The sequence below is a fragment of the Drosophila serrata genome, unplaced genomic scaffold (genome assembly GCF_035046125.1).
Source record: "Drosophila serrata isolate PLE 108 unplaced genomic scaffold, ASM3504612v1 contig_382, whole genome shotgun sequence".
NCBI classification, from domain to species: domain Eukaryota; kingdom Metazoa; phylum Arthropoda; class Insecta; order Diptera; family Drosophilidae; genus Drosophila; species Drosophila serrata.
The window spans coordinates 11,020,714-11,123,926 of NW_028257280.1; the positions used below are offsets into that span (position 1 = coordinate 11,020,714).

Here is a 103,213-nt window from a genome sequence, read left to right on the forward strand (position 1 = left end):
TATTGCACGGGCATTTTGTTTGGTCGGAGGCTGTCACTAGGACATGCCACAATTGCTGGCCTTTAATACCGGCCCCGTCTCGCGTCTCCGTGTCCAGATCCCAGAGCAGTGCAATCGAATCACCAATGTAACATACACAGGTCTCTCCAAGTCTCCGCTCGTTTTGGCTGCAGAAATGTTTCGTGGTTGGTTCGCCAAGTGCCGCTGACGCCATCGAATTAGATTACAGAAACCGCTTTTTTTTTTGTGAGTTTTGTTTTGCGAAAAACTCAGCTAATTAGATTTCAGGTTCAGTGAACCGTTGTTCGTTTTGGGCAATGATAGCAGAACAACTATTATTAAATAAGTACTTTATGATATCGCCTCCAAGAGCGGAGAGGGAGAGCGGAGTCCTCCTCATTTGCATGGGCCCCTGGAGAGCCTGGGAAGTGGGAATGGAAATCCAATTGCTTCTAGCCAGCGTAAATACTCTATACTCCGCCGCCATAGTCCGTTTGTCCCGAAGTGAGCATGCGATGCTACTCATAATCTGCATTCGGAATCTAATTCAATTAAGCAATGTTAATGGCCTGCCTGTGAGACGTGTACAGCTGCGGTCAGGAGCGTAGTAGTAAACTATATATATAGATAGGCATATAAGTGAAGAACAGTGATGGTCAGTTAAGCCTTTTTAAAGCTTGAGATATTGGTCCCTTTTAGATAGGAGTGTTGCAATATTTTATAAAGAATTCAAGTTTTTTATAGTATAAGGATTAAGAATTAAGAATCCCTACAAGTTTAAAATATGCAAAATAATCCATAAAGTTTAAACTCTGTGTTTGTATTTATTTAAAGAAGAACAAACTTTTATTGATGTATTAAGCTCGATATTGACTACTATTTAGGAACGTGAAAGAAAACCAACAGTCAGATATTGTATATAAAAAACTATAAATATCATAAGCTATCATAAGCTTTACTCCTTTGATTTACAATACCAAATTCCCTTATTGTTACGATTTCGATATTATGTAGATATATTATTTAGAAAGAATATTTAAAATTTTTTGTTTGTTCTGTTTTATTTTCAACTAAAAGTTTCCCCCTGTTCTAGCTGTTTTCCTGGTAAACACTACTTTATTCCTCTCCCTTTTGGCAGCCATAAATCCTGTTATTGAAATTGCTTACCGAGTGCTCGGCAACACTGTCGTCAAGAAGCCACATAACGCGAGCAGCCCAACCAGCCAGGAGATGTATTCCCCGTTCTCGCCGGCAGTGGATTGAATTTCCACCTTATAAATTTAGCATCCGCTCCGTACTTTCCTCCTGACCGCAACTGTCGGTGCACACAAACACACCACGAGAGTGTGTGTATATATATGGAGAAACTGATCTTGGCCAAGCGATTGTTCGGTCCGCCGGGGCGAAGGCATCTTTTGGTTATGTGGTGCGCATTGGTTTCAAATCGAATCGAATGGCTGCAGCCGTGGCTGGAATGCAGTTGTACTTTGTAGAGCAATTAAATTGTGGACGAAGAATGATTTAACAGCCAAAGGAGCGAGCATGTGAGAGGGCAGAACAATGCCAGGTTTCAGCCATCAAGATTTGAGTTTTCAGCCATAAGCCAGAATTAGAAATTATAATTTAGATCATACTTCTTTCTGGCTTTTGTGAAACTCCAGTTGAACTGGAGTAATTTGAAGCCAAGTGAGCTTATTATTATGCTCTTTATGAGGTTTTGTTTTAATGCTTTGCAACGTAATATTTTAGGAAATTAACAGGTTGCAATTTGTGTTTGCATTTGCACAATGTCTTTAATGCTATTTATACACTTTCAAGGGAGATGTTGTCACTTTGTTAATTAAACTTTTGGCGAATTTAAATAATTTATATATATATTAAAGTTTTCAAGCCCCCCAAATATACTGATACTTTTGTTTAAATATTGTTCTACATGTAACTTGATTTATTTTTTGAGGGCTTACCATTTTTGTTATGGGTTCTTTTTTCTTTACTTTATATTGCAGTTTCGAAAAAATTCCTGAGAAAGTAAACTGATTACGAAATGTCTTAAACAGCAATTCAAGCTTATGGATTCAGCGAAACCATATAATTTCGGCTGACACGTTAAAGTGCTTCATATCCGGTCCCTTGCTTTACTTAAGCAGATTTAAATTAAAATGTAAATACAAATAAAATATATAATAAGTAAAAATTAGAATAAATTCTCCTTTTAAAAGTATCTACTTAAAAAGAAGCCTACGTTATGTCCAAAAATGTTCTCTTAATTTATTAACCGTATAAAAAATAAGGTAGCTCCACATGTGAGTATAGGGTTACAAAACCGACCCAAATTAGCAGTCAATGGACTGAACTTGAAATGAACAAAAATGATCGACACACAACAAAATGTCTCAGATTATATATATCGCGAAAATGGGACATTCAAATTGTAAAACTGTCGACGAAGCCGGAAGACAAAGCCAAACGCTAACACACATTATGGTAATCCCAAACCCGCCAATAAATTTCGCAAGAAGAAACTACGCGTTTATATTAAAAAAAGAAAATAAAAAAAAAGAACAAGCCTCCTCTTCGTTTCATGTAAAAAAAAGAGACCGTGGGCCTTGGTTTTAGCCTCAATTAATCTTCTTGGCCCGGGAATTCTGCACAAGAGATGCCCAAGAGCTGAATATTAAATGAACTTGGGTTGTTAAGAAACAGTAAAGTGACTAATGGTGTACAACATCTTGCTGAAAGCCCTCTCTAGCTCTAGCACTTTCTCTTTGCGTGAATTAAAAAATATGGGAATGAAGACACATCACACAGCATTGCATATACATATTTTTGGCTCCACGACTTCCTGCTGTAATTGGTAGTTAGAAAAAATCTTTCACTCGTTTAAGATCATTTAAATAATTTAAATTTAATGATTATGTGCAATTAGTAAGAATGATGCAATAAAGAAATTAAATGTTAAATGTATGTAAGGGACTTCTTATTGGGTTTGAGTTGGATTCTTATTTTATATAGCCCAAAATATATTCAATTTCTTTACTATTTAATAGAGGTTTTTATGGATACTATCCTTGAGGTACTTGATCCTTAAGATACTATAAATAGATGAAGTAGGGAATTTTAAATAGATAGATAAGCTTTATAATTTATTTCACATTTTATTTAATACGTTTTCTATATTATATATTTTGGTATAAGTGAGGAATACTTTACCCTAAAAATATTTCAACCAAAATGATGATCATTTAATGCTTGACATGTGAAAAACTATCTATTAAATATAATTATATTATCTCCCAATTTATAATATTATTTTTATCCAATTGTCGACGCCTCACCATGATGATAATGGCGGATTCTGTGGCAAACTGTCTCATTGTCCCCGCACAATGGAGTGGAAATGGATGTGGAATATGCATATATACGACTCCAAAGCTGGGGCTATGGCTTTTGGCTGAAGCCGAGACTGGGGCTGGCTGACAGGTACAAAAATGCTGTCTGCCCCTTTAGTGAACTTCATTCATGCACATGCACTGGCGCAGTGAGCGGGCCGCTTCGACGTCGATTGCTGCACAAAATCGCGGCTACATCGCCTAAAACATTTTAATAAAAACTTTAACACAGCCTCGAACACAGCACGGCAAATGCAGCTAAAAACAAAAAGGAAAGAAAAAATACATAGATATAATACAAGGAAAGGGGGAGAAAAAAGCACTAAACTGGTTCCACTGCCTACTCCTATGGAAATGAAACATGGTGGTCTTTTTATTTACCTTTGGCTTAACAGAGGCTGTTAGCAGGCCTTTACCGAAAACATACCTACATGCACCTGCAGATTGCGGCGTACCTGTGCGCCGCCGATACCTTTCGCATCCAGCATCGGGAGTACTTCGGATTTTGGTATATATCTAGCTATGTGCTGTGTGTTGTATCAGCTGTTAAACTAGTCCGAAAACCAGTTTTACCGCAACAGTGATATGCCAACGAGTCTAGTTTCAATCCCATAGCAATCCATTCCATTTCATTTCGTTCCCCCGGTAGCGCCCACTTGTTGCCCGAACAGGTAACATCGAAACGAAACAGTTTCATTCCATCCGCTCACAAAAACACACGCGCACGCGCAATACACGCCAACACGAGACGGAGACGGTTACGGAGACGCTTTCGCGCAGTGTACCTACCTATTCGAATTTTAGGTGGCTCCCGCGATACCGGTTTTTGAGGCTGCTGCTGCTGGTATGAATATGCCCAAGAGCTAATTTTTCAAGAGTTATCGCCCAAGAAATGTGTGTAAAGTTCAGAAATACAATACCTTCGCCAGGCCGTTTATCGACACAGAAGGCGAAGAGTAGACGTGTGATGTGAAGAATACACAATCGGCAAAGATACACAATATATAAAAAATATATTTGTAAACACCGCTGTATAATTATTACCCCAACAATACATGAGTTAATCTCTGCAAAGTGAACACCAAAAATGAAATAATCCTCGTTTAAATAACAAAGAAAACCCGAATCTGTGGAGGAGCATCCATAGTTGAGAAGGCAACAAATAATATAAACCGTTTATATGTATGTTGGTGTGTGAAACCCGAAAGCAAGACTTTCTCTTGCCAATTTGTTGTTTACTCAATTCACAATGGTGTAAAAAACAAACAGCGAAAAAATTCACACAACTTACCCATCATTATCATCATCATCATCAGTACTTTAGGGGAAAGGAGGATATATGTATATAGAACCATAATGAAACCACAGTGTGGAATGTGAACGTGATCGTGGTAGTAAATGCCGTTCGGAGTTTAAAAATATATATATTACGGCATTAGCAAAGAAACAGTCGAAATATATAGCTATAGCCTGTCGCAGATCGGCCAATGAGGTCACGTATTGCCGAGATTTGTGTAAGAAAAACATATACACTCATGTAGACACGGATAAATCAAGTTGCCATGCTACTTTTACTACACGCCACAAGGCTCCCACGCAACGCTTTGTTTATTACCTTTTCGCGAAATATTATATTTTATAATTAAGCCCATAAGGCCGAAGTAAATCGGGAGTTTAATTTGAACAAAAATATATAACCGAAAACTTATGCCAAACATGTTTCAGGCGATCCTCTTGAGATCATAAAAACGTCTTAGTTAAATGTGAAAAGAGGTTCCGCAGCAAATCCCATAAATAACACGTATTATTAACCAGTTTTAAGTCAAAATCTAACGCGTGTGTGTTTTATAATTATTATTTCCTATACAGCACATGATTTGCCAGCAAATAAACCTTTAAAAATCATCTGTTCGAAATGTAATTAAGGATAACGAATTCCTTTGTTAACGGCGTGTGTCATTTTTCACGTTGGATACACACACTTAGCGCAAATATTTTGCTCAATTGCATTAGCTAGAATCTTTAAACGGTAAGTAATTTAAGCAATTTATTTATTATTAACTCATTAGATTCATAATTATTTAAAGTTATACGTTAATGATGATGACTGTATTTCGTAAGAATTATAAAGGTGAATGGGGTTAACAAAAGTAAACACGAAAACCGCAGCGTTGAGCTGTTGTGTTTCAAAGTTTGAATGTCACCAGAAGAGATTAATCTTAATCTGATTAAATGCCTTTAAGGTGTTTATTAAGCTGAAAATTTAATCTTTTTTACAGTTTTCGCCAGCGGCAAATCAAAGCAAGCTTTATAGGTTATTGCTAGGCACCGATTGGTAATACAATGTGGCTGGAATCACAACATTCCTTTTACTAACATTTATATTTGTTTTCCATTTCCAATTTTAATGCACTTAAGATCAAGAATATATTATATGATTTAAAGTGTCGGAAATGCCTCCTTCACAGCGTTACAAGCTTCTGACTAAAATTAAAATACCCCGAAAGTGTATAAAAATAAGCCGGATATGGCGAACATTGAACTTATTATTATGCCAATTTTCTCGAAAGTTTTTATAATAAATGAATTCTTGTAAGAAACAAAACGTGCGAATCATTATTGATGAACATTTTACCAAACATACTTTAAGATTAAGCCTGTTACTCAGCAGTTAAGGCTTTAAAATATAAGAAAAAGGCAATATCATGAAAGTTAACAACCAAAAGAAACATTTAGATACTTACTGAGTTCATTAGAACGATTAGAATTTTGCCATTTAACCCGTGAGGGTATCAACATCTTTAAAAAAAGATTTTAGAAAAATCGCAGAGGAATCAAATAAAATAAAATATACCCTTACAAATTTTGTGATTCTTTAGTATTTATTTCGCATTACATCACATGCCTGAAACAGCCTTAGATAATTCTCCAACCAATAAAAATAAATACTTTAGTACCCAACTCGTTTTTCCTATTGTGTCTTTTTTAGCACATAACTTTAAACTTTGTTGAAAGGTTGCCATAAAAGATTAGATGCTATTCGGTATGCCAGGGTATCCCCGGATTCGGTCTCCCCCTCAGAAATCCAATGGCGCGTTCCTTTCTTGTTTATTTAAGATTTGTGTGTGGCAACCATCGTTCGCATTCCAACCGATTTTGAGATTTAAGTTCGGTACGTATTGTACCACATTCAAAACTAGAAAATGTTGGCAAAAACAGCATCAATAAGCAACAGGTTTCTTGTGCGAGTATCTGCACCCAGCCAGCACAACACAATACACTATACACCACACACTACACTACACTACACTACACACTACATGGAGCAGCAGGCACCAGGCAAGGCATTCAAAGCGATACCTCGGCTTTCGTTTATTTTGCAAACCAGTTTGGCACATTCGGCTCTTTTTTCTATAAGTTTCCGGTTGGAGCTCTCTGAACATAATCAGCAAAGTGACTTTCTGCGGTGGCTTCACTGTGACTTTTGTTTATATTTTTCGACTGTATATATACCCCACTCGAAGTGTCCAGTGAAAGCGGAGGATTTTCACGAATCTCGAAACAGGAACAACGAGACATTTATGCCATATCAATACAATGTGATATCTCGGTAGTTATGCAATAGACGAGCCAAGCCAGGCTTTTACGATTTCCAAGATATATTTTCACCAATCGCTGTCAATTACGACAAATGTGATTAAGATCTAAGATTATAAAGAAATAAAAATCCATAAACATAATAACACAATTTTATTGGTTGTTTTAGAGTTTTTTTAGAGCAGCGAACATGTACATATTAGGCAATCGAAGTCAACATAAAATCTGGTTACGAAAAATGGGATCAATCGTGAAAATTCTTATGCAGACATATGTTGTTGCAAAACTAATGTCTTACTATTTATGATTTATTAATTTAATAATTGATTAAATCTAGGCCTAGCACATGGAGTTTAAACAAGCTAAAATAGAGTATTTAGAGTTGGAAAGGTATCTAAAGAATTTAGCAAAAACGCTTCCATAAATAAGACACTTAGAGTGGATTTTATTAAATCAAATTATTTACAAAATATAATTATTAAATCTGATATAATCATAACAAAAGAATTTTATTATTTATTGCTCATTTTCAACTTATATTATCAACCAACTTTTCTCCTTTAATAAATACCGAAATAATCGAAACAAAAAGCCTGGGAATTCCCCTAATTACTTAGTTGATTGAACTTTATCTTACAATCGAGAAACTCTTCTATGGAGGAGACCTTGCTTCTTTAATTTATGCATTGTTCAACAATTTGTTTGTCTTCAGCTCGGAAGTAAACATTTGTTGTGCGAAAAGAGAAGACTTTCAAAAAAAGGCGGGCTTTTAAAATAATTTTCCTTTGTTTGCATTGAATTAACTCTTTAGGTTAGTTCACACACAAGTTAAATATAGGTAGATGTGCGAAACTTTCTAAGTTGGAACGAAATTTAGGAAAATAATAAATTATAAAAAGAAAATGTACTTCCTTTCCCTTAAAGCTCTTTGTGGTATCTTTTTATTTCAGATTTTAAATAATTAGTATATTAAAAGTAGAAGTAACAATTGCCTTTAAGGTTTGTGTACTTTATTATTAAGATTTTTAAACCCACAACTTTAGTTGGCTATAAAAGCAATTTATTTTTGGACTCTTTGTTTTGTTAAATATTTACATACTTATACCAAGCAATATATTTCGTATTATATATGTTTAAGCCTAGGCTTTCACAATGACAGCCAGCGAAATTCCTTTCAAAGTGAAATACCTCTCGCGGAATGGCCAAGAACTTGAAGATTAATTTCATTGCGTTTCATTAAACAAACGATCCGAGTAACGGATACGAGAGACTCACTCACTCACTACTCCTGGTGGTGCCAACGAGTCTTGGGCTCCAGAGGCAGAGCAGCGAGGCGGTGGCTCCAGCGGATGTGGCCGAGGAGAACCTAGGGATAGAAGCTGCCCCGCCGCCAGAAGAGTGGCCTCTGCAATACAATTCTAACTGTAACCCAGCCGCAACTTGATCGGGCAGTCAGGCCGTTTGGCCATTTAGCCATTTGGCCATTTGGCCATTCAGCCATTTGGCCATTTAGGCGCTCGACGAGGTGCGCGAGGAGTGCAACTGAGTCTGCGCACCTGATCTCGGGTCCTAAAACTGCCGTTGGTAGCGCGCGGTTTGCCACTTTATTAAAAAATTTATGCTCCCTCTCTATCTCGGTTGGGAACTTTTTCCCGTCCACATTTTCCAGACCCAGCAACAAGTTCGATGAGCTGTTGTAAGTTCTTTCCGTCCAATAAATGCTGAACTGCAGCTGAGTGTGAACAATTTTCAATTCACTCAGCGATTTTCGAGGAAATTATATGTCTTACCAAACAGCACTTTCAATTTATATTCTTGGAGTTTATATAAGAAAGATTAATATTTAATATTCAAGTCGTTGAACTCAAAGAAAACTTACGTGATGGAATGTACTTAAATTTATTGGTAAAGGATTATATATTTTTTAAAGTAAAATAAAGAATTCATAGCTCAAATATAAGCCTTAGTTATATTATCATCTATGAAACAGCTGGCTAACCTCTGGCAGATCTTCGGATGCTTCGCATCTTCTTGGATTTCCACATTTCCATATAAGTGCATATATATTTGGATAAGAAAAGAACGCAAAACGCAACCTCAACCGTAACCGCGCTAAGACAACGCCAAGTTTGTTAAATTGTTTATTGCATATTGATATCACGCCATTTAAGGCATGAGAAGCCGTCTTTGCATGCAAAGCGACTTTGCGCAGAAGACATTTGGAGCTGGATCTTGGGTCTCCTCCATCCCCATCCCCATCTCCATCTCCATCCCCAGATGCGATGTGTGGGCTTATCCGCGTAGGTTAAGCTGTTAGCTAGATATACATATATATTTAAATCAGAGACATTGGCTAATATATATATTTAACAAGATGTATTTGATTTATTTCAGAAATATGGCTGCCAGAAGAAACCTTACGCCCCAGCAAGGTCTTGGGTTTTTTGGACTTCTGATCCTGCTTTGTTCGGCGGTTTTGGGAAAATCGCAGATGTGCGAGGTTGAAACGGGTCAAACAAATATTATACTGGATATAGAAGAGAGCCGAGAGAATTGTAAGTAAAATTGTACAAGATATACATAAACAAATAATTATTATTTAAAAGTCAACCTTAACTTTTAAGACGTGAAGAATCTAAGATAAAAAAGATGACTAAAGCACTTGAAAGTTTCTTTAAATAAGAAATTCTTTCTCTATATAGTACATAATCATGTATTTCTTGGCTCCACTAAATTTCCATACAAGTTGTTTTTAGAAAAACTCTCTGAGACAAAACCTCGACTTCAAGATCATAGACTAAAAGCACGAAAGGTGCAACACACCGTAATTATAATGGCCAAACGTGTTCGGTACATGGGCACCGCACCGACATCATCAAAAGCTTGGCGGAGCACGTCAGACTAGAAAAATTAATATCATGTATGGTCTATAGCATAGTATACTGTGCAACATTGTAATGTTTACATGCTTATTAGTGTTCACTTAGCCAACTGCATTCTCAATAGCTTTCATGCCTGATTTTGGTCAGAATTGTTATTATAACAAAAGCAATCGAAATCTTTATAATATTTTAATTTTAAATCTGAAAGATGCTGATAAAGTTAAGTTAAATATTTCTGGTATTAATAGTAACCAAATTAAAAAAGGTAGTAAATTATTTCAAAATGTTTTCTCATCTATAAAACAAAAGTAAAGAAATAAGACCAGTTTCATAACATTTAATAGGTAATGCAAAGCTCGAAATTTCGATGTTGCAAATCTCCATTATTATAAAACATCTGTAATATTGAAAGTGCCTGCTAAAAATTAACGACAACGCATAAAATATGAATACTTGTGTACATGCATGATGCATCTACGTATAATGTATGTACATGCACATACATCCCCGTGTGATGGCTGCAACTTGACCCCAAAAAATGCAAAGAGAAAGGCTGTCGCGCTGCCACTGCCGTTTGCTGTCTGCAGTTTTCTCGTTCGCCGGCTTAGAGCTACTACTACCTCTGTTGTGTGCCCATAACCCAGCTTTATTTATTAAACTTTTACTAGCAAAAATCAATAATGCAACGCTTTTCTCTTTGCAGTCATCGGGCAGCCAACCAATCCGCCAGAGTTGCCGATTTTTGGGGATCCGGAGACGGAAATCGCTTTGAATTTAGTTTTCCCCAAAGGCCAGCCAACGTTTCGTTTGAATGGCAAGAAACTGCAGCTCCTGGAGCCCCTCGATCGTGATGAGGAGAACCTTAGTCACATAGTGTTTCAGGTAAATTGTTTTTCCCATTTTCATATCAATATAATTTTCTGTGCTAGCCAAAAAAGGATACTTATGAAAATATGGGGTACTTGCATACCAAATCGATTCTCCAGGTCTCCTGCACCATCCGATCGACGAACAAGAAGCGAAACATTCCCATTATTGTTCGGGTGTCGGACATAAACGACAACGCGCCGCGTTTCATGAACACGCCCTACGAGGTTACCGTTCCCGAGGTGAGTAAATAGTGCTAGTAAATGGACATTTTTCAGCGTCCCCGACACGAACGTCTCTTTGTCGCCTCCCGGACCAAAGTTTTGCCCGCATTTCTCGCCATAGTTTCCTCTGTCGTCGAGTTTCCTCTTGGCCCGGGTACCGGGTGCCAAACGGACTATCACGTTATAGTCACTGATGCACCGAAAGAAAATTTACTGATGATTAATCTGATCGGATGCGGTATCTAAAATTTTACGTGGTTTTTTTTTCCCCACAAGAATTTGAGTCACTTGAATGACATTTAGTGCATCATCCAATGGTTATTAATGATGAAATAATAGGTATTACCAAACATGGCTATGATATGGAAGCTGAAAAGGGTTACGAGGTCAAGTCATCTTGAAAACATAATTGATCTTGAAAAATGATTAAATGATGAGTGAAACTATGAAAAGTTGAGGAGTTTATTGCTATTTATGTGAACTTTATGGCATCGTAAACTATTATTTGACCTCCTGCTTGGATTCAATGTAGTAATATATATTTTATTTCATTTAGAAGATATATTTATGAAGTTTGAGAAATGTTCAAAAGTAAGCTAGAATTCTTCTCAGTGCCTGGGAGAGTCAGTCAGGTGAATGTGCATAGTCTTCCCGGCGCGACAGCGGCAACTACAACTACATACTGAACACTAATGAAGTGGTAGCGAACATGTTTTCAGCGCTCCATCTCCAGCTCCCAGCTCCCAACTCCCAACTCCCAGCTTAAGAGGCAACAATAGCTATAGCTACAGGAATAGGAATAGCAGCAATACGAGTATTTGTAGCATGTTGAGAGCAGATCCCCAGATCCCAGAACCCCGATCATCATGAAGATCATGATCGCAGCGGCAAGTGCAAGAGTATTGCATGGCCTGCCGGCTTTTAATCACGTATTTAGACTAATAACGTTCAATTACAGAACTGTTGACATATTAGAAAGCACCATTCAGCAAAAGGCAAAAAGCATAAAACAAAGCGGAAACGTGCTACATACAGATATACCCAAGTCCAAGAACCCCTGTAAAGTGAATTATTTAGCAAAAAAAGAAGTCTTGCAAATAAACGTGCTAAATCGCTCATGTGCCTCTCAGTAAGAAAAATAGCACATAATATAGCTGGACGGGCTCCCATTAGGATAATATATAGGACCATTAGCCAAGCCATTTATAAATAATTTCCGAATGATTGTTTAATTAGCACGGAGAGAAGGAATTCCATTTCAATAATTGAAATTAATTAGAATTATCGGTAGATCGAATTATAGCAAGATATTAGCAGAATTATCGTAAATATCACTTTCTTGTTCGGTTTAAGGAATTTCAAAGTCTATAGTTGTTTTTTCCTGATTTTTGAGATGATATTTTCCCTAGAGAAAAGCAAGAAGTCCTGTTTCCTGCGATGACAAAGCGTTTCATTTCTCGATTCATTTCTCAGATAGTAAATTCAATTTTAAAACCAAACAAAAACGAATTGAAAGAGAAAAGAATGCAATATCGGAATCTGCAATCAGCGTAAATTTATTTGCAATCTTGTGCATCGAAGTTTAAGAACCGACGAGTGGCATAAACAAAAGGGCAGGGCGGCTACCTGCCTGCGTCATCTCTTCGTTTTTATTTTTTTTATATATATTTTTTATGCCGTGTGTGTAGTGCATTGTAAATTCGTGATCCAGCTCCCTTTATATGGCGTTCTGCCAGTCAAACTGGAATATAATTGGTATGCACTTGCCGGCTTAGGCGAACACTCCCAAGGGACCGCGTGTCCAACATGGTCCAGTCCAGTCCAGTCCACAGCCACCACCATCACCACCACCGCTCCAGCAGCCGAGACCAGACACAAGACAACAGAATCGCATTTCATTCCCGAGCCTCTATCAAATAATTACAAGAATCGACTGAAAAATCATACCCCAAGAGGGCCACCGAAATAGCATACGGAATCTGCCCATAGGTACAAATAGGCAAAATTACAGCGATCACAGGCCATATTCTATATTATTACATAGGTGATGAATCAATAATATGAATTATATATTATAGTAGTACCTAATATCACACATTCCAAGCTGGAATTATTACAAAAGGCAATCATCATTTTTACGATCAAGCTGAAATTATTAAGATAGCAATCGAATAATGCATGCAGGTGACACCATGTGAATTTTGTGGCCAGTTTCAAACACCTGAAATTATGAAAAACGAAAGAGATGACCTCAGCGCGCTTGCCATTTAGCTCTGAAAATAAAAAACAAAACAACAAAAACAAGAAAGGAAGTTAACTTGGAAAAGTTGAAGTGTAAATGCTCTTGCAGTTACCCATAGTACGATTTTATAAATATTTTACAATTTTAATGATGTTACCCAATAAGTAATTTGATATTTTTAATGCTAAATCCAAGGTTTTCAAATATCCTAACTTAATGTATTAATTAAACTAAAAATGGCACCAATATCAGATTTAGTATTAAAATTATGGTAGGGGAAATAAATAGAAAGCCGTGATTAATTTATAATTATGTTAGGTTCTTGACTTTCAGTAGATGCTTGTAAATATCCTTAACACAAAATGCTGTATCCCTTTAAGTTATAATTAAATATTGGGAAAATAAATGCATAGCTAGCACAGCTTATTTAGGACCTAGTACCTCCAATAGCATCTCTATACATGATATAATTGTATTAATTAAAACTTACCATAGTGGAGGACACACGATTAACCTCATTTTATTTTATCGTCGAAGTAAGCATCTTCCTGGTTGTCCCAATGTATTACATAGGTCAGGTTATATTTTTTAGGTCCAAGGGAAATCACTCCAGATGTCATCAGTGCGGCGGCCGGGAACAGAATGAGGCGAGTGCGGCAACAGTCCTCCTTATTTATAGCTTGCGAGTAAAGAGAGCAGAGAAAGTGAGAGCAAGAGAAAAAGAGATACCTCTAGAGGCAGAGGAAATAGAGAGTAAGAGATAAGCGTCTATAGAGTTACATAGAGAGAGATAGAGAGTAAAAGTTTGAGATACTCAAAGGGGGATGGAAATACATAAATTCAACGATCCTTTCTATTGCAGCTATATGATATAGTTGTCCGATTTTAATAAAATTAAGCCCGAAATGATAAAATATTACAAAAATAGCTTTATTCTAAGATAAAACATGTTAAAAATTGGGAAAGTTATAATTTGTTTTCTACAAATTTTCGGATCATGCATCTATATGATATAGTATTTCGATCTAAGCCGCTTCCGAGCATATAGAAGACTAAGTGCAAAGATTCATTCAGATAGCCTGAAATATGAAAGACTAGTTTGCTTAGGCGGAGGATGGACATAGTTAGATCGACTCGGCTAATCAAGAATATATATTGTACTTTATAGTGTCTTCACTGCGTTGCAAACTTCTGACTAAAATTATAATACCCTGTCAGTGTATAAAAACACAAGAAAACAAAAATGAAAACAGAAAACAAATCTCAAAGTTCAGCAGAGGAAGAATGGCTTATGTACGAGGAGAGCTTAGCTGGAATTCTGGGAACTGAGTTTGTGGCTCTGTGGCTACGTAGAGAGTCGTCCCCTCTTGTGGTTAAATTACCGACTCAAGTGTACATAAACTGCAGGCTGTATGCAAGTAGCAAACTTGCTCCTTAACATGAGTTTAAGAGGCTGCCACCGTTATATAACAGCGAGCTCTTGGGTCTTGGCTAATGCCACTTCAGTTGGTAAAACAATACGAATGGGAATAATGAGCTCATATGCAGCTTCCGTTCTCTCTCTTTTCCTCTTCTAGTTGTGTTGCCTGGGAAACTGTTTCCGTTTCTTCATATTTGTTTCCAAAACTGATCATAAAACTGATCTGAACCTCTTTATGTAGTAATTAACCATAAAATCAAACTAATCTTACAGAGCACACCAGTGGGAACTACCATATTCCGGAATATACAAGCTCTGGATAAGGATGCTGGGGTTAATGGATTAGTTGAGTACTTCATCTCGCCAGGAAGTATAAATTCTACCGATGATTCCAAATATAGCGAAGATGGTTATGGCACCTTTGCCATCTCATTTCCCCACCAGGGACAGGTGGGTTCAAATCTTTAAAAAATATTCTTCATGCTTAATTATTTAATAATTAATTTAATGGTATTTATTTCCCCTTCTATTATTTAGGTTACAGTGGCCAAGACCCTAGACTTTGAGAAGATACACACATACTACCTTACTATTGTGGCTTCGGTAAGTGAAATGTCTAAACTCGGCTTAAGCCCTAATTACTTAATTGGCACCCAGAAGACCCTTATTAAACTATCTGCGCAGTCCAGGTCATAAATTAAAGTTTTGTGCCGAACTCAGTGCCTTAATTATGTGCCTGAATTAGCTCTTACCGTCTTATTAGGGCCTTAAACCTTTCACTTAAGAGGAGGGCTTCGGACTAAAGAGAGTGTATAAAGCCATATAGTTTATAATATAATATATAACAATATAAAATAATTTCCCCACAATTGTTCATGAAATCTTTTTACTTTTAGGATCGAGCACGGAATACAGCGGATCGTCTCTCTTCGACAACAACACTGACGGTTAATGTAGCCGACTCCAATGATTTGGATCCCTCGTTCATCTATAGCGGCTGTACCTTTGTGGACGGAGCCTGCATCAATCCGGAGTACTCGGCATCCGTGCCAGCTGGTTCCTTGCTCGGCGTCCTCACAGTTCTTCCAGAACGGATTCAGGCAGTGGATCTGGACACTATTAACGCGCCCATTCGCTATAGCTTTGCCAGTGGAATGCCAGGAAACTACGATGACTACTTCCAGATCGATGAGAATACGGGTGTTCTGAAGCAAACAAAGGCCATAGATACATCCACGGCCAAGAAATATGACATTATAGTAAAGGCAGAGGAGGTTACACCAGGAATCCAGCGATTCACCACCGCCAAGCTGGTGATTTATGTAAAGCCAGTTGATGCTAATCCTCCAGTTATCTCATCCTCTCAAACTGAGGGCTATGTGGATGAGAACTCTCCCATTGGAACCAAGGTGCTGGACTCTCAAGGAAACCCTATATCATTCCGTACCACAGATGCTGACCTAAGTGATTCCGATCCGAAACCAGACTATATATATGAACTGACGACCCCATCGTTCAATGTGACCACCGATGGCATTTTGATTGTGAACGAGGATAACCTCGATCGCGACCCCCCGGCGCCGGGTCGTTTCAAGTTTCAAGTGGTCGCCAGGGAGGCGCGCACCAATGCGGCCAGTGCTCCGCTGAGTCTCACGGTCCACCTTCGCGATGTCAACGACAATGCCCCCAAGCTGGCTATGGTGCCACCCATCTCCATTACGGCCGGGGATCAGAGCGAGAGTCGTCTGGTCACCCAGGTCAACGCCACCGACAACGATGAGGGACCCAATGCTGTGGTGACCTACTCCATTTACCACGTCTCCAACAATGGCATCCAAAAGTTTACCATCAACGAGACCACGGGTGAGATTAGAACCCAAGGACGCCTCTTGGCCGGCGAACAATATAGCATCACTGTCCAAGCCACCGATATCGGAGGACTCTCCTCGCAGGCCATTGTGGAGGTGAGTGTGACTCCGGGACCGAACACGAAGCCGCCTCGCTTCCAGAAGCCCATCTACGAGATCCAGGTGAGCGAGGGAGCCGAAATCAATTCTACAGTCACTGTGGTCCATGCCGATGATCCCGAGAACGATGCCGTCGTCTACTCCATCATATCAGGCAATGATCTACGGCAGTTTGCTGTGGGTCAGGAGAGCGGTGTCATTATAGTGATAAGGAAATTGGATCGAGAGAGCCTAACGCGTTACCAACTGATACTGAAGGCGGAGGACAGTGGTGGTCTCTCCAGCAGCGCCACAGTGAACATAAAGGTGACGGATATCAATGATAAGAATCCCGAATTTGATGCCTCCACCTTGCCGTATGTCTTCCAAGTGGATGAGGGAATGGCGCAGGCCTCCGTGGGAGTGGTGCACGCCACCGATGCGGATGAAGGAATCAATGCGGAGATTACCTACTCCATACCCACAGATATACCATTCACTATCAATGCCACTTCCGGAGAGATCCTGACAGCCAAGGCGCTGGACTATGAAAAGACGAATGAGTACAAGTTTGTGGTTACAGCCAAGGATGGAGCACCCGATGCCAGATTGGGTACGGCCAGTGTCACTGTGATGGTTCTCGATCTTCCGGACGAGGTGCCCAAGTTTAGCGATGCTCGGATTGATGTACATATTCCGGAAAATGAGGAAAACTTCCTGGTTGCCACTGTTCAAGCCTTCGATCCAGATACGATGCCGGAAATCACCTATGTCCTCCGAAAGGGCAATGCAGAGCTGTTTAAGGTTACACCCAAGACCGGCGAAGTGAGAACAGTCAAGGGATTGGATTACGAAACTCAAAAGCAGCATGAACTCACCATCGGAACCATTGAGAATGATGGTAATTCACCCGGAGATACTGTCCATTTGGTGGTGGAAGTCGAGGATCGCAACGATCTTCCTCCCAGGTTTATAACCGTGCCTGATCCAGTTACAGTGAACGACGACCAGAGCATAGGAACCATTATTGCCACTCTGCCAGCTATCGATGGGGATGGAACCTCTCCCGGGAATGTGGTTCGCTACGAGATTGTGGGACGTGGCAAGGCACCCAAGTACTTCCAAGTGGATCCTGACACAGGTGCCGTTCGCATACGTGATGAACTACGCAAAGAGGAGGACACGGAGTACCAGGTGGACATCAGAGCCTACGATTTGGGGGAGCCACAGCTGAGTTCCGTTGCACCACTGCGCGTAGATGTCCATCATCTTTTGTCCAATGGCAACGGCAACGATGTCAAGTCGGATAATAAGCTGGAAAGCGGAACCATGATGAGCAGTGAAAGCATTGGCCTGGCATTCAGTGACGACAGCTACACCACCAGTGTTCCCGAGTCAACGGAGGCGAATAGCACTCTGAAGCTCATCCAAATAGTCAACTCGAAGCAATCGTCGGACGGGCCACCGGCCTTCAAGTGCGAATTTGTGCGTGGCAATGAGGAGGGAATATTTAACCTGAGTGTTGCAGATCACGGTTGCCACTTGCAGCTCATTCAGACGCTGGACTTTGAGGCCAAGACCTCCTACACCCTTCAGATCCGCCTCACATCGCATCGGTACTTTGTGAATCCCCTAAAGGACACGGCCACCGTTGAGATAATCGTCCAGGATGAGAACGATAATGCACCAGAGTTCGAATTTAATCGGCTGCGCGGTCAGCATGACACTTTCTACACCATCATCACCGAAGACATGGATGTGGACACAACCATTTTGCAGGTGCGAGCCACTGACCGAGATTCCGGCAAGTTTGGAACCGTTCGATATGCTCTCTACGACGACGATGAAAATCGTGTTAATGTGGTGAGTAAATATTTTGTTTACTTGAAAAATTAGGTCAAATATGTTACGTTTAAGATGAACTTTTACTTATGATATACTTTTATTTCAGCCAACCAGCTACTTCATGATGTCTGAGGACACTGGAGTCCTGCGGACGGCCAGGCACTTTAAGAACGAAAACGATTTCCCCATGACATTTTTAGTGGAGGCTCGTGACAGCGATGCCCAACAGGAACAAGGATCCCATCGCACCAGGGCCCGCATAGTGGTCAATAAATTGGCGGATATCAATCGCATGGCTTTATCCTTCCCGAACGCTGCTCCCAGCGATCTTCGGAACTACTACACTGAACTGGAGGAGTTGCTGGACAAGAAGACTGGCCTAGTCAGTGGCATTGAGCGCATGAGCAGTCAAAAGTACTTGGCCAAGAATGGATCTGTGATTGAGAATCCCTCTGCCACGGATATATGGTTTTATCTAATCGATCCCAAGACGGAGCAGCTAGTGAGCCGTAAGGATAGTATTGTGGAGACCACTTTGCTGGAACCCGCGGCCCGTTCCGAACTGAATATTGCTCTGCCAAGGGCCACAGCTGAAAGTATTTCATTCCCACTTGAAAGAAAAGATCAAGGTCATACGGTGAGTTATTAATTTGTTTTAGAGGAATATCCTAAAATCCTTTAATTATTTTATTAATTTTTATGTAACAGGTCAAAGCCACTGCTGTAGATATTGATAACGAAGTCTTCCCCTTTACCCTCATTGCCATATCACTTGTTATACTAATTTTGGGCACCATAGGCATTATTTATATATGCATTTCTTGGTCAAAGTGAGTAGTCTTTAGTCTTAATTCTTAATTAAGAAAATATCTAACACACTTTATATACAATTTTTTTTAAATAGATACAAGAACTTCAAGCAACGCATGCGCCAATACTCCTCCACGAACCCCACCCGCTATGATCCCGTGATCGTTAATCAGCAGGCCTCGAACGCCAGTGAAACCATAGCCAATATGAAGGAGTACGAAACCCAGATGCTGGCCATGGCTGTACCCCCAGATGTAGATGACGATCTGCAGCTGGACTTTAGTGCCAAGAACCATGCCTTCTCCCTGGACAATGTCAGCTATATAACACACAAGGAGAACTCTAATGGAGGTGGCGGTCAATCCAGTCCCTCGCATTCAGATGCCACGACGGCCACAATTGCCACTTTGCGGCGACACAAGAATCTCAACAATGCCAACAATATGAACAACAATTTGGCCATAAACAACCGGCAGAACACTTTTAACCGCACTCTAGAAATCAACACTCGTAACAATGCCAATCCATTGGGATCCCCTGCAAATGGTGCTCTTTCAGGGACTCTGACTTTGGGCAGGATTAAGCATCAGAATAGTAATCATTACCAGAATGGTGTCTACAACATAGATCCTACGGGGCCCAATAATCTGGCCAATGCCAAAAATAACGCCTATAGCACAATGGGCAGGCGTGGAAATACCTTCGGCGATGTGGGATTACTGAACGGCAACGGAGAACTGATGAATGCTACCTTAGGTCGAAATGGCCAGCTCAACAATAGGCTTTATGGTGGAGAAGTACCCATAACTAACCCACTGTTTCAAAGGTAAATATATTATTTATACATGTCTTATAAAAATACCAATCTCCTTTCAATCTAATCCCCGTTTCCAGATCCAGTTCTGATCACAATCACTTGAGCAGTACAAACGAGAATGTGTCCTTTGGCAAGAGGGACTATGGCCAAATAGGCTTCTCGTATCTGAACGATTTGGATCGCTCGGAGGTGGAAACTACAACGGAACTATAAGGAACTTTAACGTTTAACAAATTACAGACTTTGTTAATATATTTAGCTGCCAATTTCTTATTTTTAATAGTGCATTTCAACAACGAGAGCAGTTGCCATCAATTTATGATTAAGGCATATGCTATCTGTAAATATTTGAGTAGAGAAACTTATCGGAGGAACTGATAACTGATATATATTTAACTGTGCTTTAAGATCAGATAATTACAGTCATTACTTTTAAGCAAACGGAGTGCATATTTTCTGTTATTTAAGCAGCTGCAAGAGCTATGCATTATTCTGTATAAAACACGAAAGGAAACTATCTTCGGGAAGCCGAAGTTAATATACCCTTGCAGTTTGTAATTGAATTATAGGATCGATTCGGAAATTTATCATAACTAAATAGCTTAAAATGTTTGCAATTTTTTCGACAAATCCAAATTTTAAAAAACGTATCCAACTTAACTTAGCCAAAAAATCATTAATTTGAAAAGCTTTGATGCGATGTAGGCTTCTGACTGAAGTTACATACATATGTATTACCCTGCAAGGGTATAAGAAGTGAGTTGTTAAAGTGCATAGACAAATAATGCAATTATTAAGTTGTATAAATTATTAGAAGCCATTAAATGTATATATATAAATAAATATGTAAACAAGTTAATAGCACTTGTCATGGATCAATTTCTACATTTATTTATCATTGCAAACAGTAAACATTTATACTACAAAGTCTTACGAACTAGATTGGTCTTACACGGGCTCTATGAGTTTGATATCATCTTTTTTGTCCTCGCCATGGGCTGTGGTGACGTTAAGGACTCGGCTGGCGAGAACATTGGCTTTGGGCTCTGATTTTATGGGGACACTCATACTGGCAGACGAGGTGGTAGTTTCGTCCTCTTCGGTCTCGGACTCGCATTTCTGTGGAGGAATATACATTGGTCAAAAAAGTCTCAAGGAAAACCTACAGATATAAAATATGATGACATGTATAATGATTACTATGTTAGCTTGTTACTGGTTCATTAATGCATCGAACCAAGGCATGTGCTGAATGCCATCGAGCATTCGCAAAACTTCTGTTACATTGGTATCGGTTTCGTCTATGACTTGATAGTTTAGTTCGGGATTTTCTTCAAAAGCTATTTGGTCTAGGTCTAGGGGGCTTGCATTAAAGTTGTCTTGATCGATAGTTTCGGTGGGACTGACTGCCTCGGGACTGGCTTCATCATCGCCCTCCTGGTCAGAGCCCAAGTCGGCCAAACTTTGATCGTCGAAAGCCAAGCCGAGATCAGCATCCAAATCGAGAAAAATGTCATCGTCAAGGGAATTCGCCAGATCTCCGGCCGTGTCGAGATCAAAGTCGAAGATGCCATTGGCAAAGTCCAAGTCCAAGTCATCACTACCGCCTTCAGGTGGCTGCTCATTGCTGTTTGGCGCCTCTTCTCCAACTAAATTATCACCACCGCGACCAGCAGCAAAGATACTTTCTTGCGGTGGTGTGCTTGGTAGTTCATAAAACTAGGGGATGGGGGTGAAGAGGTCGGCAATTTATTCGGTGTGGAGTGATCACAAAAGCGACTTATTAAGACAATACTAAGAAGTACTTATGTTCAAGCGTTTCTTGTGTATATCTATCTATACATGTTCTTAGCATTAGCGTTACAACAAAATGTAAGCCTTAATCTAATTTATGCGCAGTGTCGGGTTGAAGAAACTGTTTGACAGTTTAAGTGGCTACTGTGCCTTCTGCACAACTTATGGCAATGACTAAAGAGGCAGTTGAAATAATCAAGTTTAAGTAGTAACATGTGGTGGTTATGCGTTGGGTTAGGTTAGGTTTTGGGTCTTTGATTAACGCACCTTTTGGATATACTGGCGCTTGGCCGGCGCCACGGTCAGGTGTAGCACACAATTGGAATCTTCGAGAATACTGGTCACCGGCTCCTGGCAGACAACACCGCTGCGCTCCACGCCACAAGCCCGGAAGAGGACCTGACGCTTATCCTCCAGTATGTGCTTGCGGCAGTGCTTGCAGCATGGCAGCGTTCGTTCCCCGCACTTGACGCCGCCCTCGGTAAAAACGCATTTGGGATTGCTCGACGATTTGGAAGCGTACAGGGTGTCCCTGGCTCGCTTCTCCTTCAGTTTCTTGTAGAGCACCGCTTCCATGCCCTGACGACGATGGTATGTGTTCAGAGCCTTGAGCTGGTCGTACAGTTTGCGCTCGTGCGGCGTGTCCTTTAGCTGATCGTGTATGCTGCCTGTGAAATGAACCTAAGCGTAGTAAACATTCAAACTAAACAATATTTCAAACTTACAATAAATCTCACGCTCGCGGCGAATGTCGTGCAAGTACTTGCGGCGTCGCTGCTTCAGGACATGCTGCAGGTGGGAGACCTGCTCACGGTAAAGGCCCTGCAGCTTTATCAACTTGGTCTCTGCCACACGGACTGCCTCGGCACGCGTATATACGCCAGCATGTCTGCAAAAGTTATTAAAATGTATTAGTTATTAGATAATTACTTCAAAGTAGTAGTCAAAGCCTTACTTTAGTGGATCATCATCTTCTGAATCGATGCTGTCGTAGTCTGATTCATTGAACTCAATATCCTGAGCGGTGTTCCTAACGCAGGGCGGATCTTCATCGTTGCTAGAGCTATCTGAAGCATAGTCTAGGATGCGACGACGCTTGCGCGCTGATTCCACAATGTCACCAATGCTGTTGCGATGATCTTGGAAATCTGTAAAAGAATCGTCTTTATTTAAGGCCAGAAAACCTTCCAAAAGTATAGCACATACCAAAGGGGGTAACGTGTGGTGACACCACATCTATTTCATCATCATCCGGCTCTTGTTTGAGCGGCTCTGGCTTTATGCCCTCCACATTGATGTGCGACGACAGGCTGTTGAGCAGCGTCTCGTTCGTTTCCACCAGCTTGCGTACGCGTCCAACGGCCAAGTGCGTCTTCTGCAACTGCGTCTGGCGGTTGTGTTCGAAGCACAGCGTCGTCAGTATCAGTTCCTTCTTGTTGTCGAACTTAGGCACCGCATTGATGCACTTCCGACCATTCGCATAGACATGCGTACACTGGCGGTAGTTGGAGCGTGGATCGCGCAGAATGTGCCGGATGCAGTACTCATGGCCCTCGACCCTCATCAGGCTGCACTCGTAAGTTGGATTGGCGCAGTACTTGATCTTGGCCAGCTCGCTGTGGATTTGGTCGCGTAGCTGCTGCTCCTTCTCCGGCGTGCAGGCAGTGCCGGTAAAGCGGGCGCACTGCCGCAGTTGGTTTGGCGAAAAACTTGCCATCTTACTTACACGTTGTGAGTGTGCCAGCTTAAATATGAAGTTTTTCCTTTAATTTTTCGTCAAAAAACAAAAAAGCGATGCCTCCTGGGGGCGTAGTGCGGCCAGATTTGTTAAACGTAAAATCTCTAAGTGCTGGCGCACAACATGGCGTCGGTACCCGAAAAGGGTGGTAACACTACCTTTCATACAGAAAAAATACTGGAATGCTTAAATAGCCCGCCAGCTCAATAACTACGTTTATGAAACCATTTCAGTTATAAATAAATAAATAACGTTATATTTTAAACATAATTCATAATTAAATGCTTGAGTTATTTGTTAATCTAAGTTTATAGCACTGGAAACCCCAGCAGTAAAAAGTGGAATGCTGAATAAACCCTGCGAGCTCAATGAGATTCTAAGATTTAAGGAAGGTTTCACAACCAAATTATTTATCATTTTAAAGTTACTTTTTTTATTATTTAATGCTTAAGATAGTTTTAAATTTTAATTTATAGCACTGGAAACCCCCGCATTAAGTTCGGACATGGTAATTGTTTGGTAAAATCATAATTGTACTTAATATTAATCATAATCATATTGCTCGCCTTCATACAAAATACGTGTTGTAAGTTTTCGTCAATTGGTGTTAATTATCCATCACCACGTTCATGTCAAGCAGTAGCTTCTTGGTCTGCAGATCGATGAGCCGACGCTTGGCTCTTGCCAGCTCGGCCATCTCATTGTAGTATATCGTTTCCGCCTTCAGTTTCTCGTCCAGCTGCGTGGTGGACTCCGCCAGTGAGGCGGTGTCTGTGGGTATTAGGTCGTGCAGGTCTGCTTGCTCCGGCTCCGCCTTCGGCTCTGGATCGGGATCGGGATCATCTTGCCTCGTGTCCACAACCGCGTTATCCGAGCTGTCCACCACGTACTCGTAGAAGGGTTCCTGCAGCGAGATTGAGGTAACCTTTAAAGAACGCAAATATGAAGCAGTTGGAGCTGAGCAATGAAAGCCTATGGCCACAAACCTCGTCATCCAGGTGGTCCGCCACCTTTTCGATGATGCTATCCACATCGTCAAAGTTGACCTTTTCCAACGGATCCGACAGCTGTCTTCGCTCCAGGACAGCGAACACCTCGTTCTTGGGCGTCATCAGGTGATGGTGAGAGTGGTTGAGGGTCTTGGCCAGGTTGTTGTGGCGCCGAACAATGTGGCGCATTAGGTTGGAGGAGGAGTGCTTCGAAGAGAGCGTCTTGCCGCAGTGCTTGCACTTGGCCATGAACTCGGAGATGCGGATGAAGTGCGCCCAGAGCTTATTGTTCTTTCCAATCACCTTGTTTCGCATCTCGGACTCGTGGCTGTGCCGCTCCAAATGCTCATGCTTCGCACCAATGATCGTGCGCACCGCACTCTTTGTCTCACCCTCGCCCTCTTGCAACTCCATGCTCAAGTCTTCTAAAACAGATGCGTCCAGCTCTTCCTTGAGCTCCGCGAGCATTTTACCCTCCTCGCCGGCGAAAATCGTGCGGGCCAGCAGCTTGTGGTTGCGGATGAGATGGCGGGTCAGGTTGGAAGAGGTATGTTTGGACGAGAGCGTCTTGTCGCAATGCTTGCACTGTACTATGTATTCGGTGAGGCGGTGAAAATGCGACAGAGCCTTGAAGTTCTTCCCGACCATAGTGTCATGGGGGTATCCAGGGTGTGGGTACCGACGCCTCCGGCAGATCCTATTGGCTGGGCTCGCAATCTTGTTAGCTTATTTATCAATTCGTTTATTTTTCAATTTTTAGAAGTACAGTGGAGCTCGATGGACAACCGATTGCACTATCGATTGCTATCGTCGCATCTCAGTGCTGCCCATAGCAATACAATGATTATCGCTGTAACGATGTGCACTCATCGGTAGTGGCATCGATGTTGTTTTTCACTAACGATATTTCCGAAGTTTTTACAAATTAAAACTTCGATACCATCAATTTTTAATTCTATGTCTAAATTTTTATACCCTTGCAAGGTATTATAATTTCAGACAAAAGTTAGCAAAATTATAACTCTCCAATTTTCAACAGATTTTTATAAAATTTAAGAAAAAACCACTTTATATTCAACTACAGTTTTTTTTAATGTTATAAAAAATCGGAATATTTTATCATGTAGCTACTATAGTAACGATCAAAAAATTAATATAATTAAAAATTAAAATATAAAAATTTTAAAAAGATTTTCGTCAATATTTAAGATTTGAGCCCTTTTATTCTAATATAGAATTTTGTGTAAAATTATATGAAAATCGTATTGCTTTCATAGAAACGATCGAAAAAATAATCCAATAAATAATTATATTTTTTTCAGTTTTCCACAGATTTTTTTCAAATTCTACAATTTTGTTTAAAATTTTATAAATATCTGACACCAATATCATATAGCTATCATACAAACGATCGTTGCATATCGATGAAAATCCAAAACTGGAAATATAAAACTGTAAATATAATATTTATAATTGAATGAAATGAAAGCCGGCATTACTTCATTGTTTTTGAACATAAATATAGATAGTTTGTATTATATTCATTTTTAGTGATTGAAGTTCTATTTACAAGGATATATAAACTTCGGTGTTGCAAAGTTTTCTTCGTTTCTTGTTTTCATTTAATTTTGATGAATTATTTTAGTTTTAAAGAATACAAAAATTAATTGAAACGAAAAAATTAAATATTATCGTCTTGCTCTCTTGTGATCGTTCTTTGGATGAGAGGAGGATTCTACGTTCTACATGCGAATTTTAATTTCTACAGGAGAATTCTACCCTAAAAACGAGGATTCTACTTCAAACACGAGAAATCTACCCCTAGTCTCTGTAAATCTGCGAAATGTCTGTCTGAACGTCTACGATGTAAAATGTAAAAACATCGATGGCGCAAAAATATCGATGGTTTTCATATCGATTGTGGCGATGTTTTGCCAGCACTACGCCTAACCTTACTTTTTTCGACACGAGGTTCCTTTCTTTTTCGCTTTTACTTGAACATGGGTAAGTCAAACTCTGGCCAAATGCGTCGAAATATCAAGAAAATCGGCCGGGAAACGCCTGCAAGCAACATGAAATTGTGCATCAAGTACGTTTACAGCTGCATCTGCCCAGCAGTAGCTGGAAATATGTGAATATAACGAAATATCAGTGTACTTAACTCGCGCCCCGTGCAATGCGGCGATGAGCCCCCCTCCCTCACACAATGTGATGTTTCTTCTTGATATTTAGTGGCTATAGTTTCGTGTTCTGTATTAATATTATATATTTGTTTTATGCAGGTATCAGCCGTGATAGTGCACACAAGCGTCGCGCCACAGGAGGCAAGCGCAAGTCGCTCCGCAAGAAGCGCAAGTTCGAGTTGGGTCGTCCCGCCGCCAACACCAAGGTGAGATAGTGCCCGATACTGGCTATATGTATAGATGTGCGTTGGTTCCTTGGGCCCGTTTTCTGAGGATCGAATTAGGGGACTTGTTGTTGTTGTTGTGCTAAGTGTACATTAATTAGTGGCTACGAATGCTAGGTTGTACTCAGTTTTCATATCTAAGCACATGTGATTTTTGAGTTTTAAAAGTATTAATCTGCACTTCGAATGCTTCATTTAAGTTGAATGATTTTGTGTCTGAATAATAGTAGAATCTGAATTTAAGCACAATAAACGCATGGCCTACGTTTTATCGTAAGCGTTTAAAGTAATTCCTCGATGAAAATTAAAATCAATTAATGATACACAGACATGAAATGAAAATTTATCAAAATTAGACTGTGAAAGTTAACCTAATTTAAGTGTGTCAAAGGTATTGATACCTTTGATCCAAGCTTGATCACTAAAAAAAACAATTAAACATTAAGACTGATTAAATATCTTTAACTGATCCCTAAACAACGTTAGAAAACGGTCCCAAGATATCCAACCACCTTTTCAAATGATGTTAACGCGTGTCAACTGCAATTGTGCTTTCGAGCACTCTTCTTGATGATTGAAAAGCTTTATGTTCGGACTACTGACCACTTGCTCCACCAAAAACCATTTCCCAAAGATTAAAACCCAACTAAATCGATTATTTCTTGTATTCCAGCTTGGCTCCAGCCGCGTGCACAGTGTTCGCACTCGTGGTGGCAACTCCAAGCTGCGCGCTCTGCGCCTGGAGACCGGTAACTTCGCCTGGGCTTCCGAGGGTGTCGCTCGCAAGACCCGTATCGCCGATGTGGTGTACAACGCCTCCAACAACGAGCTGGTGCGCACCAAGACTCTGGTGAAGAACAGCATTGTGGTGATCGATGCCACGCCATTCCGTCAGTGGTACGAGGCCCACTACGTTCTGCCCCTGGGACGCAAGCGTAACCCCAAGCATGCCCAGAAGGAGGACGAGAACGACGTGCTGACCAAGAAGCGCAGCGAAAAGGTGATGAAGAAGTACCTCGAGCGCCAGAAGTACGGCAAGGTCGAGCAGGCCCTGGAGGATCAGTTCACTTCCGGTCGCATCTTGGGTATGTATCTTGTTTTGTATTTATAATATGCAGCTTATGTTAAAGTGATGTAAAACCCTTAGCGATCCAACAACTTTTATTGCATCGATCTTGTTTTAAGAGAGATGCAAGCCTGTTGGGTGTGATTTGGCTTGTCATAGTTACTCTGATTTTCCTTCTGCTCAAAATTTGTGCCTTTTAATTGAGTGAATCACTTGACTAATCTATATTTTCACTCGCTCTCCTTACAGCTTGCATTTCTTCCCGCCCTGGACAGTGCGGCCGCTCTGACGGCTACATTCTGGAAGGCAAGGAGTTGGAATTCTACCTTAAGAAGATCAAGTCTAAGAAATAAAGGTACTAGATAAGCTTGCAAGCCTGATTTGCAAACAAGAAAACAGAATAAATGACTTGTTTTTTAAAGGAAGTACCTTTTCGCGTGATTTTTTCTTTCTTTTATGTTTTTCTTCTGGAACAAGTTTCCCAAATTTAAAATTAAATTAAATAGCATCAAATATTCATGGATGGTGGAGAATCCAACGAGTCTCCCTTAAATGTCTATTTTTCAATTTTCGTTCCATAAGTATGATACAATAATACGTAATCATTAACAATAGTTTAAATATCATTCATATCGGCTATAATTACATAACGCAGGCACGGGATTACCGATAATCCTATAAAGTACAACAAATTCTTGTAAATTTGGAAACTGCCAAATGACAGTCGTAAAACTACAACTGCTTCGGATTAATTTTTCAACTTATGTACTGTTGTCGCGACATAAAACTTCCTAGTGTTCGAAAAGCATAGTCATCACGGCCATTAACGCAATGCCGAATATCAGGGCCACCAGCTGCTTTACGGATTCTTTCCGCTCCTCTTCCTTCAAGAGATCAGGTAATACTGTGACCAGAGCGATGTGCAGAAAGCCGCCGGCGGTGAACGGCATAATCCACGATGTACGTGCCTCTGTAAATGTAAAGATAAGTTCACTGGCTTGTCAGTGGCAAAGCCCTCATAAGCTTACCCATGGCCGATGTTACACCGGACCCACCGATGGCTACCAGAGCGCCTAGTAGACCAGCGCCCGCTGTTAGAAGCTGTGCCCGGGCGGCGTCCCAGCGACTGAAGCCAGAGCGTAGCAGGATGGCGAAGTCTCCCACCTCATGGGGGATTTCGTGTACTGCAAAAGGAGCAAAAGTTAAAAGGGTATACTATATAATTATGCTTTTACTTACGCAATATAGCGAATGTGGCCAGAACTCCATGCCGGAAGGAGACCAGAAAGCTACCAGCTACCGCCAGGCCGTGCGTGAAGTTATCAATCGAGTTGGCCAGCAGGTTCAGGTAGCCGGCCACCTTCTTCGGCTGCTCTTTCTTCTCCTTGGACTTTTGCTCTCGTTCGCGAAGGAAGCACACCTTATCCACATCCTCTATGTCACAGGCACCTCCACAGCTCTCGGCTGTCTCGCCCTCTGGCAATTGTCCGCCATGTCGGCGCAGCAAACAGTTGGCAATCTCCACACACTTGGGCTGTGGATTCTCCTCGTCCGCACTGGCATAACCGGAGAATATTTTCTCCACTATTGTAAAGATGAGTATGCCGGAGAGGACCCATAGGCCCGAGCGCAGAGACGGATGACTAGATGGATCTTGATTATCGCCTTCCCAGGCCTCTGGCAGTAGGTGAAGGAACACATCGCCCAGCAGTCCGCCGACAGCGAAGCTGAGAAGGACTCGCAGGAGCTTTGAATCCGCAGCTGGATGAAGAATAAGGTATATAATAATTTCTTATATAGCAAATTCCTTCTCAATTACTACTTACGATCTTTGTATCCCTCTTTGGCCATCTTCTCTTCTGTGGGAATGATGATCAGCGGGAATATCCCACTCAGTCCAATGACCACCGATCCTAGGAGCGAGAAGACCCATGGCGTGTACTGAAAGCTCTTGAAGTATTCTGGCATATACTGATCCATCAGGTTGGAGTACAACATGGCGAAATGTTCGTCGAAGAAGCTGCTGGTATTGGTGCTCATTGTTCGCTGGGTGTCTTTTTTGTGGCTATTTATGCGTTGGTTTTGTGCTGGAGGGACTAAGGATTCTTTTTCATTCACTGTTGCCGCCTGGTCATATCCTTATAATAAAGTAATGTGCCCTGATAAAGAAAAATTGGATATATACTTATAAATTTAGATACTTTATACACTAAGTTAGAGCGAGAATTTGCTTCGAAAATCCTACACCTAGCAACAAGCTCATCGAATGCTCAGATGCCTATAGTACCCAGTCAGTGTCAGACGGAATGTGATGGGCAAATCTCTTAGATACGGGACAATGGACTCCTGGCTGGGACTGTTGTCAGGTTCGATAAGCAGGCAGGTCTCTGTAAAACTTAAGTCCCGGCGGCTCAAGTGTGACTAGAGATAGCTTTGTGAGAAACAGCAGTCAATCAAACTAAGACCATCGCCCGGGACAGGCTATTCGTCAGGATGAGTCGGCCTCTTGCCATCGTGTCCTGCCTCAACGGTTTCATATTAATATATATAATTTTTAAATAATTGCAGATTTTAAGGATTTTTATTTAAATTTAATTGGGTATTTGCTTTTAGTTAGATTGGCATTTCTTTGTCATTATAAATTAAGTACTTAATTCAGAGAATTTTATATGATTATGTATGCATTTCTTAAACACAATATTACTTATATTTAGTCTTTTCTAAGACATATAATTCTGATGTTAATTCTCGTCTTATAGGTCTTTTAAAGGTATTTTCTTTGAATTGTATAAATCACTTTATTAACTTTAAACCATTTTTTTTTCCTAAACTATTAAGAAACCTCAAGAAATTTAGATTGTATTCGATAAATTAAACTTTTAAATCACTTCACTAAAGACTCTACTAGATTACAACTTATTTAAAAACTTTAAGCAATACGAAACAGATTGTAAATTAAGCAGAAATAACTAAGAAGGCAGAGCGGAATTACCAAACTCGATAACCGTCGCCCTTACTGTGCACAAACAGACTAAATCGAAAATTTTAGAAGACGCCGGGCGCTTGGAACGCCCACGTCAAGATATAATTTGTTTCCATTTGATTTCCGATTTGATGTGCACGAACGATGCAGCTTAAACTGTTCACTTTTTGCGGTGATAAGATTACAGACGCCGTCGCTGGAGTCGAGTCGACCTAAGTGGTATGATTTCGGCAGCTTTGTTAAACGGCCAATACTGCACATGTGTATTGGGGAATCCAGGTGGAATGGGCCCGAGAACCTGTGACAACTATACCTGAACTTGAAACAGGTAGCAGCAGATGCGAGAGACGAACCCATGAGCGAAATAGCTATGGCCGACCTCTTATCTTTCGCCGTCATTGTCATTGAACTATCACAAAAGCAAGTTGTTTAGATTAGATTTAGTCTAGTAATTACAGAAAACGGAATGGAGGGAGGAAGATCTGTCTGAATATATATAGAGTCTATAGTATATAGAAACTGATTCGTCAAGAAATTTAAAGAAAATAATTTCATTTGTGGTGTTCCCCTAAAAATTGTATGCTTCATGACAATGACCATGATGAGGTCATAGTGATCAAATAATTATAAAAACCTTAAAAAAAATTTGTTGAATTCAATGAATATTTATCAATATAGTTACCTAAAAGTATACATAAAGAAACATAAATACCAAGTAGCTTTCAATAGCACTTTCAAGAAATATATACATACTTCTTGATCTGCTAAAATGTATAAAAATATATGTACATATACTATATACCATGCCAGCTGCAAATTTAACTGTATAATTGAAATATTTGCCTGGTATGGGCATAATCTTTGCCAAGTTCTCAGAGATTCAATAAACTCTGAAATCATATTCTCTTTCTTTAGGTTGTAAGCCGGTTTTGAGTGTTTATTATGTAGTCGAAATTCGTTTCTAGGAAGCCAGTCAAGTTTCTTAACTTTAATTCTGTTGATCACTTGTACAAATACTCCAATTTCAGCACAATAAAAGTGAGACTTCATGTGTTTAGCTGTTGTTATTTTCGAACGAGCTTTTCGTTTAACAAAATAAATGTCTGTTTTTAATGGATTTTAAAACAATGAAAAGTTCTATAATTTAATTGTAAAACTACTGATTCTTCCTGGAAATTTTTAATGTTTTATATATGTAAATCCGAAAAAGTCACATGTCACATTATAAGAATTAAATTAATGTACACAAGTGGAGAGCATACAAGTCGTGGACAATAGATTCTTCCTCTTTTTCGGCTGAGAACGAAGCTTTAAAGTTGATTTGTGGCGTCTTTTCAGCCGTTAACACAATACAATAATAACTATAGCACCCTTGACTGTTACTAATGCGGAAATTTATGCTCCGAGATCCACAACTGGTGTGTGTTATCGCGCCGGTAACTGAGCTCGTTATGGGGGCGAGATCGTCTTTTACTGCCGTTCTTATAGACACAATATCGAAAGGAAATTGTAGTCAGGGGGTTTCAGGCAAAACAAAGTGTTGCTAAGTTGCAAATTACATGAATCATTATTGTCGCCAATATGCCGTAATATTTCATTGGATCATACAAAATGGCACACAGATTATTTTGCACGCTGCACTTAAAATGAGACATGGCGGCCGCTCGACCAAGTAAGCGAGCAATTATCAATCAGAACGTGCCGCACAGTTCGGAGTAAGTGAGAAGAAATGGGTCCCTTGGGGCCGATAAGGTTTAGCGTCTGTCTAACAAAGATACAATCGAAATGTACAATATAGAAACCCTGCACATATTTATAGCAGGCCTATGTAAATGTATGAAACAAAGAATTGATAACTGATATCAGGGAAATACACAAGTTAAATATATGGTGTTGTGTACTTTCCCGATGGTCAAGCTTTCACTATGTAATATTCATTAATTTATCAGCAATGTAAACTACATTGTTCGATTTGTTTTGGATCATAAGGGAGACCACACTGTGGTGTATACAGAACGAAATCCCTTTAAAATTTCAATAATTATTTTTAAACAAGATCGAAGCCGCAAAACCTGTTTGCAAAACAAGTTGTCTTTGCTGTTGTTGTCCGTCTATAAAATCTATTCAATTTGTTATTGGATTTGTATACGTTTGTGGCTCTGATAATGCTTAATACACACATATGATTATAATAGCACTTCGCGCACAGATTTCAGATTAGATTCGAGTGCGCCGTTCGCATAGTTTATCAAACATGGCCGCTATTAGTGACGTGTGGCTGATGATAATCTTACACTAGGTTAGTTATATCGCATTATTAAAGGGGAAAATCGGAAGTATTTGAGGTAGTTGAAGTTTCGGTTGAGTAGCGAACAAGTTGCAAGCAGTATTTCTTATCAAACTGGTTTCCGTTTTATTGAAAACCTCATACATGTATGTACATACATATGTATGTATATATTTTGGGTGTATGATATTTTTTTTTGCTGAGGACAACAATAAAGAGGAAATTGATAAGAAAGATGATTTAAAATGCATTCTATGCGGAAATTAGGTAGCTATATTTAGGTAAAAAATAGCATCTATAATTCCTTATCAATTTTTTACACCTTTGCCTTTGCACACAGCATTTTTTTCAGGAAGCCGCAAAGGGAAACAATGGCATATAAACAACCCACAACATACACAAGTATATAATAGTACATAACCGATAAGCATGACGAGCTTAAAAATTGCCATATGTCTATATTTATTTCTGACTGTCTATATTTATTTCTGACGAAACATGTTTATAAAACACGTATTTCACAAATCCTTTGTTTTATTAAAAAATTCTCTTTCTTGTAATGTCCGTAAGCGAAAAATATGCAGTTATTTTTTACCGTAATTCAGCTTGCGGCAGGTACGAGGTTAACGTGCTTTTATCAAAGCCAATTTTACGATGACGGCACAAAACAATAACTTTAGCCTTTGTATCTATTGACGTCCGACTTGCGTTTAGCCGAATTATCGCGATAAATTATTTTTCTATTGCGTAGTAAGCGATCATTGGCACCCGTTTTTTTATACTTCGCAGTAATTGCAGTCACTTGTATCTTATACACGGCGAAAGTTTGTTGTTGCTGTTATGTTGTATGCACTTGACCCCGCGAAAGTCTTGGGCTCAATACACGTTGCCCCGCGAGTCGCTAGACTGAACGTTACAAGTCGCCAAAATCACATGCATTTATACATTTTCGTTAAAGAAATTCGTGCCGTGCGGAAAATGTTTACAAATATCGAGACTGGCGCTGCCAACTCCTGGGAATGAAAATATACTACAAAATGATGGAATCGAAGAGCGGATTTTCTTCACCACGCCAATTGGCAACACTTTAAAAGCTCAAAACTGGGGCTGCCATACTTTAGAGGTGAGTTTTTATTTGAAATTGTTTTCCTTTTAATTACCAATTACCTAATTACCAATTCTAGTACACAGAAAACTCTAGGGAACCCTAAAGAAAGCCTTGCGAAAAGTTAAATACGATCGTGACCTAAGTCTTGCCAGACATAAAAATATGTGGCGCGCATTGTTTCGATGATTTTCTGAACAGCTGTTCAGCACAAGATATCGATTTTTCATGAATCATCTTGGCCTATCGGAAACGCAATCGCACACTTGACACCTCTAGTATTTACGCTCGGGCGTAAAACTCAATTAAAAATTAAATTTAAACTTAAATTACTAGTGAGCCTCCGTTTCCCCACCACCAATTGATGGCAAAATGCTAAGTACAATGCCTTTTAAGCCAGCGCTGCACCAACTGACATCACACAACTGAAATTCAACCAGACAAGAGCCACAAGCAACAAAGCGCCGCACCAACAAAAGGCAATCAATAACAAAAAAAGAGCTAGGAAAACGCGTAATTTCGTGGTCAATTTGCATACAACGGACGGGGGGAAGTCGTTCGGTTGGGCGGTTAGGTAATAGAGATAGCCACTCAACGACGCGCGACGCACACAACGCACGGGAAGATGAGTAAGCTGGAAACGGATTCGGACAGTTCAGAGGAATTTTTCGATGCCGAAGACACAACGCCCAATCGCCACTCCACGCTAAGGTAGGTACTTGCTTTTGGTATGTGCAGCCGGAATTCATTCGAGTCAATATTCTTACAGTCGTAAGTTGCCGCCTGAAGTGGCCCAGGAGTTTATCTTTCCCGATCCCGCTGTACGGGTCAATGCAGCGGCCTCGTCGGACAGCGATGCAACACCCATTGGCGCTGGAACGCCCGCCACCAGGAGTCCCACCAACAGCCTGGGTGCCCGGCTGAAGCAGCAGGAAGCTGCGGGCGGTGGCGTCTCCGGAGTGTTTGCTGAGCCGAAACCAGTGACCGGATCCGTAAGTGGACTGCATATGCTAGGTGTTCTCCGATCTTGGTCAAGGAATATAGTTTATATCTTTTAGTTGATGAGTTTTTTCAATGGTTTTGAATAGGCTTATAGATATATCTAAAGAAACTCTGAATATGGAAACCTTATGAGTTTCATTCATTCTACATCCTAAGGAAAGGTCTTAGATTTACCATGGACTAGATGTTTACTTGAGCTGTAAATAGTTAATATCATCCTTTTAAACACATTTTCAATTAATTTTAAAATCGTATCAATTTCTGTGACTGCCCGGAATATACCATAGTTTGGTATTGGTGTTCATTCAATATTTGCTTATAAAATATTCAGGATCTATAAAAATTATAGAGATGTTTTCTATTTAAAATATATTTAATTTTCTGTCCGTATAGATCAATATATATTTTCCTTTCCTTTTGTTGTCACAATAAGGCATACCACACTTTCTATTTTTAGACAACACCGGCTAGTTACTATCAGCGTTAGCCAACTATAAAATATTTAATTGCTCAATAAACAACGCCAGTGTTATATCATTTTTGGAAAGGAATTGGTTAAAAGCCGATATGATATGATTAATAGAGTTTACTTAGTGATTAAATGTAGATAAAGCTTAGATAAATATACTTTTTATTTGTACACAGCATTTCCGATCCAATTTAGAGTAATACTTTTTGGTTTTAATAATTATTTAAAGGCAGACTATTACTATTTATAAATTAAATTAATAATACCCAATGTCGTTGCCTCCTTTAATTTTTTGTCCATATTTGTGTTCTTTACTTTCATATTTTCTCCGCCTCATTTCCGATAAAACATAACGAACGAATATAAACTTGAATCTAAACCAAATGTATAATGTGTGGATACATATAAATCAATAATTATTCAAAATCGGGCATATAGTATGGTGGTAGACAGCGCTTTCAAGAACTGCGTCAGTTCATGCAGAACGATGAAGACGATAATCCAGGAAACACACTCACACCTGATTCTCAGGTATACATATCTTTCGTTATCCATGTTTAGTTTGTTATTCCAACCTTTGTGTTTTTGTCCCACACACACCGATGTCCCACTTGAATTTACTGACTTAAAACTCGAATTACAGAATAGCTCGACGGATGGCATTTTCACCAGCCGGTCGACGCATCCGTTTAAGGTCATCGAGACCGATACGATGAGCATACAGAGCATGACGTCACTGGGTCGCGTGGGCCGAATCTTGGCCGGCAGCATCGATCCCTCTGGTGAGTGAAGACTTAGATATTGTTTGCAAATATCAAAGCACTATTGACACTTTCGTTTTTATTTGCTTGGCCATTAGCCATTAGTATAGATCGTGAGTCGCTGGCCTCGTTGAATGCGCAGCAGCAAAAGCAGCAGGCACAGCAGCAGCAACAGCAACAGGCACAGCAACAGGCGCAGGCAGTGTCGAACACCAATCCACCGAGCACTGGCAACACCTCTTCCGGTCTGAGTACGCCCAGGGTTTCGCCGAAGCATCAACAAGGCAGTAAGGAAACGGCAGTGGCTGTCACAACTACGACAGGAGCTGCCAGCGCCATTATGCTGCAGGAGCCGGATGTGATAGCAAGCACGAAACTTGCCCAGTCAAAGACCACGGACTCCATCACCTCGAGTGGACCCGTGGCGCCGCCGCGAAGAAAGAAAAAGTCTCGAAACTTCTCCAATAGTTCCTCCTCCGAGCCGCAGGCCGATAATGAAGACACTGACAGTGACACCCGTTCGGTGAAGAGCGTCCAAGGTTTTCAGCAGAAGTTTGTCATGGAGTTTGAGAGTTCACTTAATGACGCATCTACCGCCTCAGCCTCCAACACCACTTTGACCTGCTCCTCTACGAATACGATCGTTTCTGCTTCGGCTTCGACTACGGCAGCGTCCTCGTCTCTGCCATCGACAAGTGCGATTCATATGCGTAACCTGGCCTCTTCGGTGACAATTGCCGGCCCCAAATCCTCGCAATCATTGGGCAGCAGCTCAACGTCTGTTCACTCAAAGCCAAGTCCCTCGAATTCAGCTAAAAGCAATTCGGCACCGGGAAGAGTTAGGTGCGTACAATCTTTAACTAATTATATTTTTTGAGAAGAAATGTTAACACATATTTTATGACTTGCAGTTCCATTGATCCTAATCAGGGTCTTAACCTATTCAAGGCCATTCAGGGTGGTTATGTGGTAAAGCCACGCGATGAAGCCAGCAATAAGGCGCAGGGTCCGTCCCAAGATGAAATCGAGCGCATTGAGAAGATGCTAATGGAGAACGCGAATCGACCCAAGCTGGCGGGCACAGGATCCAACAGTTTGGGCAGTGCCACACGGTAAGTTTTTTAAAACAATAGTGATGAATTCCCTCTTTATTAAGTCAATTCTCTTTTAGCTATCCTGGTTTCTATCGCGTAACAACCGATAAGGAACGGCGCAAGTCTGCGGGCGACGAGGATGTGCTCAAACAGATGAATATCTATGTACGCACTCGCACCAGCTCGGGCAAGCAATTAACCGACTTTGAGATACTCGAACAAGTTCCTGTGAAGAATTTGGACACCGGCGAGAACATGCCGCTGTCCGAAATGCGTTCACCACCTGTGCCTGAGGGCTGGAATCCACTCTCGCTACACATCCTGAAACTTACCTCGCACCTGGAGGTGATCCAGAAGGAGTCTGATGAGGAGAGTGTAATTGGCATACCGCCCAGTACTGAGGGACAGGTGCCAGACGAGGAGGAGCTCGAGACAGAGGACGGAAGTCGGCTCAAAAAGAAGACGGCGCGAATTAAACGTTTCTTTGGCACCACCATGAGAAAGACGGTGGACAAGGCTAAGTCGATTGCCTCGGAAGTTTCTCATGCGCGGCACAAGGAGGATGTGGCGGACATCGAGGATGCCATGAATCCCGAGCAGAATATCAAAATCAAGGCCTCGTCGTCCAACAAGGGGCCGTATGAGTTTACCAAGCTCCAGCACGTCCAGGATTTAAGTGGCGAGGACACAAGCGCTGTGTGGTGCATGAAATTCAGTTCCTGTGGACGCCTGTTGGCTACTGCCGGGCAGGATAAGGTGCTTAGGATCTGGGTTCTTAAAGATGCCTATCCATTCTTCCAGGTTAATAGCTGCCAAGTCATATAATTTCCCCAAGTATCTAACAAATCTTTTTTCTTCTAGGACATGCGCAACAAATACAATGCTGATCAAAAATCTTCGCCTACGCCCTCGCAGGAATCTCTAGTGTCGCAGCATTCAGCGGAGGAGGCCATTGCCATGGCTACTGCAGCCGAGAAATGCCCTGGTCCGTTTATGCCCAAGCCATTCTGCACCTACAATGGACACACCTCGGATCTGCTGGACGTCAGTTGGTCGAAGAATTACTTCATTCTGTCGAGCAGTATGGACAAGACTGTGCGCCTCTGGCACATATCCAGAAAGGAGTGCCTCTGCTGTTTCCAGCATATCGATTTTGTCACGGCCATTGCCTTTCATCCCCGCGATGACAGGTACTTTTTGAGTGGAAGCCTTGATGGCAAGCTGAGATTGTGGAACATACCCGACAAGAAGGTGGCCCTGTGGAATGAGGTCGATGGCCAGACGAAGCTTATAACGGCCGCCAACTTCTGCCAGAACGGACAGTTTGCCGTGGTTGGGAGCTACGACGGTCGCTGTATATTCTACAACACGGATCAGCTTAAGTACCACACGCAAATCCATGTGCGTTCCACCCGAGGAAAGAATCGCATTGGACGCAAAATCAGCGGCATTGAACCGATGCCCGGCGAGGACAAGATTCTAGTCACCTCCAACGACAGCCGCGTACGCCTCTACGATCTGAGGGATTTGAACTTGTCATGCAAGTACAAGGGATATTTGAACGTCTCCTCGCAGATCAAGGGGTCCTTTAGCCACGATGGAAAGTACATTATAGCGGGTTCCGAGAATCAGTGCATATATATATGGAAAACTAATCATGACTACTCCAAGCTTAGTTCGGTGGGTTTTATAAATATTAATGTTTACAAAAGCATGTTTTAATGTTTCAATTTATTTACAGGTTCGTCGCGATCGAAGTGATTTCTGGGAAGGCATTAAAGCACACAATGCCACGGTAACATGTGCCATATTTGCGCCACACCCGGAGGCCATAATTAAGCCCGAACCGGATGAAATCTCGATGGAAAAGGTAATAGTTCATAATTTCTTGTCAGAATATAGTTTGTAAACGTATTATATCATTGCAGTTGGCTCATAATCAGCCCGATCCACTCGTTGAGCAGCACAAAAAGGGTTGTGGCTATGTGCTGGTCAGTGCCGATTTCAACGGCGCCATCAAGGTGTTCATCAACAAGACGAAGCCGAAGCACAGCAGCTTACCATACACAGCCATCGCGGATTAGTCTATAGGTAGAAGATGAAAAGAAAATAGAAGAGTAAAGCTTGTATTTTATTATTTTATTTTTGTATTTGTGACATTTTATATCATTAGTGACTAGTGCCGCCATCGCTTGACCCGTATTTAATTAACTACTAATTTCTGTCCCGCTTTTCCCCCGATTGTTGATAATTGCTGCTGGCGCGAACTGTTTAATCTTACGCAAAATATGTTATGTATTTTTAACGCCCATTCGTGTGAATATGTGTATAAATATTTGTTTAACCAAGTTGATTATTTCGAAAGTCAATTGTATATTGTTATGACTGTACAGAATCTATTATTTAGATCCGCTCGATTAATTACTTCTTCACTCTGATGTGTAAACTAGTTACTACAGAACAGGCCAACCCGCAGGGGTTCGGCGAAGGGATTCGGTTTGCCGAATCGTAACTAAATTATTTTAAAAGTTTACGAACATAACATCTATATCTTAATATAATTAACTTTTAAACCATATATAAATATATATTTTGTGTAAATTAAAAATGTGCAACCAGGACACAAACTGTAGCTTTAATTCTGCTTTAGTTCTCTGTGCGATTTTGAAGTGCTTCAGGATTAGAGAGAGCTTATAGCAACATTCCTTCTAACACACACGCCGGGATGGTCTCTGCTATTTAGCAAAAGCTTAACCTTCATATTTGGGGCTTCCCGTTGGAGCGAAGAAGTAGACAAAGCTCCAGGTAATTCGATACTTGCCCAAGGGAACTCGAGAGACATTTGTTAATCTCAGCACTCATAATTGCAGAGGAGTGGTGACTGCAATAAGACAAAGCAAAGGTCTAAGTGGTTCGGTCTGTCTGGTTTCTATTTCTGATGTTTTGGGGTTGCGCCTTAAAAGCACCCCCGAAATCAGGCAGTTTAAGCTGTCATTTACTTAGAAAAGACAGCAGTAAAAGTCGATTAAAAGCGGAGTTACGATTTGGTCTTACTTTAGTCCGCAATGTGGACGTTGGTATGTGAACCTGCATACATAACTTAGTACCTCTGCATTATATATGTATGTTGATAAGAGTGGACCATAGAAAGACGTATACTCTACAGTTTTCAGTTTTTATTATGCTTCTTTATTATTTGTATTCTATTTTATTCCTCATTACTTATTCTTATTATATTACTCATACGCACTGTAGTACATGGCATGTACTAGTTTCTATGGTGTTTACGCAGATACGAATCTGAGTTTCACATGTTCTCTGGTAAAGATGACTAAAGTCATTCCATATCCGACCAAATTCTCACTTTCCATTGCTGAAATCATTTTTGTCTCCCACTAAATGAACCTCTTTGTATTGGTATCTTACTTTCACCATCAAAATTAAGTCTAACATGTCTACAAAAGGTATTGGTTACATGTTCTGGCTAAAAGTAGGATTTTATAATGAAAAAGTGAGGGAATAAGTTATTCTCTAGTACAAAATTCAAATTAGTTTAGTCTTAGGGATAGTTCTCCCCTATGGAAGCAAGTCCACCCTATGCCACGTACTCGAGTACTTGCACATGCAATCAATAAAGATTTTATTTTTTGGAGGGGGAGGCTTGGGGTGGCTGCTGTCTTTTGTCGCGATGCGGCAACCAACAGCTGTTGCAACGCCAGACGACCCCTCCGAAAAAACCAAACAGCAGCCAGACGCCGGCAATGGAGGAGGCGGTGGTCTCCCTCCCAGATACCCGTTCCGAATGGCAATCGATGCACTTCTGGCCATGTGCCAAGTTTCTCTTCGGGAAATTCGGAGAGCCAACAAAGAGAGGGAGCCCAGAAGAGATTTTTTTCGGGAGATTTTTGTTTTTTTTTTTTATTTATACAAAAGTTAAAGTCAAATTAAAGTTTAATTTTGTTTTGTCTTTGGGGAACTTTTTGGAATTAAAAGTTAATTTTTCCTTGTGATTTGTTTGGGGAGTTGTTGTTATAAAGAGCAATAGCTTCAAAACTATTGAACAGAATGATCTGAAATTTGGGATACTAATTCTTTGTTATGTTTGCTTCTTATAATTGATGAAAATTTTAAAAGATTTCACATAAATCTAAGGATTTTAAAGACTAATTAAAGGGTTGCTATAACCCTTTAAAATAAACACTTCTAGTTTGGGACATAACAAGTTCAGAATAGCTTAAAGTCAGATTTACTCTTGGAAGTTAATAGTTAGAATTAAATATAATATTGGCTTATCATATTTTTTTAGATTTAAATTTAAAATTAATTTAACAAAATAACTTCACTAGATTTTTAGAGTAGCTTTAAGTCAGCATGTAATAACGAATTTGTAAAGTGCAGAGTTTTCGAGTTGTGCCGCGTCACTCATTTATCCAAGGCACCCACACTCCCGCAATCTCACACACACTCATACACCCTCTTACACACTCACACACACACACACACACACACCCCGTGAGGTAGCAACAACAATGTTGAGCAAGGTGCGCTTAGCCGACGCTCTGCTCTCTCGGTTCGTGTTTTTTCTCCGTTTCAGTTTATTTCTGACTCTCGTGCAAAGCGCAACGTCTAGCGGACAACCTATATCGTCTCGTATCGTATCCGAATCGGCCGGACTTTGTCATTGTCTGCGTGCGTCTTGAGTGTGTGTGTGTGAGTGCAGGCGATGCGATGCGATGCCTTTAAGCTATTTCAAGCGCAAAAATGCATAAAATATATAAATTTACAATATTCATTTAACAACCGCCAATGGATGGATGAATCATTAGAATCGAATGATTGGGAATTTCCCCACGAACCGATCATACGCACACTCCCATTCCCGTCCCAGCTTCAGTGTGGGTGCGGATGCAGTGAATAATTGAATCGAATAAATTGTATATACATTGTATATGTAAAGTTTAAACAAATTAAGGCCTTACGAAGATCGTAAACTGGAAACCCAGCAAGTGCCGAAAATCAGTGCAACAGTGAAACTTCAATTTCAAAATGACAACCGTTCTTTCAAAGGCCATAAGAAATCAAAAACAAAGCCCCTCTAACCTTTTGTCTGCCGCCTTTTGTGGCTCAAACATAATAAAACTCTCACAGATGATCATTTATTGGAATGTTGAAATTCTTACCTATTTAAATGACGGACTGAGCAACATACACAGCTCAATTAACGCGGCTTAAAGTGCTTTAGGCGGTATAATTTCCTGGTTTTTTTTTGTTGAAGTGGAGAGACTGAAAACCATAAAACCATGGATAATAAAATGTCCATAGTAAACCCTTTCACTTGAATGTAAACAGAACTTCAAGTCTTTCAAGTTGTAGAACCATTATTGGTAGTAAAATTTATATAGTTTGCAACATCTTTTTCATTTTTTCTTTAACAACTTAATTAGGAAGCATGATATACCAAACCTTTCACTTTAAAAACCACAAAACTCAAAGATTTGACCTATTGTTGCATTGTTCAATGATAAAACTATTAAATGGTTCATGGCACCTTTAAATTAATGGTTTAAAAATTCTTTTAAACATAATAAGCAGCCAATTTCAAGCTTTTATAAGTTATATAGGGGTTTCATTCTTGGGCCCCCTTCACTTCAAAGACCAGATAATTCAAGGAATTGATTAATGGTTTCGTTGCGTAACTTATAATTATCAAAGATACCAAGTTCTTATTTTGTTCCAATAATGAGTAGGCTACAACAACTCAATTAAAAGCAGTTACCATTGCTGGATGCTGTGTGTCGCAGCACAAAAACCAAAATAAACGGAACCCTTTCACTTTAAACTCCACAGAACCCCCCAAAAGATCCAGCGAAAACGAGTTTTGTGCCAAAGAGCAGATCAGAGCAGAGCAGAGCAGAGCAGAGCAGAGCAGAGCGGAGCAGAGCAACCATATTCCATATCGAATAACCGACCAATAAGTGTTACTTGTTACTTGGCACATCCAACTAGCACCGTTGCAGTGGCCTATATTCAAAATAGATCAGAGATCGGCGGAGCAGCTGCAGTAGCAGGAGAGGATCCGATCGGAGCGAGAGGAGATGCCAGTGCCATGTGAGAACTTAGTCCGCGGCAAAGAGCAAAACTAGTTTCCCATTTGCGCGCCTATGCTAAGTAATAATAATAAATAAGCCAAGTCGTTGTTGTTCGTCGTACGCTGTTCGCCGTTCGAGAAGTGACCTAAAAATACTGGTTTCGCGTGAGAACGTGCAGCTTCAGCTACATCTCAACCAATGGCCACAGCCGGAGCCACAGCGGCCGTGGTGGTGAAGCGGCCTGGACCACCAGTGCCGCCCAGGCCCAAGGCAACGGGTAATCCCTCGGCCACGCCGCCAATCATCCAAAAGAAGCCCACCTTTGTCAGCCAGCTGAGTGCGGTGGGTCGCACCCTGGTCTACAAGTCACCGACGGTTAATCTGCCCAAGAAACAGGCCCAGACGCAGACGCCAACCACAGCGGTGCCGGCACCAACCCCACCAGTGAAGCCCCTAAAGCTCCGCAAGGCGCCCGATGTACCAACGGCCAAGCCCCGCGAGACCGTCACCACGTCGGTGGTGACGGTGAATCGTCACAATTCGATCAGCGTCATCGGGGGCTCCCCTCAGACCACACCCCGCAAGGAGACCCGCCTGAGTCTCGGCAAGGTGGACTTTGAACGGGCAGGCCTGCAGCCAGCAACACAACCCCTTCCCAGGCCCAGGAAAATTGTCCAGTTACCCGTGGCCACCATGGATGTGGAGGATGTACCAAAGGTAACCTCTACTCCATCCACTGGTCTCTTTAGAAGATCCAAAACCACGCTGGACAGCTACCAAAAGGAGTCCACTGCAGTAGTCTCGCCAAACGGAGGAGGAGGAGGAGGATTCCTGGGCGGACGGACTGTGGAGATTAAGAATAATCTGAAGAACGCAGCCGAGCGGCTGTTCTCTGAAATAATCATAAATCAGGGGCAGAAACAGGCGGCGGCTGATACCACAATCATCACCAAACATGAGGCACTGAAGCAGGAGTCCGATGTTCTGACCATCCAGTCTACAGGGAACTGCATGCGGATCAACATAAACTCTGGTTCCGAATTCGGTGACCCCAAGCCGAGCTACACCAGCACCATAAAGAGCTCCATTAGCGTGGGAAATACACCGGAAAAGAAACAGGCCTTCCACGAAATGCTCATCTCAGAGCTGGCCGCCATGCGGAATAAATCCTGCTCGCTGGAGCAGCTGCCCACCAAGTCCATGTCGCCGGTAGCCACATCGCCACCCAAGAAGATCGCCTCGCGTATTCGCTACAACTCCATTGACGATGCCGATACCGAGGATGTGGATGCGGATAATGTGGAGGATGCCGATGGAGATGTGGATGAGGAGGATACCCTGACTTATTCGGTCAACAAATCCCTGAAAGAGAACATAGGAAAGGAGGGCACCTCGAGGAAGCGGTGTCCCTCGGGTTGCTCCACAGACTCTTCACCCTACGGAACCGAGAGATCCCAACGTATCCGTACCTCGGATTGGATAGAGGTGGGCGACAATGGAACAGCGGTGACTTTGACCAGCTGCCACATTTCTCTAGAGGATTCAGGCATGGAGGACGAGGAGCGACTGGACGACATGTCATCGGGCGTTGGCGATAGTTGGGACAGCGTCAAGGAGGCGGAGACCGAAAAGCGTTCGCGCAGTGCAAAACGGTGAGTTCTTTGAACAATTCAATAATTAATTAAAACTTTAAGAAAAAATACTATATTAAAATTATGATAAAGTTAATATTTTAAAGTCTTGAATAAGTTATATCACAAATATTTATGCAAAAACTAAACTGTCTTGAAAATTTCACTGAAGAAAATTTTTTGATTTAGCGTTTTACCATACGAAAGTTTTTTCAACGTTAACTGATTTTGAAATGAGCTTTACCTATGAATATAAAATTATGGAAAATTAAGATATTTATTAGGAGTTTAGTGCCAATGACAGATATCCTATAAATTTGCAAGATTTATAGTTTAAACTTTAAAGCTATTCCCGTTAATAGATAGGGGCTTTATGGCACTGCTGCTGGGCATGCCAATGAGCGAATTTATAATGATTTTCTATAAAAAGCTAATGTTCATAAAAAAATCATAATTTATTAAGTGCTAATGAATATTGAATACAAGTTTGGCGAAAAGAAAAGCAATTTGTGGATGTTTAACAAAAACAAAGGGTTTGGTTTAGGCGAGATAGTGTTGCAGAGCTTAAAGATTCAGAGACAAGAAAGTAGGACTTACATTTATTTAAATGAAAAATCAATACTATCTTATGCTTTTTAAATTTTAAAATTAGAAAGATTAGTTTAATACCGTAAGGAAACTTATTAAGATCTTAAAAGAATTGACTTGTATCATGAGAATTATTTACAAAATCAAAATCATTATTTACAATTACAAACTGACATGACAGAAGCTTAAAATAGTTTTTGTTTATATTTATATTTCATCGTCAATTATATTTGGAGAAGTTTGAGATTATCTTGATTACTCTAATACCTTAATGAATGTTATTTTGATCCTAATAGAATTGCCTTGTATAATATTGAAAATTCACAATGAATTAAGATCAGAATTATTTGCAACATCTAAATCATTATTTACAATTACAAACTGATATGAAAGAAGCTATAAATAGGTTTTATTTATTTTTATATTTCATCGTCAATTATATTTGGTGGGTTAAGGAGTTTGAGATGATCTTGGACTGAAATTTAAATCCATGATTACTAAGCTGCCGCCACAATTATTTCACCGAGTTTCGCTGGGCTCCATTGACATGGTTTTGATTTGATCGACCGTGCGCATCCCACGGAATCTCCGTGCTCGGAGTTTGGAGCTTGGAGCACCTCTCGAGCTCGATCTCCCAACCCGGACTACCATTGTGATGGTACTTACCAAGTGAGATCTCACCGAGGCGGGCGGGTTAACATTAATTCAATGTGCTGACATCATTTCGAATGTGGTTTGTTGCACGTTGCACACACCGCACTCCATACATTGCATGTGCGGGCACGGGTTCGATTGCAGTGGCCACAAAAAACAAAAATATATATATAAAAAAAGGTTGCGATATTAACAATTTGGGTTTCTCGGATCCGTTCGTGTGTAGTTTGTATTTTAACAGCAGAATCAAAGTAACCAACAGGCAGAAAACCCGTTTCGAGCCGCTCTTTTACGACTCTAAAGATTCGTATTTTAGCGGCAATACACACATTGTGTTTGTATTTTGATTAACATATAAATACTTATATGTATTCCGTTGCGGTACGTGTTTGTCGCTTCGAAAAGTGATTATCGTGACTCACTTGGCTTGGCATTTGCGCCATCGCACACACGACCAAGATACTTCATATATCGTGCACATATATTGTATTTACTATATATTCAAATATTTGCTTATTCACACGAAGCTATAGCTTTCATTGGCAAACCATAAGAATCGAGAACTTGAGAAGTCGAAAGAAGTGTACCTTATACTGGCAATAATTAAAGATTGAATTAGATGGTTGGTATTCTTTATTAATATTATATAGTATTTAGTAGGGGCTCAGGGAGTTTTATAAATAATCCATATTTATTACATATTTTACTTTCAATTTAAAGCTTAAAGACATGAATGCTGCAATTCGCTTTCTTACATTTTCTCAAATACTTTGTAACAATTGTTTCTACTATAAAAATAACACTTAAAACCCTATACTAACTTTCTTACTGTGTACTAAAATTTTAATCTCAATTAACTCCAACTTTCTAGAGGTCACAGACATTAACCTTTCCATTTCTTAGATTAAAGTAGTTCATATATTTATGATGAATAAGAAGCTCTGAAGGTCTGCTTTTATCAAAAGATATATATACAAATTCGCACATTCCAAGCTGCAATAAAAAAATAATAATAATTGCGATGAAAACAACCAGGTCTGAGTCTCATTTCCCATGGCTGGCATTATTGTCCGATAATAATGTGTTTTACTTTGCCAATTACTCACACAATCCCCATTTCCTACAACTGCGAAATTCAAATGGCAAATTGCATCTTTCAAATGCCTGAACGTGTGGATTGGCTCTTATGCATATGAAGTAGTGATTCACAGATAAGTCACATAAAATATATACATATAAAGGTGTGTGTTGTGTATACATATATCTATGGCTAACTGTTGCAACTGCGAGGCAAGCGTTATAAAATAAATTCAATCAGTGCGACGGCGAAGGCAGCAGCAGTTGCAGCAATCCTATATTGCACTTGGATCGGGGCCCCAGTTATGGCTCCTTCGATTTCAATTTGCATAATGGATGCCGTTATCAAGAATGGTTTACCGTTTCCTCATTCTTTCCTATGCAAACTATATATGGTCTTACAGAACGTGGAGAAGTCTTGGGCTTTACAAGCTTTAGAAGTTCCTGGTCTTTGTCTTTGAAGTTCTATGAAATACAATATGTGTTTGCTCCATCTGTCTGTGACATAGTTTCTGTTTCAAAGAACTTGCTAAATTATTGTTAAATCGTTGTGTGTAATACAATAATTTCTTTGAAAGCTAATTGTTATTTGCAAGGCATTAATGAAAGCGAAAAGGAATGTGTTTTGTATGTGGTAATATCTTAAATAACGACAACGACACCGACGACGACGACGGCAACTTGATTATTGCCTTGCATTGCTCGTTGTCAGCAATCATTTTCCAACATAATTTTCTGGGAAATGACTACTAGCCAGGCAAAGAAAAGCCAATCACATTGGGATTTACATATCATATAAATTCGGGCTAAATGTAAGCTGCTTTTGAGTCCCAAATAATAGAAACTGTAAGTTTAACCGAGATATACAAATTGTATGTCTTCAACCGGCTTTTCATTGGGACTTGTACTATGTATCTATATTGATTAACTCTCTTCATCTTATTAAAAACCACAAATGAAAGGCTTTCTCTGCATTTTTTCTAAATTAAATATAGTTCAAACGTGTTGAATTTAAATTAGCTTAGCTAACCAATGTGGACTTATTTCCTTTTTTAGCTAAGCAAGTTTAATTGATTGAGTTGTGTAATTATTGATTGACTGCGTTTAATAAATGTTTTTACGCAATTGTCTACATTTTAAGTCAATTAGCAGCCAGGTGTGACAAGCTTAGTGGAATTTTTCGATCATTGCTTTAGTTTTAGTTAGCTAGAGATATAGGTTTCGAGGTCACAGGTCGTGTTGGAGGTTATTTTCCTAGCAGCAATTACAAGCTTCAGTTTTCTCTTCGCTGAGAAGGTAATGCCACATATTTGGAACTGCACAAAACCACAAAGACTGACAGCCTTTGGTCTCCACATATATGAGTTCCAACTAGCAGTAGGCATACAGAAGAAACACCTTCAAGTGCGATTAAAATCATGGCCGGTCCGGAGGCCTGATGGCTGTCAGCCAAGCCAGAGCCAGAGCCAGAGCCAGAGCCTGAAGTCAGGTGAGATGCCAGCCTAAAGCAACTTCAGGTGCTGGAGAGCTGTAAGTCTGGTGTTTGCCAAAGATATATACTCGCATTCAAGTCGGGTTTGTCGAGGCTGTTACGAGTGTGAGAACCGTTAAAGTACGACAAAGTGACGCCGCAAAAGCTCTTCTGAGTGCCAGACTTTCAGGTGGATTTCTGCGTAATGTGCCTCTGTTTCAGTTGCCCCTGTCGACCGGCTAAATATCTCGAGATGATGCGACAGATATTTCGGGTTCAACTACCTCGTACCGCTGTTCTTTGAGCTGTAAAAGCCACTAACATACCAAAATATCAGGTCAATGAGATCACCAACCAGAAAGCCAAAAGAAAATATAACTGAGAAAAGGAACAACTTCTTCTTCCCATCAAGATGGTGTTAATTAATCGAATGATTAGTGATTGTACCAGAAATAAATGTTTGGAAAGAGTGTTACTAGTTTACAAGGTGAGGAGTACGGACCACACAATTCCCCAGTTGATTTAGAGACACCTAACTTGGCCAAAAAAAAGTACCCAAAAAAAAGACACTATAAACTTGATTTTAGCGGAAAACCAACATGCGGAAAAGCAGCCTGAACCTGGAAGCCAAATGTGGATGAAGTTTTTGGACTCTACTCCACTTTATACACAAGTGTGGGCCGACTTGGCTTACATAAACCAAAAAAAAACACACGTTTGCTCATATATATTTGTGCAACCTCTTGAAGTTTTTTATAAGCGATTTTACACTAAAAGCTTAGGAGTATATCTTAGGAGATAATATCTCACAAATTACTTACTCTAACATGTTGCCAAATATAAAACTTGGAGGAGTAATTGCTCTTGAGATAAGTTTAAAGAGCAAATGTGGGATAATATATGTGGTTAATAAATCTATCTATAAACATTTCTTATAATTTTATCGCAGGAATTCAACTGGAATTCCCGACCTTTCATTAATAAAACATTCTTTATATTATTTTCATTTAATTCTGATGAATGGAACCCATTTGTTTTCATGGCCAGACTCGATTCTTACTTAAATTGTCCCTCGACTTGCACTTGTTTTACCTTGTTTTGTAATGCCAACATTTGTTTGGCTAAAAATAGTAGTTTCGGCCAGATTTGTATCTCAGGTGCGCAAGTATTGCCCAAGTTTCCTGTTCCGTTCGTTGGTCAAATGGACAGATTTATGCGTTTTGCTGTTGCCAAGCTAAGCACTCGACATTTTACTTTCACATATGGCAAACTTTATTATATTATTAATATTATTTATATTTTATATTTATAACTTAGGGTGATGGCTTTTAGCCTATAAATCTTCACATATAATAATATAATTATTTATGCCCCAGAGCGCTTTTATTTTCTAAAGGAGATCGATGGCGTGTCTTGCATTATATGTATGTTTTTATTGGTTATTCTCAAAAATGTCCCGCTTAGATTGCGGTGCTTTCGCTTTTGAGAAATGAAAACAAAGTCTCAGCAGTGGCTCACTTTACTATATATACAATATATATATGTATACACCTTGTTCAGATACGATACCGTGCTGGCGCTGAACAATCTGCATAAATTAAGCCATTCGTAGAGCTATTTGTTAGGTGGCTTCGTTCTACTAATCAGGAAACCGAAATCAAAAATTTCGCTTTTTGTTGGATTCGAAAGAGAAACCCGCGACTAATCGAAATTTATTTGGGTAACTAAACCAAAGCCAAACCAAAAAACCAAAGCCCAAAACCCAGAGTTAAAGAAACGACTCGGAGTCGCCGCTTAGTTGCTGTCTCATTTGCATACGTTTGGTTATTTGTTTAGAAACTCTTTAAGCAGCAGCGAAATAAAAGCTAGAAAATAGAAATTTATGGGCTCTCTGTTGGATAGTTGTTAAGCATTCGGAATGAAAGCGAAAACGGCGTCGATATGAGCAATTTTTGTTTGGTGGATTTCTTTGGGAGTGGCCCCAAGAAAAGGGCGTTTGCACGTAGAAGGCGACAGTATATTATACGTGAGCCACCGATGATAATAACTCTTGAAAAGTCGGTAACTCCATCAGTGCACCGTCACTCGGCAACTTCTCACTTAATTTGAGTCCGCTGAAGACAATGGAAAAGCGATGCCTTATTAGAATGCGTGAGAAAGCCACTGTGAGAAACTGGAACCTGATTGTGTGCGTGGCGTTATTAGTCTTTACGCCGTGCCCTCATTAAATTGGCTGTGAAAGACTCTGGCAGAACTGACCCAGAGATTTCTATCCCCTTTTATCACCTTCAACTTCGGAGAGCTCTCGGCGCCGTCTTGGTGAAATTTTTGGGTCATCCATTGGGTATTATGATCACGTAGGTGAAGCACCGGCGTCGTCGGCGAAGAAATCGTCATTGTTTGTTGCATTGTTCTGCAAAAAGCCACACATCCTGCAATGTGCGTGATCCGATTGGCCTGCACCTGCATAATTCCCCCATTTCGCTGCAGTTGCAGTTCGCTGTTCCGTTTGCTTCTGGTTTTATTTATTACTATTTTTCCTTTACTATATACTATATATATTTATATGAATATATATAGCGCCATGCCGCATTCCGGCTGCTCCCAATTCGCTTTGGTCCCGCACGCCGCACGGCAAGGCTAAAACTATAACAAATACGCACAGTTGGGGTCCGAAATAAGACAAATTTGACGGCTGCATCACTCGAAGTCACTCGACATCGTGTTTTCGGATATTTCTGAATGGGAATGGGAGCAGCTCTAGAATCTCCGCTGGTATTCCGCCCCAAAGGTCTCGTTGAAGAGCCCCACTGATTATTCCGTACATGATGTACTACAACCAAAGCGATCTCGCAGCGGCATGAGCAAATGAGTTTTGTTATATTTATATCTAAAAATAGTTGGGCCACGCTGGTGACACGGGGCATTCTACAGGGTGCTGAATATAGATCATAACATGATAAAGATAGGAACGCTAAACAAACTGGAAGATGCTCTTGTTCGAAATTTATTTTTAATCCCCTTGTAGGGTATTCTCAAGTCAGTCAGAAGTTTGCAGAGAGTAAAGTACAAATTTCCGACCCTATAAAACATGTATATTCTTGATCAGCATCTACGGCCGAAAGTTTCTAGCCACCTCCGGCAGATAAACGAAATTCAAAAATTCTTAATTCTTAATTTTTGTCAATAAAAGGAAAAGGGTTACATCGTTAAAATTTTGACGAAAATTTCAATTTTAAATTGACTATGCAGGTTTATTAACCCAATACTAACTAACATAGGAAAGCTTTGCGATTTGAAATTAAGTCTTTTTAGCTTAGTTGTGAGTTTTGTAAACTGTGATTTTGTTGAAAAAATGTTAATGCAGAAAGATCTATAAATATTGGCTTAAAGAATGGGAATATTTTAAGCTTAGTTATTAAGCTTATTATTTCTAATTCATTCCTATGGGTTAAAAATATTCCTGATCAGCATAAGTAACCTACTCGACTGAGCCATTTTCCTTACAAAAATCCAAGAATACTATATTTTTAAGCATTTTTGGCTTAGTTATGATTGATTTCCAATTTGATCCCGTGAATCAATTGCAAACAAACATTGACTTGCCAATTTTTTATTGTTATATTTATTATTTTTATCAAACATTCTATAACTTTTCGCATTACTATAATTAATTACTATATTTCGTATATATTCGATTTACACTTTAAATTGTACCTGCATCTTCATCTGTATCTCTATCTAAAAGTCGATGAACTCTTTTTGGAATGTGACAAAAAACTCTATTTTCAAATTGAATTAGTCTATTTTTGACTTCCGGCTACACCCTGTTTGTCATTTTATTTTTTTATTAAATCAATTTGCTCATTTCTTATATATTTATTTTTATTTTTGTCCCGACGCCGCTTGATTTTCTCACTCTCCTGAGTGTTATTTGCTCTCACCTCGCGTGGCTTTCGTATCTTGGGGATTTCTCTGTTTTGTTGTTTCTGACGGATTTCGGATTTGGATGCGAACGTGGCCGAAAGTGGCAGTGTTTAGTCTTTAGTTGCACGCGAATTTCTGGGCGCTACGAGCAGAGAGTTCGCAGCGAATTAAGAAACAAAAAATAAAAACAATCCCGAGGCGGAGCGGAACTAGGAAATCCAGATTATATGTTCATTTCTCCCATACTGTTTGTACAAATCGTGATTTGTGAGTACGCGCTGAAGGCCCTGGGCCCTTTAAATGACACTGTTTACGCAGCTGTGTGAATTCTTCAGATATAAAAAATGACAGATTGGCAGTCAAAATTAGTCATACTGCAAATAGCAAATAGCAAATAGCTGAAATAATAATATCTTTGCCGCTGCCATGCTTCGCAAGAGCGAAATGTATTCGTGTTGATTTGTGTATTGTCTAAAAAAATGTTGCCGCAGTGTTTTTCCAATGTGTTACTACTTCACAACATCAGCTATTTGAAAAGTAAAAGCCTGGCAGATACGTACGATATAATATACATGTGTTTTCCTTAACGGACATGTGAGACATTTCGAATAAACCCATCACTTGCGTTTGTATAGAATCATTCTATCGTTGACCTCTAGCCTTGCCCCGCAGAACCTCCCACAGAATATTATTTATGGCTTAAATGTGTGTTCGGGAAAATCTCATGACGTAATATCAGTTCATGCCAAAATCAAATCAATTTTGTGATAATGATTAGTTCCTGGTAAGCATGCTTTCTTTACTAATACATATTTTGGTTCTTTAAATATTCATTTCCATTATGCATCGGTTAAGGTAGGAATATATAGATGGTATGTGGGCTTGATCACTTGTTGACTGATTGAGTTAATTGGTATGTATTCAAAATAGTTTGGCATGTGGGCTGAAAAGCAGCTGAAAGGTGTTGACTGCAGATGTTGATATAGATTGGCGGTCTGCCCTTTTGATTTCAATATAATTATAGAATCGTACGCGGAGACTTTGAAATGCAAAATTACTTTTTATAGACAGATACAAGAGCAACAGGTGGATTGCATCATTGTGTTGAATAAAACTAAAGGGAATTAATTAACCATTTGAATTAATTTCTAGATCATTGAATAGGTTTCATAATGGAAATTAATCTGTAGAATATCTTAATAGCTCCCAGCAAATAAAACAAAGATATTTCTTGCCAAGGGGTTCCTAAAAATCAGTTAATAGTGAGCAATTATCCAACTCACATAGACGTTATGGCCTTAATACCCCAGCTGCATACTATGTTAGATCCATTAGGAATAAATGTTGGTTACAAAGTAAATTACCTCCTGCATTTGACCATGTTTCGTGTGACTGACTGTTTGACTGGCTACTGGCCTTTGATGCAACTTACTGTTTAGCAAATTTTTGAACTCGTTTGTTAGCATTCTAAAAGCCATAAGTTGATGGCCTTCGTGTCTGGTTTTCTTTTGCGAACGGAGCTGCATTGTGTACATAACTTTATCTTTTTCGCATTCTGACCATGTTCTCATAAATCTGTGTATACATTGTACATGGCAGATTGTGATTAAAATGTCAGTTCGAAGAGCGAGGCTCAGTCAGAATTATTATCTGAATCTGGATCATAAGAGAAAACAAGACATATATTCGTAGTAAGATTTGGTAATGGATTTAATCTTTGATCAAAGTAATTTATTTAGGTCTAATGCATAAATTCTAAGCTTTGCCTATACCTCAGCTTATATATTTTGCGAATTTCATTCATTACCGATTTGCTTTCTGTTCTAGTTCTTGTTCTTTAAATTTTACAAGCAGCTTAAAATCTTATTATAATTAACCATCACCCTGTTTCAATTTATCAGTATGTGCGCTTTGCTTTCTTTTTAAATAATATATAATAAAACAAAGTGTAATCAGCAAAGCCTCGTATATTCACTTATCTTATCCACGGTAAAGATTTATAATTGAACAAGATTATTACAAAGTTGGATAAGAGATTTCTTTGAAGCAATATTAAATTAATAAATACATTTAATTATAAGCAATACTATCTTCTGTGTTTATATTTGTTGTATATTTCTCTGAACCTGTTGCCTTTCTCTGGGTTTCCAATTTAAATTTAAACAAACGTAGAATAAAGTCAAGACTTTGCAGCTTATGTCAATTGGAGTATCAAAATTCACAACAAATCATAAATATATATAGCCATACCTTGTTCTATGCCTAACCTACATCTGATACTAGTTGAACCCATGCTGAATATAGCTTTCCACCTTCATCCAGTGTTTTGTGTTCCGTGTTCTTTGTTCTATCGTTGCTGTTGCCATTCTGTTCTCCTTCTTTGAGGCTATGGAAAAGCCAAGAAATTTGTTCAAAATCCATCTATAATTGGTGGAAGATCTAAAGATTCCGATATCTCTTCTACCAAAACAAACACTTTTGCAGCTAATGTCATAAGTCGTTTGAAGGGCCAGCTGAGAAAGTCCCCGAAAATGTCCGAGGACCTGGACGAGCTCTTCCTGTCACCCATGCCGGCTCCCACGGCCATTGAGCTGCAGCAGTGCATCCTCTTCGGGTTCCGTCGCCGCCTCCATCCCTCCCAAATACTGGAAGAGTGTCGCAGTGCCTTTGGATCGTTCTCACCGAGTGCCCAGTATGTAGCCAAGTGGTACCAACGCTTCCAGGACGGGCTCTTCAACATTGACGAGCGGGACGTGGACGAGGAACTGATCCGGATGAGGGGCGAGACTCCGACCACGTGCAGTGACTACGAGGATGAGATGGAGTTCGGGGAGGCGGGGATGACGGTGTTACCCTTGGTTCTCAACGACCTTAATCCTAAGGATGAGGAAGAATCCGATGATGATAATAATAATAGTGATGGGGACTTTGAGAAGGAGAGTGACGATGACCTTGATGGTCATGTGATTGGTTATTGGCAAGGTTATGGCTATTTGGGTGGCAAGCAAAGGTATAGTTGGGGTGCAAAAAAATTGTATGTATTGTAGTCTAGTATATATATTCCCCTGACTAATTCGGACATTGGTTTCCCCTTCTCCTTGCAGTGGAACCTCGGCCTGCGAGCTGCCACCCCTGCCCAAGTCACTGATTGGCTTCAATAAACTACTTTGCTCCGATTCCGGACTGCTCAGCGATGTGGAGGGAAGCAATAACAATAACAGCGAGATCAGCCAAAAAGAAAGCGATTATCAGGCGGATAACGTTCAGGACAGCAACGAGAATACCATCGGTGGTGGTAATGGGTCGGTGCCCGGTGCCTCTCCGAAAGGAAATAGAGCAATTCCAGCAAGAGAAACGGATCCCAAATCCCCCAGCTTATCCACCAAAGGAAACCCCCAGGCGACCATCGAGGCGGGCAGCACTCTGGACGCACAAATCGCGACGCTGCGGAAGGAAATGGTAAGATCTCACTCAATATTACTTTTCATTTTAAAGCCGGGACTGGTTTCGGTTGTGTTTTTACTAGGGGAGAAAATGTATTACCAAGATTAATGCTAGTTTATATGCAGAGGTGTTTAAATAGTAAATTTTGTATTGTTAAATAATAGGTTGATAAATAAGAGAAAGGTTTATTACTATTTAAATAATGAAATATTATGAGCTACATCTTTTGGTTATGCTCTTCACAAATTATTATTTATTATTTAATCGGGGAAAATGAATTTATGTTGGTCAAAGATAATCGAAGAGCTTACAAGCCATGATAAATTAAATGCAGAAGAGTTAGCCGGTCATAAATATTATAGCAAGAGAAAGGTTTATTACAACTCAAATAAAAAATGTTATAATCGTAAATAGGTTAGACCTGTTTTAATTGGATTTTTATCATCTGAAATTATGTAATTAAAGTTTAAAGACTTTACATATTTATTTGGGGAGTAAAACATTGATTTAAAAACTAGGTTTTCTGTATCTTTTAAATGTTATTAACGAAGACTTAAGATTATCTTTTCCAACCGTTCCTAATTTATCCAGAATTTTGTGTGCTTAAAGATAAAATCTTTGGAAATAATCCGCATAATAAAATATTTAAAAAATTAACATTCGAAACAAAAGCAATGAAACCAGTTCTCTGACGTACGACATTTATTTTTATTTGTCAGAAAATGCTGTCATTCTCCCGAATAAGTCACACTTTTTTTTGGGCCAAAAGCCGCTGCATTTGGTGGTGAGGTGAACTTTATTGACCTGGTTTAGTACATAGTTTGTTGTAGTTCAACAGCCTACGGTAAATCCGGCAAAACTGAGTTGGCAAAGTCTGAGTTGGCCAAACCTTTCACATTTAATTCTGCTGAGTGGCAACCTATAGTATTATGTGGCCATAAGAACCTGTTTAATACTCGATCGGGCGTAGGTGTAAATGCGCCAGTAAGCCTTGGTTTAGGAGCGGCCGCTTTGGCGTATTGTCTCGATCTCGAAAATAAAATCAAAAGCAAGTCTTCTGAATATATACATTTCTATATACAAACATAAATGCCGCCTTTTTCGTGCTGCTCCGATTTAGATGTCGATTTGGTGGCGGCGCTGAACAATTGGAAATAAACACTAAATTGTGCACCATTTAGGCCATTTTGTGCAATTTGCATGTCTGCCGTTGTGCAATATGTACAAGAGACAGAGACTGGGTCGAGTTTTTGGCTGAAATCGAGACACATTTTCGTGCCATTATTATTTTCTGTGTTTTAACAAATATTTTACATTAGCTGGCCGCACTTCTGGTCTGGCTTACACCGGTCTTACCTATGTGTTAAATGCGATTTTACAACCTTTCGAGAGCGCCAACGCAAGCCCAATGACACTTTAATTGGTCATTGTATTTACCCAACCATTTATTACTGTGTGTTATTTCTGCGAGGCATTTAAATTTATTCGTTGCCACAATGGCGCGGGCCTGGCTTTGTTTATCTAACTCTAACCGGGCTTGATTCATTTGCTGGCCAAGTTGGGTGCAAACTTGTTGAAATCGTCAGAAACGATCAAAATATCAAGTTACTCGGTCTTCTGGATCCATAAAAATAAACTATGTTTCTTTAATGACTTATAATTAAATAAATAGGAAGTGTATTTTTTATTTTCTTGAGTATTATTTTGTTTGGTCTATCTTTATGCGTTTTAAAAACGTTATTATCTTGATCAAATACAATTAAATGTATGGGAAAGATATGTTTATTGACTTTACAAATAAGTATTTTGGTCTTCGCCCACACAAGTTCCCTGTTAAAATACATATAAATCAATGGCAAGAGATTTTTATTTATTTCCTTAAATTATGGATATATATTTAGACTGTCTGGCTATTGACCTCTCTTTGTACGTTTCTTAATCAGATATAAACTACATTAATGGCAATAGATTTTAATTTACTTGTTTATTTTTATATTAATCTTAAATATATAAATAAACAAGTAAATAAAAATATAAATCTGTTTATTGACCTCTCTAAACATGTGCTTTTTTTTTGCAAGCCAAATTTATTTATATAAATAGGAAAAGATTTATATTGGTTTAAAAATAAGTTTGTCAGGCAGGGATTTAAGAGTGATATTAAGCAGTATCTTATTTGTCTGAATTGTTTAATTTTGTTTATAAAATTTTTATAGAACATTAGCTTTCCAATTAAATAGATTTTAATAGTTTATAATTTGTAAACCCTTGGAGGGTATAATAGTTTAAGTTTAAAGCTTGAAACGCAGTGAAGGAGTCATTTCCGACCCCATAAATCATATATATTATTGATCAGAATTAAAAGCTGAGTTGATCTTGCCATGTCCTGTTGAAAAACAATTTTTTGAAATTTTTTCAAAATTCCAATTTTTTATAAGGGGTAACATCATTAAAATTTTCAAAATTTGACAAAAATTTTAATGTTTTAAATTTTTAAACTCAGCATGCAGATTTGTTAGCCTAATAAATACTAGCATGGGAGCGCTTTCCAAATTGAAATTAGTGCATTTTTGGCTTAGTTTTGAATGATTCAAATCCATGATCCCATGAACTTCTCGTTTTGCTATATAATTTAATGATTTTTACCTAATTGCATTATATACTAATTAAAGCAATTTAAATTATTAAAAAACTATTTCTACTAGAGCCTTATATAAGTAGTTTTAAATATAGAATATATTCTTGTTTGCCTAGATTTAGTTATATAAATCATTTATTTAATTACTATGTAAAATGATTTGAACAAATGTAGTTTAATGTATAGGATGCTCTTTTTTTAATTATTTTTTTTTATTTTTACTTAATTTTGTATTCATTTAAAAATACAATATGAGGGTATCTGTTTGGTGACCCAAAATGAACCCGTAGCTCTTTTCTCGCTTTTCGCAAATGTTTCGGTCGGTTGATTAACGATTCGGGCTCTGATCGCTCGCTCGGTGGGTGTGTAAGCCGGTAAGTATGGGTCCGGTGCGGTGTGTGAATGTGTTTTGCAATTATGTTAGTTGGCCGCTTTTGATTTTGATTTTTAGCTGGCCAATGGTTTTGCTTTTGCCTTTGCTTTCGAATGCCGAACCTGGGCTAAGATCGACTGGTTAGCCTTCTTGGTGAACCCGCGATATTGATATGCATTGTTCACTCACGTCTCCATTTGATATAAAGCCGCTTTTACTTGGGTAATTTTGAACAGAAATCGAAAGTAAATATTTGCCGAAGGTCAGTGAGGTAGTTTATTGTGTCATTATTAGATCAGCTTTCAATGCACAGTGCCAACTATAATGCGATTATACATTATATTTGGATCCTTTGTGGGTACTCATATTTTTTACAATTAAATAAAGTGCAGAACTCACGAAGCCGCACTTTTGAAAAATTATATAGTTTTGAAAGGCCAAAAAATAGCCGATAGTTTGTATTCACTTTTTCGGAGTGAGTGTGGTAACCAAAAGACACATTTGTCGGCATAAAGTGTGTAGCTCATAAAGCGGTACCACCTCTAAAATGATGATTATTATTATTGTTATTATCATTATTGGACAAAAGTAATTTTTAGTGTTCACCGCTCCAAGTGCAGAACTCATTTAGCCGGATGGATACGATACCACCATATCTTACCTTTTGCCTGATTCCCTCCGAATTAATAGATGATTGTCAAGTCAAATTACGCGCAATTGTTAAAGCCGTTCCCATAGCCATCACCGGCACTGGCACCATCTCTAATGTGCACAACGATGAAAATGAAGTAATAAACTTGGTTAATGCAACACAACGCATCGGGGAGAAATAAAAAGCTAAAGCTAAAAAGCCCACGGAGCCACAATGGGAGAAAACAGGAGTAAGACTAATCAGCGCATGCGCAGCCATTAAGCCAAAGTAAGCTGGCAAGCCTGCACTTGGAAAAAATATCAGAATAAATCTCAACATTGTTTCTGAGTCCCTGTAAGGATTTACAGTTTCAAGAAACAATTTTCTAACATTTAAATAGGTTAATGGATTTCTTTTAAAAAGAAATATGAGGAGGAACAATGTTTAAAAAAGTTTCCGCAATAAATTCATAATTCTTTCTAATGTTCTAAGTATAGAATACGCTATTAATATAAATTTATATTTTCCAGAAATAACCTTTCAACAGCTAATGAAGTTTATTAATAACTTTCTCGTACAAGAAAAGATCAAAACTAAAAAAGTTCAGGAACGTTTTTCGATTGAATACAGTCTTGAATGCTCTAAAAAGAAAATAAGATACAGAAATTTATACTTTCAAAAACTAATCCATTAACCTAACTAAAAATGTTATTAATAATAATATTAGAACTATGAATGTGTAAAAAAGTGTTTAGCTTAGTAAATAATTTTAAGAATATTAAATATAAACAGTAACTTATATATAACTAGAATTTCCCTGCAGTGTAACAAGCTGGCAAGTAAGCAACCAACAAAGCAACAAAGCGAGTCCGCTTCAGCTAATTTATGTTGGCCGCTTTTGTTGTTGCTGCTGTTTTTTTTTTTTTTTTTCTGCCGGGTTTGCCAGATACCTCGGTTATGGCAGCAAATTAAATTTATGAACAACAGAAAAGGAGGCAGCCAAAGTAACTTAACTAAAGAGCCCAAGCCTGAGCTCGAGCTTGAAAGCCAGCGGACAGCCGCTGTTGGGTTGTTGGTGAGAAGAAATGCATCAATGCATGAAATGGAGTTTTACGGCTTACATAAAATGGCCTTGAACGCCCGCATTCTTTCTCCGCTTGGCTCCCAGATCCCAAGATCTCTATCTTGGCCGGACGGAGATATGAAATGCGAAAGACGAAAGACGACCCCGTTCGTGGCTAATCGCTTCTCACCTGTTCCACTTTATTTGGCACATGCGAACTTAGTCTGGGCTTAGTTAATCTTAATCAGACCGCGAACACGACACGCCAACCTCTGCCTCATGGGTTATAAAAATAAAAAAAAGGTAATAAAAACAACAAGACCGACGTTCTGCAATCAATCCATTGCCTCATTTGCCCAACTTTGGGGTTAATTAAATTTAATTGGTAAATAACAGGGTCTGGTGAGAATCGTCAGGGGTTTCTACTAAATTTGCCCAAACTTATACAGCAATATAAAGATTTAATTAACTAAGGGATGCAGAAGTTCCCTTGCAGTCCGCACTTGAAGTATAGAATCGAATCAAAAATCGATCATAACTAAACTTAAACAATTTTCATTCTTTGAAGTTATATTTATTGTGAATTTTGTATAAAAATTTCTAAGGCATATTGGTTCTTAAAAAGCTCATTACTAAGCCAAAAAACCATTAAATTTGAATCGGAAATCATTCCTATTTTAGTTTTTATTAGGTTAATAAATCTGCATACTCAATTTCAAATTTTTATAGATTTTTGACAATTTTAACGATAACCCCTATAAAATTTTGAAAATTTTGAAAATTTTGAAAAAAATAAATTTTGACCGGACATGGCTATTACAACTCGGCTCTTGATGCTGATAAAGAATATATATGATTTATGGGGTCGGAAACCCGATTTCGCAGAGTTACAAGCTTCTGACTAAAATTATAAAACTCTAATATAATAAGTTCTTTTATAGATTTACATTTGTGTAAATACGTTAGGGCTGTCTGCCAATATTTTCACTTATTTTCTTCTTTATTCTCCCAGTTGTTATTGTTGAAATTCCTCGCTTTTCCCGTTCCCATTTCCCATTTCCTGATCTTCCGCATGGTTTTCTGCAAAAGGTGCCGCCATTTAGCCGCAGAGTTCACGCATCAGCGCAGAAATCTTTGATGCAAGCTGAAAGGCTTCCCGAATGGCTAAAGATAGAACGGGCCAGTATTTACCACAGATCTTGGGCAGATCCAAATATACATATATATATATATATAAATCTATATGCAAATGTTTGTATATATGACTATATAGTTGTTGCATCGCCAGAGGGCAGAGCAGAGAAGAGGCAGCCTTGTCTGGCATTTACAGCGTTCATTGCCATTTGGCGCTGTTGCATTTAAGAAATACTTTTAGGGCTTCTGCTTGCGCCAAAGTCTTCCAACGCTACACGGGGCACATTAAAAAGATAACAAAAAAATATACCACGTAATATAACCAATGGGATGGAACAGCCCTAAGCAATTTTAGCGCAATGAGCTTAGGGCTAATTGAGTTTTGAAACTAATTGTATTGATTTGACATAATGAAAGATAAGAGAAAAATATAAACTCTTCTTTAAACTCATATTTATAAATTTTAATAAGCTTTTAAATGAAATATATATCTTATAGAATATAATCAGGTAAATTAATATTAATTTACCATACAATTTCTTATGCTAATTACTTAATTAATTCTGTTTTTGGTCAAAGCTACTCTTCACCATAAAGGTTGACCCACATTTTCTTACCGCCTGATCTGTAATTTCTGGTTTAGACAACTAATGTCATTAGTGCAATTTACAATTTCTATTTAGATCAATTGTACTGCCCACAGATAACCCTGCAAGTATGTTAATTCGCGACTAATTCACATTCGATCCAAGCCCAAGGTGACGCCCCCGTGAAAAGCGGCGAAAAAGGTTTTAATCACCTACAAACTGGCACACTTTACATGGCTTACACCAAAGCAACAACTAATAGACAAAGAAAAATAGTAAAAACAGCAAAAAAAGTAAGAAGATACAAAGAGAAAAGTGTAGATAGGCAGTTTTTTTATTGGAGAACACGCAAATATATTTCCTCATTGGTAGGAAAGCTTATGAAAGCAGGAAAAATCTGGGATGCATTGAAGGAAAAACCACTAATGGAAAAATACTTATTCTGTCCGGTAGCAGAAGGGAAATTGAGTTCTGTGGTTTTTTCTAACAAAAATATGAAGAGAAATTATGGGGATATTATGCAGTTATTTTTATATATTTATTTATTGCTTCTTTTTTCAGTTAAAGGCTAACATATAATAATTAATCAGGAATGCCTTAAATACCTAATAGTACAAAAATATAAATAAAGCACTTCTCCATTGCAAACCAAATATTATTTTTAATTATCGCGTGTCGCATCCCATTTAAATATCAACTTGTAATGCTATTAATTTAAATATTATTATGCTGCTTTTGTTTAATTTAAAGCATAGCGATTTCTATAATTTATTTTCTAATCTCCGGTCTCCCCCATTGAGTGCTGAATACTGAATGTTGAATATACATTAGCAGCCAGGTGGGAGTTGGCTGGAGCGAGACGTCGAGTTGAGGGGATTTGGATTTTAGTGCCACAAACGATGCAACTGGAAACGCGACTGCTGGCAGAAAGTTTTCTTTGGTGATTTTCTTTTTTTTTATATATATATATATTTTTCGCGCGATATTATGCTGAGATATTAATTGACAAATGAGATTTTTCCTTCCTACTCGACAGCGACAGGCGAACTTTCATTTTGACCACAAGCGTCTTTCTGGCATAAATACAGGCCAAGGCTATATACATATAAGGAGACATTGGTATATCGGGATTATTCATGGCTAGGCAGGCGATATTGTTACTGATAAGAATACACATATATTCATCTTTAGAGGGGTATATAAATATTTCATTAAGATAAGTGTGTTGGATAACTTATCAGTGAATATAAAAAGGTTAATGAAACGTGTTAAGCTCAAATATTTTTAGCAATAATCATTCACTGAAAATTGTATTAAGATTAAATAAAGGTTTATGTTATTTTATATTTATATTACATTATATTCATTCATATAATCTTACTTTTACTAATTTTTTAATTTCCTCTTTCAGAACGGACTGCGTCAACTAGATCTCTCGTTGTTGTCTCAACTGTGGGTGCTAAACGAATCAATTCAGGAGTTCCGTGCCCTGATCGAGGACCAGGAGAACGAGGACGAGGACGATGAGTTGGATAATAATCCCAATGACATTGATGAAGAGGGCAACATAAGAATTTCATCATCAGTAGAATCGGTGCAATACGAGGGCGGTGCTGCAGATGCCAGGGCCAAACACCTGGGAACCAAACCAAAGGTCATCACCATACAGCCCAAGGTGGGGCGGCAGGATCAAAAGCCAGTGCCCAGGATGCGTAGTGCTCCGCCACCCCCGCCACCCGTCGTCCTGACAGCCGTTGAGCGGAAGCCACCGGCTCCTTCGCGACCCACATGATGCTACCTCACCGACTTCCTTGCCGGAGTCAGGATGGTCATGTGCAAGGCGATCGTGGGCGATGTGCCGCCCTCGGCCACCACGGCGACATCATCGTCGTCGTCCCTTCGCGGAGATGGATCCCCATTCGGCCTGGCCATGGACCAGGGCAGCTGTTTGGCCAATCACAGTGGTGGCTTGCTCCAGGCTTAGTTTTAGTTTGATTAAGCGATAAATTACACAGGCCTACGAAAATCGTTGGTTTTGCCGCAATACTAAAGGCCAAGATTGAAAAGATTCTTATAGATTGCTCACAGAATATGAAAAGTGGTTAAATTTACTGACATTGACTTTATGGTGCTTTTTCAAGACTGAAACTTAAATATAAGATACAAAGAAATGATGAATACACTTTCAATTATAATAAATTGAAAGTTTAAGTTTCAAGTTCACCTTACCTAGTCTTCAAAATGCGCCATTATAGTTGCATTTTCAATTCTTTAACCACTTTTTTCTGTTAACTCGTTGATAACCGCCTTTAGTCTTGCGAGCTTTGTAGTAAGATGTAGTATATGAGCGATTTACAAACGAACTGATCTTTATTCGGGTTCCTTAGAGGCCCCTAGGGAACTAGATATACTCCAATGGTGTTTAGATCCTGACAAGCCTTACTTTATCTATATAAAGAAGCCTAAATTATCTGCTGCTTACCTCAATATAGGAAGAGAGACCGAACCCAACATAATGTAATTGGTAGAATTTGTAAGACCAAAACCTCTAGGCTCTAGTATGATGGTTAGGAGTCCTTTGTGATCTTCAGTTATAAGTTTATTGTACATTTATACCCTGGGCTTGATGGGTTCCCAATCCCTATCCCTTCCCACAATTATATTTTTGTTTTTTTGTTTAATTAAAAAAAAATAGCCTATTCGATAAGCTAAGCTGTCTTATAATGTATGTCCTCGATCGTATTTGATCCGTGCATTTGACCAGTAACATTTGTATATACCAATTTTCCTGGCTATCTGCTGAAAACATTTTGTAATTCTAACGATGAAAAGCATTAAGAATAAAAAATTTGAAGGAAAAAATGTGTACATTTTATGTAACTGATTTAAGGTTTAAAAAACGGTTAAGTCTTAGCAGAGATAATTTTGTTCTTCATTTCTGTAAACAAAAAAATCAAATCAATAATTTGCACATCAATCAAATAATTTAATTCGAAACAAGACCAAATTGATGCTTATTTCCTAACCATTTTATATTGTGTTTAGTCCTTACACCAGGCTCACACCATCCAGGGCAACCTGGACACATGGAAAGGTGTAGCTCATGATATCGTTGGTATTGTAGGATGAATAGACATTTGGACAGATTTTGGCCCCGGAGCTGGACAGCGAGAAGTTGAGCTTAAGGCACATGTTCAGGCCCATCGTGGAGATCAAAGGCAGACAGATTGTTGGCGGCTTATTGATATCAATATTAAACTTTCCCAATGAAACCCCATCCATGGTAGTACTCAGATCCACTTTTCCGCCCAAGATATTCGCCTTAAAGTTCAGGCAAACTGTAAATGGGATTTACTAATAATAAAATGAAATAATAAAAAAGGACACCCTCTTACATTTCCTGGTATCATTCAACATATTCACAGTAACACTTTGGCAACAACTGTAGGATAAAAGCGGCGAGTACTGGCACATATCGGATGTATCCGAGATGGAAATAAGTCCCAGGTTTATATCAGGTGCCTTGGAAGCTGCTTCGATGGTCGGTATAGATCCAAAAGTCACCATAAGGGTCACAAGTCCTGTCAGAATTACTTGGTTGCTCCGTTTCAACATGATGACTCTCTTAGTTGTTGGTATATGGATCAGCGACTGCCCATCGGCTATGGAAGCTCACACTTTTTGTCCGCGAAACGTGCCAAGTCATAATTTAAATATTAATTGTAGTCAATATAATTTTAAGTAATTTAATTAGCTTTTTTGTAAGGGTCATTTAATACTAAATATTGGTGTGTATTACGGCATTAATGCTAGGTAACAAAGTCGAAAAGGTGAGTGTTTATTCTAATTATGGTATATGCAATGCCATGGCTATATTTTTCACACGGTTAAAGGTTAAGTTTAAATGTATTAAGGAAAGGGCTTGTATTAAAAAAATGTTAAGATAATAATTTGAACAAAAATGTTACAATATACCAGTAAAATAAGGAATACAAATATTCAATCCTTTTTATTTATTTAGTAAGTAAGCGAATTTAGGTTTTTAATACATTTAAATTATTTAAAATTAACAAATTTTACAAAGTAAATGCTTTTGGTGGCGCCTCTTTTCTACATCGTACCGTTCAGCTTTTTGTCATTATGCTATGTAAAGAAATAATCACTTTTATTATAAGAGTTTTAAATATTAACTGACAACAAATAAATTTTTCTTAATAATTAAAAAACATAACAATTAACTATTAAAAGTCTGTAAAAATATTTCAATTTTAAAGATTTAGTAATACTTAAATTAACTCAATATGATGCGTCTTATATTTTGAAAGGTTTTACCTAATACAAAATTTGTTTCGTTGAGAACAACTTAATTCTATTGCTACCAAGAGCAATATATTTTATTCTCAGCTTAAGATTAATTGCTACAATGCATTTTAAATATTATTTTGAGTGTTAGCATTAGATATTACTTTGTTCTTTTAGAAGCAATCTTTCATTGGTATGCTAAATTTGGAGCATTCTATAGAAAGTGAAATCAAAATAAACCAGTTTTTAAGTATTCACTTTTTTTATTAGCAGTTTTAATGCAAATATAAATTTATATATCACAGGTTTCGTTATAAAGCCAAGGATAACCACAATAATAATTAATGAGAGTTTAAGACCAAAAAAGTGAAAGAGTGAGGTCAAATCCTGTTCTCCCCACTTTTAGCTTTTTAATTGGGGAACCAAAAGTTCCGGTTTTCTATAATTTCGGCTACAACTAGGTAAGAAATATGCCTGATTCGGGATATATGACTATAGGTGCCATAAGCTCTTAAGTTTATAAATTAAGGTGTGCCCCTCAGCAGCTTTAGTATAGCTTGCTAAATTTAACGAACATGGTTTCAACGAAATTTGTAAGAAATACTTGCTTTTTTTAATGAGAACAAATTTATAAATATGTGTCAATATAATGTGTAATTATTCTTATTAATATTCTTAGCTACTCTTCAGTGCCATGTTGGCCATTATGGCCTCGAGCTGCTCAGCGGGTTTCCTGGACTTCATCTTTCCCACAATTATGACGGAATACTACCAGCAGGTGCCCACCAAGGAGGGTTACCGTTTCAAGAAAGTCAAATATAATCCTTTCAAAGATAATTGATAATTATTATTTTATGCCATTCCAGCCTAGAGGAGCCCAATGGCAGCAAACGTGAGGAAATTGGGGTAATCATGAATCCCGGTACCGATAAGGAGGAACTGGTGGTGATGGGTACCTATTCCTCATACGATGATAAGACTGATACCGAGACTATCACCATGTACACTGCTGATAAGAATGGTTATAAGCCACGATATAAAATTAGAAACCGCAAACTAAATGCTCAAACCCTGAAGACTTTAACGCTTTAAGAAGGGATATAATAATGTATATAAAAAAAGGTAAATTTGGAGAAAATGCAGGATTGATAAATGTCTTTAGAGGGTCATGGTTTAATGAATCATTATAAAAACCCTTTCAAGGGTATTATAACTTTATTCAGAAGCTTATAACGAGTGAAGGAATAATTTCCGACCCTATAAATCATATAAATTCTTGATCAACAGCTGAATCAATCTAGCAATGTCCGGTCCAAAAATAAATTTTCAAAAAAATTTTTTTTTCAAAATTTAATAAGGGGTTACATCATTAAAATTGTCAAAAATTGATACAAATTTTAGGTTTAAATTGAGCATGCAGATTTCTATAGCTAATACATACTAACATAGAAAAGCCTTCAGAATTCAAATTAAGGATTTTTTTGGCTTAGTTATGAGGTTTTTCAGCTTTGATTTTTTATATTATTAATATCTATACATATACATAATTTCAAACTGCATGGTTGTATTAATTTTCCTTTCTTGTTCTCTATGTTATAAGTTTATATGTTAATATTAACAACACAATTCAGCTTAGAGTTATAAATGTTGTATTTTTTAAATGGTTATACTTTAGGTTTTCGAAAAAGATTTATGTAGATAAATAAAATATTGGTGATGTCATCTACATTTATTTTTTACGTTATTTAAAAGCATGCGCAGCTGAGCTTTTGTTCATCAACTAAGTTAAGGTGGGATCACAATTTGTTAATGGTCTAAAAGCTCAAGTATGATATCAGTTATTACTAATAACTTATTAGTTATAAATTTTGAAAAAGAAAATATAATAATAGTAATAGTTTGTTAATTTTAGGATGTTTTGGGTGTGTCTTTAGTTGAAAATAATATTAATAATAATTAATTTGCTGTACATTGTTTTCAAAAAAAATTATGAGATTGTTTATTTAAGATAACCTGAATGATCCCCAAAAAAGTCCAATGTTATTCCTGCTTAAAACAATTGTCAAAATACCGCCAACATCAATTTTAGGTTCAGTTTAAAATAGCGAACTCTAACTTTGTGCAAGGTCAGCGACTTATAATGAACTCTAATTTAATTTGTCATCAGTTAAGATCATTCAACCTTATGATGACGGTAAGATTAATGGTTGTTTGTTTTCTTAACTATTGTGGCTCCATTCGAATCTAAAAGTTATCCTGAGTTGGGTTTTATTTCTGGATTTTCCACATTTCAAAAGGATTTTCTTGAAAGCAATGACTAAGTAACATCAATATGTTGCTTGCTTAATTACAAGTAATTACTCATCGTAGAATCATGTAAGAACCGAAGAAAAACCTGATTCATTCGGTAAAAAACCATTGTTTGGAATGAACAGCTGGTGGTGGCTATAGGGGCATCACATTCGAGAGCATCTTATAGAAAGTGAAATCATAATATGACCGGCATAAACTAGTTTTAGTATATTATTAGTTTTTTTTTTCTAATTTGGCAACAGACTAAAATATGCAAATATCATTTTTATAAATCAATGCTTGTTTTAAAGTTTAAAACCAAGGATAACCGGATAATGATTAGAAATGGAATGCAACTAGGCGAGATACTGTTTTTCGGACACCTGTGAAACTATCCATTTTTTTCTGATGATCATTTGACGATTCCTTCGCCACACACGATCTGCCGATATTAACCAAAATCAAAACATAATGGTTGAAAGGCGTTGGTGGCGTCTTATTCGGCATTTTAAGAGGGACTTCGACTGAGACTCGACGCGACCGGTTTTACTCAATAATGGCAGCAACTTAGTAAGAAATATGACTTATCCGCCGTGTGTGTCTGTGTGCTGGACAAGCGCGGATCTATGCAGATCTTAACTATTATAAATTAAGGGGCGCGCTTCGGATGCTTTAGTATAGCTTGGTAACTCCATCGCGCATCAACATGGCCTCCTCAACGAAATTGGTAAGTAGTAGCTGTCCCGTGTCCGAGAACCTACGACCCTGCCAATATCGGCGGCAATATAATTACACTGTTCATGTGTTAAATGTGTTTGTGCTATCTAAATAAAAGCAATTATTGCATGCAAAATATTGATGCAGCTGCTGTTAATGGCTAATCAAGCTTGGCGTTTAGATCGATTGAGTCAAAGTATTTATATTGCCCCCGCACTCCATTGCAAATGTCTGTCTTTAAGGTTTTCTTACCTATTAAACATAAAACTGTTTTAAATTACGAGGAAGTAATTACTGAGTTTTTGGTAGCGTGAGAAGGTAATTTTTGGATTAGTTAAGACTAGTTTTCTCTCTGCAGCTTAGAATTTGTATTCATTAACTAGTTTTATTTCGACATTTCTGGTTTGAAATCATTTAATTTTTATCGCAGAAATTGTAAGCTTAATAGAATGCAAATAAACTAGGCAAACCTCAATTATTGTAGCGAATAACGAATAAATTGTGATAAATGTAATTCTTCTTTTAATATATGATGATGAATTCGCCCAAAAATTAAGTTTAATATTTTATTGTATTGCATTGTATAAGGATTGATAGATTCATAAGTTTAGCTATCTTTTTTGAAATTGAAAATTATTCACATATTTAAATATTAATTATTTGATAATTATTTTATTTTTTTCAGCTTCTCTGCAGTGCCTTGCTGGCCATCCTGGTCGCTAACTGCTCGGCCGGTCTCCTGGACGCTCTTATTCCCAGAGCCATTACGGAGTACTACAGCGGAGCTTCCAGCGAGGAAGGATACCGTTTCGCGTAGGTGTTAACTATTTCTATCAAGGACTAAGTGTAATTGTGTGTATTCCCACTCGCAGCGTCAATGAGCCCAATGGCAGCTCTCGGGAGGAGGTCGGTATGATCCTGAACCCTGGCACCGATAAGGAGGAGCTAGTGGTGATGGGTATGTACACCGTATATGACGAGAAGACTGACACCGAGACCACGACCATGTACACCGCCGACAAGGATGGTTACAAGGCGCGTTATCAGACAAAGAACCGCAAACTGAGCCCCGGTGCTCTGAAGTCCGCTGCCGGATAAGGGGAATCAAGCTGCCTTTTCAGTTGTAAATAGAAGAATAATAAATATGAAAATCAAAAATAAACGTATGTCAAATCGCTGATCTAGTGAAACTGGTTGGCATCTGCCAAGGAATTTCAAATTGGTTCTAGCCAAGATCAAGTTTATTTGATTCAATACCATTGAACCTCACCCTGGATAGACGAGTTTTCAGCATTTTCTATGGCGTAATTCTTTTGACCTTTAAGAAGTCTTTACTTTAGACAAATTAGCAAGTTCTGGTGATGGACGCGACACCCAAAAACAAGTTTCAGTTCAAGAATCTTCGAAGCATTGACAAAAACATTTGCTTTTTATTTGTATGTTAAAATGACACAACACAAGTCATTCTGAAGCTCAAAAGTTAATAAGCGCCTACAACTGAGAATTATGTCTAGACTCTGCAGGTTTAATACACGGCCTCGTGCACGATACTAAAATATATGTTTAATTATTCCTGAAAACAGTAATCAAAGACTCGCATAGGTATTTAGACTGGTTCCTGGAAACAATTAGACCAAAAAACTAGTTTCCGCCGATGTGATACACGATAAATGATAAATGGTGATCCAATGAACTACGTTATATTTATGTATGTATTTCTTTTCGGGGGTTTTTCTAAAGCCTACATCGAAAACCTTGCCTTATTGTTTGACGTGTTTGGTTCGCTTCTGCGGCTGCTTCCCAACCACAAAAATCAAGTTAGCCAAAAAATGTAGGTGGGAAGTTGTTAAGCTCGTCTTCATAATTATGGTCAATTAATCAATTCCATAATGTACGACAGTGGTCACTAAAAATTAAAGTCATACATTTCCATGTAATTACTTGAAGGTCGTTTTGCTATTTGTTACAGCACCACATAAATAAAAGATATAATAATTATTATTAAAGTATAGGTTTATTAACACTTCTGACAGATAGTTTTTGAGAATCGGAAAACAAAATTTATGTTAATTAATTTTTTACATGATAACACGAAGGTCATTGTAATTATTCTTAGAAACGTGTTTTTCTTTGGCTTTTAATGACTTATTAGTAACTAGCTAGTAATTTACATAATTTAAAGTTGCTTTTTCGTTTTTATGTATTTTTTAAATAATTTTTTAATATAAATCATCATATATTAAAATAAGTACAATTATTTATTATCCAAAAGGTTCAGTTACAGAATATAATGTAATATATACATATATGTATAAGTAAGTTACTTTTATGTATCAAGCAGCTTTTGTATTTAAGTTAAAGAGCTTTCGATTAAAGCAAACTCAACTAACGATTTAATAAAAAAATATAATTTCCTAAATTTTGTTTAAATATGAAAATTTCGTTCCTTTTTCAAAAATCGACAAAAAATTGATTTTTTAAATTTGAAAACTGAGTATGCAGATTTGTAAATTTAGTAAAAACTAGCATACAGCAGCTTTCCAAATTAAAATGAATGATTTTTTGACTTAGTTACAAGATTTGTAAACTATAATTTTTTTGAAAAATTGTTTGTTTTTATACCTTTCTGCAGGGTTTTATTATATTAGTCAAAAACCTATAATTGCATCCACAAACGCAGAATGCAGATTTGTTAGTGATATAAAAACTCGCACAGAAAAGCTTTCCGAATCAAAATTAATGCTATTTTGGCTTAATTATGATGTTTGGAAAACATAGATTTTTCAATGAAATTGTATGTTTTTATACCTTTTTTGCAAAATACAATTTCAGTCATACGATTCAAACGCAGTGAAGGAATCATTTCCGACCCTATAAATCATAAATATTCTTGATCAAAATCAAAAGCCAAATCGATTTAAACATGCCTGGAAAGAGATATAAATTTTCAATATTACAAATTTTATGAAGGGTTGCATCGTTAAAATATTATAAAATTGACAAAAAATTAAAATCTTAAATCTTAAATCTCGGTATGCAGATTAGTTAAACTTATAAATCTCAACATTTAAACGTTTTCTAAATTGAAATTAATGCAGTTTTGGCTTAGATATTATCAAATTTCGACTTATAAGGTCTTATAAACTTATTTATGTTTTCAATTCTATTAAGTCTTTAATAAAACATATTAGGGTCTAGAAAACTTTATCCAATAGAAACTAAAAGATATAATGATGATTTAATTAATCGAATTGTAAATTATTTTATTATTTTATAACATAAATAACCTTCAAACTTTGTTTTAACATTTTAGAATCATAATATTGCTTCTACAAATTAACTCTTGATATTGTTATGAAAGTTGTGACTGTCTAGGAAGTTTGGCCAATTACCTACACTTTTAACTTTATTCGACCATCACAAAAGTTGCACTTTCTGACTGGCTTCTCAATTGTTTTTTCAGAGTCCTCCAATTCCTCTTGCATTTTCCTGGAAATGGCAAAAACTTTTGCAACTGTTAGAGAACCGTTTTCAAAGAACAAAGTTTTTTTATCCATATTACATTGAAAAAATATAATAAATTATATAAATGTAATATAAATATTGTAAAAGACTAAGATTAGATAAATATAATAATTTATTTTTTGTTCTTGGTCCTAGAAGTTATTATTATAAATTCCGAATGGAAAAACGAACTCGGGAGAGAGACGCGAGTCTACCAAAGCTTTTTCGTTTATGGTCAACATTGTGTATAGGCAACATTAGTTTAAAAAGCTCACGCCAATTTATGGGAGATCTTAGCACTTGCAGGCGTTCGTTAGAATAAATTATTTGAGTTTAAAGCGCAGTTTATTTGCTTTGATGCACTCTTTTCCATAAACTACCACCAGAATGTGAGTTTTCACTAAGTAATTTAAAAGCTTAATCTTTCTAGCTGTCAGGCAAATTAAGATCCTGCCAGCTCGCTGTTATCATATCCATTCAAAGTTTTTCCTATCTTGCCGTGGCCCTCCGAATAGGCTCAAATTTATGACCATCTTGAGGCAAATTTATGTGGGAACCTTGAAACAATGAACAAAAGAACGACAGACTCACAAAACAGGATAACAAAAAAATATATTAATCGCCTCTGGCCTAAAGTCGAAGTCAGTCATGCGAAGGTTGGCGGTACAGTGAAGCTTTTACAGGGTGGAAATATATTAATAATAGAACTAAATCAGTTTAGCGATGCTGTAAAAGAAGGAAGGAAGAATACCAGTTAAGTTAATAGGAGGTTAATTTTTGCCTGTAAATTGGTATTTATTTAGAATTTATTTATTTATTACAATGGAATATTTTCCTTTCTAGAAATAGTAATATTATTTCGTAGAAAAACCATGATGGCCGCACATACCTAGGATGCAAGGAATTTTCTCGACGTACTAGAAAATATGAAACCGCATAGTGTTTCCTGTGAATAACAATAATACTGCAGTTCGTCGAAAATCTTCTCAACTGATGAAAAATATCATCAGAAAGCTATTCTAGCTATTTAACAGCATTTTTCTGGGAAATCGAAAGCAATAATCTGCTAAGTGGCTTTCCCCTTATCTATATTATCTGTTTTAATTATCCATAATAGAATGCTTCCCATTGTCGCTATGTGAAATCAAGTATACGCCCATTAGCCGCGCAACCGTTTAATGAAATCAAGTATACGCTCCTTGGCCTCGTTATTCCACCCGACATGAGAACTTGAGTATCAAAGTCAAGTGCATAACGATTCCTCTTTATAGATAAAGAAAAGATTGTTGTAGTTTCAATTAAATGAATTTAAGTCGTTGAAAAGGCTGCAAAGGTTGATGGAAGGAGGAAAGCGTACTGTGCACGCAGGAAAAGCAAATGGGAAAAATGAAGTTGAGCTCTTGGCATGGCATTGTTTGCTTTGACATGTTGTCAACAAGCGGGAAGCAGTTGCACTATTTTTGTTAAGGCTCCGTTGGGCACATTATGCTTGAAATGTTTGCACAGCACAGGACACATTTCTCCTCTGCATTATTATCTATGGTTTTAATTTATTTTTTTCTAGTTCGCCGTACGCAGTTATTATTATCAATACTTTGTCCCCTCTATTTTTGGTTTTCCTTTTCACGATGACCTGGATGGAAAAATTCCTCGGAATATTCAGAGAAAATAGGGAAAAGGCTTTGCCAGGACAATACTTAAATAAAAAATGTAGAGCATAATTAAAGAAAGAAAGGCGAGAAAAGGTGGAATGAAGAATCCCAACATAATGCGGTCTTTTTAAGGACTAAGGACTACTGTAATTACGAAGGAATATGAATGAGAGTAGAAGGTTATATTATTATTCAAATTAAGGGTTTCGAAATGTATGTAAGGATGAATGTGGAAAAAATTATACATATATTGCTAAGGTAAGAGGCTTTACTTTACATATATGCTTTACAATTGATATAAGTTTGATGGACTTAATTACTTATATAGTTAATTTTATATTTACATACTTTGGCATTAAATTCATTAAGCAAATATTTGTTGAATATAAAAGAAAGTATCATCTTAATTATTTGTCCTGCATTTTACAGTTTAAATAACTTTTGACATTAAATGCTTTAATCGCGAAATAATTTCCGAAATTAACATCTGCAATTACCGATTGCTGGCTTTTAAAATTACTATAAAATCTAACGACTTTAGTGTACTCTTTATAAATATATTGATAAAATATTTGCAAATATTTACCTGATTTTATTAATTTATTTTTAACTTAAAACAAGGCTGAAACATTTTGTAAATCTCAAAAATAAGACCAAAATGTTCGTTGAATAAACCGAAATCCCCCTGCGAATGGCAATGTTTTATTGCTGAATTTTGCTTGATGTACACACGCTTGGTAAATAAGCATTAAAATAGCTTATGCTCTCGTGCATAAATAATTCAATTACATGCGAGTGAGTCTTGAGTGTTGGCATAAAAAATAAATTGCAATTAATGCTCGTCGATACAAAATCAACGGCCCGAACAGGTGCTGAAAATGGCTTTTAATCATAACGTTAAATGTGCGTGGTAGAAGTCTGAGCCATAGGAGAACGAGGATATTGCATGCAGGATATACATTCAGATTCACATTCACATTTACACTTTGCGGGAAACAACACGTATACGCCGTGTGGGCCACAGAATTGAATTGAAAATCTGGGGGAAATGCAGAGGGAAAGCTATGAAAGCAGTATGAGAATGAAAAGCAACAGCAGCAGCAGCAGCTCAACCAAGTGAAACTCCCTTTCCCGTTTACTTTTGTCCGCATCCCCGAAATCTGGCTTTGTCCTTTGCCTTGTTCACTTGGCTTCCTTAATGGCTCAGTTGGCTTGGCTGTATTCCTGTGCTGAGCATTTATGGCAGCCCTTGTCGAAGCTGGCTTTTTCTGGCTCAGCTTTAGGCAGCTTCCACTGGCGTTGCTAAAAATTTATTAGCCTTCTGATTTATTTCTTCAATTGCATGTCGCACGGTTGGCAAGTCACGGTTTGATATGGGTACGTGTTCCATTTAAAGGTAATTCTAAAGGCATGCCGGAGTTTGGAAAGAGAGCATTTAAAGGAGTTTTAATTGTATTTCGTTTTATTTCAGATGTACACAAATAAATATATACAAATAAGCTTGGGTTTAATAGGTAAGAATATTCTAAATTTATACAAAACAAAAAGAAATGTGACGCAAGGTAAGTTGTTCCTGAAATAACATAAAATTCATATCTAACATTGCTTCATTATTTATAACATGACTTGAAAACTTACCACAAACTCACAATAGTAGTTAAAAACCACATACAATGTATAAATACTAAAAGCTGTGGAATAAATAAATACAAAATTTTATTAAATAAATATGATAAAAATAATATTTACCCTCCACATAAGCAAAGGTAATGGCTTCTACGGTCTCAAAGCCACCGCTACCATCCTGCGAGAATACTATGGTCCAAAAAAAGAAGAAAATATTTATAGTAAAAGACTGGCAGGCCCAAGGGATAATTATGCATTTAATCTGAAAAATAATTAGTCTTATAACATAATTAAAAATTATATAAATGTTAATCTAACCTCCGATTTAGCACAAACCAATATAAGGCCATAAATAGAGTTCACTAATTGAAGGACTATCAGAAATACCCATACTTCGCCGAAGTCTGTTTAGATAAAACAATAACAATTACTAATAATATGGAATGTCATTTATGATTATCTCATACTTATGGCCGTTAGATTGGGACTGAAAATGTTGTCCAGCAGAACCATAGGTAAGAACTTGAAATAATTTATTTAAATTAAATGGTTAATATTTACTTAAAGTTTATAGGATACCCACACAACCATTGGCAATACCAAAAACAGGAAAATATAGGATCACAAATGCTTTACACATTATTTCGAAAGTCTAGCTGGAAATGAAATACAGAGAGAGCTGAGTGGATAATCTTTCTATTAACTAAAGTAAAGTAAGCTATAATGTAAACCATAAATATTATTACACCAATTATTCGTATTGTGTCAGGAGAACGAAATATATTTTCTAATTTATTATCATTACTCATTGTTTTGCTTTTCCATGACCATAGAAATTGGTTTCTATTTCAATCATTATCAATTATCAATTATCAATCTTTCAAGTTGTAAATATAATAAATAATTCAAGCATCCTATTTTCTTTTTTTATCCCTCAATTTTTTTGTTAGAATACTCCTACTCTTAATCTCGCTTCTTGGTATTTATTAACAACTTAGCCGTAACCAGAGCTTCCGTTTGGCCTTGTAGCCTATAAATAAATAATTAGCCTGAGAGTTTAGGCTGTAATTTAAGCACACCTGCAAGGCTCCCACATGACCACTTAAAAATTACCTTTTTTTACATAAATGATGGAGGCTCCTATTATTAACCTCGCTGCCTGGTCGATCAAATGGATTGACATGAACCGACACCCCTATTTATTACGAGGGCGGTAAAAGTCGGTTGGCCAACCTCAAGTGGCGCATGGCAAAGCTTCACTTGTTTCTCGGGAAAAGCCTCTCCCCCGGTTATATTAATAGCGGCAGTCGGAGAATTCTAGGTATTAATTGAATAAAAACCTTAGAATTATTATTTTCCCCTCAATGCTCAAATACTAAAATGTGTCAAGTATTACGAAAATATTCAGTGAATTGCCATTGTGGACAGACTTGCCTTGGTGACTTCGAGACCTTTGGCATGGCAACGCCAAAGAGAGAGACGTTTTAATTGGTCACATAATTATCGACCAGCCTCCGAAATGATCTAATGAAGGACATGAAAATTTAATTACATTTTGGTAAAATTTTGGTAAAAGCCATTCATTGTTGACCAACTTTCTATTGGCCAACGGAGAAAGACTTGAGTGCTGCTTAATTGCAAGGATGCTTTATAAATTATTAACAAACTTGTCTTGTTCCATTTACAGTAAACTGGCGAGCCTAAATTAAAGACTAATTCCTTTGAAATTTAAATACTTTTTGTTGAGCTTTATTTTTGCTTTTAAATAACATATTTAATAACAATATCTAAATATGACTTTCCACTTAAAATTTTGGTAAATTTATTGGGAGTTTCAAGTACTTAGAGACAAGTATTACCTTTATAGTAATTTATTGAAATACTGAATTTACTCTTCAAGAAACTATTGTTTCTCATATTATTTAAATTAATATTTCGTTAGCCATTTATTTTCACATCTATCATTACAAATTAATACATTTCCTGCACAATTTCCTTGCACATGACAAAACTCATCAAAAGTGTCAAGGAAATCCCATTGTCAATATTATTGTATATGCTATGACATCCTTTTGGTTCACTTCCCAACCACATTTGCCATTCTGTTCGTGCTGTGGTCTCTGTGGCCCCATTGCATCTGTCCGTTCTTAAATCTCTTAAAAGTTCTTATTGTTTGCGAATGGCAGGTCCTTAGATTGATAGGCATTTGTAGGGCTTTCGATGCTTAAGCTTATTACTACAGTAATCTGAGGCAAAATATTGTCAAATATGGCCAAGCGATGTGACACGCAGGATTGGGTCGTAATCGATGACTGGGGATTAGATTGAACTCGCACAAAAGCAGGGTAATCTCTTTGACACAGTGGCATATTCTAAAGAAATTGTAGGTAAACACATTGTTCTCCTGGCTTTCAGCCTTAGGGGCTTAGACCTTATGACTTTTGCCAACTCATGTTTATTTAATGCCCGACGACTTTGTTCTTGGCTTTTAGCGCTGTTTGCCCAGGTTTCTGCACGTGTTGGCTTTTCAGTGCCAAAGTCTAATTAAAATTCAGTAAAAGCCTGCGCCACAAAGTGGCCCAAAAAGATGGCCAGCATTGCCCACTAAATACATGTGTAAACACAGATATAGCCAGGCGCCAAAACTGGCCAAGTGCCGAGAATACCAGGTGGGTGTCCATCTTAATGAGTGCGGTGTCAACTCAGCACGTGTCATTGATTAGCCCTCGAGTGCTGGCCAGCGTAATTCCATTTAATATGCATGAGTCGGACACAGTAGGGCTTTCACCGAGAAAAATTGAGAGTAAGTCTATCTAACTAAACTAAACTGCCCCAAATTATAGGTAAGATACAAAAGTATACAAAGCATACATTAAGTTAAGCTTATACCAGTTGGCAATATCTGTATGTTTATAGCATTTTCCCTAATTGAAAGTTATACTTAAGTTAAAGAACTAAAATCAATTTCTTACAGTTTTCCTTTTAGTTTTCTCTCACTGTGGACCTTTTCCTGTTAATAAAACTAATATTTAATATAAATACATGCATTTATATTTCACCATGTGAACAGACAGAAGAGTGGCGGATTCATACAATTAAGTGATTTAGTTATGGCAGCGTTTCTAGTTCAGGAATATTAACTTCTTGAAAGACGTTATTTCTGGTATTACCAGAGAACTTTGCAGAGTTGACCGACAAAGAGTTATTATTCATATATGGTATTTATTTCGTTATATTTGCTGACGTGTGCAGATTTGTTTGGCTAACAATGAATCCTTAGCCTTGGGCTCAAAATCCGGAGTGCGAGTCCGGTTATCGAACTCAAATCCAGGAAGGTTTCTTTGCATATCCCATGCTGGATGTATCTGTGTTTGTTGTGTGCTCCTGGCGACAAGTTCCCTTTTTTGTGGCCATTTCGTGTTTTATCTAAACCCTTCTAGCCGATTACACAGACAGTCGAGAGTCGACAAAGGCAAACGGAAGGAAGTAGCAGACCCGCGGCTAAAATAAAAGCAAAATAAATAAGAAAGGAAGCTAGCTTTGAGGAGACGAAGTGTGTATACCCTTGACCCTTGTATATCTACAAAAACCCTGAAATATGTGTATTCTTGGTATTGTAAAACAACATTTTCATATGCCTATTTATATGCTTATTGCGTTAAGTAAATCAAAGTTATTAAAATTGCATAACTAAGTCAAAAGTGCGTTAATTTAAATTCGGAAAGCTTTTATGTGATAGTTTTTAAAGCTCTAACAAATCTGCATACTTTAAGTTAAAAATTTAAGAAATTCAATTATTATTTTTTTTTTTATTGAAAAAATTCAAAAATTGGTTTTTCGCCCGGACATGACTAGATCGATTCTGCTTTTAATGCAGATTAAGCATATATATGGTTTATAGGGTCGGAAATAACTCCTTCTCTGCGTTGCAGCTTGTGAATGAAATAATATAGGGTATAATAACTCCCAACAGCTAACTTCCTATATATATGTATATATATCCGGCATCTGTCCATTCCTTTATCCCTTTGGCTGATGCGGAAACGTATTTTTGGTTTCCAGTCCGTTTGTTCACTTCACTGAGCCTCAACCTGAAAACGAACACTTGCCATCCCCTCCCTTTGTGGTCCACTCAAAGTTGTTTATTTCGTTTTGGGGTTCAACTTATGCTAATTTCATAAATTTCGTTTTGAGTTTTCCAGTGAATTGCTTTTAGTTATTTAAAATAGTTGCCAGGATAATGTTAGAGAGCGACCATCAGAAACATTTTTGCCTTGACGAATGAGTTGGTTATTTACACAACCACAAGTGGTACACACACTCGCAGCGCAGGCCAAGGGCATTGTTATCCTGCCAGCTGCGTCTGTATAATTGGATGGGTGGAAGTCCTCAACGAGTCCTAAAATATTCATACAATTCTCTTATTAAATCTGTAATTAGGTTGGAAGAATATACTGCACCCACAGTTTGTTCTGTTTGCTACTTTTGATAGTTCGTTTAATTTTTATACATGTTTCTAGTTTTACTACATAACAAATAAATTAAAATAAAAGAGCTTGTCACTTTTTTATCATGCTTTTAAATATACTAACTTTATTTTACAAGAGTATTATATCATTTTATTAAGCTCTCCCTAAAGATTATCTGCTTTAAATTCGAAGGAAAACTTCAAAGAATTAAATAGGAATTAGAAAGGATTATAAAGACACAAGAGTCCCGACTATAAGATACCAAACACTCAGTTGCAAAATTCGTTGCACACCATAAAGCTATAAAGAGGAGTAAAATTAGTCTTACTAACTAATAATGTTGGCAATGTTTTGCAACAGCTTCCAACTCTAATAAATCACTTTATTGCCAATTTATTTCTACAACTACGATGTTTACCTTGGCCATACAATTCTAAGCAATGAAGTTAAATCGCCCAATTTGTACCAAATAATTTCGACATCATGCAGTGGCTATCTTCGGTGCCATCAGAGTGACATGCTCTTCTGGACATGTATGGTGTTTGAGTTGAAATTAATCATTCAACTCTGTTTGGTAGCCTTTTGTCTGCAGCCTTTGTCCTGCACATGTGACATCTGTGGAATTTCCTTCGTACATTTCTTTCTTCTCTTGTGAACAAGGACAAGGCCATTTACTGTGTTGTGCTCCATTATGCAAAGTTTTTTTCTTGTGGTGGGGCCGCAGACAGGCAGACAGATGTATCTTTGAGTAACGAGAAGCGAATCAGCCGAGACATCAAATTAATTCACAAAATTGTTCATTTGTTCAGTCAGTTTCTAGACAGCGGCTGGGCGAAGGGCAAAGATGCAAAGATGGATTTGGGAAGAATCCAGAGCAATTTGTTTCACAAATGCCGGGACTCAATCACTCGGTCTGCCTGCCAACCTGCCGGTGTCCTGTCTTGTTTTTCCCAGCCCGTCTCCTGTGAACGTCTTGTCAACGCTTTGGATTCGCCACAAGGATGCCATGAAATCAACTTTGCAATGTAATAAGCCAAAGGGAGAGTTATGAAGGAGAGGGAAAACGACAGAAGGAGACCCGTGTCCCAGGAGACGCCTGCCATAAAAAACTGAAACACGTCAATAGTTTCTAGATGCCTGACGAGGTCCGGGAAAGCTGGGAAAACTTCTCAACTATTTGACAAATGCCAGTCGAGAATTCCGAGTGACAGGCGCAGTGGCTAGATGAAAGTTGAAAGTCACTTTCCCTCCGGGCTTTCCATCTGGGAGAAAAACTGGTTTACTGAGCTTACGTGTACTGCATTTTCCATAAACCTTTGACGGCTTTGCGCGGCGTAAAAACTTTATAATACATTTTTTTTTTTGGGTATTTATTGAACGAGGAAAATAATAACAATATGAAAAACATTAATAGAAAAACTTTTTTAGTTACATTCACAATTAAATTGCAATTGTGAAAGCTATGAACACATGTATTTGGTAAAGCTTTAAGCCAAACTCACAATTTTTTCAACTTGATTTATGGCTTTTTATTACTAATATAATTGTATCGATTGAATTCAATTTCTTCATAGCATTGAAATAATTTATGGGCTTGTTAGTTAAAAAAGAAAATGTTATAAAAGCCTTGTTATTAATTGTTTGAATTTGAATATTTATTAGATTCTAAAGTGTTTGAATTATATTTCTTTTTGCCTTTTCTTAACTTAAAAATACTTTCTCTAAGATATCGAAATCATTTAATTTATTACAAAATCTCTCTCTTATCTTAAAAAAATATAATGATTTAAAATAAAACTGTAAAATCTTTCTAATAATTTAATTCCAACTTAAATGTCAATTGTAGGTTTTTTTTTTCAATAAAAGTCGTCAATAAAATGTTCAAATACACACAGCCAGCAGTCAACAGTTTAATTAGATTTTGAAAGAATTAGATTCGGGCCTCTTGGCCAAACGAAAACTTTGTTAATATATATCCAAACTTCTGAGCAATCTAAATTTAGATGGCAACAGAAACATCATTTACGCAGTACAATTAAAACTTTAACGATTATATGTTTGTCTTGCCAAATTGATGCGCCGCGAAACTTTTCAAATACCGAAATTCCGTGGCCTTGAAAGAGGACTACTACGTCCTTTTCGCTCTTCCTCCTGCGGCAAAGCGAATGGCGAATTTCGGATTCCCAACATCAATATCAATATTGACTTGAAGTTTGCCGCTCTGCCGCTGGCGATTTGGTGGCCTCCAGTTTGAGCCATTTAATTGCGAGAGAGCAGCAAGTCGAGTGAAGAGCCATCTGTGCAGGCTTTTCCTTTTGATAAATGAGCTTAATCAGCTGTAGTCAAGAGTTCAGCTGGGTCTGCCACCTGGCAGGTGGGATTTAGATCGGCTTGTCGACCGGGGTTGACAAATTAAAACTCTGATTCTTTGCAGCTTCAGCTCCTGCTCCTGCTCTTCCATTTCTAATCCTGGCAAACAGCTTAAGAGCGCCAGCTCCAGGCTTATTGTCATTTCCATTGTTTATTGTGGGCTGGAAAGTTAAATGAAAAACTCGTTTATTGCCAGGGGCAATTAATCTCATCATTGTCGTAGGACTTGAAGTTAAGGAATCATGTTAAATCCTTTTGGAATGTCTGCCCCCTCAAGCGATTTGGATTTATTTTAAAAAGTGACTGCGAAACAACTCCAATTATATATACATTTTAATATGACAACATATGTTTATAATATTAAATAAATACCGGTGTTTAATTAAATAGAAAATATATTTCCAAATCCCCTTCTTTATAAAAGACCTTCAGTCAGCCTTAACTTTACTTTATATGCCACTATCCAAGTAATTTTCCTCATACACTTCTCCTTCTAGGAAAGTAACTTAAAAAGAGTTATGAACCATAAAATCTAGTTTGACTTTAATAAGTTTTTCCTCTGACACGGCACTTGAGCCGAATGGGAGTGATATTTTACATTAATTTTGACCACCCCCGAGGTCCAATTAGCAAACTTTATTTTCAAGAATTCTTGTAATTTCACATGTACACTTGCCGCACTTTCAAAGCCTTTACGAGCCATTCCGCCCGCAGTGCCGCCCCAAAAAGTATGCAACAAGTCCTGCGAAAGGGAACAGAGCGCAGTGAACTCTGACCTCTCTGCTGCTGGCACTGTTCAACACAGCACTATCAAGCACTTCTCCCAGTTGACCAGAAATACAACTTAATGACTTGACATCATCTAGCTGAAATTAGTTTCAGTCCGGCTGGAAAGTTAACCGCAGACTTGTGCAATAGAAGCCTCCTGTTTTTCGGGAGGGTTTTGGGAGTTAACCATAATTTGACAGCCGGCCAGGAAGGCGAAAGTGAAATAAACTTGTCCGGGGAGATTTAATTAAGCACTGAAGGACGGAGATTGTGTGTGACTCTGGGTTCTGTGCCGATATGTGCGGTGGTGAAATCCCGATCCCAGATCTCTGACTCCGGATCCCTTTCTATCTTATTTTTGGGACCAACGTCGACGACGCTGTTGACATTTCGAGAGATTCCCGTTTGGTCATATTTAGTTTTATGCTTTTTCATACGCCATATTGTCGAGGCTTAATGAATGGCCAGACAAGTGACACAGCCCTTGGCGTTCAGTGTTGAACATGCTAGGTATTTTTTCAGCCAACTAGGGATAAATATTAAGGGTAAAAAATTATTAAATACATTCTAAATATCTTTTTATGAAACTAATTTCTTTACCAAATTGAATTTCAGATATATTAAGTATAAATATTTACATTTAAAATGTTTCAGGTGAGTAGAAACAATAATAAATTGTCAATTTTTTATATATAACATTATAAATTTGTGATTAAGAACTTTAAGTATATATATTTATCTTTTATATTTTTAATCTTCTGCAGGTTTTGAATAATGAAGCAAATTAAATTAGATATATATCAAAATAACATGCTGAGAGATACATTTCTTAAAACGTATAAATATTAAATAGACTGTATATATTGAAGACCTTTTAGCAACCAAAAATTTCAATATCCATTTCTTCTTTAACTCTTGGAACTTTTGTGTTTGCAATTTTCAATACTTGAGTTGAATTGCCAGGAAGTTTTAATATATTTGCGGCTACACAGCTGACACTGATTTCGGGGTGGGTTGTTCCGCTGTCTGCTGCTATCAGAAAATCGTTCTTACGGCCGAAAACCGGCCTGCAAAGTCAGTTGAAGGACGCCGCAGGATGATAGCGGGAGTTCGTGTCAGGAATGTTTGCTTGCTGTTTTACAAACACATGCATATCAATTAAGTGAGCTCCCAGTGCTGGCGTCCACGTACCGATTGCAAAATAATAATAACCGGGAAATATACAGCCACTACACACACACATATGAATATCCTTTTGAATGGACGACAATGATCTGTTGGGTGGGTGGGAGTCCCCGGCGGGCGGTCAATTGTATTTAGACGTGCCACAAGTCGCCCGACGGGTGGCAGCATATTAATTTTGTTTATTCTACTTCAATTTTGGCACGAGCCGGTCCGGCTAAATACCGTTAAGAGTGTTGGTAATTGCCTCCATTTATGGCCATAACGGCCGACTGCCATAAGGGGTTCTTTCTTGTCCGTTTTTTTTTTGGGTTTTTTTCTTTCGAGCTTCGTATTTTCTTCAGCCAGCACGTAGTCGTTCTTGAAAATGGTTTCGCCGCAAATAAATGTAATTCAATTTGATGTTTAACTGGGCTTCAATCCTATTTTATTTATTTTTTTTCAGTTATGTTAAATGAGAGCTGTGAGAAAGACAGGTTTCTTAAAGTTGAAATAAGAAAGAATAATAATTTTCCCCAAAAACTAATTATTTTAATCTTAAAGTGACCAAAATATAACTATTCGTTGATAAGAAATGTTCAAATTAAGCCAAATAAATACCATACTTTAAATTTTTATTATTTCTTCATATCTAAACAAATTCTTCAAATTAAATAAAAAGCAATTTTCAGAAACCCCAACATTTATTTAATCAATGCTATCAATTTCTTTGAATTAAATCGACCTGCAACGAAAATCAATTAGGTTTTCATCGCAACTTCGTAATAGAAAACTTCCGAAAAGTGCTTAAAAAGGCTGAATGTCAAAGGGCCGTCCGTCGGCAACAGGAGGCAATATATTGGAAGTCTTCAAAATGGGAAAAACTACTTCAGCTACTCAGTTTCGTATGAATGAGCGAATGTCAAGGTGCCGTCTGGAAATTGAGCGAAAAACGCTTGATGCCTGAGAATTTGCGATAAAATATTTATTTCAGCAGAATTCAACAATGACTGGTAAGTCTCAAGATGGTTTATTTTTTTTTCTTCTTTTTCCGAAAAGGGAAGGGAAAGGCAAAAGTATATTGACTGCAGTTGAGAGGAGCGAAATGAGTTTCGGTGAAGCGAGGACCCGCTGCTCCTTTGGCAATCACACGGCCTGTCAGTCGGTGGATAAGCTGATTAATTGTTGAGCATTTGAATGCCTTTAAGATGACAGTTGATTCGCCGATGACAAATCTCATAAGAACCTGCATTACAAACATGAACAGGATGTATTAAAAGTCGTTATATATGTACCACGTGACGTATGCGCAATGTGCAGCCGTCTATTTAATGATGCGCTGGCTTAATCCCGACACACACACACACACATACACACACATACACACACATACACACACATACACACACATACACACACATACACACACATACACACAAGCACACACAGAGGACATTGGAGTGAGGACATCGCAATGTCAGCAGCTGTCAGACTCGTTTTGAAGTTTTATATTTCATCAAATGCTGCCACATGTCGCATCTGGATGAGGGGTTCCAGAAACTCTCCTTTTTATCCTTATCTCCGCCTGGCTTTATTTCCTTTCTTGTTCTTTTTTTGGGGAGATTATCAAGTTGTCAGGCCCAGAGGAACATGCATTCTCATTGTCTGGCTGAGAGTTAATCAAGAGATTAACCGAGACGTCGGCTGTTGTAAACAACTAGGAGCAAAAATTTAATTAAATATCCTCCACCGTCTGCAGCCTAAATGCAAAAAAAAAAAAAAAAATAGGGACAGAGGTAAAGACCCTAAGGAATGCGAAAATATAAATACTCATTATATTGGAATTCGCTAAGAAAAATGTGCGTTAATTATTACATTTCGGAAGGTGTTTCATTCAATTAAAGATTATTGCTTTGGTACAGTAAATACTCTAAAATGCATAACATAAATAATGAATATATAGGTAAATAACTAAATCTTAATATAAGAAAATATATTATATCATAATACATTTGCTTTTCATTAGCTGAAATTTACAAATCTTTAGTAAATAGTTTAAATGAATTATCCTTTAAATTTTACCATATTCCAAATATAAATAATATGATTTCAAATATAAATAACTTGGTATTTTAAAAAACCTTATCTTGACATTTAGCTTTGTTTCCCTAACCTCTTGACTAAATATTCTTGATTTTAAAAAGTGAAATCACCCACGCCTAGGATAATATTCGCAATTAATTTTGGTTTAAAACAACCCACTCGATGCGAACCCCTGTTGGGTATCAGAATAAAAATACCGCCTGAAATAAATCACCAAGGACGAAACAAGAAAAAGGAGCAGAAACTGAGAAGAATAACCGAAACAAGAGGGGGTATAAACAACGCTCTGAAAATTTTATCTTTCGGTCTTTTGTCGTCTTCAGTTTGCTCTCCGCTTTCCTTTGCTCAGCTTTGCTTTTGCGCGAATTTTGCGCTTGTTAAACATTTTACTCGCTTGGCTGCAACTGTCGGCAACAATGCAATGTCCGCTTGTATCGCCTGTATCACACCCACACCCACGTCCACACCCACTCCCACGCCCATGCCAATGCCCTCCGCCAACCGCCCACAATCAGCTGTTGCGGAGCTCAAAAACTAAGGCCCAGAACAGCGAAGTCTGCTATGTGATAAGGGGCCGGCAGCGGCGCATAAATTTTCAAACAGTAGTCACTGAGGGAAAACTTGGTCCTAAAATGGTAGGAAATGAATTTGTTTTTAGCCATTCATAAATTGAAATTTTCATTTCTGTCTTTGGTGCTATTTTATCTTCGCTACAGAAAGAGAAAATATGGCAAACAGGATTTTATAACAATTTACCAAATTAAGAGATACGATAACGTTTTTTTGGGCCTTTAATGGTTTTTAAAATGTGCTAGTTTAACTTTCTTAATTTAATTTAAGGATTATGTGTTATATTTTAGTTCTTATTATTAAAAGAACTTTGCTTACATATCATAGGTACAATAAAAGTTTTTTTTGTCAGTGCCTTGGTCCCAGCCAAAGTTTCCTTAAAATTTCCTTCGTCTTTGTTGGTCACTGCCACCCGGGGGGTTTTCTTATTGAAAAATTCAACTCTGACTGCCATCGCATTATGATTAATTGCGGACCTACATTTCTGGTTGAAAATCAACTGTCAGAAAGGCAAAAACCACAAGACTTTTAGGGCCAATCCATCTGTCGACTTGGTTGAGTAAACCTTAGTCCAAAGTAAGTCAACCCTTGGCCACTCCATATAGCATAATCAAATGCAAACAAAACGTGCAAAATTTGCCAATTGCGAGTTTGAAGACTTTGTTGCTGACTCTGCAGGTTTTCCCTGGCAAACTCGTCGCAACTCAGACCTGAAAGTACAAATATCACCTGCAATCTCGGAGTGAGATAGATGCAGTTTGCATCTGCATCCTTCGCTGTGTGTGTGAGATCCGTGTGTCCGTGCTGATGACGTGCCAAGTCGTGACAGGAAAAACTGAAAAACTGCTAACTGCAGCAAGTGTTTACTTTTCTTTGCGACCAGCACTGGGCAGAGGGCAGCTACACAGGATGTGGGACTTGGGTCGGAGTGGAAAATCGTTGGTAAATATTAATGAAATAAATTTAAATTCTGTAAAGTTGCCGCCCCACGCGAAGCGAAGCTAGCTTGCGATGCACCAACAGAATGATTAGGTAAACCAGAAACCAACACAACTTATTCTCAGTATGTGTTTTTTTTTATTACGATCTGCATAGAGTAAATATTGTTTTAATCCATGTGAAAATTTAATCCCTTACAGGTGTTTGAGGAAAGAGTTGCCCGAAAAGTTACAATAACACTAGAAAAGTAACTAGCTTTGGGAAGCTAAACCGAAGTATTTTATATGACAATGTTATCGACTAATCAAAGTTTAAAAATCGCATAACTCAGCCAAAAATGCTCTAATTTCAATTCGAAAAGCTTTCCTATGTAAGTTTTTATTAGGTTAATAAATCTGTATACTCAGATTAAAATGTTAAAAAATTAAATTTTTTTACAATTTTAATGATGTAACCCCTTAGAAAATTTGAAAAATTTGAAAAATTTGTAAAAAATTACATTTTGACCGGAGATAGTTAGATCGATTCTGCTATTGATGCTGATTAGGAATATATTTGATTTATGGGGTCGGAAATGACTCCTTCACACAGATACAAGGTTCTGACTCTACAAGGGTATAATACCTAAAGTACTCTTTGAACAGTTTCCAAAATGTATTTTTGTGTTTTTTACCCTTCAAGAACAACCTCTTTTGGTATCTAAATCATAGATAAATATTTTCACAAGTGCAATTGTCAACCTATATTCAGAATTTAATGTTTGCATTACTCATACGCAGTGTTTGCCTTATAAAATTTTAAAAAATTTTCAATTCTAACCTAATATGTATTAAATTTGGTAAAAAATTTCCCCTAGACTTTAAACTTAAATTTCTTACCCTGAGAAATCACCCACTTTTCCCCATAAGCTTAACAGGTTAGCACGTGTCGCTGATTAGCCGCAAAGGGCAAGGAAATTGGCTGTCGGGCTGCGGACATGAAAAATATTACACAAATCAAGGGGAACAAACACAAACAAAACCGAAGACGACGGAGGTCAATATAAGGATCCATGTGGAAGTCTAGGGCGAAGAAGGCCACCTGACCGATGTCCAAACATTTGCACACTCACTTGACTTGGGACATCGGTCCTGGTCACCTTTTTTCCAGTCAATTGCCTCGTGAAAGGCGGCTTCCCGACTCATTATTTATTTATAAGAGTTTGTGGGCAGCAACTCAACATTGACCCAAATGTTAAGTGGGAACTGCAGGCGAGACGAAGCCTGAAAAATGGCAAGACTTTTGCAATGATTGCCAACAGGATGAGGAGTTTTTTGCTGAGAAGACTCCACTTTGCCATGCTTTCAACCCGATAAATACGGGGTAAAACTCTGAGGGAATTTTCAACCTGCGTGCAATGGTCTGCAAGGAAAATTGTTTCAAAAATAATTCAATGGAAAAGTATTTAAGCTATTTTGATGAAGAATTATCATGCCTCTTTTAATTTTTATTACCAGGAAATTAAATCGAACTCACTTTTGAGTACTTTTCAGAATTTATTTATATATCTTTTAGTCTACATTGTTTCCTTTAAGTAATTTACTTCTAGAGGAACCTGAGGAACTGGCCAGTTTTGACAAGGACTTTGTTGTCGGCTTTCTTTTTTAAAGGATTATTATTTGTAGGCTCATGATGACTTTATCCTTGCCCCGTTTCCTTCCAATTAATCTCTGACTGCGGCGTGTGCTCAAAAATATAATTGATAAGACCATCGGGCTGAGGCTCGATTTTTCTGCCACTCATACTGACAAAAAAACTGAAAAGGAGGACTACCGCCAGCCACAGGATATCCATGCATCATGCCAAGTCCTTGATTTACGACTTGCAGATGAAGTATACGCACTGTTGGCCGAGGCTCATGAAGCAGTGAAAATTAAGCACAATTAAAAGGTTGGACTTCCGAAAACGCTTTAATAATCAGAATAATTTTATGTAGGGTTCAAGGCTTAATTCATATAATCCGGTTTATTTATTTAGATTTTCCAATTAGCCTAAAATAATTTCGAAGAGGTCAAAGGTCGAGCCAACACCTGCTGTGTCTGTGGATTTTCAGGCTTCGATTCAGGCCAAAAGCATTTAAATTGTAAATCGCTGCGCAATTACAAACATGCGTCAATCCACCCCTACAAAAGCGGAAAAAATGGCACACAAAACACACAAAAAAAAGGAGAAACAGAAAACCAGCAATACCAAGATAGGAAAGCTGGCGTGGAATTTCCTGTTCTATTTGCGATTCTGACGTGACTGGGAAAATGTACAGGGAAAACGGGGTGGACAGACCCCATAGTCTCCTAGAGCTCCAATTTTCACAAGGATTTAGAAAGGGGGGAAGGAAAACGCGCCCCCGAGCTGCTGTCAAATCGTCGAAGGGCATTAAACAAATAAGAAATTTTACCTTGCCTCCTACCTTGTTTAACTAACTGTGCAAATGATGGCAACTGTTATGGAATCTCAATTAGAAAGTGTCGCCGCTGCAACACCACAGTTTTCCTTAAAGTAAAAGCATGTTGCTTTCAATTAAACTTCAAGCTTTAACGAAAAAGTGGTGTTATTATGGAAATCCGAGGTTATCCTTGCATTTTTATTTGCCGGTTTGTATTTTTTTATTGCTCGTCAACTTATGTAAATTTCGTAGAATGCTCCCAGATCTATTTATGCAAATATTAAACTCGAATGATACAGCATTTAACTAGCAAGGGGTGAAGAGGAATTTGGATTTGTACTCGAAAGCTTTAAGCAGAAAATTCCACCGAGTTACAAAATTGTTTTTCTCTGAAAATATAAAAGATATTTTTTGCCTTAGGGTAATTCAAGCAGAAGTAATTCTGTTTGTTTTGATCATGAAGCACAGACATCAAACTTGTTTTGGCAATTATTCAATTTATTTGCTCGATTATTTATTAGAATTTTAAGCCTTGCTTGGCACTTACTCAGCAGAGAACAAAATAAAAATTTAATTCTATTAAGGCTTATAATAACTAATATTAATTTAAGCAGAGAAACAATAACTGCTTTGATTTTAGTTAAGTTATTTATTTTACTTACAGTAGTTCCCAGAAAAGGTTACCTGGCAATATCCCTCTTTGTTGGCTCCTTTTTTTATCCCTGTGTAATTTTAAACCTTTGGTGGCTCTTTTCCTTCATCCCCTTCAACTCGGTTTAATTCGGTCTAACCTTCGTATCAAGTTCATTTTTCGACCTAAATAGACACATTTGAAGTCTTCTTTATCCTCCCACCGCCACCTGGTTTGTTGCTTTGGCATTTCTCAATTTCATAAACAAATATATACAATTTAGTCTTCATTAACAAGCTCCAAAAATATGTACTACACATCAAAGAAATCAAAGAATCCCGTATTCTTGTTGTGTTTTATTTTTGAGCTTCTCGTATTTTGCATTTAAATGTTGACATCCCCTGACGTCAATAGCAGTTTTCTTTTCTGTCTTTTTATATTATTTTGGTAAAATTTTTCTTTTGTTTGGCAATGAGAAGACACTTGACGGACGGACTGGAAGCCCGACATTTTTTGCTGTTACTTTAGTAAGCCAAAAATATATCCAGCTGAAATCTGAAACAATCTGTGAAACAATCTGGATGGGTATTTTTAGTGCTTCCCGGGATTATTTTCAATCCCAGCCACAATCTGATTGCGGCTGTGTTCTGACTTGGCCCAAACGGATACTAGTTCTCAGTGTCAGTGTCAACTGGTCTGCTAATTAAAATGCAAACTTTAGCTGAAGTCCTGCCATGTGAGCGAGAAGTGCTGCTGGCTTTTTGGACAACTGAAGCCTTAATTAACTGTCGATTTGGGGTCTTATGGCCTGTAACTTGGGTCAGTACCACTAGATTTGGGCCAAGTTTGCTGTTTCTGGCCACTGAAAGTCGGTCAAAGTGTTCCCTATGCTCCCCTTGTATTTTTCGCTTACTGTTTAGTGGTCATTTATCTTCGGTTGGTTTTGGCATTTCCGGCAGATAGCCAGCAAAGAAAAAGGGCTCATTTGGGCTCATTCAGCTAAACATTGACCAGGCCATTTGGCCCCGCCAATTTATCTGAGTTTGGGCCATCGATCTGGCTGTTACATTTGAAGTGTTATGGCCAAGACATCAGCACGTAACATGGGTTCATGCACAAAGAAAAAAATATGGCATTAAATGGAATTAAAGTTTGGAAATTGACAAGTTCATAAATTATTTATAATCAATACTTGAGCTTACATGATTACCACATTCGTTAAAATTATAAGTATTATATTTTTTTTTATATTTAACTTTAGTTCCAAAAAATTTGGCAGCATTTTTCTCATTGCCTGTATCCATAACTTGGGGCTATCTGGCTCTAATGGAGTAGAAGCAAACTGGATAAAAATTGCTTAGTAAATTCAATTATAGCGGCAGCTCTAAAGGGAATATTTACAGAATCTGGCAAAGGTCAATTATCATTTTTAAGGAGAGCCTTCGCATTTTAAAATGTACCCTTTTTTAGGATATTTTACCCCCATAGTTTGCTACTGCTTGCCTCTCCTATTTTGGCTAATTAAATTTGCAAAAGCTTGTGCTCGGACAACAGTATCCTTTTAGTTTTTGAGAGTCCTCTTGCCCTCCGAATGACCTCTTAGCCGCTTCTAATTAGTCTACCAAATGTTTGTTATTTTAAGCCCGCTGACCTGATCTCTCCTTATATATATTTAAGCAGGGTCTACATCTACTGGAAATTTATTTAATGCAACAAGTGCCGCCTGCCAACCTGAGAACTTTAGCCAAAGGCAGTAAGAAAACCCAACTACTACCTGAAAAGGTAGAACGGGAGAATCCGGAATGCCAGGAGGATGCTGTGGCTGAGGCTGGTGGCGAAGGACCTTCTGGCAATTTAATACTTTCACACTTTTCCCTTTCAACTATTTTTCTTGGGAGCAATTTTGCCTCTCCCCTGAATAAAGAGGTAAATGGAAAAGTGCAGCTGAGTGAAAAATGGCAAAAGTACTAATTATGCAGGGCCAATGCCCAGTCGAGTCCTTAAAAGTTCACTTTTACCCCCATTCATAGCATAAATTTTGCATTTTAGGTCATAATCAATTTAGGTAAGCACCCGGGAGAATCATTTATGGAACGTGACTACACTTTTATTGCCGACATTTTAAAGAGTTTGAGTATTTCAAGGGACCACACAGATAAGCAGAATAATTAAAAACAATAATAATAAATTAGAACAATAATGCAGCTGGTTGGGGTATAAAATTCTATATGTATTTTTAAAGGAAAAATTACGTTAATCATTTCTATTCAATACTTATTTTTGTAAAGAAAAGAACAACTTGTTTAAATTCCACTTTTTCTTATAAAACTTCGTATCCTTAGATACACTTTTATAATGACTATATTCCCTGGTATACATATAAAATTTTTAATGCTCATATTTTAAATGCACATATATTTAGCATACAAAATTCTAAAGTATCCCGCCGTTATCCCTTTAAACGATGTTGTCCTTGAGTCCTTTATTGGCAGCTTTGTTTGCCACTGGCACAAATTGCGTGGTTAGCAATTTCACTTGTCATCTGCGGGAATTATTTCATTTAATTATTGCCTTTTATGAAATTTCACAGCCTGGCGCTACACATTTCCGGAAGAGCGAAAAAACCCAAACCGAAAACTGCACCCACATGTGTGGCAGGACGACAACAAGGACTCCGATCTGGATCGTTTGGTCTTTTTATGATCCCATCAAAAGGCGCGCAATTAAGCCGCTTATGTGGCAGGCCCAAAAACGGGGCAAAAACAAAAAAAAAAAAAAAAAACAAATAAAGGCATCATCAAGACTGGTGAAAGGCCTACATATGAATTCTGCTCCCCGCTAAGCTCGCAATTTGTCAAATTAAGTTTACGACTGTGTCGCGGCACAAAAGCATTTCATTTCAATCACACAAAAACGCAAATTGCGTGTCGAACAAAACAGGGCCACACTTAAACTCTTTCCCGGAATTTTCCTGCGCCTTTCCCCCAACACCGTGAAAGCATTTAAAACGTTTAATTTATGCTCGTGGCGGGTTAAAATTCTTCTTGTCTTGAGGGCCTCGTAAAATATCAGCAAGCTCTCAGGGCAAATTGAATTATGTCGACTTTGCCAGCGATTTGACGGTGTGTCGTCTGGCACAGAAGGTTGAAAAATGAACAACATAAAAAAATAGGGAGTAGAATGAAAATATTGAAGGGAAATCTGAAGTGAACAAAAATTCATTTACATTTACATTACAAAAATTGTTTAAATTATGAAGCTTTAATTTCAGAGTGCTGATTTTAATAGGATTACAACATAAATCAATTCAATAACGCATTGATATTAACATATATGGTATTTGGTAATTAAGTAGCTGGATATTATTCATTTACATTTGTATATCATATTAAATGGTATTTATTTACATTATTCCTCATTTTATATAATTCAGTTACAGGTTGATGAATCAAATAAATAAATTATAATTTAAGACTCAAAGAGAATATGGTAATTTAAGCTGTTAAGGAGTACATTTTTAGTTTGACATAGCAATAAAATCTATATTAAATAAGTTAACCAGAATTTATTTATATTAAAATATATTACAAATGTATACTAATTTCCAGACTTAATCCTTATTTTCTTGTCGTGTAAAGGAATAGAACCAGACTGACGACTTTGCTTGGTTCGTACTGACGGCTCAATGGCTTCCTTTCCATATTTTTACAGCTTTCAAGGCCGCTCCAGCCGCCAGGACCTGGGATCCTTTTGTTGGCCACGCTGAGGTTTGCTTTTGTTGAGGTCCAGCCAAGTGACGGGTATATTCAGTCACAAAAGTTGGCAGAGTTTTGAACGTTTATTAAAATTGGGAGCACTCCTTTTTGCTTTATTATCATTATTATACATTTTTTTAAGCAGACCCGAACGGAAAAATTGATTGGAAGCCAGGAAACGACCTTGGGACACAGGGACATCGCTGGCACTTGTTGAAAACCCTCTCAAAGGTCTTTTAAGCAAGCATACATCGCACGTGAGGCAATCTCAGGTGCTTTGTCAATTATTTTGTCCCAGTTTAGTTTGTTTGTCACGTTTGCAGCGTAAATTTGCATACTAACCATACACACACAGGACGAGTCGAAGTCGGAGTCGGAGTCCCATCTGGCCGGAATCTCTGCTAATCCCGCCCCAATGCAACACACTCAGGTTCACCTAATTGCCTTTTCGGCCAAATGGCTTAGGCCAAAGTTGGCGATGACGCAGGTGGAGAAAGGAGGTCCTGGAAAGAGCATCGTTAATGGGTAACACGCCACATAAATACTCCCCTTCGCTGGCAACCTAAATGGCAACCGAGTATTAACAGAAAAGTTACGCAAAAGTTGCGAAACTCCCAGTGCTCTCCCCCAGAAAATGCTGTAAAACAAGTTGTCGCCGAGGCCCCTTGAGAAAAAGTGGTTCTTATTTAAATATGTTGTAAAATGTAGAACACGATGTCCTGACTGCGGCAATTTGTCCTTAGCAGGTTTTGCAAATATTCCGGTCTCGCAATTCCAGCTCACCGCAGTCATAGAGTAAAAATATGCAAAGTTCTCTGTGTGTTCGAGAAATCATCAATCAACCAGAATATGCTTGCAGGAATGCAGAATATTGCATTTCGCATTTCGCTTTTGCTCAAATTATTTTTCATGTCATGGATTTCGGCAGCCAGCCAGCCAGTCAGGCAAAGTATCAATGCCCCAGAAAAGTTATTCAATGGCGAGGGATTTCGGGCCAAAATCAGATCAAATATTTAGTGCGCCCAGGGACGTTAGTTCAGTAAAAGTCGGTGAAATGTGACTGCTTGTTGCCGCAAAAATGCAATAATGCAATAAAGTTATGGCCATATTTAAATCAGGTTTTGTCAAAGGATTTATCTTAATGTAAATTCAACAAAGTCTGGAGAAACATAGCAAAGAGGGGTGGGAGCTGTAATATTTTAGTTTTATTCCTTTAAACTATTAAAAGTTGTACCTTCTCTAATGGATTCCTTTGTGTTTAAAAGTAATGGTAATCGGACTTTAATTTAAGTTTTTAAAATCATATTGTCTAATATTTTCTGTAAATGGTTGGACATCGACAAGAAAATTTACCAGCAACCATTTTCCACTTATCGCAACTGGCACATTCCCCTATGGTCGCAATATAAGTAAGTACGAGAGCTCGGTGAGAATGAAAAAGTTCGGAAAAGTTGGTCCGAAGCGCGTTGTGATGGCTATTAGGCGAGATCATAAACAACCGCAGATTTGTCCAGCACACAATGACAGCGAAATAACAAACGAATGAAACTTCCGCACTCACTTAAGCCGTGTCATTTCAATTATTTTAGCAACTTTATGATCAACATGGGCCATAAAAGCGCGTAAGCCGGGAATAAAAATTTCAGTTTCAACCGCAGGAAATCCGGAGGAAAGGCATTAAACTGGCAAACGGAGGAATTCACTAAATAAGTAAACTTAATTTGCCAAATATGTGTATATATTTGGATCAAGAAGCATTAAAAAACTTGACGGCTCGCTCTCCGCCAAATGGCAATTGTTGTTATAAATATTAAATCAACATTATACGCGGCTCATAAATTTGCCAGAATAATAAAAAAGAAAAAGCGAAATAAAATCAACCGCAAGTCCGTCTCGTCGGGCATTTTGAGGGCGCAGATTTATTTGGCAGGCAACATGACGTATACGCCACGTGAACCCTCAGGTTCTCCTACTCCCATTGGGCTTTTACTTTAAGAATTCAACTCACATTGGCTGCATTTTAATTTGCAAAAGGCCACAGTTTGACTTTATTTTCTCTTCGGCCATATGGCATGTGTAATATTAAAACAATATTCGCACAGTTTTCCGAGGTAGACCAGGCGTCCATGTAAATAATAAATACGTATGCCAACTGCAGAGGCTGTGCAAAAAGTGGTGCAATGTCTGTGGGAATGCGCTTAATTAAAACGGTTTAAAGTCCTGCCAGGATATAGATATGGTTATGCGCACAAGAGGCTTTCATTGTCTTCGGTTTTATGGCTCACGTTGACCCTCCTACGGAATGGACATTGAACGTCTGTTGGTCATTTCGCCCAGAATCTGCTTATATAAAACCTTAAGCCGATTTTCCAAGTAAGAGAGAGAGAAAATGCCTCAAAACATGCTTGTAGTTTGTAGATAAATAGCTTAGCACATTTGTGGTTTACTCATAAATGCTGCAACACAAAATCACCACAGGCTTGAAGACAGTAATGGTTTATATTAAATGGACTGTCTAAAATAAACAGAGAGTTGTAGACCTCTACTTGCTTTTACCAGAAGCTGTACTTAATTGGATAAAATCAAAGGTACACCTTACAAATTAGATAAACACGTAAATATACATCGCACAAAGTGCCTTATAAATAAAATCCGCCTGCATCAGACGTAATGCTAATGAATATATCGTTTCACCTTTACACACAACCTCGTTGAATATTTGCTAAAATTAGCTAAGCCTTTCAAATTACATTGGATTAATTACTTAATGGGTGGCAAAAGCAAATGAATAGAGTCGCAAATGAAGTCCCCTTAGAGCTTCCCGTTTGAATGATTTAAGTTACTTACCTGGCGTAATCTCTTTAGCTGTAAAATGTGGGATAAAAAGTTTCGAAAACATGGCTATTTAATGGCCACTCGCCGATATAAAACATATTTGGTAGAGTCGTAAAACAAATTATTATATTTTAATGTGTTTTAATGGGGCTACGACTTGCTGGCGCCTCGGAAAATCAAAGTTTTCCACACACAGACTCATAAATATTTATGGATCGCAATTCGAATTAAGGGACAGTCAGTCGGGAGATAACATTTGACTGGGCTTATCATGTGGCATTATTGTTATTGTTATCTTGTTTATTATGAATAAATTTGCGGAATCATTCCCAGCTGCTTATTCATTTGCATTTAAAATTTTCCTTCGTCCCCAGCCCAAGACCAACTCCAGCTCCTTGAGGGAAATCTAATATGCCGCGCCGCTGCCTTCATTTCCTATGAAATTCCTTCCATTCAAATGAACTGTAACAGTAGCGACTTATATTGTTTAGACATACGCCGAGGTAGGTAGGTGTCTATGTCGTCTGCGTCCTGGATCCTGAGTCCTAACTTCTTGGTTTTGAGTTTCCAGATTGGGAAGGCGGCGTCCCAAAGACAAGATAATGGACTTAGACACAACAGAACCAAGCCCTGCGTCCTTGGAACTTTTGCATGGCAAATTAGAAAACAAACTGGGTTTATTATTTTGATTAAACTTCTCACACAGCGCCAGACTTTGTGTGGCCGTGAATGATGATAAGGCAGGATTCGGGCTGTGATTTCATTTTAAAGTCAACATTTATATCGACTCTTGGCTGGGCGACTTTTCCGACGAAACAACGAGTAAGGCAATGAAAATTCAACAACAACAAAAAATAAAAGTTTAAAGATTTACAGGTTTTTGAAATTTAAATTGAACATTAAGGGCGACTTTTCCGACGAAACAACGAGTAAGGCAATGAAAATTCAACAACAACAAAAAATAAAAGTTTAAAGATTTACAGGTTTTTGAAATTTAAATTGAACATTAAGGGTATTAGCGAACTTGACATTTCTAACATTGTTTAAAAAAGTAAATTATTAAAATATGAGGCAGACAATGAGACGTTAAAACAGTGATACTTTTTCTTAAATTAACGTAAGAGATTATGTTGGTTAACCTCCCTTCTTGTTATGTATATGATTAACTGTGTTTAAATATATTTAAAATATACCCCAACATCTGAATAACTTAAAGTGCTATTCCTTTAGTAGGAATAATAAGTAAAAAGTACAGAAAAAAGTTTTCCTTGAGCTCGATTACCTCTGTAGTGCTGTCCTAAAAGTTTAAGCAAAAGTTGGCCAAATGCCACCCGCTGGTTTAGTTTGGGCAAGTCCTGTGGGTTGAATGTCCTTTTTGTCAGTCCCTATTGGACTGCCTGACTCTCTGAGGTCGCTGTTACCCACCGCAAAACATGCGGCGACATTTTTCAGCACCATATTCCCTTCTACAAACAAACCCAAGCCCCATGGCGAAGGCCTTCTGCCACATTGTCAGAGGCAGGCGTTGGAATAATGTCCTTAAGCGGTGAGAATACACATATACAAATTCGTTATAATCGTTTTTCATACGTATTTTGGCACATTCATTTGTCACGGAAATATATAGAGGGTAAGCTTCACATATGAGCTCTTTATTAATATTCTATTCCAATACTTAAGAAGTACTACAAATGTTATAAAATCACCAAAATACCACAAGTAAATGAACATAGAATTGAGTTTACTAACAACTCAATTTTAAATATCACTATTATTACTTTTTTTCTCGGTGTATAAAGGGTGTTAAAGGATTGCCGCCATTAATCTTTGTGGCACTTCCAGTGTCGTTATGTGTGAGGCTCGGCCTCAGGTGCACTGTTAGTTTCCAGTATTTCCGGCGCATCGAAAACAAACGAGTAAAGTGGAAGTGAAACAGGAACAGGAACTGGAAGTGGAAGTGGCAGCGTATCCTGGACAGGATGTGCCAGTCCGAGGACGCATTTAAATTGGCCAGCCGCAATTAGGCCGCTGTACGCTGTCCGTAGATTCTGCCTTTCGGCAGCTGAATTACTTTTCGACTCGCCAGAATCGAAGTGTGCGGACAAACTAGTACAAATTGGTTTCCCAACTGCCGCCGTCGCCAAAGGATGTGAGCTTGTAAGTACTGCATGCAGGCTGCACAGAGCCGGCTCTCGGAATTCTGTGACGCAAATCCTTTGACGACATTCCCAGCATGGCTCTCGACTCGACTAGATCCTGGTCATGGTGATGCGGGGGGAGCTGCGAGGACGGAAGGGCTTTCATGGAAAGTGGTACCTCGTCGGCTGTGCAAACAGAATGCAATGGCAGCAGGACTAGAGTGTAGCTAGGACCAGCGGATACCCATCTGGCCATAAGGGGTGTGTGTCAGCAATACACAACACGCACACTCCATAAACATACTTATAAAACTTACAAAATGAAGAAGGAAAAGCCAGCTAGCGCAATTCCTTTTTCGGAAACTTGCCAGACTTTACACCAAGCACTTTCTGTATGCAGGGATATCTGGGCCGCAGCAGGACTTATGTATATACAAATTAATATAATGTTGGGCGGTAATGATTCGTCGTCGACAATTTCAATTCCGCCACGGATTGTTCCTGGAGATGTAAGGTCGGGGCGAGAGGCCCTTTGGTGTCTTCTAGCCGGCTGGCCGTAGAATATTTAGTTAGGATGATTATGTTGGAGGGATGACTGTCCCTCTTTATCTGCTGGCCTAGGGACTCAGTCAGATTTGTAATAATAAATGCTTAACGACGGGTCGTCGGAGTTACAGTATGAGAGCGATGGCTCTTTATTTCATAAATGTCAAAACAGAACTGAACTTAAGAACTAACAAAAGTGATATTCATAGCGGCCACTCCAATGGGCAGTGCTTGCCGGCTATGCACGAGCTTCCGGCCAGACGCTGGGTCAGCAATTTGGCCGGAGCGAGCTTTCGGACGATCGGTCATTGCCGTCGCCCGGTTAACTTAGTTAACTACTCCCCCCTCAAGATTAAGGCCGCCCTCGGCCGACCCTATTTGGGCAATCACTTCCTTTAGTTGGGCCGTGGATCTCCTGGCCTGGGTGACTCGCCGATAAGTGAGGCCGATACAAATCAACGCGCAGCAAACTGCTCCCGCGACTAGCACAATCTGGTGCGAGCGGTAGTTGTTGATGTCTTCCCCAAATCTCTTGATGTGCTCCAGGTTACGTTCACTCAAGCGGTGAAGGTATGGGAGGCTTAGTATATCGTGCTCTAGAGAAATGTTCAGGGAAGGTGAGCTGGCTACTCCTGGTGCCCTCTTCTGGGCCATATCATGATTGATATATCGGGTTTCGTTAACCGTGGCACTCTCGATGAAGGTGATAAGGTGTGTTCCTTGTAAGTGGACGTAAGTGCCATTGTCCACACTCACACGAGCCGGGCGATCGTTTATTATGAGGATTCCCTCATCCACATAGGTGATGGGATGCAGGTCGCTATGTTGAATGTCGCAGTGCGCAATCCCTCCTGCGTGGAGTTCCGGGGCGCAAGATCTTCTCAGCGCCAGTTGGCAAAATGTGGCCCCTGATGACACGGAGCAGTTTTTTACCGTGTGGATCTCTCCGTCGCAATCCGTTATGACCTTGTCCTCCAGTCTGAGCATTGTGTCGTGATGTGACACGGGAAAAATTGTAATCTTAACGCAGGCTGACTTAATTTTAGGAAACTTGATAATGAAATGAATAATGTTATTGGATTGTAAAACTTTAATGGGCTCCTCTATCCACATACTTTCCAGGTCTGCATGATCTAATATGCTAGGGCTAACTACATTGACTTTGGCGAGCGCTATTGCAAGCAATAAATTTTGCAGCTCCATTGTAATCATCCTATTCCGAGACAATAACATCTCGTATAGGTGTCCCGAATCAATTTGGGATTCTTTAGCCGACCTCAGAATTTGATTGACAGTGATGGTAATGTTATTTATTTGTTCCTGTACTCTACTGTTAATATTCCCTGTCTATTGTTTGCATTAATGAGTTGGA

At 38.3% G+C, this 103,213-nt stretch overlaps 10 protein-coding genes, 1 long non-coding RNA gene and 1 other non-coding gene across 26 annotated transcripts; 7 read left to right on the forward strand and 5 right to left on the reverse strand.

The window, feature by feature from the left end:
* Positions 1-3,135: 3,135 nt before the first annotated feature.
* Positions 3,136-3,988, reverse strand: LOC147642635 (uncharacterized). Its single transcript, XR_015273310.1, has 2 exons — positions 3,817-3,988; positions 3,136-3,647 (listed from the first exon to the last, which is right to left on the reverse strand). It is a non-coding gene; the product is annotated as an uncharacterized LOC147642635 (long non-coding RNA).
* Positions 3,989-4,010: 22 nt separating this feature from the next.
* On the forward strand, positions 4,011-20,903 carry Cad99C (cadherin 99C). 2 transcript variants are annotated; one of them, XM_020942749.2, is made up of 12 exons: positions 4,011-4,233; positions 5,259-5,418; positions 9,381-9,541; positions 10,572-10,750; positions 10,855-10,977; positions 14,895-15,071; positions 15,159-15,224; positions 15,518-18,430; positions 18,519-19,049; positions 19,121-19,242; positions 19,317-20,048; positions 20,117-20,903. In XM_020942749.2, exons 3-12 carry the CDS (start codon positions 9,385-9,387, stop codon positions 20,250-20,252), a joined length of 5,136 nt encoding a protein of 1,711 aa, XP_020798408.2. In that variant the 5' UTR covers positions 4,011-4,233; positions 5,259-5,418; positions 9,381-9,384; the 3' UTR covers positions 20,253-20,903. The 2 variants fall into 2 exon arrangements, with proteins under 2 accessions (XP_020798408.2, XP_086696322.1); XM_086840196.1 differs by having other exon boundaries at positions 4,077-4,571.
* Position 20,904: 1 nt separating this feature from the next.
* On the reverse strand, positions 20,905-23,835 carry dgt1 (KAT8 regulatory NSL complex subunit dim gamma-tubulin 1). 2 transcript variants are annotated; one of them, XM_020942748.2, is made up of 6 exons: positions 23,040-23,835; positions 22,789-22,981; positions 22,559-22,722; positions 22,101-22,501; positions 21,240-21,758; positions 20,905-21,158 (listed from the first exon to the last, which is right to left on the reverse strand). In XM_020942748.2, exons 1-5 carry the CDS (start codon positions 23,548-23,550, stop codon positions 21,252-21,254), a joined length of 1,776 nt encoding a protein of 591 aa, XP_020798407.2. In that variant the 5' UTR covers positions 23,551-23,835; the 3' UTR covers positions 20,905-21,158; positions 21,240-21,251. The 2 variants fall into 2 exon arrangements, with proteins under 2 accessions (XP_020798407.2, XP_086696333.1); XM_086840207.1 differs by lacking the exon at positions 21,240-21,758.
* Positions 23,836-23,980: 145 nt separating this feature from the next.
* On the reverse strand, positions 23,981-25,406 carry LOC110176461 (uncharacterized). Of its 2 annotated transcripts, none has more exons than XM_020942819.2 (2): positions 24,558-25,406; positions 23,981-24,475 (listed from the first exon to the last, which is right to left on the reverse strand). In XM_020942819.2, the coding sequence occupies exons 1-2, from the start codon at positions 25,206-25,208 to the stop codon at positions 24,179-24,181; spliced, it is 948 nt and encodes a 315-aa protein (XP_020798478.1). In that variant the 5' UTR covers positions 25,209-25,406; the 3' UTR covers positions 23,981-24,178. The 2 variants fall into 2 exon arrangements, with proteins under 2 accessions (XP_020798478.1, XP_020798477.1); XM_020942818.2 differs by having other exon boundaries at positions 23,981-24,496.
* Positions 25,407-26,534: 1,128 nt separating this feature from the next.
* RpS8 (ribosomal protein S8) lies at positions 26,535-28,458 on the forward strand. The gene is made up of 4 exons (XM_020942747.2): positions 26,535-26,564; positions 26,843-26,949; positions 27,641-28,052; positions 28,283-28,458. The coding sequence occupies exons 1-4, from the start codon at positions 26,561-26,563 to the stop codon at positions 28,384-28,386; spliced, it is 627 nt and encodes a 208-aa protein (XP_020798406.1). The 5' UTR covers positions 26,535-26,560; the 3' UTR covers positions 28,387-28,458.
* LOC147642636 (small nucleolar RNA R442) lies at positions 28,158-28,203 on the forward strand. The gene has a single exon (XR_015273485.1). It is a non-coding gene; the product is annotated as a small nucleolar RNA R442 (small nucleolar RNA).
* Positions 28,459-28,548: 90 nt separating the features above from the next.
* On the reverse strand, positions 28,549-34,345 carry Zip99C (Zinc transporter Zip99C). Of its 2 annotated transcripts, XM_020942856.2 has the most exons (5): positions 33,899-34,345; positions 29,860-30,192; positions 29,273-29,794; positions 29,062-29,217; positions 28,549-29,003 (listed from the first exon to the last, which is right to left on the reverse strand). In XM_020942856.2, the coding sequence occupies exons 2-5, from the start codon at positions 30,071-30,073 to the stop codon at positions 28,825-28,827; spliced, it is 1,071 nt and encodes a 356-aa protein (XP_020798515.1). In that variant the 5' UTR covers positions 30,074-30,192; positions 33,899-34,345; the 3' UTR covers positions 28,549-28,824. The 2 variants fall into 2 exon arrangements, with proteins under 2 accessions (XP_020798515.1, XP_020798516.1); XM_020942857.2 differs by lacking the exon at positions 33,899-34,345 and having other exon boundaries at positions 29,860-32,473.
* Positions 34,187-44,777, forward strand: LOC110176482 (WD repeat-containing protein 44). Of its 7 annotated transcripts, none has more exons than XM_086840198.1 (12): positions 34,187-34,426; positions 34,488-35,119; positions 35,178-35,400; positions 36,318-36,410; positions 36,523-36,661; positions 36,739-37,483; positions 37,552-37,752; positions 37,812-38,535; positions 38,596-39,414; positions 39,476-39,604; positions 39,663-39,825; positions 43,582-44,777. In XM_086840198.1, exons 2-11 carry the CDS (start codon positions 35,034-35,036, stop codon positions 39,816-39,818), a joined length of 3,315 nt encoding a protein of 1,104 aa, XP_086696324.1. In that variant the 5' UTR covers positions 34,187-34,426; positions 34,488-35,033; the 3' UTR covers positions 39,819-39,825; positions 43,582-44,777. The 7 variants fall into 7 exon arrangements, with proteins under 7 accessions (XP_086696324.1, XP_020798509.2, XP_020798510.2 ...); XM_020942850.2 differs by lacking the exon at positions 43,582-44,777 and adding an exon at positions 39,908-40,355; XM_020942851.2 differs by lacking the exon at positions 43,582-44,777 and having other exon boundaries at positions 36,739-37,179; positions 37,243-37,483; positions 39,663-40,355.
* Positions 39,696-66,066, forward strand: LOC110176483 (uncharacterized). 5 transcript variants are annotated; one of them, XM_086840203.1, is made up of 4 exons: positions 39,696-39,825; positions 55,656-56,205; positions 56,276-56,630; positions 64,453-66,066. In XM_086840203.1, the coding sequence occupies exons 2-4, from the start codon at positions 55,703-55,705 to the stop codon at positions 64,831-64,833; spliced, it is 1,239 nt and encodes a 412-aa protein (XP_086696329.1). In that variant the 5' UTR covers positions 39,696-39,825; positions 55,656-55,702; the 3' UTR covers positions 64,834-66,066. The 5 variants fall into 5 exon arrangements, with proteins under 5 accessions (XP_086696329.1, XP_020798512.2, XP_020798513.2 ...); XM_020942854.2 differs by lacking the exon at positions 39,696-39,825 and adding an exon at positions 53,129-53,438; XM_020942855.2 differs by lacking the exon at positions 39,696-39,825 and adding an exon at positions 53,129-53,438 and having other exon boundaries at positions 55,656-56,181.
* LOC110176481 (uncharacterized) lies at positions 64,667-66,676 on the reverse strand. Its single transcript, XM_020942847.2, has 2 exons — positions 66,437-66,676; positions 64,667-66,379 (listed from the first exon to the last, which is right to left on the reverse strand). Exons 1-2 carry the CDS (start codon positions 66,654-66,656, stop codon positions 66,090-66,092), a joined length of 510 nt encoding a protein of 169 aa, XP_020798506.2. The 5' UTR covers positions 66,657-66,676; the 3' UTR covers positions 64,667-66,089.
* A 1,242-nt stretch (positions 66,677-67,918) lies between these two features.
* On the forward strand, positions 67,919-68,435 carry LOC110176551 (larval cuticle protein 65Ab1-like). Its single transcript, XM_086839915.1, has 3 exons — positions 67,919-67,936; positions 68,023-68,150; positions 68,210-68,435. Exons 1-3 carry the CDS (start codon positions 67,919-67,921, stop codon positions 68,433-68,435), a joined length of 372 nt encoding a protein of 123 aa, XP_086696041.1.
* A 1,795-nt stretch (positions 68,436-70,230) lies between these two features.
* On the forward strand, positions 70,231-71,515 carry LOC110176493 (uncharacterized). The gene is made up of 3 exons (XM_020942866.2): positions 70,231-70,362; positions 71,038-71,165; positions 71,225-71,515. The coding sequence occupies exons 1-3, from the start codon at positions 70,342-70,344 to the stop codon at positions 71,448-71,450; spliced, it is 375 nt and encodes a 124-aa protein (XP_020798525.1). The 5' UTR covers positions 70,231-70,341; the 3' UTR covers positions 71,451-71,515.
* The last annotated feature ends 31,698 nt before the right edge of the window (positions 71,516-103,213 follow it).

Coding starts and splice junctions, on each gene's coding strand:
- LOC110176482 (XM_086840198.1), top strand. CDS start 35,034: ATGAGTAAGCTGGAAACGGATTCGGACAGTTCAGAGGAATTTTTCGAT. Junction 36,411..36,522: donor CACTCACACCTGATTCTCAG/GTATACATATCT, acceptor CTCGAATTACAG/AATAGCTCGACGGATGGCAT. Junction 39,605..39,662: donor ATGAAATCTCGATGGAAAAG/GTAATAGTTCAT, acceptor ATATCATTGCAG/TTGGCTCATAATCAGCCCGA.
- dgt1 (XM_020942748.2), bottom strand. CDS start 23,550: ATGGCAAGTTTTTCGCCAAACCAACTGCGGCAGTGCGCCCGCTTTACC. Junction 22,723..22,788: donor GAAGATGATGATCCACTAAA/GTAAGGCTTTGA, acceptor TAACTTTTGCAG/ACATGCTGGCGTATATACGC. Junction 22,502..22,558: donor CCGCGAGCGTGAGATTTATT/GTAAGTTTGAAA, acceptor TTCATTTCACAG/GCAGCATACACGATCAGCTA.
- RpS8 (XM_020942747.2), top strand. Junction 26,950..27,640: donor GTCCCGCCGCCAACACCAAG/GTGAGATAGTGC, acceptor CTTGTATTCCAG/CTTGGCTCCAGCCGCGTGCA. Junction 28,053..28,282: donor CACTTCCGGTCGCATCTTGG/GTATGTATCTTG, acceptor CTCTCCTTACAG/CTTGCATTTCTTCCCGCCCT.
- LOC110176551 (XM_086839915.1), top strand. Junction 68,151..68,209: donor AAGGAGGGTTACCGTTTCAA/GAAAGTCAAATA, acceptor ATGCCATTCCAG/CCTAGAGGAGCCCAATGGCA.
- LOC110176481 (XM_020942847.2), bottom strand. CDS start 66,656: ATGTTGAAACGGAGCAACCAAGTAATTCTGACAGGACTTGTGACCCTT. Junction 66,380..66,436: donor GTTGAATGATACCAGGAAAT/GTAAGAGGGTGT, acceptor TCCCATTTACAG/TTTGCCTGAACTTTAAGGCG.
- LOC110176493 (XM_020942866.2), top strand. CDS start 70,342: ATGGCCTCCTCAACGAAATTG. Junction 70,363..71,037: donor TGGCCTCCTCAACGAAATTG/GTAAGTAGTAGC, acceptor TATTTTTTTCAG/CTTCTCTGCAGTGCCTTGCT. Junction 71,166..71,224: donor GAGGAAGGATACCGTTTCGC/GTAGGTGTTAAC, acceptor TCCCACTCGCAG/CGTCAATGAGCCCAATGGCA.
- Cad99C (XM_020942749.2), top strand. CDS start 9,385: ATGGCTGCCAGAAGAAACCTTACGCCCCAGCAAGGTCTTGGGTTTTTT. Junction 10,751..10,854: donor TTAGTCACATAGTGTTTCAG/GTAAATTGTTTT, acceptor TCGATTCTCCAG/GTCTCCTGCACCATCCGATC. Junction 19,243..19,316: donor ATATGCATTTCTTGGTCAAA/GTGAGTAGTCTT, acceptor TTTTTTAAATAG/ATACAAGAACTTCAAGCAAC.
- LOC110176483 (XM_020942853.2), top strand. CDS start 44,022: ATGGCCACAGCCGGAGCCACAGCGGCCGTGGTGGTGAAGCGGCCTGGA. Junction 45,476..56,275: donor CGTTCGCGCAGTGCAAAACG/GTGAGTTCTTTG, acceptor TTCTCCTTGCAG/TGGAACCTCGGCCTGCGAGC. Junction 56,631..64,452: donor CGACGCTGCGGAAGGAAATG/GTAAGATCTCAC, acceptor TTCCTCTTTCAG/AACGGACTGCGTCAACTAGA.
- Zip99C (XM_020942856.2), bottom strand. CDS start 30,073: ATGAGCACCAATACCAGCAGCTTCTTCGACGAACATTTCGCCATGTTG. Junction 29,795..29,859: donor CAAAGAGGGATACAAAGATC/GTAAGTAGTAAT, acceptor TTCTTCATCCAG/CTGCGGATTCAAAGCTCCTG. Junction 29,004..29,061: donor CGGTGTAACATCGGCCATGG/GTAAGCTTATGA, acceptor TTACATTTACAG/AGGCACGTACATCGTGGATT.
- LOC110176461 (XM_020942818.2), bottom strand. CDS start 25,208: ATGGTCGGGAAGAACTTCAAGGCTCTGTCGCATTTTCACCGCCTCACC. Junction 24,497..24,557: donor CGGACCACCTGGATGACGAG/GTTTGTGGCCAT, acceptor CGTTCTTTAAAG/GTTACCTCAATCTCGCTGCA.